Raw genomic sequence first — 144,179 nt, 5'->3', positions numbered from 1 at the left:
GCTTGTTCTCCCTGAAGCCTGGTGGCAGAGCAAAGATCTCAGTCTCCCTGAAGCCTGGTGGCAGAGCAAAGAGCTCATCCTACCTGAAGCCCCACAGCAGACAGAAGAGCTTGTCCCTGTTAAAGTCTGGTGGCAGAGCAACAACATTTTCAAAGCCAGGCAGCAGAGCCAGCAGTGAAGCAGTGGCCACCCTGTCAGCCTCTGGCACTGGCTCTGGAGTGGGCAGTGGAGTGGAGGCTTCTCAATTGGCCTCCCAAGTCTCAACGCCCCCCCCCCCCCCCCAAAAAAAAAAAATTATTGGGGTCCTCCTTCCTGGAAGCCTGGAACCAGGACTTGAGCTCCTTGCTGAGTGGACTTGGCACTCCAGAGACATGGGTGCTGCATGCTAACTAGGTGTTCAGCTCACTGGCATACCAGTCCAGTGAGTCAATAAATCATGCAGTTGACCCACCAGTTCTCTGGAGGTTTAGGCTCCAGCAAGTCTTCATGAAAGAAGCAGTACTGTAGCAAAACTCCATTGGGTGGCTGCTCCACCCCATCATATTGAGCCAATATGTCCACTCCCAGCCACTGGAGAAAGCACACAGATCCTGGTTTAAAAACAGTAGCATTAGTGTGGGACTGTGCAGTGTGCTTGTACTTTTCTGCTACATCCATTATTGAGGCAAAGTATTCTGCCAGGTAAGCGGGGGTTGGATGTAATTGCAGGAAGGTTTTTATTTACAAACCTGATATTTACAAAATAGAATTATGTTGGTCAGTATCCATCCATCCATTATCTGTAGCCACTTATCCTGTCCTACAGGGTCACAGGCAAGCTGGAGCCTATCCCAGCTGACTATAGGCGAGAGGCAGGGTACACCCTGGACAAGTCACCAGGTCATCACAGGGCTAACACATAGACACAGACAAGCATTCATGCTCACATTCACACCTCCAGTCAATTTAGAGCCACCAATTAGCCTAACCTGCATGCCTTTGGGGGAAACCGGAGCACCCAGAGGAAACCCACACAGACACGGGGAGAGCATGTAAACTCCACACAGAAAGGCCCTCGCCGGCTGCTGGGCTTGAACCCAGGACCTTCTTGCTGTGAGGCAACAGTGCTAACCACTACACCACCGTGCTGCCCTTGTTGGTCAGTAAAACTATTGAAAATTTTTTCTTTGTATTTTTGTCAGTTGAATAAAGGTTCATGTGAATTAATAAATAAGAGATTTTTGTTTTTATTGCATGTTAGAATAAATCTCAACTTTTCTGGAAATGGGGTTTGTAAATGTTGCTCTCTTCTTTTGTCTTCTTTGAGGTTTATTGGCAGTTGGCAAGAAATTAATTGGTGCATTACTGCCACCAACTGGTATGGAGTGTGGATGACCAACTCTCTCGCTGCCTCTCATTCCCCCTGTTCTGTGCACAAGTACGAATGCCCCAACTCTGTTGATAATTGGTTGGAATAGTGTTGCGTGGCTTGGTCTGAGCCACTTGGTTTGTTTCCCATTTATAGATCCAGGGCTGTGTGAACACCATTTTTTTCCAGTGCCCACACAGAATAGACCATGTAGAGATATTCATTGAATTTGAGAAAAAGTGTATTGGATTACAGTTGATAACTGCACCTTTAACGTAGGCCTGGAAGACAGACAGTGAATGACCTAGTATTTGTATTGGAGGCAAATTGTCACAAAAGTGATCTTCCACTCTCTGATTATGACCAGTTTATATGCAGTATGCAAGGAAAGTTTGGTGAATATCTTAGCTTCCTGATAGAGATATCTGTTTAGCATGTTTGCAACCAGTACAGGTTGGTTTGATTGCTCCTTGTTTTGGCTAGTTCCAGTTAATCCATGAAACTTACAGTGGTGCTTGAAAGTTTGTGAACCCTTTAGAATTTTCTATATTTCTGCATAAATATGACCTAAAACATCATCAGATTTTCACACAAGTCCTAAAAGTAGATAAAGAAAACCCAGTTAAACAAATGACACAAAAATATTATACTTGGTCATTTATATATTGAGGAAAATGATCCAATATTACATATCTGTGAGTGGCAAAAGTATGTGAACCTTTGCTTTCAGTATCTGTAAAGGAGATTTCTGAGGACCTCAGAAAAAGCATTGTTGATGCTCATCAGGCTGGAAAAGGTTACAAAACCATCTCTAAAGAGTTTGGACTCCACCAATCCACAGTCAGACAGATTGTGCACAAATGGAGGAAATTCAAGACCATTGTTACCCTCCCCAGGAGTGGTCAACCACAAGATCACTCCAAGAGCAAGGCGTGTAATAGTCGGTGAGGTCGCAAAGGACCCCTGGATAACTTCTAAACAACTGAAGGTCTTTCTCACATTGGCCAATGTTAATGTTCATGAGTCCACCTTCAGGAGAACACTGAACAACAATGATGTGCATGGCAGGGTTGCAAGGAGAAAGCCACTGCTCTCCAAAAAGAACATTACTTCTTTGATTGCAGTTTGCTAAAGATCACATGAACAAGCCAGAAGACTATTGGAAACATGGTTTGTGGATGGATTAGAACAAACTAGAACTTTTTGGTTTAAATGAGAAGCGTTATGTTTGGAGAAAGGAAAACACTGCATTCCAGCATAAGAACCTTATCCCATCTGTGAAATATGGTGGTGGTAGTATCATGGTTTGGGCCTGTTTTGCTGCCAGGACAACATGCCATCATTGATGGAACAATGAATTCTGAATTATACCAGCGAATTCTAAAGGAAAATGTCAGGACATTTGCCCATGAACTGAATCTCAAGAGAAGATGGGTCATGCAGCAAGACAACGACCCTAAGTACACAAGTCATTCTACCAAAGAATGGTTGTGGCAGCGGGGGTGTGGTCAAGTGTCGGTCTGTGAATGGAGGGCGGAGTCAGGTGTAGTGATTCTGCCACTTACCTTCCCTGACTCCGCCCTCCATTCACAGACTGATGCTTGACCACACCCCCGCTGCCACAAGGGTTAAAGAAGAATAAGGTTAATGTTTTGGAATGGCCAAGTCAAAGTCCTGACCTTAATCCAATCGAAATGTTGTGGAAGGACCTGAAGTGAGCAGTTCATGTGAGGAAACCCACCAACATCCCAGAGTTGAAGCTGTTCTGTGCGGAGGAAAGGGCTAAAATTCCTCCAAGCCAGTGTGCAGGACTGATCAACAGTTACTGGAAACATTTAGTTGCAGTTATTGCTGCACAAGGGATCACCCCAGATACTGAAAGCAAATGTTCACATACTTTTTCCACTCACAGAGATGTAATATTGGATCATTTTCCTCAATAAATAAATGACTAAGTATAATATTTTTGTCTAATTTGTTTAACTGGGTTCTCTTTATCTATTTTTAGGACTTGTGTGAAAATCTGATGATGTTTTAGGTCATATTTATGCAGAAATAAAGAAAATTCTAAAGGGTTCACAAACTTTCAAGCACCACTGTGTCTTTGCTCACACTTCTGCTCTCGGTTTCCCTAAGGCTATCCTTATTACAGTGATGTAATGCTTCATCACCCATTAATGTTACTCTGTCACACACAGGCAACTCAGGTTCTTAAATCACATCTTCCAATCATTTAGCTACAACACACTCTTGAATGTGAAGATATACTCATGTTTGTCTTTCAATAAACCAAGTATTATCTCTGAATGGCTGTGTCTGCATCAGTGAATGTTGCTCCCGGATATCCATGACACAGAATCTCCTAGGTGGCAGAGGTCTACATTACTACAAGAACAAGACAAGAAGCAAGAAGCCTTTATTTATCACACATACACTCAAGCACAAACTTAAGCACAGTGAAATGTCTCCTCTGCATTTAACCTATCTGAAGCAGTGAACACATACATGCACACACAAGTGAGCAATGAGAACACGCACATACCCAGAGCAGTGGGCAGCTATGCTACAGTGCCCATGGAGCAGCTGGGGGTTAGGTGCCTTGCTCAAGGGCACTTCAGCCCAAACTTCAGGCCATGGCTGCCCCAAGTTAACCTAACCACATGTTTTTACCAGATCATATGTTGTCAATTCACCCTCCTTCACTACAGACAGATCAAAACCTATCACTCCCCTTAACTCTTCTCCTTAACTGGCAGTAGCAGCAGGGATAATGGATAAGAGTACTTTACCATAATGCCACTGCAGTCTAGATAGGGCCAGACCTCCTAAGTCTCTTTGGATTAGGTAAAATGGGCTCCACTGCAATATTCCTCCCTTTTGCCATGATATGATAGTCTGGTTAACACCAGACCATATCACAAGTGAAATATGGTCTGGAATCCGCCTATTGAATTTCTTGTAGGGGAGGTGTGGTTTATGATTGTCAACGGCCGTTTATTGGACGTTGCGAATGCCTATCATTTGGCGTATACGTAGCCCATGGCCAATCATGGCAGTTGTACCCGGTGACGTAGTTAGAGCGACGAAGAAGACAAAGAGGCGAAGAAGAGAAGGAAAGAGAAAGAGAAGGCAAAACAAAAATAGGAAAACAATGGTACCGAACGATTACTGCCGTTTGTGCAAGACAAATATGAGAGAAGCTGGACCCTCCGTATTTGGACATTCAACGCCATGTTAAATGTGATCCGTAAACAGTCCCAAATAAACTACAAGCTTCCGTTTGTCGAGTAGTACGCGTCACCGTCTTTCCACCCCTCCCCACTCTCTGATTGGCTCCCTAACTCAGGCGAGCCTTTAGACCATAGTTTCCATGCTGTCTTTTCAGATCGGAACGATTGTGCAAAGCAGCATGGGATTTCCCAGGCTAATGATATGATAGGATAATTTGTCAACAGCCATGGAATACACTCGGATAATATTGTCCTTTATCACTTCATTGAAAATGGTTGAATGAGACTGTTGGAGTTGTCAGTTTTTTGATGGGTTCCTGGCTCATGACATGTCCGCAAATCAGTTTGGCCTGAAACAGGAAAGGGGTTCTCAGCCCAGCAGATAAAAAAGTGATTTTTATCTTGATTGCAAGAAGTAGTAATCCAGAGAGTGCCCTCAAGGAGGAGTAGAGGTAGCCAGTATGTCTTCAATACAAGCATATATTCTCTCTGATATGTCTTTTTTGTTGTTCTTTTGACAACCTTGTGTGATCAAGCAACATCAGTTCTGGATGTGATGTCTGGAGTAGTGACAGGCAGTCACAGTCAGTCATTTGCTTTCTCTAAGTGGGATATTGAGAGAGACTGGCAACTGTATGTACTGTTTAGAGTGACAGAGTCCCAATACTATTTCAGTCTGCAATTCTTGGATTAATCCCCTGCTATACAGAGTAAAATCAACTACAGCCCAAAATTAAAGGGGAACTGAAGGCAAATTTTTTATTATCAAAATTCTCATCTCATCTCATTATCTCTAGCCGCTTTATCCTTCTACAGGGTCGCAGGCAAGCTGGAGCCTATCCCAGCTGACTACGGGCGAAAGGCGGGGTACACCCTGGACAAGTCAACAGGTCATCACAGGGCTGACACATAGACACCGACAACCATTCACACTCACATTCACACCTACGGTCAATTTAGAGTCACCAGTTAACCTAACCTGCATGTCTTTGGACTGTGGGGGAAACCGGAGCACCCGGAGGAAACCCACGTGGACACAGGGAGAACATGCAAACTCCGCACAGAAAGGCTCTCGCCAGCCACGGGGCTCGAACCCGGACCTTCTTATTGTGAGGTGACAGCGCTAACCACTACACCACCGTGCCGCCCCTTGTTTGAAATATGCTATGCAATATATCAGTCCATATGTCAAAGCAATAGCCATAAACGAGATTCACTGAGACCTGTGCGAGACTTCATAGGACAGAAGTAAAACGTACAGTGGAAATCAAAGTGACCAACATCTGCCAACATTGTCAAAAGACACGCGCGCCTTCCTTTGAATGCTGACGTCATCAAGCCGGAAGTTTTTCCTGTGTCCGAAATCACTCCCTACTTACTATATAGGGCACTATATAGTGGGGACACCATTTTGTAGTGCTGTCCAAAACCTTAGTGAGTATTATGTGGGAAATGTGCTCAGGATAATATGTATTTATCACAAAAATACATGCATGTATTTATTATTTTGAAAACCCACCAGCCACCTGATCTGGCACGTTTTAATTGTGCGACAGTAATGACGTACATACCAGCACGATGGACTAGTCCTTATCCTGTCGTCTTTCCAACTTTTCTCTACTCCACGTTGGTTTGAAGTCGTATGGAATAATCTCCATCACTGATGAAGCTGGCAAATCTCGAAATTAATCTAAATTGGAACGATATGGCGATCTGGCCACTGTGTAAACAGTTTTCAAAATGGTGGCACTGACACTTCACGTTTTGAAATCTCACACAAGTCTCGTGAAGATTGTGCGGATAAGTGACGCCTGCCGTGGACCATACAAACTACATTCAACATGGCTAAAAACTGAAAAGGCTGATAAGTGTAATATCATATGCCAATACAAGTCACGATATAAGGTTAATAAAACTGAAAACGTAATTGAATAACACATTAATTAAGAAATAAAGCAAGTTTAAAAATGACTTCAGTTCCCCTTTAATAGCATATGCAGAGGCAAAAGATGTTCTTTGATGAATCTCAATCTCTGCAGGATCCATACCAACATTAAGTCTTCTGTAACATGCAGGAAAGCAAGCTGGACCCAATTGCAGAGTTTATTCAAGACAATCAGTAGTAAAACACCAGGCATCAATTCGGGGGGGAAATGAGTACAAATGGAAGACAAAATCCAATGGCCATGGTAAAATGTTGAAAACCAGTAACAGACCAAGGAAGCAACACAAATAAAGTATTCAACCAACAAGGAAATCAACTAGTGTTCAAGTGACTTTATCTGCTATTGTCAGGTGAGACTTTGACTCACATCAAACTATTTTTGTTGTTATATTTTTCTACTGCATAGTTATGGACTGGACCTTTGTCCTCCAGCCTGTCAATAACACAGTGAGGAAGGGTGACTCAGTGACTCTGTACTGCAGACCTCCACACAGCAGACCCCGTGCAAAAGTGTCATGGTTTAGAAACAACCAGCTTCTCAAGTCCAGGTTGCACGTCTCCACCCAGCCTACAGGAGACCTGGTCTTTCACAGGTATGACCACCTTTGTTTCGACTCAGAGTCTCCATATGTTAAGTTTGTAGCTTTAACAACCAGACACAAGAACAGTTTTTTTTCCTCAGGCTGTCTCTGTGATGAACAGCTAAAACCGGATTCAAATATCAGTAACATCAACTGTGAAATATCTGCACACTCATACCGTTATTCTGTGCACACTGTATATTTATATTTACTAATTCATCCTTGCACTATGTTGTCTATGCATATATTTACCTTTCTACATGTACATAGCTTTTTGTTTTTGTCTACGCTTTTTATCTGTTTGTACTAAGAGAGCTAAGTGAAACCAGAGTCAAATTCCTTGTGTGTGTTCACATACCTGGCAAATAAAGTTTATTATTATTATTATTATTATTATTATTATTATTATTATTATGCATGTTGTAAACTGTTTCTATTTAGTGTACAAGAGACAGACAGAGGATCTTATTTTTGTCGAGCTTCTAATTCCTTCCTACAAAGGGCTATAACCTCTAGAAAGATCTTCATGGAAGTTCTAGGTATGGTATATCAAATAGTTTATGACACATATTCATTATATATTGATGCATTACAAAACAGTACATAAAATGTTTCATACAGTTGATAGCAAATGTTTACATACCCGTAAAATGAGATGAAGAGTACAAGTTTTATTTATAACAACAAAATATTTAGTCTGTTAACATATTAACTCATATTTTTTGTGATTTCTGTCCTCAGAAGAACTTCTAGCTTGCTTTTAGAATTCAACTACATTTACTCTATTACTACACAAGCATTCTTTGTTGATAACTTGTAAAACAGAAGTACAATTAGCTTTTTTCACTCATAAACTATGGGGGATGCAAATTGATCTATTTGGCAACATGTAATTTTTTTCAGTGCAAGTAATTTTGCCATTAGTTTTCAAGCAGGATTAATTTTTCTACTTTATTTCTCAATATGTACTATGCCAGTTTGGGACTATTGTTTCTGGTTCTTGTGGTCCTTTGCTTTAACAGCTCCTCCATCCGTGACTATCTGGCCCCTGGCAGTGATTTCCACAGTGGGAGCGGAGGTGGTGATTCAGTGCCAGGTGTCAGGACACCCTGTTCCCTCTATTGAGTGGTCGAAACGTGGTCAGTCTATAAGAACAGGAGGCAAAATTACCAAGGGGTATTGCATTTGGATATTCCATGTAAATCAGTGTTTTTTTGGTTACCATGATGTGTGTGTGTGTGCGCGCATATATGCCTTGTCTTCATAATGTGTTTGAGACCATCAAACAGTAAATAGTTGTTAATAATAATAATAATAATAATACTGTAGAAGTCAGAGCGGGTGGGTGGAGCACAGAAGTACGGCAGGCCAGAACTGAGTTCCAAAAACTCTTTTATTTTAGCTTTTCAGCTTTGACTTTTTACACTCTCCCAGTCTCACACACACACACACACACACACACACACACACACACACACACACACACACACATATATACACAAGTCATCTGGTGTGGGAGAGAGCTCCCTTCCTCTGCCCTCTCTCTCCTTATATAGGGCGTGGTTGCTGGGAAGACACAGAAACACAGGTTAATTCACATCAGGTGTAGTGATTCTGCCACTTACCATCCCTGACTCCGCCCTCCGGTCACAGACCGACGCTTGACCACGCCCCCACTGCCACATACCCCCACCGCCCGACTCAGGCCGGGCAGCCGTCCGGCCCGCAGCCAATTCCCCCCCCTGACGGGAGAGGAAGTCTGCCACGACCATCTGCGCCCCCGGCCTGTGGACCACCTTGAAGTTAAAGGATTGGAGTGCCAGATACCAACGAGTGATCCACGCGTTGGCATCCTTCATGCGGTGGAGCCACTGGAGGGGCGCGTGGTCCGAACAGAGGGTGAAAGGGCGTCCCAGCAGGTAGTAACGGAGGGCGAGGACCGCCCACTTGATGGCCAGGCACTCCTTCTCTATGGTGCTGTAGCGCCCCTCACGCACTGACAGCTTTCGACTAATGTAGAGCACTGGGCGATCCTCCACCTCCTGGGACAAAACGGCCCCCAGCCCTCTGTCCGATGCGTCCATCTGCAATATAAAAGGGAGAGAAAAGTCAGGGGATTGTAACAGTGGCCCCCCACACAGTGCAGCCTTTACCTCAGAAAAAGCCCGCTGGCATTGCTCCGTCCACTGGACCGGATCTGGTGCCCCCTTTTTAGTGAGATCAGTCAGCGGGCTGGTGACGTCCGAATAATTAGGTATAAACCTACGATAATAGCTAGCCAGCCCCAGGAACTGTCTCACCCCCTTTTTGGTCTTGGGCCTCGGGCAGGCCGCAATCACTGCAGTCTTGTTAATTTGGGGACGCACCTACCCATTGCCCAAGTGGAAGCCCAGATACCGTACTTCCACCCGCCCAATCGCACACTTCTTCGGGTTGGCTGTGAGACCCACCCGCCTCAGCGACCTAAGGACAGCCCTCAGGTGTTGTAGGTGCCGCGGCCAGTCATTACTATAAATAATGATGTCGTCAAGGTACGTGGCAGCATAGGTGGCGTGGGGGCGGAGGACCCTATCCATCAGCCGCTGAAACGTAGCGGGCGCTCCAAACAGCCCAAAAGGAAGTATGACAAACTGGTGTAAGCCGAACGGTGTGGAAAAGGCCGTTTTTTCTCGGGATAATGGAGTCAAGGGGATCTGCCAATAACCCTTTGTCAATAGTTAGTTTTTGTTTTTTTCCTTTTTTATCAGACATCTAATTTTTGGGTTTGCATACCTGGAGTGACATCTTGCAGGGGACGAACAGACAGTAGAAGGCGTGACCGACCTGTCAAACCAGACAGGAAGGCCACGCCTTCAGAAACAGCAGCTGATAAAAGATGCGTCACCAATAACATCCGGTGACACTCTGAGGAAGACGGAAGTTGTACGTCGAAACATGTCAGGTAAACAAACCCAAAAATTAGATGTCTGATAAAAAAGGAAAAAAACAAAAACTAACTATATTTAATATAAGACATAATGAACGTAATGGAAAGAAAAACCCTTTGTCAAATCCAGTGTTGAGTAAAAGCGAGCCATGCCTAGTTGATCAAGCAACTCATCAATACGAGGCATTGGGTACGCGTCGAATTTAGACACCGCGTTGACTTTTCTATAGTCTACACAGAACCGGACCGACCCATCGGCCTTGGGTACCAAGACCACTGGGCTGCTCCAGTCGCTGTGGGACTCCTCGACGATGCCCATTTTGAGCATGGCCTCGAGTTCTTCCCGAACCACTTTTTTCTTGTGTTCGGGTAGCCTGTAAGGGCGGCTACGCACTACCACCCCCGGGGATGTCTCAATGTGGTGCTCTATGAGGTCGGTGCAGCCGGGCAGGGGCGAGAACACGTCTGAAAATTTGGTCTGCAACTGGGCAACCTCCGCGAGTTGTGTCGGGGAGAGGTGGTCTCCACAGGGGACCGGAGAGATACGCGATGCCAATACTCCCTTTTGAACCTCCGGCCCCAGCTCCGCCTTCTCCGGAACCACCGACACCAACGCCACGGGGACCTCCTTGTTCCAGAGTTTGAGTAGATTGAGGTGGTAAATCTGTAGCGCCCCACCCCTGTCCATTTGCCTCACCTCGTAGTCGACGTCCCCGACTCGCCATGTGACCTCAAAGGGTCCTTGCCACTTGGAGCTCGATGCGGGCAACAGTACGAGTACTTTATCTCCCGGTGCGAACTCCCTAAGGCGCGTACCCTTGTCGTACAGGCGGGTTTGCCGTTCTTGGGCCTGCCACAAATTCTCCTGGGTTAGGTGTGTGAGTGTGTGAAGTTTTGCGCGCAGGTCAATAAGGTATTGAATTTCATTTTTACTTGGTGAAGGTCCCTCCACCCAATTTTCTAGCAGCACGTCTAAAATGCCGCGCGGCTTACGCCCATATAACAATTCAAATGGGGAGAACCCCGTGGAGGCTTGTGGGACCTCTTGCAATGCAAACAACAAGGGTTCGAGCCATTTATCCCAATTACGTGCGTCCTTGCTTACAAATTCGTTAATTATATTTTTGAGGGTGCGATTGAATCGTTCGACTAAACCGTCCGTTTGTGGGTGATAAACGCTGGTGCGGATCAGCTTAATACCTAATAACCCATAAAGTTCGTTCAGTGTTCATGACATAAACGAGGTGCCTTGATCAGTCAGAATCTCTTTCGGGATTCCAACTCAGGAGATAATGCGGAAGACCGCCTCCACAATACTGCGCGCTGAGATATTGCAAAGAGGCACTGCTTCCTGGTATCACGTTGCATAGTCCACTAGAACTAATATAAAGCGGTACCCTCGTGTTGACTGATCTAATGGCCCGACGAGATCCATCGCAATTCTTTCGAACGGGGTCTCGATTAATGGGGGAGGGCACAAAGGCGCTTTTGGAATGGCCGCTGGATTTTCTAACTGGCATTCGCGGCACGCCGTACACCACCTACGGACATTGCCGCGAATTCCTGGCCAATAGAACCAGGCCATTATTCGGGCTAGTGTTTTATCCTGCCCTAAGTGTCCAGCCATGGGATTAAAGTGAGTCGCCTGGAATACCAATTCCCGGCGGCTTTTTGGAATCAAGAGCTGCGTGATTTGTTCTTTAGTCTGAATGTCCTGCATCACTCGGTATAATCTATTCTTCATAATAGAAAAATAGGGGAAGGACGGGGTGGCGTTTGGCTGGAGCGTTTGACCATCAATTACTCTCACTTGGTCAAACGCATGCCGCAGAGTCTCGTCTTGCGACTGCTCTAACGGGAAATCTGCAAGGGATTCCCCGAGAGAGGGAGGAGGAGCCAGCGGCTCCTCACTCTGACGTGGAGATGACGTAGATGGCTCTGTGACAGCTGCTCCCGCCAAAGCGACACCGGGACCTCCCCTTGCTGAAATACGGCAGGACCCACTCTTTACTAAATGACTCATTAATGCCCCGAATCCCGGCCAATCAGTCCCCAAAATTATCGAGTGGGTGAGGCGAGGATTAACCGCCGCCTTTATTCTAAATTTTCCCCTCTGAAAAAAATGTGGACTGACACTAAAGGGTAGCTGTGAACATCCCCGTGCACACACAACACCTTCACCCCCTGTGCTCCCCCCAATGCCTCGTCTTGCACCAGGCTTTGGTGGATTGAGGTCTGATTACAGCCAGAGTCCACCAAAGCCTGATATGTATCCCCTTGGATACTCACCGGTATGCAATACGCTCCGGCCCGATTGAGGGCAGCTCCTGGCGCGTCGGGGATCCAAACCACCGTGCCCACTTCCATCACCGAGCGCTGCTGTTGGAGGTGGCCCGGCTCCCCGCAGTGCCAGCAAACCGGCCCGGGCTTTCTCTCTGCACCGGTACTCTGGGGCTCACTCACCTGGGGGGGGGAGACAGACACGGAAGTGGGAAACGGGAGGACACCGCGGGTGTGGCGGACCGGCTGTGAGGGAGCCGGCCCCCGCCTCCGCGGTGGGGGAACGGGGCGAGGATGAGACACAGAAGGGTAGAGAGAGAGAGAGAGAGAGAGAGAGGAAAGAAGCGAAGAGGGGATCTGTGATCCTGCCGCGGGAACAGCCACCAAATGATCCTCCGCCAACTCGATGGCCTGATCCAGCAACGCCGGGCGATGGCACTGGACCCACTCCGCCGTTCCTTTGGGAAGCTGCGCGATGAACTGCTCCAGTGCCACCAGGTCGACGACTCCCTCGGCGTCGCGGTTGTCAGCCCTCAGCCACTTCCTGCAGGCGTCCCGGAGTTGCTGGCCAAACGCGAACGGGCAGCTGACCTCCTCTAGGCACAGAGCGCCGAAGCACTGACGATGTTGTTCGGGGGTGCGCCCCACACGCTGGAGGACGGCCCAGCGCAGGTCTGCGTAGACCAGCCGGCTGTCGGCGGGGAGCTGTAGCGCGGCCAGCTGCTCCTCGCCCGTTAGCAGGGGGAGGAGGCGCGCCGCGCGCTGTTCCACCGGCCACCCTGAGGCTTCTGCTGCTTGTTCAAATAGCGTGAGGAAGGCCTCGGGGTTGTCGTGCGGGCCCATCTTCGTTGGGGTGAGGTGGAGTGGGCCCGCAGCGATGGACATGGTGGCCCCTGCCGATGCAAGGAGGTGCCGGAACACCCGACGATCTTCCTGTTGCGCCAGCACCAGGGCCTCGAACCGTTGTTCTTGCTCCTTTCGGAGGCGAGCAGCGCCTGGTGCTGGCTCTGTTGGGCCGTGGTGAGGGCGTGGATCAGGTCTGCGAAGGGGGAGGACTCCATGGGGCTGTTCTCTTCTGTGCTTGGTCCCAGGTTTCGGCACCACTGTAGAAGTCAGAGCGGGTGGGTGGAGCACAGAAGTACGGCAGGCCAGAACTGAGTTCCAAAAACTCTTTTATTTTAGCTTTTCAGCTTTGACTTTTCACACTCTCCCAGTCACACACACAAGTCATCTGGTGCGGGAGAGAGCTCCCTTCCTCTGCCCTCTCTCTCCTTATATAGGGTGTGGTTACTGGGAAGACACACAAACACAGGTTAATTCACATCAGGTGTAGTGATTCTGCCACTTACCTTCCCTGACTCCGCCCTCCGGTCACAGACCGATGCTTGACCACGCCCCCACTGCCACAAATAATAATAATAAAGTAAATAACCCAATTTGACAACTGTAATAATCCATATTATGTCAAGAGCCACTCAACTAAGTAAAAAGAAAGGACAGTCCATCATTATTTTATTTACTGGTACTGTATATACCATACATATATACATACATCCATGTTTTACAAAAACAAGTATTACAAATCACTGTGATCATGGTGCTGCTTCATTCACAGGGTGAGAAATGCAACTCTTTTCATCTCCTCAGTGAGAAACTATGATGAAGGTTTTTACACATGTGCAGCCTCCAATTCTTTGGGACAGGACAAGAAATCAACTCGCCTACGAATAACTGGTAAATTACACCCAGTCAAAATATTCATAATGTAGGGCCATGTAAGGTAATTCAGTGTGTTGAGAATTTGTTTCTTGCTCATGCTATATGTACCTTAAAATGCTTTTCAGCAAAGCCAGTCATTGTGTTATTTGCGGGATCTGTGAATGTGTCCAAGGGAGCCACTATCATTCTCCCATGCCGTGCTGTTGGAAACCCACCACTGAAATACAGTTGGCACAGAAGTGCTCCTCAAACCCCTCTGTCACTTTCACCACACATGCGCATTGATGGCAAGAGATTCTGGAAAAATTTGTTTTGATTAACTATCTTTTATTGAATGTGTTTTCATACATCAAGAATGATTTGCACTTTGAAAAGCTTTTTGTCCTGCAGATGATGAGACACTACACATCTTTAATGCCCACCAGTCAGACGCTGGAGAGTATTACTGCACTGCTGAAAACAACCTAGGTCAGGATAGACGAAAGACCACCATAACAGTCATCTCTGGTAAAAATGAATTCTGTTACAGAGAAAATTGTAATTTGCACCAGCCATGCAATCATACATAGGTAAATAACTTTCTTATATCTAATTGTTTTAATCTTCTAATCTGAAGCTGAGACCGAAGAGGATTTATTATCTACAGTGAGTAGCATATGGAAGTCAATGTTGTGATCCCATTCCATTGTAACATCTTTGTTTGTCTTGTTCCATGTACTGTAAAAAGCACCACACACCATCATTAGAATGTTCAGTGGTTCTGTGTACAATACTGAGGGATGAATTGCATTTATTTTGAGTGAACACTCTAGGTTTGTTTTATTCAAGGAATCAAGGATCAAGGAAATCAAGCCAGAAGAACCTACAAATCCAACTGACTATAACAATTTTAAATCTTATAAAGGTAAAATGATTCCATTCAGCAGTCTATAACCACCATATGCACTATATGTTCAGTGTCTTTGTTTAAAGCATGAGTGAGTGAGTTTTTTTCTCCTCTGTCACATCAATAGATACTTACCTGAAGGACTCGCCAACACATTCTATCAGTGTGTCAACCCCGTTTGCCTCCTATATGTCTTTCATTGATCATGACAGCATGAACACAGGAGAAAAACAGAATTACAATGATCTCCTAAAAACAGCAGTGCCACAGTCTATCCTCCCTTACTCCAAACCCCTAGAAGCACATACACAAAAAAGACATGCACATGTTACTCCAACTAATCTAATCACCCAGCATCCAGATCAGCCAATGTTGTATCCAAGCCACATACAACCTGAGTCCTTGTTTACACACAGCCAGACCTTCAAGCAAGCTTCTCTTCAAGGACTGAACAATCAGCACACAAGTTCACAGCAAGACCACTCCTCTCCCAGATCAGTGGCTCAGGCCCTTGAACTAACCCAGCCCTCTGGGTTCACATTATATAATATGAACCGTATCGACAGTACAACTTTTGTTGAAGTCCATCAGTACTCAAATCAGCCTGCTCAGCAGGTTACAGGTACCAAGGCCTCACAGGCAAATAATACTGAATTAGTTGAAATGTTGAATAAAAACACCTCAAAAGCCCCCATGAGGACCACAGACAACAATGCCAGGTAGCATATTATGTTGTATTTGAGGTATTTGTTTGTCTGTTTGCTTGTTTGTGTTTTTTTAAACAGTATTCTGGTTTTTATTCTTTTGGATTTTCCACAATTTGTTATCAGAGAGAAGAGGAAGTCACAGAGTTGGCTGCCTGTGTTTGAAAAACATGACATTCCGATTGTGGTAGGGGTGGGAGTTTCCTTGACATTTATTTTCATCACCATGGTTTTCTATTCTTTGTTTCGGAAAAATGACCCTGCAGCCATAACTACAGGACGAGCAGGTAGGACACCTAAAAATTTGTAAAACGTTATTAATAGTTGAACAGGCATGCTAAATTTTCTTTCCAATCTAATCTCTGTGTCCCACCAATAACACTTACTCAATAATTATTAGTTATTAGTCATTAATCATTGTAAAATAATACAAACCAAAAAAAAAAACAAAAAACACTCTTTTTCTAAAGCTCTCAGAGGCCTTGGTGGGCCTTGCAGGCACAGTGAACATCTTGCAATTGAAAGGACATATGATAATAAGTGAGTTAATAATATAATGCCAGTCTCAATTAATCCTAAGCCACCTATTTGAAATGGTGTTTAAATAGTATTTTCTGCACTGATGTTTGCTCTAGAGCTTTTGAAGATGACAACATGGTTGCTGTTGTTGAGCAAAGCCCAAACACTTCTGAGATGAGAGCCCATCCCCCAGCTTCCAGTCCATCCACCTTGCTAATGGAACCGTGTTATGATGACACACAAGAGGAAGTCCAGCCAAGCCAAGATATGCCAGTCATAGTGGAAACACACACAGAGCCCTCTGAGGATGTGCAGGTCAGTGATGTTTCAGTCATGGCTAGTGGTGATATGAGATGGGAGGGCAGTTGTTCTCAGCCAAAATCACAGCTTAGATTTTTATTACAGATGATGGTCAGCATTCAACAAATGGTGTAAGTGAATCAGACGAGTAATGCTATAACTTCTATACCTCAGTTGGAGACCTCGTTTGAGGAAGGCAAAGTCACACCATCTCTCCCATCTGACATCCAGTGTGTTGAGGACTGGAGGAGCCAGGATTTGGGACAGTGCCAAAGAGATGTCCCTTCACCAACTCCTTCCAACACTTTGGGTACTCAGGAAGAGGGTCTCCGCTCTTCTCTGACCGTGCAGACCAATGATTCCTCCTCCACCCCGGTACACCACAGCATCAGCTTCTCCCATGCTTCCTGTCCCCTTATGTTGTCCCACTGTGTCACCCTGGGCATGACATCTGTGGCTGTTGATGTGCACTTCTACCCCTCCACTTCTACGCAGTATGAGCCTCTGAGACCTCAGAGTAATGCCCGGCATGAGCATGATCAAAATGCTCTGTCTCCTCACCATGGCAAATGAATCATGGAAAATAAACTTCTGGTAGGGCTTATACCAACTTGAATGTTCATTAAAGATACAGTGTCTTGCAAAAGTATTCATCCCCCTTCATGCTTGTCCTGTTTTGTTGCATTACAAGATAGAATTAAAATGGATTTTTGGAGGGTGAGCACCATTTGATTTATACAACATACCTACCACTTTAAAGGTGAAAATTGTTGTTTTATTGTGACACAAACAATAATTAAGATGAAAAAACAGAAGTCAGGAGTATGCATAGGTATTCACCCCCTTTCATATGAAACCCCTAAATAAGAGCTGGTCCAAACAATTCACTTCATAAGTCACATAATTAGCTGATTAAGATCCACTTGTGTGCAATCAAAGTGTCACATGATCTGTCACATGATGTCTGTATAAATCAACCTGTTCTGGAAGGTCCCTGACTAAGCAAGCAACACAAGAATCAAGGAGCACTGCAAACAGGTTAGAGACAAAGTTGTGAAGAAGTATGGATCAGGGTTGGGTTATAAAAAAATATCCCAAACTTTGAATATCCCATGGCGCACCATTAAATGCATTACAGCAAAATTGAAAAATATGTCACCACTACAAACCTGACAAGAGAAGGCCGCCCACCAAAACTCACAGACCAGGCAAGGAGGGCATTAATCAGAGATGCAACAAAGACACCAAAGATAACACTGAAGGAGCTGCAAAGATCCACAGCGGAGATGGGAGTATCTGTTCATAGGACCACTTTAAGCCATACACTCCACAGAGTGGGGCTTTATGAAAAAGTGGCCAGAAAAAAAGCCATTGCTTAAGAAAACACATTTGGAGTTTGCCCAACAACATGTGGCAGACTCCCCAAACACATGGAAGAAGATTCTCTGGTCAAATGAGACAAAATTTGATCTTTTTGGCCATCATGGGAAATGCCATGTGTGGAGCAAACCCAACACCCTGAGAACACCATTTCTACAGTGAAGCATGGTGGTGGCAGCATCATGCTGTGGGGATATTTTTCATCTGCAGGGACAGGAAAGCTGGTCAGGACTGAAGGAACGATGGATGGCACTAAATACAGGGCAAATCTGGAGGAAGACCTGTTTGAGTCAGCCAGAGGTTTGAGACTGGGAGGAAGGTTCATGTTCCAGCAGGACAATGACCCTAAGCATACTAAAGCTACACTGGAGTGGTTTAAAGGGAAACATTTAAATGTCTTGGAATGGCCTAATCAAAGTCCAGACCTCAATCCAATTGAGAATCTGTGGCATAGCACAACCCATTTAACTTGAAGGAGCTGGAGCAGTTTTGCCTTGAGGAATGGGCAAAAATCCCAGTGGCTAGATGTGCTAAGCTAAAAGAGACATACCCCCAAAATACTTGCAGCTGTAATTGCAGCAAAAGGTGGCTCTACAAAGTATTGACTTTGAGGGTGAATACCTATGCACACTCCAGATTTGTTTTTTCATCTTAATTATTGTTTATGTCATAATAAAAGAACAAATTTCACCTTTAAAGTGGTAGGCATGTTGTGTAAATCAAATGGTGCTAACCCCCCCAAATCCATTTTAATTCCAGCTTGTAATGCAACAAAACAGGACAAACACCAAGGGGTATGAATACTTTTGCAAGACACTGTAAGTAAAGATATGTCCCACTCAGTTTCAGAGGGAAAGATGTTATTATGGTTGCTTTTTGTCTGATTTATAAGGTGCTGTTGGTTTGCTTGTTTTTTTCTGCTTTCATAATTCTGCTGGTTTATGTTCCTGGTTAGAAAATGAGTGCATAATTCATTCTTTTAAGAAACAAACATAAAACAAATCATGTCTATCAAATGCCAAGAATATGTTGTTACTTAAAAAAACTGTGTACGTATGTGTGTGCTATAGAGATGACAACAAATTATACAGTATGAATTAATAATGTTTAATACCTGAAGCACTTTTGCTTAATAGTTGGAGAGTAAGAGATATTTCTTAGTAGATTTCTATAATATTCTTATATTTTAGAATGTTTCTCAGATATTTCTAAATGTCACAAAACTAACTGCATTGATTTGCAGTTATACTGTTATAAATGAAAAGGGCAAGGATGAATGATTTCACGTTTCTAGTGCAAATCAACATGACTGTTACATTTACATTACCAAAGGTTGTGCTACCTTACCACTGAACAAATTAATTTTGTTAATATCATATTAATATCAGTATTACTGTCAGAATATTCTGGAAATTCATGTCATATTGTAGTTAATATACCATTTAATACAACTCTATACTGAGGTTGTATATGTTTCTTTCTTTTTTTTTTTGGCTAGCAATTATATAAAAAAAAATAGGTACCCTATGGGTACATGTGGCTACTGCTTATAAATAAAATTGTTTTCTGATATCATGTCCATACAGTATGCGTATATATACGCACACTCTATGAGGCAGTAGCTACAAAAATGAAGTGTAATCCAAAAATGAACAATTTAAAAATCACCGAAGTAAAATATACCAAGTGTCTGTACTTTATATTATTCTACTCTTACCTATTAGTTTTCAAAACTGAAACCTCCAAACCGAGGCTGACATACACACACTGTCGCCATGATCAAAACTCTTATTTCCTGGAAAAGGCCCAGCACTACAGCTCAGTGGTCTCAATACTCTTTTCAACAACTTTCCATAACAACTTGGAAGTGAATCTACATCACACTTGGGACCACTGGCTGAAGAAGGCGAAGAAAGGGGGACAACCTGGAGTATATTTTAAAATAGGAACACACTTTCCCTTGGTAATAAGCATAAACATGTCTGAAAGCGATTTCTTTAGTCCATTCTATTTATTTTGAATAGTGAACCAAACTGTATACACTCACCGATCATTTTAATAGGGACACCTGTATGCGCATGCGCAGTGTGCTATTGTTACACTCATTCTTACATACATGGTGACATAGGGAGGGAAAGTGAAACACAGCGATCGTAGTGGTAGCGTTCCTAAGCCGAGAGCCATACTATTGAAAATCCCATAGACACGATTTAAAAAAAAAAAATCCCACGAAGTTATGACGTGGAACTTGTACACCCCCAAAAAATATGTTGTATATGTTGGGATTATCTACTAACTGTGAAAGTATCAGGTGAAATGTCGCTGTCTTTTAAAAGACTGAAATTGCGCCTAACCTGTCAGAAACGGACTACAACCAAACTGTCTAGTCAGAGTCGCTCATATTACGTCAGCAGTAGGCTTGATAAGTTTTGTTCTTCATACTAGCCCTAAGCCCTTACAAGTGCTGCAGCTCTCCCTGTGAAAATCGGTGGAAAAAATAAAGTATGATCACCAGGATCGATAGAGCTGCCCGACATGCACAACATATGGAAGCCATTGTCTTAACTTTGAAGTGTAACCCGAAATGTAATATTTTGAAAAGATACTCCCATTTATTTTGCCATAGAGGTTGGAACGCATCCAGTAGGGGCCGATGAGATTACTTTCCCTCCCTATTGAGGTATTTCACCTGACGTCACAGGGTCACGTGACGCCCCGGTGTCCGCCATTTTGAACGTCAAGCTACATACTAACGCTGTAGACAGAGAGGGAGAACCAGCTTGAAAAAAAACGTGTTACAGACACCTGGAATAGATTACTTTGTCAGTAAGCACTCTATAAATAACCATGGTGTTTGCTTGTTGTGCTGTGGGCTGCCACAACAGACAGGGACAGCGTGCAGGACGCTCCTTTTACCGGTTTCTAGTGATGGGAATTTCGGCTCTTTTTCGGGAGCCGGCTCTTTTGGCTCTTCTTACTATAAGGAGCCGGCTCTTTCGGCTCCCAAACGGCTCCTGAGATTTTATTTTTGATTTAATTGCTGCAATTAACGAGTTAATTAATTACATTATTATTTATATTTTATCAACAGGATGTTTTCCATTTTATTTTTTAGTTTTTGTAGCCATTGTAAAGCTTTGTAAAGTATAGCAGTGTAACAATGTTCTAGCTATAGAAATAAAACTTACCAATTAATAAATTATTTTCTCACAAGCATAATGCAAAACTGTGTTCTCATCTCATTATCTGTAGCCGCTTTATCCTGTTCTACAGGGTCGCAGGCAAGCTGGAGCCTATCCCAGCTGACTACGGGCGAAAGGCAGGGTACACCCTGGACAAGTCGCCAGGTCATCACAGGGCTGACACATAGACACAGACAAGCATTCACACTCACATTCACATCTACGGTCAATTTAGAGTCACCAGTTAACCTAACCTGCATGTCTTTGGACTGTGGGGGAAACCGGAGCACCCGGAGGAAACCCACGCGGACACGGGGAGAACATGCAAACTCCGCACAGAAAGGCCCTCGCCGGCCACGGGGCTCGAACCCAGAACCTTCTTGCTGTGAGGCAACAGCGCTAACCACTACACCACCGTGCCGCCGCAAAACTGTGTTATATTACCAATATAAAATACACAGCTGATTTTCCCCTCCTCAGGTGCCTCACAGACTCCTCTCCCCTGCGCTCCACAGCTTTAAGCATTACACCAATTTTCGTATTTTCACAGCTGTGAATGACATCAACCTCCCCAACCAAAAAAAGTAGGCGTACACCATGCTACTTTTTTTCCTTTGAATGGTAATAGACAACACAAAGACGCAATCGGACAGCAACTTTTTTTGTGAAAGTCTCTCTCTCTGAGGCACCTAAGGACAAAAAACTAATTCGGCTCCCCAACTCGGCTCCCACCGAAGAGCCGGCTCCCGTCGTTCACTTCAAAAAGCCGGCTCTTTGAACTGGATCGTTCACGACCGACACATCACTACCGGTTTCCTACTGACTCAGACAAGAGGGCCAAATGGATTGCAGCTGTGAAGAGACAGGATTGGGAGCCAACAGAGTACTCCAGACTTTGCAGTGATCATTTCATTTCAGGTTAGTTTATCAGTTAACGCAATTTTGATAAAATATATAGCAAAAAGTAAATGGGTCAGTGTTTGTTAACCCATCTGAGCAGTGAAACAAGGCAGTGTTAATTTGTCTAGGATTGCATGTAGCAGACATCAGACATAAAACACAATAACAAAGGCTAGAAAGAAACGGGACACAGAAATAAATAAACAGGGCTCCATAACAAGGCTGGGTACAGTGTTTGTGATAAAAGACAGATCCAATTTAACACGAATCACAGCTTATTTTCTTGTTAAAATGTGCAAAGGTCTCCACCATCTCATACCGCCTTGCACTGAAGGACTTAAGCGTGCCGTCCAAAATGGCTGTGTCACGTGACTTGGTCACATGGGTGAAATACCTCAATAGAGGATTTCAACGTGACATCACAGGTGACGTGACGCCCCGGTGTCCGCCATTTTGAAGGTCAAGCTAGCTAATGTCAACAACAGTAGCTAGTATGTTACTGTAGCAATGTTTACGTTCAGTCATTTGGATGACTGTTAAAACCTTTCAGTCTCAAGTTTTTCCTTTACTGTATTTACTAGGGCTACGTTTACATTACGTTGAATCAGCGGATCATCAGATTAACGTTCTTAAAACGATTCGCGTTTACACTAAAACCGTTAGCCGTGCACACAGCAACGCCAGTACGCGGATACGCTCGGCTCCGCAGGCATCCTGCGCTCCAAATCACTCCGCCCTGAACAGCGAGTGCCCTCTGGAGGGTGTGCACTCCGGCCCTGCGCAGCTCACACAGCGCGCGAGTGAAGTGCACAAGCCACGATTCGGGACTGAGCCGCTGTGTGTGAGATCCCAGCGCATATCACTTACTACTTGCAAGTGGAAGGATGGCAAGCCTAAAGACAATCATAACTACTCAATGGGCAGTATTTGCATCAGTATTTGCAGTATTTTCATACTTTTATACTCTTTAATGAAAGGTGATACAAGGCGGAAGTCCGTGCCGTTTTTCAGCAGTCGCGTCACATGACCAACGCCAGCGAATCAGGAAGGTGGATGTCACAGTGACGTTGTCCAGTGAGACGCCAGCTAGAGCTCAGCACAGCATATCCGCGTATTTTGAATGTTTACACAGCACCGGAGCTGACACGATCTGGATTGAATACGTGGACGCTGGCGGATTCCCGTTTCCAGGCGTTTCCAGGCGGTTTAATGTAAACGGACAGTGCATCCACGAAGAAAACGAGACAGATACGGTCTAGTGTAAACGTAGCCTAGTTTACTGAGCTAGCGCGCTCGGGCAGGCTGGGAGCGAGCGTGCTAGCTCAGTAAACTAGTAAATACAGTAAAGGAAAAAAACTTGAGACTGAAAGGTTTTAACAGTCATCCAAATGACTGAACGTAAACATTGCTACAGTAACATACCAGCTATGATGTTGTTGACATTAGCTAGTGCTAACAGCTAGTTGCTAGTGCACTGCTACAACACAGACACCGACCCTAATAATACAGTTCTTGGTCATTGCCTGGTAACAGCAAATTTATAACGGGCCATGTCTCAACAGACTAAGAAGTTATTTCAATGACATTTAATAACATTTTGTTTATCCTGAGGACCGAAAGTAAATGAAAATGTGAACAAACCTTAGCTGTAATAAGATGGTGACCACCGGCTCCAGGGACGACCCGCTGATGTAGGCATGTTACCCAGCCTGGTTTTTAACGACATAGGTATACAGATCATGTGGGCCGAAGTCAGGTAAAGACGAGGGCTTGGTGTACTTCCGTACGTCAGTGAACAATCCTGGTGGAAGCAGGTAAACATCGTTCTCTAAGCCTGCTAACCTCAATTTTTGCAAATACCTCTCCCTCTGCTCGCCCTGTAAATGCCCTACGTCGCTGGATAGTGAAGGTGTTTTCTGCATCTCGCTCCTTTTTCTTTTATGTTTTTTCCCTGGTATTTCCCACACGCCTGACTGCAGGTCAGGAAGATCACCCGCGCTGCAAAGCCAGAAAAAGATAGCCTGGTAACGTGTACGGATCACGTACACCAGCATCATTGATTTTCTGGTGATATCGCTTCTTACTCGCGTCATCTAGGCCGGATAAAATACTCGACAATGAGACTTCGTCATGATCAACAGTATATCGCTACCGGTAGTCGCCATATTTGTGACCGTCAAAATGGCGCCGGCTACTTGTTGACATGGCAACGGTCACGTGGGTCGAAAATCTCTATAGTGGCTACAGCCTCTATATTAGGCAGTAACCACAACAAGCTTCTAGCTGAACTTTCAAAGGGTTGCCAAACATTTCACAGAGGAAAAAAAATACACAAAGAAGTTTATAAGTTGTTCAGAAAAAAGATACATTTTATTAATAAAATTATCCATCAATATGTGCATTAATTTCAGGAAAACCCTTCTGTTCCAAGGTAACTGAGAAATAATAATGGCCAAAAAAAAGAACAAAAATCTAGAAACAAGTCATGATCATATGCTATCATAGACTGTCAATTTTCAGAATCTACTAAAGAGTAGATTCTCTTTCTTTATTCACAACTGCAGCAGTTAAAAATGAGGAGTTTCTACAAATTATTACCTCTCATTAATTAATGTAAAACCAGTGTTTCAGAACGGTCCTTTACTGTAATAAACAAGCCTCAGTGACAGTTATTAGACATCAAAAAACACCATTCAATATTCCACACCTTAACACATTGACAAGGAGCTTTAGTGCATAACTGGGAAGAACACTGACTGCAGGTTACAGGAATCATTGATATAAATCTGACAATAATGGCATTACATTTAATTACATTCAATTTAGAGTCACCAGTTAACCTAACCTGCATGTCTTTGGACTGTGGGGGAAACCGGAGCACCCGGAGGAAACCCACGTGGACACGGGGAGAACATGCAAACTCCGCACAGAAAGGCCCTCACCAGCCACGGGGCTCGAACCCGGACCTTCTTATTGTGAGGTGACAGTGCTAACCACTACACCACCGTGCCGCCCCTTGTTTGAAATATGCTATGCAATATATCAGTCCATATGTCAAAGCAATAGCCATAAACGAGATTCACTGAGACCTGTGCAAGACTTCATAGGACAGAAGTAAAACGTACAGTGGAAATCAAAGTGACCAACATCTGCCAACATTGTCAAAAGACACGCGCGCCTTCCTTTGAATGCTGACGTCATCAAGCCGGAAGTTTTTCCTGTGTCCGAAATCACTCCCTACTTACTATATAGGGCACTATATAGTGGGGACACCATTTTGTAGTGCTGTCCAAAACCTTAGTGAGTATTATGTGGGAAATGTGCTCAGGATAATATGTATTTATCACAAAAATACATGCATGTATTTATTATTTTGAAAACCCACCAGCCACCTGATCTGGCACGTTTTAATTGTGCGACAGTAATGACGTACATACCAGCACGATGGACTAGTCCTTATCCTGTTGTCTTTCCAACTTTTCTCTACTCCACGTTGGTTTGAAGTCGTATGGAATAATCTCCATCACTGATGAAGCTGGCAAATCTCGAAATTAATCTAAATTGGAACGATATGGCGATCTGGCCACTGTGTAAACAGTTTTCAAAATGGTGGCACTGACACTTCACGTTTTGAAATCTCACACAAGTCTCGTGAAGATTGTGCGGATAAGTGACGCCTGCCGTGGACCATACAAACTACATTCAACATGGCTAAAAACTGAAAAGGCTGATAAGTGTAATATCATATGCCAATACAAGTCACGATATAAGGTTAATAAAACTGAAAACGTAATTGAATAACACATTAATTAAGAAATAAAGCAAGTTTAAAAATGACTTCAGTTCCCCTTTAATAGCATATGCAGAGGCAAAAGATGTTCTTTGATGAATCTCAATCTCTGCAGGATCCATACCAACATTAAGTCTTCTGTAACATGCAGGAAAGCAAGCTGGACCCAATTGCAGAGTTTATTCAAGACAATCAGTAGTAAAACACCAGGCATCAATTCGGGGGGGAAATGAGTACAAATGGAAGACAAAATCCAATGGCCATGGTAAAATGTTGAAAACCAGTAACAGACCAAGGAAGCAACACAAATAAAGTATTCAACCAACAAGGAAATCAACTAGTGTTCAAGTGACTTTATCTGCTATTGTCAGGTGAGACTTTGACTCACATCAAACTATTTTTGTTGTTATATTTTTCTACTGCATAGTTATGGACTGGACCTTTGTCCTCCAGCCTGTCAATAACACAGTGAGGAAGGGTGACTCAGTGACTCTGTACTGCAGACCTCCACACAGCAGACCCCGTGCAAAAGTGTCATGGTTTAGAAACAACCAGCTTCTCAAGTCCAGGTTGCACGTCCCCTCCCAGCCTACAGGAGACCTGGTCTTTCACAGGTATGACCACCTTTGTTTCGACTCAGAGTCTCCATATGTTAAGTTTGTAGCTTTAACAACCAGACACAAGAACAGTTTTTTTCCTCAGGCTGTCTCTGTGATGAACAGCTAAAACCGGATTCAAATATCAGTAACATCAACTGTGAAATATCTGCACACTCATACCGTTATTCTGTGCACACTGTATATTTATATTTACTAATTCATCCTTGCACTATGCTGTCTATGCATATATTTACCTTTCTACATGTACATAGCTTTTTGTTTTTCTCTACGCTTTTTATCTGTTTGTACTAAGAGAGCTAAGTGAAACCAGAGTCAAATTCCTTGTGTGTGTTCACATACCTGGCAAATAAAGTTTATTATTATTATTATTATGCATGTTGTAAACTGTTTCTATTTAGTGTACAAGAGACAGACAGAGGATCTTATTTTTGTCGAGCTTCTAATTCCTTCCTACAAAGGGCTATAACCTCTAGAAAGATCTTCATGGAAGTTCTAGGTATGGTATATCAAATAGTTTATGACATATTCATTATATATTGATGCATTACAAAACAGTACATAAAATGTTTCATACAGTTGAGAGCAAATGTTTACATACCCGTAAAATGAGATGAAGAGGACAAGTTTTATTTATAACAACAAAATATTTAGTCTGTTAACATATTAACTCATATTTTTTGTGATTTCTGTCCTCAGAAGAACTTCTAGCTTGCTTTTAGAATTCAACTACATTTACTCTATTACTACACAAGCATTCTTTGTTGATAACTTGTAAAACAGAAGTACAATTGGCTTTTTTCAATCATAAACTATGGGGGATGCAAATTGATCTATTTGGCAACATGTCCCAGATAGCAATAGGTCAGTGGCCCACTGGCGGCCCACCAGTGGCAGAGTTGTCGGTCCAACAGCGGCTCCCACCAGTGGCCCACTGGCGTTTTGCTTATCGGTTCTTTGGCGGTCCGCTGGCGGCTCAAAAGCGGTTTCAGATAAAGGGCCGCCTTTTTACCGATTGTTACCCACCATTTTTTTAATAGCCTTATTATGACCATATAATTCAAACAAGGCATTAAAATGAATACAAATGGAATTCAATTTATTATCTAAATTAATATAAATGTATACATGTAAACATATTATCCCACAGACTGACCACACATAAGGTTCAATACATTTTGTTTATTTTTAACGTGTTAACGGTTTTTATATGAATAAATAAATAACTAAATAACAATTAATAATTTATAATATCACATTTAAAGACCAGCCAGGTTCAATACATTTTTGTTTTTTCAATGTGTCTACGGTTTTAAATAAATAAATAAACAAACAAATAAATAACAATTAACAACGTCACATTTAAAGATCAGGCAGGTTCAATACATTTTTTTTATGTGTTTACGGTTTAAAATAAATAAATTACAATATCACATTTAAAGATCAGCCAGGTTCAATTTTTTTTATGTTTTTACAGTTTGAAGTAAATAAATAAATATGAACAATTTATAATAAATATATAATACATAAATATAAAATGACTAGTTCAAATATTCCCCATCTCCCCATTGCCCACTTTTTTCTGCCTGTCTTTTCTCCCTCCCTCTCGGTCAGCCGCCCCCTTTAGGTACATCGCAACTTCTTTTTGCAGGTCCTCTTCTGTTGCTGTGTGCACCACTCTCCTAACAGCTCCTGTTGTAAAACAAGGAGTAAGTAAGAAAAAAATGCTTTTGCCAGGGGTTGTAAATACTTCACAATAATGATTCAAAATGTAAAAAAAAGTTTTTTTTTTTTGCTTACTGTGCAACACATTCTTCAGGTGTAAAGACTTGAACGCCACCTTTCCTCCAGCACCAGTCCAATTTATTTGAAGCGCCAGGGACTTCCTCAAAATACGGCCCAACATCCTCTTCACCGCGTCTTTGGTGGTTTTCCCCCCCAAAACAGCAAGTATGTTCACCTGGAATACAAAGACCAAAATTACAATGGCATAACATTCAGTCAAACATCTTAGCTGTTTGATAGTTCATCTGTAACCTTCAAATACAGTGGGTATGATGTTGAAAATTGGAAACATATATATGATTTATTGTGCACACATCGCTCCCCTTGGGAATGGGATCAATTTTAGCAATGCTCAATCAGTGGGATCACCTGGCTCTCGCCAGATCTGTGTGTTTCCGCACAGCTTTATGAGCTACTCGTGGATCTGTGTGGATTTTCAGATTTACCCAGGCAGCCTGACCAATCCTTGGGTAATGGACGAGTCCACCTCTGAGTCATCAGCCTCAGTCTCCTCAGTGGAAGACATGACGGTGGGATTGAGGAGATCCTCAAAGTATTCCTTCCACCGCCCGACAATGTCCCCAGTCGAGGTCAACAGCTCCCCACCCGCACTGTAAACAGTGTTGGCAGAGTACTGCTTCCCCCTCCTGAGGCGCCGGACGGTTTGCCAGAATTTCTTCGAGGCCGACCGATAGTCCTTCTCCATGGCCTCCCCGAACTCCTCCCAGTTCCGAGTTTTTGCCTCCGCAACTGCCCGAGCTGCAGCACGCCTGGCCTGCCGATACCCGTCGGCTGCCTCAGGAGTCCCGGAGGTCAACATGGCCCGATAGGACTCCTTCTTCAGCTTGACAGCATCCCTTACTTCCGGTGTCCACCACCGGGTTCGGGGATTGCCGCCACGACAGGCACCGGAGACCTTGCGGCCACAGCTCCGAACAGCTGCGTCCACAATGGAGGTAGAGAACATGGTCCACTCAGACTCAATGTCCCCCGCCTCCCTCGGAAGCTGGGAAAAGCTCTCCCGGAGGTGGGAGTTAAAGACCTCCCCAACAGAGTGCTCGGCCAGACGTTCCCAGCAGACCCTCACCATACGTTTGGGCCTGCCAGGTCTGTCCAGCTTCCTCCTCCGCCAGCGGATCCAACTCACCACCAGGTGGTGATCAGTTGACAACTCAGCCCCTCTCTTCACCCGAGTGTCCAAGACATAGGGTCGGAGATCAGATGACACGACTACAAAGTCGATCATCGACCTCCGACCTAAGGTGTCCTGGTGCCACGTGCACTTATGGACACCCCTATGCTCGAACATGGTGTTCGTTATGGACAAACTGTGACTAGCACAGAAGTCCAATAACAAAACACCACTCGGGTTCAGATCGGGGAGGCCGTTCCTCCCAACCACGCCCCTCCAGGTGTCACTGTCATCGCCCACGTGAGCATTGAAGTCCCCCAGTAGCACAATGGAGTCCCCAGTCTGAGCACCCCTCAGTACCTCTCCCAGGGACTCCAAGAAGGCCGGATACTCTATACTGCTATTTGGCCCGTAGGCACAAACAACAGCAAGAGCCCTCTCCCCAATCCGAAGGTGCAGAGAGGCGACCCTCTCGTTCACTGGGGTAAACTCCAACACATGGCGGCTGAGCTGGGGAGCTATAAGGAAGCCCACACCAGCCCGCCGCCGCTCACCACGGGCGACTCCAGAGAAGTGGAAAGTCCAGCCCCTCTCGAGGAGCTGGGTTCCAGAGCCCAAGCTGTGCGTGGAGGTGAGCCCGACTATCTCTAGCCGGTACCTCTCAACCTCCTGCACAAGCTCAGGCTCCTTCCCCCCCAGCGAAGTGACATTCCATGTCCCAACAGCCAGCCGCTGTGTCCGGGGATCGGGTCGTCAAGGCCCCTGCCTTCGACTGCCACCCAATCCACACTGCACCAAACCCCTACTACTACCTCTGTGGGTGGTGAACCCACAGGAGGTCGGGCCCACGTCACCTCTTCGGGCTGAGCCCGGCCGGGCCCCATGGGCAAAGGCCCGGCCACCAATCCGGCTCGCAGGGCTTTCATAGATGTAACATTGTCGACAAATCACTTAATTCAGGGAGAGGTGTAAAATGAACTAATTTCCAGAAATGTTACAGTAGTGCTTTAATTGTCAGACAAGTGGTTTTTCCAGTCATGTGCAAGGATTTTTAATAAAACATTTGGAGAGCTAAGCCAGAGACGGTATTTTAAGACAGGAACTTTGGCTAAGCGCACTACAGCCATAGTTACAGATAAATGTTTGTGGAGCAACTCAGAGCAACATTCGTCACGAGAGCCAGGTTAAGACTTGTATGCCTTCAAATTCATATTGCAACATTTTAAAATCCAGACTTACCAGTTGGTTTTTCAGGTCAATGTCAGACCCAAGCTGCCTCTCCAGCTCCTCCAGTTCCTCCAGGTTACTGAGGGGCATGTTGGTTTCCTGGACGAGGCAAAGGTCTGCCACACCAGCACCCCCTAGCTTCTGCAGAATGGCCGTATTTGCAGCCACCTGCTGCTTAACCTCCTTAACCTCCTCCTCAATTGTCCGGAGGTGCTGCAGAACAAGTCTGCAAAAATCTATGAATTAAAGACAACAGATTAGAAATGGTATAAGTATAGATGTAGTAATTCAGATACTTAGTTTCCATTTACACAGCTTTCAAACAACATCAACATCTGTGTTACTGAAATTGACATAATCAAGGATGAATGTATGGTGTCCTCAAAACAAAAACAAACAAAACTTTCGTAGCCCCTTAACACACGCCATTCCACCAAAAGGATGCTGTAATGGCCACTGAGAAAAAACTTTACTGCCATAGTACCACTATGACAGTGCATAGGGCCTTTAGTAATACATTACGACTTGGTCATTGCCATTCTGGTAACAGCTATTCAGCTAATTTATAACAGGGGCTGTATCTTAAGGGGTTAGTCTGCTTCTCCTTTAATATTGGTGCCAGATGAATGATAATTCAGTTCTACCTTGCTGGATGCTGATTTGCTGATTTGATGGATGATGCTGTGCCTGACTGGTAAACTCTGTTGAACAGATTGGAAATGTGGTTAGTAAATAGTGAGATGGTGCAATGCTATGATTACACTGAATGCAATGTTATGGCATTATACTTAACTGATACTTTTGTCCAAAGCAACTTATAAAATAGAAAATGAACAAAGTAACATACACTGCATTCCAAATTATTATGCAAATGACATTTTTCACTGGTTTTCCAAAATAAATAACTAAATGACAAGTCATCATAATTTTCCAAGTCATCAACCGTTAGATGGGCGGCACGGTGGTGTAGTGGTTAGTGCTGTCGCCTCACAGCAAGAAGGTCCTGGGTTCGAGCCCCGGGGCCGGCGAGGGCCTTTCTGTGTGGAGTTTGCATGTTCTCCCCGTGTCCGCGTGGGTTTCCTCTGGGTGCTCCGGTTTCCCCCACAGTCCAAAGACATGCAGGTTAGGTTAACTGGTGACTCTAAATTGACCGTAGGTGTGAATGTGAGTGTGAATGGTTGTCTGTGTCTATGTGTCAGCCCTGTGATGACCTGGCGACTTGTCCAGGGTGTACCCCGCCTTTCGCCCGTAGTCAGCTGGGATAGGCTCCAGCTTGCCTGCGACCCTGTAGAAGGATAAAGCGGCTAGAGATAATGAGATGAATGAGAATGAGATCAACCGTTAGAGTACAAAGCAAATGTTTTTGAACGAACCTTCCAATGATAACTGTTTTTTTTTTAAATTGAAAAACTGAAAAAATTGAAAATGCACTGTTCCAAATTATTATGCAAAGCAGAGTTTTAAAAGATTTTGTTCTTGTAAAGAACTAATAATGGCCATTTGTGAAATTGGAAGCATCAGCAGGTGATAATTACTCAAAAACATCTTACAGTTCTAGTTCCATTACTGGATTTGTAGCTGACTCACAGCACACACATAATTGTGCAGATTAAGGCGCATTAAGAAAGGTTTCTGTCTGATAAATACATTCGATTAAGAGAATATATGCTAAAATATATTACAAAGCAGGAAAAAGGTGAAACAGTTCAAATTTGAAGCTGCTGGTAGCTCTGGAGTCCCACAAACACCAAGAAGATGTTATGAAGAAACCTTCTATTTGGCCCACCTTAACTAATGCTCACAAGCAGAAACAACCTAGAAATACAAGAAAACCACATGCATGAGTGCATAGGTATTCTTAACAGCATGAGATGGTGCACTGCCATGCCCATACATGAAGACGTTATAAAGTGGTCAGCAGTCAGTCTTAAACTCAACATACTTCCCAAACATCATTTTCACACATTTGGGTACCCTAAAGGAGGCATCCAGGTGTCTCCCCATGATTCCAGCCCAAATCATGACTCTGTCTCCTCTTTGCTGATGTAGTAGTCTTATTAGGACATGGTGGTCATTCACCAACCATCCACCTGGAGCATCCAGGGCACTCAACAGTGCAAGGACACTCAACAGTGAACAAGACTGTTTGAAAAGTAGTCTTTATGTATTTCTAGGCCTACTGGAGTCGTTTCTGCTTGTGAGCATTGGTTAAGGATGACCAAATAGAAGGTTTATACATAACTGCATATCTACACCTTGGTGTTTCTTAGACTCCAGAGCTACCAACAGCTTCAAAAGTGACTTGTTTGTTGCTTTGTAATAGTATTTTATCATTTACTCTCTTGTTCTGATGTATTTATCTGGAAGAACCTTTCTTAATGTGCCTTTATCTGCACAAACCTGTGTGTGCTCTGAATCAGCTACACATCCAGTAATGCAACTTGAACTGTAAGATTTTTTGATTGAACTAGGTTTTGATTCCAGTAATTATCACCTGCTAATGCTTCAAATTTCATAACTGGCCATTTTCAGTTCTTTACAAGAACAACATCTTTTGAAACTCTGCTTTGCATAATAATTTGGAACAGTGCATTTTCAGTTTTTCAATTTTTTAAAAAATACCGTTATCATTGGAAGGTTCGTTCAAAAATATTTGCTTTGTACTCTAACGGTTGATGACTTGAAAATTATGATGACTTGTCATCTAGTTATTTATTTAGGAAAACCAGTGAAAAATGTCATTTGCATAATAATTTGGAACGCAGTGTACAGTGGGTATGATAAGTTTACATACCCCTGTTCAAATGCCAGGTTTTCATGACATAAAATAGTTTGTCTTTTTTGTCATTTTTTTACATCATGAACACCTGGCATTTGAACAGGGGTGTGTACATTTTCAATAGGCACTGTATTATGTATTTACCTCCATGGCTAGATGTTCGAAAAAGAGGTGACTTCGATGGAAGCTGTGGTGGTGCTGGCAGAGGTGAAATCGTTGGAAGCTGTGGTAGTGGTGGTAGAGGTGATGGTGGTGGTAGAGGCAGGGTGGTGGTGGTGGGGAGCTGTGGTGCCTGACTGGTAAACTCTGTTGAACAGATTGGAAATGAAAAGGCGTGTTTAGTGAGATTATTACGGCAATGATTATTATTGATTATTACTGCACCTTTTGTCCAAACCCAAAGCAACTTATAAAGTACACATATGAGTTTACATACCCCTGTTCAAGTGCCAGGTTGTCATGACGTTAAATAGTTTCTTTTTGTCATTTTTTTTACATCATGAACACCTGGCATTTGAACAGGGGTGTAGACTTTCAATAGCCAATGTATTATGTGTATACCTCCATGGCTGGATGTCAGAAAAAGATGTGAGGTTTCCAACGGGGGACTGGCTGCTTGGTTGGACAACACTGCAAACAGAGTGAAAAGACACATGATATACAAGTATTCATGGTAATTAGAAGACCAAATCATGGTACTAAGTACACAGTGGCCAATATTGCCTGCAGGGTAAGTACTGGTCCTGGTGACTGAAGGGGTTCTGTGTGATTGACTGTACACTGTTTGAAAGAGATTAAGACTTAAATGGTTATCTAAGAAGCATATTCATTGCAGTACATTAATTACCAATTACTAATTAATTTATGAGCATTAGCAGTGGTTGTACCACCTGATATTAGAGCACAATAAATGACATTGACAATGACATTGACCCATTTACCTTCATGGCTGGGTGGGCGCTGCGGTAGTGGTGGTAGAGGTGGGAGTTGTGGTGGTGGTGGTAGAGGCAGGGTGGTGGTGGTTGGGACCTGTGGTGCCTGACTGGTAAACTCTGTTGAATAGATTGGAAATGAAAAGGCGTGTTTAGTGAGATGATACAATGCTATGATTACACTTAATGCAATGGTATGACATTATACTTAACTGACACTTTTGTCCAAATGCAACATAAAAAATAAACAAAGGAAGATATGCAGAAGGCCTGTGTCAAATGTGGGTGCATGAAATGTAAGGCAACACAAAATGAAAAGTAACAGAGACCATGAAAAAAGGAAAATGAATTTCTTTTCAGAGATATCACTAACCTGAATTTGGTACAGAAATTTTCTCTGGCAGTCACCGAATTTTTGGAGCCGGAGGGAAATAGGGACGGTCATCTTCTTCATCACTGGATTGGATGAATTTCATGTTTGGCCTAGAGATTACACAAGTTACAAAATGTTAAAGAATGTGACGTTGAGGGCAATATCATTGGTACAAATAATATTTATGGTTAGTTAAAAATATAGAAAAGGCTATATAAACCAGACAAGTAGTCTGGTTTATATAGTCCACTTCCTTAGTTCACCTTGAAGAACCCTTATGTTGATATTTCTAGTTTCAGGATATGACCTCATGTCTGCCAAGCAATATAGGTCGATGTAGAACATCGAACAGGAGGCTCCTGCATGTTGGTTACTTACTCAGATGCCATGATTCAGCTTCACCTGACTTTGAGAAGTTTGTTACCTTATCTAAGCGAATCCAGCATTTCTTTGCATAAATGACCAAAGTAATTAAATATTGTTGTATTGATTGAGTTGACTTAGTATTTATGCATATTTTGATATATTTGTGAGTAATTCAGTAGTTATTTGGTAGATTGTGTCAAACCTGTCTAGATCACATACTGCCTATGTAATTCAGTCAATCTACCTCCGTTTATATATTAGTGACTAGTATGATGCAAATATTATCTTACTTTCTTTTTCTTTTCATGGTCTCCTCATCTGTCTCCAGCTTCTCTCCTCTTTTTGCTTTAAGGTAGTGGCCGTGGGCCTTTTCGTATGTGTCTATATAAAAAAAACAACAACAATAGCAAACAAGCAAAATTCAAATAGTTGAATTGTCTCCTTTTCTCCCAAATCAAAATGCTGCATTATGATATTTAAATATACAACCGAGCCTACCTTTAACTTTAAGCACCTCAACTGGATGAAGTGTCCAACAGTTGGGGTCAGGGGTTTCATTTTGTAGGGCAGCCTTTTTTACCTTGTCCAGCGTTTTAAAGGGAGGCCAGTAACATTTATCTTCTATGAGCCATGAAACAGGCACCACAAAAAACAAGCCCTCCGCGGGGAAGGAAACGACTACATACATTTCTGTGGAAAGAAGAAATAGTTACACTTAAGTGGGCTTGCCAAGGCATCTTAATAATCAATTCCTACAGCTACAGCATTTCCTAAATGAGATGGGAAACCTGAATATATCACCTGAACAAAATTGTGATTTGAACACTTACACCAACATAAAAAACAGCAATCCTACTGATGCAACATCGGTAGCCCAGCAAAGCCATCCTTAACTGGAAGGAGGACATATTTTCTCTCTATGTGTGCAGCTAGAGTGTGATGCAGTTGAGGTGTCAGGGCAGACAGATGGTAGATGCCAACTTCAGATGACTCGAGTGGGTAGTCAAAGAGGTTGCAGAGCTTTGAGAAGGACCTAAACACTATGTGCACTTCTGCCTTGTTGTCAACTATGATGTTTTCGATGACCACTATCCTTCCCCCCGCTAACTCCACACAACTGTTACTTGTTGAGACCTGAATGATGACCCTCTGAACATGCATTCTTTTAAATTGTTTTATGGCAGTAAGATGCAGTGGTACAGGGCCACTGTAATGTTCCATTGTTAGGCCTGACTCGATACTTAGACACTCACTGGACTTAAATCTTTTTTCAGACAAGCAACGAATGACCTGCTCTAGGGGCTTGTTGGGTTTCCGGATCATTGTTTTTAGCTGGCCGAGGAAATTTTCGAAAGGGAAGCAGGATATGTTGTCTAACGCTCCATATGTCTTTGTTTCCTCACTGAGGTGGAGTAAGGCATGCATATTGTACCCAATGTACTCCCTACCATACAGTTGGTTGCAGTGTTTCACAAATGCCAAGAGTAGACTGTGTGCATAGTCAGCATAATCTCCCACTAAAGATACACTAAGTAAAATAGTCATGGCCACAGACAGCAACATGAAGTTGTTGTAAATTGCTGCTGGTACTCTGCCCTTTAAGCAAGCTGGCCCAGTGTATAGCAGGAATGAGCGAAGCTCAGTAGCTTTCCACCTCTCAAAATCAGTAAGAGTTCGGGGCTTCCGGTTGAATTCAATGGGGAAATATGAGCGATAACCCAAAAGCGTAGTTGACACCTCCTGCACGACAGCTGTACCTACTCGAGTGTGCAATGGCTTCCTCATCCAGAAGTATAACAGTTTCCGCACTACCCCTAAGCACACCACATGCATATAGTCATGAGGAAACTGTGTGACTATTCCAACTGACAAAAGATTGAATGGACTAAATCCTGTGAAATGCTGCTCATCACTAAACTCATCAAATGTTTCGCTGTCCAGTCTAGGTGGTGCATCTGATTGTGGAAAGGTCATTCTTCCTTGGTATGTCACTCCCTTTTGATGGCATTTGTGACAACTGTAGAACCCAGTGTGTCCCTTTGACCTTCGGATAAATGCCCGTGCAGGCGCATCACAGACCACTGCTGACAGTGCTATAGCAATAGAAGCACCCTGGTAAAAAAAAGCCATCTCTCTCAAGAACACGTGCGTCACTGACAAACTCATCTAGAAACTCTAGTGTTGTAGGTTTCTGATTTCCAAAGTAGATCCCGATAACAAATGGCTCCCTGTTTGTCTGTACCCGATTCTCAAAACACTCAATGAGCCCTAAAATAGGCCAGAACTGTGCATTTGAGCTTTTATAGAGGGGCAGGCCATCTATGTTCACTTGGATTGTTAAAGACGGGCAAGTCAAAGGAGTTTTTTTTGTTAGCAAGATGAGAGGAAATGCCATGATCGAAGCCAAAATGATAGTAGCTACCGCCTGAAATATTTTTAACATGATACGTGGTTTTTGTTTTTAGTAACGTTCTAGGATTTTTTGGCAAGCCATGCAATTTTCCAGAGAGAAAAGATAATAAATCTGCCAAAGCAGCATGGCTTATCCTTCTCCTAACTGCCCATTGAGCAAGGTGACTTCGTGTGTCTTCGCCTGAAGAACAGATTTCCTCGCTGCCATCACTGTCATGTGCATGTTCACTGGACTGTTCATCCTCACTCACTCCACCACTGCTCTGTCCTGAATGGACCTGCTCACTCACTCCACCACTGCTCTGTCCTGAATGGACCTGCTCACTCACTCCACCACTGCTCTGTCCTGAATGGACCTGCTCACTAACTCCACCACTGCTCTGTCCTGAATGGACCTGCTCACTCACTCCACCACTGCTCTGTCCTGAATGGACCTGCTCACTCACTCCACCACTGCTCTGTTCTGAATGGACCTGCTCACTAACTCCACCACTGCTCTGTCCTGAATGGACCTGCTCACTAACTCCACCACTGCTCTGTCCTGAATGGGCACTATGTCCTGGTAGGGGTTCTACCCCACTGCCCCCATGAGTAAATTGGACCTCAGTCACTTCATATGACACCCCTTCCCCCCCACACTCTGCTGAAGAAGTTAGGCCTATACTCAGTAAGTCTGATTCAACGCCTTTAGCAATCCTTCTTCTCTTACTCCAGTAACTAGACATTGCGCCACAAGTGTTGCCTATTACCTTAAATTACCCCAAATTACCTTACAGACTTGTACTCTTGGTGACCTGTAAAGGGAAAAGAGACAACATATCACCATCTGTCTTTTTACAAAGCTGCATCAACATTCTCTCTCTCTCTCTCTCTCATCACCTAGGTTCACAAAATGTTTTTTATACATTTCTTTTTACTACGTTCATAAACATTAAATATGTGAATCAGCATTTGGGATCATGTTGAGTGGCGTATATTTTAAATTCTGTCAAATACATATGTCGTGTTTTGGTTACAGCTTACTGCATAACTGCCGGTAGAAGAAGGCCTACCTGAAATATTGATACTGTGATACTGTGATATTTCGGTGCACGACATTGAAGAAGAGTTGGTGTAAGGAGTGAGTAAAGTCACAGCCCTATTATTCCTTAAAATTTCTGTGGTAAAGTGAACAGGTTTACATGCCTAGTCCTGTTCTTCCTTCTTTATAATTTTATACTCGTTCACGTCTAGTAGCCTGTAGAACAAATCACTGCTGGCAATACACTGACACTGGCTGGCATTTGTATCATTTCCAAACGCTTCAATTCAATGTTTTAAGGGTTTTTAAGACCCCGCGGGAACCCCGATGTTGTCTACACATCAGTTGCAGTAGCTGCCTCAAAACACCAGTGGATGCAGACATGAACTCCAGAAACAAAACAATATCGGGGCGATAACTATGATAGCTAGGCTAACAACCATGGACAGCCAAGGCGAGGAAAGTTGCTGTGCTGACCTGAAACTTTTTTTTTTGTCACAGGACAAATGTTAAACCCCATCTGTCATCTATTAACCAATAAAGTTGCCTTCATTTTTAAAAAGTCGGACAGGTTTGCCTAGCAAAGGCTACATCAATCTACATGCAAAACTGATTGTCAGTTAGGGTAACGAAGAATTAGTAAGTTTAGTGTTAATAAATTAGAGATTAGCGTTACTGAGGTAAATGTTGGTGTTATTGAGTAAAGGTTAGTGTTACTGAGGTAAAAGTTAGTGTTATTAAATAAAGGTTAGCATTATTAAGATAACACTTAGCATTACTGAGGTAAATGTTGGTGTTATTGAGTAAAGGTTAGTGTTACTGAGGTAAAAATTAGTGTTATTAAATAAAGGTTAGCATTATTAAGATAACACTTAGCATTACTGAGGTAAATGTTGGTGTTATTGAGTAAAGGTTAGTGTTACTGAGGTAAAAATTAGTGTTATTAAATAAAGGTTAGCATTATTAAGATAACACTTAGCATTACTGAGGTAAATGTTGGTGTTATTGAGTAAAGGTTAGTGTTACTGAGGTAAAAATTAGTGTTATTAAATAAAGGTTAGCATTATTAAGATAACACTTAGCATTACTGAGGTAAATGTTGGTGTTATTGAGTAAAAATTAGTGTTATTAAATAAAGGTTAGCATTAAGATAACACTTAGCATTACTGAGGTAAATGTTGGTGTTATTGAGTAAAGGTTAGTGTTACTGAGGTAAAAATTAGTGTTATTAAATAAAGGTTAGCATTAAGATAACACAGCATTACTGAGGTAAATGTTAGTGTTACTGAGGCAAAAAAGTGTTATTTCATAAAGGTTAGCAATAATGAGGTAAAGTTTAGCCTTACTGAGGTAAAGGAGAGTTACTGAGGTAGAGGTTACCATTATTGAGGTGAAGTTTAGTGTAATTAAGTAAAGTTTCGTAGACAGAATTTCTAGGCACAGCCAAGGGGCAGAGGGTGTCTTAATACAGGTGAGTACACTTTCGGATAGCCAAAGTAATTTCCCCCCTTTCTCATATGTGAATAAAAACACTTCACCCCAGGTGCATATACAAGGGTGATATGTAGGCTACTTTATTTATCCTTCGTTGGCTAATTATGTCAAACTATGGTAAGCCATCATGCCCGTTTTCTGAACGAGTCCTAATGAATGAGTTTGTCTCTGTCTTGCTGTCAGAAACGTCATACCACAACAGTTCATGAAGTTTTGAAGTGTAGGCTAGCATTACGTTTACTATAGTTTTTGTATATGATAATTTTAGAAGAGATAAGAAGATGGTGTACTTACCTAGTCCTATTAAGTTGTGGCTGGTTCTTCCATCCGTTGTCGTCTATGGGTAGCGGTCCTTCAGCGGTCCAAGGATGGCGAGCCGCCACTGTCTTGCACATAGTGGATTCGAATCCTCGCGCACCATCGCGGGGCGCCAACCAAAAGCCACTCACGCCCCGAGCTGTGATTTGTGCTAGGCAGCGGCCCGACTTCGGACCACGGCTGGCATACCACCGACGGCTTGCCGTCCAAAAGCCACCAGTGGTCCACTATATACATGCTAGCTGGGGTAATTTTTTCAGTGCAAGTAATTTTGCCATTAGTTTTCAAGCAGGATTAATTTTTCTACTTTATTTCTCAATATGTACTATGCCAGTTTGGGACTATTGTTTCTGGTTCTTGTGGTCCTTTGCTTGAACAGCTCCTCCATCCGTGACTATCTGGCCCCTGGCAGTGATTTCCACAGTGGGAGCGGAGGTGGTGATTCAGTGCCAGGTGTCAGGACACCCTGTTCCCTCTATTGAGTGGTCGAAACGTGGTCAGTCTATAAGAACAGGAGGCAAAATTACCAAGGGGTATTGCATTTGGATATTCCATGTAAATCAGTGTTTTTTTGGTTACCATGATGTGTGTGTGTGTGTGTGCGCGCATATATGCCTTGTCTTCATAATGTGTTTGAGACCATCAAACAGTAAATAGTTGTTAATAATAATAATAATAATAATACTGTAGAAGTCAGAGCGGGTGGGTGGAGCACAGAAGTACGGCAGGCCAGAACTGAGTTCCAAAAACTCTTTTATTTTAGCTTTTCAGCTTTGACTTTTTACACTCTCCCAGTCTCACACACACACACACACACACACATATACACAAGTCATCTGGTGCGGGAGAGAGCTCCCTTCCTCTGCCCTCTCTCTCCTTATATAGGGCGTGGTTGCTGGGAAGACAGAGAAACAGGTTAATTCACATCAGGTGTAGGGATTCTGCCACTTACCATCCCTGACTCCGCCCTCCGGTCACAGACCGACGCTTGACCACGCCCCCACTGCCACATACCCCCACCGCCCAACTCAGGCCGGGCAGCCGTCCGGCCCGCAGCCAACTCCCCCCCCCGAGGGGAGAGGAAGTCTGCCACGACCATCTGCGCCCCCGGCCTGTGGACTACCTTGAAGTTAAAGGATTGGAGTGCCAGCTACCAACGGGTGATACGCGCGTTGGCATCCTTCATGCGGTGGAGCCACTGGAGGGGCGCGTGGTCCGAACAGAGGGTGAAAGGGCGTCCCAGCAGGTAGTAACGGAGGGCGAGGACCGCCCACTTGATGGCCAGGCACTCCTTCTCTATGGTGCTGTAGCGCCCCTCACGCATTGACAGCTTTCGACTAATGCACAGCACTGGGCGATCCTCCACCTCCTGGGACAAAACGGCCCCCAGCCCTCTGTCCGACGCGTCCGTCTGCAATATAAAAGGGAGAGAAAAGTCAGGGGAGTGTAACAGTGGCCCCCCACACAGTGCAGCCTTTACCTCAGAAAAAGCCCGCTGGCATTGCTCCGTCCACTGGACCGGATCTGGTGCCCCCTTTTTAGTGAGATCAATCAGCGGGCTGGTGACGTCCGAATAATTAGGTATAAACCTACGATAATAGCCAGCCAGCCCCAGGAACTGTCTCACCCCCTTTTTGGTCTTGGGCCTCGGGCAGGCCGCAATCACTGCAGTCTTGTTAATTTGGGGACGCACCTGCCCATTGCCCAAGTGGAAGCCCAGATACCGTACTTCCACCCGCCCAATCGCACACTTCTTCGGGTTGGCTGTGAGACCCACCCGCCTCAGCGACCTAAGGACAGCCCTCAGGTGTTGTAGGTGCCGCGGCCAGTCATTACTATAAATAATGATGTCGTCAAGGTACGCGGCAGCATAGGTGGCGTGGGGGCGGAGGACCCTATCCATCAGCCGCTGAAACGTAGCGGGCGCTCCAAACAGCCCAAAAGGAAGTATGACAAACTGGTGTAAGCCGAACGGTGTGGAAAAGGCCATTTTTTCTCGGGATAATGGAGTCAAGGGGATCTGCCAATAACCCTTTGTCAAATCCAGTGTCGAGTAAAAGCGAGCCATGCCTAGTTGATCAAGCAACTCATCAATACGAGGCATTGGGTACGCGTCGAATTTAGACACCGCGTTGACTTTTCTATAGTCTACACAGAACCGGACCGACCCATCGGCCTTGGGTACCAAGACCACCGGGCTGCTCCAGTCGCTGTGGGACTCCTCGACGATGCCCATTTTGAGCATGGCCTCGAGTTCTTCCCGAACCACTTTTTTCTTGTGTTCAGGTAGCCTGTAAGGGCGGCTACGCACTACCACCCCCGGGGGTGTCTCAATGTGGTGTTCTATGAGGTCAGTGCGGCCGGGCAGGGGCGAGAACACGTCTGAAAATCTGGTCTGCAACTGGGCAACCTCCGCGAGTTGTGTCGGGGAGAGGTGGTCTCCACAGGGGACCGGAGAGATACGTGATGCCAATACTCCCTTTTGAACCTCCGGCCCCAGCTCCGCCTTCTCCGGAACCACCGACACCAACGCCACGGGGACCTCCTTGTTCCAGAGTTTGAGTAGATTGAGGTGGTAAATCTGTAGCGCCCCACCCCTGTCCATTTGCCTCACCTCGTAGTCGACGTCCCCGACTCACCATGTGACCTCAAAGGGTCCTTGCCACTTGGAGCTCGATGCGGGCAACAGTACGAGTACTTTATCTCCTGGTGCGAACTCCCTAAGGCACGTACCCTTGTCGTACAGGCGGGTTTGCTGTTCTTGGGCCTGCCACAAATTCTCCTGGGTTAGGTGTGTGTGTGTGTGAAGTGTGTGAAGGTCAATAACGTATTGAATTTCATTTTTACTTGGTGAAGGTCCCTCCACCCAATTTTCTCACAGCACGTCTAAAATGCCCCTCCTAGAACTGCCACCTTATTGTGGTGGAGGGGTTTGTGTGCTTGAATGATCCTAGGAGCTATGTTGTCGGGGGCATTATGCCCCTGTTAGGGTTTCCCAAGGCAGACAGGTCCTAGGTGACAGGCCAGACCAAGAGCAGTTCACCAAAAACCCCCTATGGAGAAAAAATCCAGGACCATGACGTCGCCCGGTAGGACGCAGCCGGGGCCCCACACTGGAGCCAGGCCCAGGGTTGGGGCTCGTATGCGAGCCCTTGGTGGCCGGGCCTTTGCCCATGGGTCCCAGCCGGGCTCAGCCCGAAGAGGTGACGTGGGACCGACCTCCTGTGGGTTCACCACCCACAGAGGTAGCAGTAGGGGTTTGGTGCAGTGTGGATTGGGTGGCAGTCGAAGGCAGGGGCCTCGACGACCTGATCCCCGGACACAGCGGCTGGCTGTTGGGACATGGAATGTCACTTCGCTGGGGGGGAAAGAGCCTGAGCTTGTGCGGGAGGTTGAGAGGTACCGGCTAGAGATAGTCGGGCTCACCTCCACGCACAGCTTGGGCTCTGGAACCCAGCTCCTCGAGAGGGGCTGGACTTTCCACTTCTCTGGAGTCGCCCGTGGTGAGCGGCGGCGGGCTGGTGTGGGCTTGCTTATAGCTCCCCAGCTCAGCCGCCATGTGTTGGAGTTTACCCCAGTGAATGAGAGGGTCGCCTCTCTGCGCCTTCGGATTGGGGAGAGGGCTCTTGCTGTTGTTTGTGCCTACGGGCCAAATAGCAGTATAGAGTATCCGGCCTTCTTGGAGTCCCTGGGAGAGGTACTGAGGGGTGCTCAGACTGGGGACTCCATTGTGCTACTGTGGGACTTCAATGCTCACGTGGGCGACGACAGTGACACCTGGAGGGGCGTGGTTGGGAGGAACGGCCTCCCCGATCTGAACCCGAGTGGTGTTTTGTTATTGGACTTCTGTGCTAGTCACGGTTTGTCCATAACGAACACCATGTTCGAGCATAGGGGTGTACATAAGTGCACATGGCACCAGGACACCTTAGGTCGGAGGTCGATGATCGACTTTGTAGTCGTTTCATCTGATCTCCGGCCCTATGTCTTGGACACTCGGGTGAAGAGAGGGGCTGAGCTGTCAACTGATCACCACCTGGTGGTGAGTTGGATCCGCTGGCGGAGGAGGAAGCTGGACAGACCTGGCAGGCCCAAACGTATGGTGAGGGTCTGCTGGGAACATCTAGCCGAGCACTCTGTTGGGGAGGTCTTTAACTCCCACCTCCGGGAGAGCTTTTCCCAGCTTCCGAGGGAGGCAGGGGACATTGAGCCTGAGTGGGCCATGTTCTCTACCTCCATTGTGGACGCAGCTGTTCGGAGCTGTGGCCGCAAGGTCTCCGGTGCCTGTCGTGGCGGCAATCCCCGAACCCGGTGGTGGACACCGGAAGTAAGGGATGACGTCAAGCTGAAGAAGGAGTCCTATCGGGCCATGTTGACCTCCGGGACTCCTGAGGCAGCCGACGGGTATCGGCAGGCCAGGCGTGCTGCAGCTCGGGCAGTTGCGGAGGCAAAAACTCAGAATTGGGAGGAGTTCGGGGAGGCCATGGAGAAGGACTATCGGTCGGCCTCGAAGAAATTCTGGCAAACCTTCCGACGCCTCAGGAGGGGGAAGCAGTACTCTGCCAAGACTATTTACAGTGCGGGTGGGGAGCTGTTGACCTCGACTGGGGACATTGTCGGGCGGTGGAAGGAATACTTTGAGGATCTCCTCAATCCCACCGTCATGTCTTCCACTGAGGAGACTGAGGCTGATGACTCAGAGGTGGACTCATCCATTACCCAAGCCGAAGTCACTGAGGTGGTTTGCAAGCTCCTCGGAGGCAAGGCACCGGGGGTGGATGAGATCCGCCCTGAGTATCTCAAGTCTCTGGATGTTGTGGGGCTGTCTTGGTTGACACGCCTCTGCAACATCGCGTGGCGGTCGGGGACAGTGCCTCTGGAGTGGCAGACTGGGGTGGTGGTCCCTCTTTTTAAGAAAGGGGACCGGAGAGTGTGCTCCAATTATAGGGGAATCACACTTCTCAGCCTCCCAGGGAAAGTTTACTCCAGGGTACTGGAGAGGAGAATTCGACCAATAGTCGAACCTCAGATCCAGGAGGAACAATGCGGTTTTCGTCCTGGTCGCGGAACACTGGACCAGCTCTATACCCTTCATAGGGTGCTCGAGGGTTCATGGGAGTTTGCCCAACCAGTCCACATGTGCTTTGTGGATCTGGAGAAGGCATTCGACCGTGTCCCCCGTGGTATTCTGTGGGGGGTGCTTCGGGAGTATGGGGTTCGGGGCTCTTTGCTAAGGGCTGTCCGGTCCCTGTACGAATGGAGCAGGAGTCTGGTTCGCATTGCCGGCAGTAAATCAGACCTGTTCCCAGTGCATGTTGGACTCCGGCAGGGCTGCCCTTTGTCACCGGTTCTGTTCATAATTTTTATGGACAGAATTTCTAGGCGCAGCCAGGGGCCGGAAGGAATCCTGTTTGGGAACCACAGGATTTCATCTCTGCTTTTTGCGGATGATGTTGTCCTGTTGGCTTCTTCAAACCAGGACCTTCAGCATGCACTGGGGCGGTTTGCAGTCGAGTGTGAAGCGGCTGGGATGAGAATCAGCACCTTCAAGTCCAAGGCCATGGTTCTCGACCAGAAAAGGGTGGCTTGCCCTCTCCAGGTTGGTGGAGAAGTCCTGCCTCAAGTGGAGGAGTTTAAGTATCTCGGGATCTTGTTCACGAGTGAGGGAAGGATGGAGCGTGAGATCGACAGGCGGATCGGTGCAGCCTCCGCAGTGATGCGGTCGCTTTACCGGTCCGTCGTGGTGAAGAAGGAGCTGAGCCAAAAGGCGAAGCTCTCAATTTACCGGTCGATCTACATTCCGACTCTCACCTATGGTCATGAGCTTTGGGTAATGACAGAAAGAACAAGATCGTGGATACAAGCGGCTGAAATGAGTTTCCTTCGCAGGGTGGCTGGGCGCTCCCTTAGAGATAGGGTGAGAACCACAGTCACTCGGGAGGAGCTCGGAGTAGAGCCGCTGCTCCTCCACATCGAGAGGAACCAGCTGAGGTGGCTCGGGCATCTTTTTCGGATGCCTCCTGGACGCCTCCCTGGAGAGGTGTTCCAGGCATGTCCCCCCGGGAGGAGGCCCCGGGGAAGACCCAGGACACGCTGGAGGGACTATGTCTCTCGGCTGGCCTGGGAACGCGTCGGTGTTCTTCCCGAGGAGCTGGCCGAGGTGTCTGGGGAAAGGGAAGTTTGGGCTTCCATGCTTAGACTGCTGCCTCCGTGACCCGGTCCTGGATAAGCAGAAGAAGACGAGACGAGACGTCTAAAATGCCGCGCGGCTTACGCCCATATAACAATTCAAATGGGGAGAACCCCGTGGAGGCTTGTGGGACCTCTTGCAATGCAAACAACAAGGGTTCGAGCCATTTATCCCAATTACGTGCGTCCTTGCTTACGAATTTCTTAATTATATTTTTGAGGGTGCGATTGAATCGTTCGACTAAACCGTCCGTTTGTGGGTGATAAACGCTGGTGCGGATCAGCTTAATACCTAATAACCCATAAAGTTCGTTCAGTGTTCATGACATAAACGAGGTGCCTTGATCAGTCAGAATCTCTTTCGGGATTCCAACTCGGGAGATAATGCGGAAGACCGTCTCCGCAATACTGCGTGCTGAGATATTGCGAAGAGGCACTGCTTCCGGGTATCACGTTGCATAGTCCACTAGAACTAATATAAAGCGGTACCCTCGTGTTGACTGATCTAATGGCCCGACGAGATCCATCCCAATTCTTTTGAACGGGGTCTCGATTAATGGGGGAGGGCACAAAGGCGCTTTTGGAATGGCCGCTGGATTTTCTAACTGGCATTCGCGGCACGCCGTACACCACCTACGGACATTGCCGCGAATTCCTGGCCAATAGAACCAGGCCATTATTCGGGCTAGTGTTTTATCCTGCCCTAAGTGTCCAGCCATGGGATTAAGTGAGTTGCCTGGAATACCAATTCCCGGTGGCTTTTTGGAATCAAGAGCTGCGTGATTTGTTCTTTAGTCTGAATGTCCTGCATCACTCGGTATAATCTATTCTTCATAATAGAAAAATAGGGGAAGGACGGGGTGGTGTTTGGCTGGAGCGTTTGACCATCAATTACTCTCACTTGGTCAAACGCATGCCGCAGAGTCTCGTCTTGCGACTGCTCTAACGGGAAATCCGCAAGGGATTCCCCGAGAGAGGGAGGAGGAGCCAGTGGCTCCTCACTCTGACGCGGAGATGACGTAGACGGCTCTGTGACAGCTGCTCCCGCCAAAGCGACACCGGGACCTCCCCTTGCTGAAATACGGCAGGACCCACTCTTTACTAAATGACTCATTAATGCCCCGAATCCCGGCCAATCAGTCCCCAAAATTATCGAGTGGGTGAGGCGAGGATTAACCGCCGCCTTTATTCTAAATTTTCCCCTCTGAAAAAAATGTGGACTGACACTAAAGGGTAGCTGTGAACATCCCCGTGCACACACAACACCTTCACCCCCTGTGCTCCCCCCAATGCCTCGTCTTGCACCAGGCTTTGGTGGATTGAGGTCTGATTACAGCCAGAGTCCACCAAAGCCTGATATGTATCCCCTTGGATACTCACCGGTATGCAATACGCTCCGGCCCGATTGAGGGCAGCTCCTGGCGCGTCGGGGATCCAAACCACCGTGCCCACTTCCATCACCGAGCACTGCTGTTGGAGGTGGCCCGGCTCCCCGCAGCGGCAGCAAACCGGCCCGGGCTTTCTCTCTGCACCGGTACTCTGGGGCTCACTCACCTGGGGGGGGGGGGGGGGGACAGACACGGAAGTGGGAAACGGGAGGACACCGCGGGTGCGGCGGACCGGCTGTGAGGGAGCCGGCCCCCGCCTCCGCGGTGGGGGAATGGGGCAAGGATGAGACACAGAAGGGGAGAGAGAGAGAGAGAGAGAGAGAGAGAGAGAAAGAAGCGAAGAGGGGATCTGTGATCCTGCCATGGGAACAGCCGCCAAATGATCCTCTGCCAACTCGATGGCCTGATCCAGCGACGCCGGGCGATGGCACTGGACCCACTCCGCCGTTCCTTTGGGAAGCTGCGCGATGAACTGCTCCAGTGCCACCAGGTCGACGACTCCCTCGGCGTCGCGGTTGTCAGCCCTCAGCCACCTCCTGCAGGCGTCCCGGAGTTGCTGGCCAAACGCGAACGGTCAGCCGACCTCCTCTAGGCACAGAGCGCGGAAGCGCTGACGATGTTATTCGAGGGTGCGCCCCACACGCTGGAGGACGGCCCAGCGCAGGTCTGCATAGACCAGCCGGCTGTCGGCGGGGAGCTGTAGCGTGGCCAGCTGCTCCTCACCCGTTAGCAGGGGGAGGAGGCGCGCCGCGCGCTGTTCCACCGGCCACCCTGAGGCTTCTGCTGCTTGTTCAAATAGCGTGAGGAAGGCCTTGGGGTTGTCGTGCGGGCCCATCTTCGTTGGGGTGAGGTGGAGTGGGCCCGCAGCTATGGAGATGGTGGCCCCTGCCGACGCAAGGAGGTGCCGGAACACCCGACGATCTTCCTGTTGCGCCAGCACCAGGGCCTCGAACCGTTGTTCTTGCTCCTTTTGGAGGGCGAGCAGCGCCTGGTGCTGGCTCTGTTGGGCCGTGGTGAGGGCGTGGATCAGGTCTGCGAAGGGGGAGGACTCCATGGGGCTGTTCTCTTCTGTGCTCGGTCCCGGGTTTCGGCACCACTGTAGAAGTCAGAGCGGGTGGGTGGAGCACAGAAGTACGGCAGGCCAGAACTGAGTTCCAAAAACTCTTTTATTTTAGCTTTTCAGCTTTGACTTTTTACACTCTCCCAGTCACACACACAAGTCATCTGGTGCGGGAGAGAGCTCCCTTCCTCTGCCCTCTCTCTCCTTATATAGGGCGTGGTTGCTGGGAAGACACACAAACACAGGTTAATTCACATCAGGTGTAGTGACTCCGCCCTCCGGTCACAGACCGATGCTTGACCACGCCCCCACTGCCACAAATAATAATAATAATAATAATAAAGTAAATAACCCAATTTGACAACTGTAATAATCCATATTATGTCAAGAGCCACTCAACTAAGTAAAAAGAAAGGACAGTCCATCATTATTTTATTTACTGGTACTGTATATACCGTACATATATACATACATACATGTTTTACAAAAACAAGTATTACAAATCACTGTGATCATGGTGCTGCTTCATTCACAGGGTGAGAAATGCAACTCTTTTCATCTCCTCAGTGAGAAACTATGATGAAGGTTTTTACACATGTGCAGCCTCCAATTCTTTGGGACAGGACAAGAAAACAACTCGCCTACGAATAACTGGTAAATTACACCCAGTCAAAATATTCATAATGTAGGGCCATGTAAGGTAATTCAGTGTGTTGAGAATTTGTTTCTTGCTCATGCTATATGTACCTTAAAATGCTTTTCAGCAAAGCCAGTCATTGTGTTATTTGCGGGATCTGTGAATGTGTCCAAGGGAGCCACTATCATTCTCCCATGCCGTGCTGTTGGAAACCCACCACTGAAATACAGTTGGCACAGAAGTGCTCCTCAAACCCCTCTGTCACTTTCACCACACATGCGCATTGATGGCAAGAGATTCTGGAAATTTTTTTTTTGATTAACTATCTTTTATTGAATGTGTTTTCATACATCAAGAATGATTTGCACTTTGAAAAGCTTTTTGTCCTGCAGATGATGAGACACTGCACATCTTTAATGCCCACCAGTCAGACGCTGGAGAGTATTACTGCACTGCTGAAAACAACCTAGGTCAGGATAGACGAAAGACCACCATAACAGTCATCTCTGGTAAAAATGAATTCTGTTACAGAGAAAATTGTAATTTGCACCAGCCATGCAATCATACATAGGTAAATAACTTTCTTATATCTAATTGTTTTAATCTTCTAATCTGAAGCTGAGACCGAAGAGGATTTATTATCTACAGTGAGTAGCATATGGAAGTCAATGTTGTGATCCCATTCCATTGTAACATCTTTGTTTGTCTTGTTCCATGTACTGTAAAAAGCACCACACACCATCATTAGAATGTTCAGTGGTTCTGTGTACAATACTGAGGGATGAATTGCATTTATTTTGAGTGAACACTCTAGGTTTGTTTTATTCAAGGAATCAAGGATCAAGGAAATCAAGCCAGAAGAACCTACAAATCCAACTGACTATAACAATTTTAAATCTTATAAAGGTAAAATGATTCCATTCAGCAGTCTATAACCACCATATGCACTATATGTTCAGTGTCTTTGTTTAAAGCATGAGTGAGTGAGTTTTTTTCTCCTCTGTCACATCAATAGATACTTACCTGAAGGACTCGCCAACACATTCTATCAGTGTGTCAACCCCGTTTGCCTCCTATATGTCTTTCATTGATCATGACAGCATGAACACAGGAGAAAAACAGAATTACAATGATCTCCTAAAAACAGCAGTGCCACAGTCTATCCTCCCTTACTCCAAACCCCTAGAAGCACATACACAAAAAAGACATGCACATGTTACTCCAACTAATCTAATCACCCAGCATCCAGATCAGCCAATGTTGTATCCAAGCCACATACAACCTGAGTCCTTGTTTACACACAGCCAGACCTTCAAGCAAGCTTCTCTTCAAGGACTGAACAATCAGCACACAAGTTCACAGCAAGACCACTCCTCTCCCAGATCAGTGGCTCAGGCCCTTGAACTAACCCAGCCCTCTGGGTTCACATTATATAATATGAACCGTATCGACAGTACAACTTTTGTTGAAGTCCATCAGTACTCAAATCAGCCTGCTCAGCAGGTTACAGGTACCAAGGCCTCACAGGCAAATAATACTGAATTAGTTGAAATGTTGAATAAAAACACCTCAAAAGCCCCCATGAGGACCACAGACAACAATGCCAGGTAGCATATTATGTTGTATTTGAGGTATTTGTTTGTCTGTTTGCTTGTTTGTGTTTTTTTAAACAGTATTCTGGTTTTTATTCTTTTGGATTTTCCACAATTTGTTATCAGAGAGAAGAGGAAGTCACAGAGTTGGCTGCCTGTGTTTGAAAAACATGACATTCCGATTGTGGTAGGGGTGGGAGTTTCCTTGACATTTATTTTCATCACCATGGTTTTCTATTCTTTGTTTCGGAAAAATGACCCTGCAGCCATAACTACAGGACAAGCAGGTAGGACACCTAAAAATTTGTAAAACGTTATTAATAGTTGAACAGGCATGCTAAATTTTCTTTCCAATCTAATCTCTGTGTCCCACCAATAACACTTACTCAATAATTATTAGTTATTAGTCATTAATCATTGTAAAATAATACAAACCAAAAAAAAAAACAAAAAACACTCTTTTTCTAAAGCTCTCAGAGGCCTTGGTGGGCCTTGCAGGCACAGTGAACATCTTGCAATTGAAAGGACATATGATAATAAGTGAGTTAATAATATAATGCCAGTCTCAATTAATCCTAAGCCACCTATTTGAAATGGTGTTTAAATAGTATTTTCTGCACTGATGTTTGCTCTAGAGCTTTTGAAGATGACAACATGGTTGCTGTTGTTGAGCAAAGCCCAAACACTTCTGAGATGAGAGCCCATCCCCCAGCTTCCAGTCCATCCACCTTGCTAATGGAACCGTGTTATGATGACACACAAGAGGAAGTCCAGCCAAGCCAAGATATGCCAGTCATAGTGGAAACACACACAGAGCCCTCTGAGGATGTGCAGGTCAGTGATGTTTCAGTCATGGCTAGTGGTGATATGAGATGGGAGGGCAGTTGTTCTCAGCCAAAATCACAGCTTAGATTTTTATTACAGATGATGGTCAGCATTCAACAAATGGTGTAAGTGAATCAGACGAGTAATGCTATAACTTCTATACCTCAGTTGGAGACCTCGTTTGAGGAAGGCAAAGTCACACCATCTCTCCCATCTGACATCCAGTGTGTTGAGGACTGGAGGAGCCAGGATTTGGGACAGTGCCAAAGAGATGTCCCTTCACCAACTCCTTCCAACACTTTGGGTACTCAGGAAGAGGGTCTCCGCTCTTCTCTGACCGTGCAGACCAATGATTCCTCCTCCACCCCGGTACACCACAGCATCAGCTTCTCCCATGCTTCCTGTCCCCTTATGTTGTCCCACTGTGTCACCCTGGGCATGACATCTGTGGCTGTTGATGTGCACTTCTACCCCTCCACTTCTACGCAGTATGAGCCTCTGAGACCTCAGAGTAATGCCCGGCATGAGCATGATCAAAATGCTCTGTCTCCTCACCATGGCAAATGAATCATGGAAAATAAACTTCTGGTAGGGCTTATACCAACTTGAATGTTCATTAAAGATACAGTGTCTTGCAAAAGTATTCATCCCCCTTCATGCTTGTCCTGTTTTGTTGCATTACAAGATAGAATTAAAATGGATTTTTGGAGGGTGAGCACCATTTGATTTATACAACATACCTACCACTTTAAAGGTGAAAATTGTTGTTTTATTGTGACACAAACAATAATTAAGATGAAAAAACAGAAGTCAGGAGTATGCATAGGTATTCACCCCCTTTCATATGAAACCCCTAAATAAGAGCTGGTCCAAACAATTCACTTCATAAGTCACATAATTAGCTGATTAAGATCCACTTGTGTGCAATCAAAGTGTCACATGATCTGTCACATGATGTCTGTATAAATCAACCTGTTCTGGAAGGTCCCTGACTAAGCAAGCAACACAAGAATCAAGGAGCACTGCAAACAGGTTAGAGACAAAGTTGTGAAGAAGTATGGATCAGGGTTGGGTTATAAAAAAATATCCCAAACTTTGAATATCCCATGGCGCACCATTAAATGCATTACAGCAAAATTGAAAAATATGTCACCACTACAAACCTGACAAGAGAAGGCCGCCCACCAAAACTCACAGACCAGGCAAGGAGGGCATTAATCAGAGATGCAACAAAGACACCAAAGATAACACTGAAGGAGCTGCAAAGATCCACAGCGGAGATGGGAGTATCTGTTCATAGGACCACTTTAAGCCATACACTCCACAGAGTGGGGCTTTATGAAAAAGTGGCCAGAAAAAAAGCCATTGCTTAAGAAAACACATTTGGAGTTTGCCCAACAACATGTGGCAGACTCCCCAAACACATGGAAGAAGATTCTCTGGTCAAATGAGACAAAATTTGATCTTTTTGGCCATCATGGGAAATGCCATGTGTGGAGCAAACCCAACACCCTGAGAACACCATTTCTACAGTGAAGCATGGTGGTGGCAGCATCATGCTGTGGGGATATTTTTCATCTGCAGGGACAGGAAAGCTGGTCAGGACTGAAGGAACGATGGATGGCACTAAATACAGGGCAAATCTGGAGGAAGACCTGTTTGAGTCAGCCAGAGGTTTGAGACTGGGAGGAAGGTTCATGTTCCAGCAGGACAATGACCCTAAGCATACTAAAGCTACACTGGAGTGGTTTAAAGGGAAACATTTAAATGTCTTGGAATGGCCTAATCAAAGTCCAGACCTCAATCCAATTGAGAATCTGTGGCATAGCACAACCCATTTAACTTGAAGGAGCTGGAGCAGTTTTGCCTTGAGGAATGGGCAAAAATCCCAGTGGCTAGATGTGCTAAGCTAAAAGAGACATACCCCCAAAATACTTGCAGCTGTAATTGCAGCAAAAGGTGGCTCTACAAAGTATTGACTTTGAGGGTGAATACCTATGCACACTCCAGATTTGTTTTTTCATCTTAATTATTGTTTATGTCATAATAAAAGAACAAATTTCACCTTTAAAGTGGTAGGCATGTTGTGTAAATCAAATGGTGCTAACCCCCCCAAATCCATTTTAATTCCAGCTTGTAATGCAACAAAACAGGACAAACACCAAGGGGTATGAATACTTTTGCAAGACACTGTAAGTAAAGATATGTCCCACTCAGTTTCAGAGGGAAAGATGTTATTATGGTTGCTTTTTGTCTGATTTATAAGGTGCTGTTGGTTTGCTTGTTTTTTTCTGCTTTCATAATTCTGCTGGTTTATGTTCCTGGTTAGAAAATGAGTGCATAATTCATTCTTTTAAGAAACAAACATAAAACAAATCATGTCTATCAAATGCCAAGAATATGTTGTTACTTAAAAAAACTGTGTACGTATGTGTGTGCTATAGAGATGACAACAAATTATACAGTATGAATTAATAATGTTTAATACCTGAAGCACTTTTGCTTAATAGTTGGAGAGTAAGAGATATTTCTTAGTAGATTTCTATAATATTCTTATATTTTAGAATGTTTCTCAGATATTTCTAAATGTCACAAAACTAACTGCATTGATTTGCAGTTATACTGTTATAAATGAAAAGGGCAAGGATGAATGATTTCACGTTTCTAGTGCAAATCAACATGACTGTTACATTTACATTACCAAAGGTTGTGCTACCTTACCACTGAACAAATTAATTTTGTTAATATCATATTAATATCAGTATTACTGTCAGAATATTCTGGAAATTCATGTCATATTGTAGTTAATATACCATTTAATACAACTCTATACTGAGGTTGTATATGTTTCTTTCTTTTTTTTTTTGGCTAGCAATTATATAAAAAAAAATAGGTACCCTATGGGTACATGTGGCTACTGCTTATAAATAAAATTGTTTTCTGATATCATGTCCATACAGTATGCGTATATATACGCACACTCTATGAGGCAGTAGCTACAAAAATGAAGTGTAATCCAAAAATGAACAATTTAAAAATCACCGAAGTAAAATATACCAAGTGTCTGTACTTTATATTATTCTACTCTTACCTATTAGTTTTCAAAACTGAAACCTCCAAACCGAGGCTGACATACACACACTGTCGCCATGATCAAAACTCTTATTTCCTGGAAAAGGCCCAGCACTACAGCTCAGTGGTCTCAATACTCTTTTCAACAACTTTCCATAACAACTTGGAAGTGAATCTACATCACACTTGGGACCACTGGCTGAAGAAGGCGAAGAAAGGGGGACAACCTGGAGTATATTTTAAAATAGGAACACACTTTCCCTTGGTAATAAGCATAAACATGTCTGAAAGCGATTTCTTTAGTCCATTCTATTTATTTTGAATAGTGAACCAAACTGTATACACTCACCGATCATTTTAATAGGGACACCTGTATGCGCATGCGCAGTGTGCTATTGTTACACTCATTCTTACATACATGGTGACATAGGGAGGGAAAGTGAAACACAGCGATCGTAGTGGTAGCGTTCCTAAGCCGAGAGCCATACTATTGAAAATCCCATAGACACGATTTAAAAAAAAAAAATCCCACGAAGTTATGACGTGGAACTTGTACACCCCCAAAAAATATGTTGTATATGTTGGGATTATCTACTAACTGTGAAAGTATCAGGTGAAATGTCGCTGTCTTTTAAAAGACTGAAATTGCGCCTAACCTGTCAGAAACGGACTACAACCAAACTGTCTAGTCAGAGTCGCTCATATTACGTCAGCAGTAGGCTTGATAAGTTTTGTTCTTCATACTAGCCCTAAGCCCTTACAAGTGCTGCAGCTCTCCCTGTGAAAATCGGTGGAAAAAATAAAGTATGATCACCAGGATCGATAGAGCTGCCCGACATGCACAACATATGGAAGCCATTGTCTTAACTTTGAAGTGTAACCCGAAATGTAATATTTTGAAAAGATACTCCCATTTATTTTGCCATAGAGGTTGGAACGCATCCAGTAGGGGCCGATGAGATTACTTTCCCTCCCTATTGAGGTATTTCACCTGACGTCACAGGGTCACGTGACGCCCCGGTGTCCGCCATTTTGAACGTCAAGCTACATACTAAAGGCCTCTGCATGCTCTTGCGACAAGGCCTTCGCAGATAGCTTTTCGCAGACAGTTGTAATTTATTGTTGAGCAGGAGTAATAGGCGTGCGCGATGTTATTCACCGGCACAACGCAAGGGGGCGCGAAGTCGCTAGGAGTAGTTGGTGGGTGTGGTTAGTGGAGTGTTTATCCTCCGGTTACTTATAATGACTAGAACTTTTTTTTTTTATAATGACTAGAACTGGAGTCGTATAGATGTCCGTACTTCCTCAATCAACCGCTCTTCATGCTGCTCCATTCCTCTACTTCTTCTTCTTCTTTGGAGTTTTATGGCAGCCGGCATCCAAATAGTTGCATTGCTGCCATCTACAGGATTGATGCCTAATTAAGGCCCAATTACACTATATCCTACTATATAAACCAGTATCCAATAAAAACTTTAATAAAAATCGTCTTCCCTTTCTACTTGATCCTATTTCTAAAATGTTTTTCAACGTCACCTCTTCCAAACCAAGTCCACGCAACTGTGTGAGCAGTTCCTGTCTTTGACTGTCATAATTTTTGCAAAAGAGTATGACATGATGAACAGTCTCAGGTTCCTGACAATAACACAGACCATTCTGATGTTTTCCCAATAAAAACAAAGTGCTATTTAAAAATGTATGCCCAATTCTCAACCTTGTAAAAATAACTTCCTCCTTACGATTACTCCCTCTTTTACAACCAACTGAGTCAGTTACTCTACTAGAAATTGAGAATAGATGCCTTCCCTTTGATTCTTGTTGCCAACTCTGTTGCCATTTTAAAATTGCTTCTTTCCACACAATACTTTTACCCTCTGATTTTGATAACTTTATATTTACATCTATGGACTCTTTTTGACAAGCTTTCTTGGCTAATTTATCCACTTTTTCATTAGATGTGACACCTACATGAGCTGGGACCCATATAAACGACACCTCTATCCCTCTTCTTTTCACCTCACTAATTATCAGTAAAATCTCATAAATGAGATCCTGTCTGCTTTTTGACGAACCTTTTCCAATGCACCTAATAGCTGACACAGAGTCACTACATATCAGTACTTTCTGACTCTGTATCTGTTCAACCCACTGTATTGCCATTAGGATTGCATAGAGCTCCACAGTAAATACACTTAAAAAATCTGAGGTTCTTTTAAAAGCTTGAAAATTAAAACTCTGAACAAAAAAGGCTGACCCTGTAGCTCCTGTTTCTTGATCTTTTGACCCATCAGTAAAAATTAATATATGGTTCTTATATCTTTCTCTTACATGACACTGAAATTCAAATGCCAAGTCTATCTCAGGATTTTCCATCTTAATTTCAAGCAACTTCAAGTCAGTCTCTGGAACCTCCAATTGCCATACAGGAATTAAAGGCCACATTACTACTGAACAAAAGCTCTTATTAAGAATGTTCAATTCCTGTGCTACGATTTTTCCAGACCACCCAAAACTTGAGAATCTTGCCACCTCCCTCTCCCATGATGGTTCAATTACACATTTTACAGGGTGATCACATCTCTGACCCATCAAATTGACCCAATAGTTAGCTTGAAGCTGCCTTCTTCTTAAACCAAGTGGCATTTCACCTGTTTCCACTTGTAGCGAACACACTGGAGAAGATCGTACAGCTCCAGTGCATATTCTCAACGCCTTAGCTTGAACTACATCTAATCCAGCTAAAACGGATTTGGCTGCAGACCCATACACTATACACCCATAGTCAATTCTTGACCTAATTAAATAAACATAAATCTGCTTCAAGGATGCTACATCTGCTCCCCATTCTGTTCCAGCAAGACATCTCATTAAGTTCATGACTCTTTTACTTTTGTCTATTATTTTTGAAATGTGATCTCTCCAGGTAAGTCTTACATCAAAAATAACACCAAGAAATTTGAAATTCTTAACCCTTTCCAATGGTCTACCATAGTTGCATATTTTCAGGTACCTTCTTTCTAGTAAAAAACATTACTTTAGTCTTTTCAATAGAGAATCTAAAACCCCATCTCTTACCCCAGTCTTCTACTAAAATTAAAGCTTCCTGAACCTCCTTCAGGGTGTACTTCACATTTTTTCCCCTTTTCCACAAGCTACTATCATCAGCAAATAGAGATCTCCCTATCCCTGGCTGAACATTAGAAAAAATGTCATTAATCATTATATTAAATAACAATGGACTAATAACACTTCCTTGTGGAGTTCCATTTTCAACCAAACATCTCCTTGACATATCTTTCCCTATTTTCACCTGGATGCTTCTATTAGTTAAAAAGTCCATTACCCAATTAAACATGTTTCCCCCAATCCCTAATAAATGCATTTTAATTAAAAGTCCCTCCACCCAAAGCATATCATAGGCCTTTTCTACATCTAAAAACACTGCCACAACAGTTTCTTTCTTCACTTGTGCTTTCCTTATTTCATCCTCAAGACATACAATTGAGTCAACAGTACTTCTCCCCTTCCTAAAACCACTCTGACAGCTCACCATCAAACCCCTTTCTTCAATAAAGTGCATTAACCTACAGTTAACCATTCTTTCCATCAATTTACCTAAGTGCGAAGTTAAAGCTATAGGCCTATAATTTGCCGGATTACTAGCATCTTTTCCTGGTTTTCTAATTGGAACAATAACAGCCTCCTTCCATCCTGCAGGAATCTTTCCTTGCTCCCAAACTTTATTAAACATTTTTAAAACAACCTCAATTCCCTTATCACTTAAATGTCTTAACATAATATAGCACACTTCATCTTTCCCAGGAGCTGAGTTCTTACACCCATCCAGGGCATTTCTTAACTCTCTTATTGTAAATGGAACATTATATTTATCCTCTAATTTTCCTTTCTTTTGTATAACCCCAGCATAAATACTCCTTGTCTGTTCCCTTCCCCTTCTTCAGATAAATTAATAGAACTATGTATCTTACTCAGAGTATTAACCATCATTTCTGCTTTTTCCAGGTTTGATATAGCCAACTGAACTCCATCTGTAAGAACAGGATAATTCCACTCCCTCCTATTACCCTCCATTTTTTTAATCATTCCCCATACATCGTTAATACTAACATTACTTCCAATTGAACTACAATACTCTCTCCAATATATTATTTTCCTCTGTCTTATCGTCCTTTTAACTACTGCCTGAGACTTCTTATACTGAATTAGGTGCTGAAAGTTATGCGTTCTTTTTAACCTCCTGAAGGCTCTGTTCCTATCCCTCACAACCTCTTCACACTCAGCATTCCACCATGGAACTGCTCTTTTTATAAATTTTCCTGAGCTTTTTGGTATTGCAGTCACTGAAGCCATATAAATACTCTGACGCACCTCTATTTCATTCCTTTCTATATCATCTGTTAACTGGACTGAACTAATGTGCAAATCACTAGTTTCCATAAATTTCTCCCAGTTTGCCTTTTTAAAAATCCACCTCCCATGACTGTCGTCTGTATTCATCCTTACATCAATGTCTAGCTTACATATAATTGGGTAGTGATCACTTCCCATAGTACTTCCTCCATGTACTTCCCACTCACATTTTGATGCCAGTCTGCTAGATAAAATTGTCAGATCTAGTACTGACTCTTTCCCAGTTCTAATATCAAACCTAGTACCTTTACCATCATTCAGACAAACTAAATTTTTCTCATCCATTAACTCCTAAATCACCTGCCCATTATTATCTATCCTATCTCCCCCCCCCCCCCCACAATGTATTATGAGCATTAAAATCGCCACACCAAATAATATTATCTCTATCCTGCCCTTCTATTTCTTCTAGCTCTTTTAACTGCATTTGCCTGCATGGGTTATAGTAATTAATTACTACTATTTTCTTATTATCTGCCCATATTTCAACTACCACATACTCTTGTTCCTTCCCTATACCCAACACCCTATATGGCATACCCTGTTTTACAAAGGTAATACAGCCCCCACCACTCCCTTCCTCTCTATCCCTCCTAATAGCTATATAGTTAGATATACCAAAATCAAACCTAGGTTTTAACCATGTTTCCTGGATACACATTATGTCTGGAACCACACTCCTGTTGTCTATAAACTGTTTAAACTCTTGGCCATTTGCTAACAAACTCCTTGCATTCCATTGTAAGAGTAACATAACCGGTATGATCATCCCACACTACTTCCCTCCTGGCCTGCTGATGCCACACTAAGGCCATCTCTGATCTCCTCCCATTTTAAACCCAACATACCCAGATGTTGAGTCGCTGCTTTGGCAATAATTTGAATTCTCTCTGTTTTGGACTTAACTTCAGCTGTTGCATTAATCACCCCTGCAATAAAGATAACTAGATCTCTCTTTTCCACCCATTCCTTTTTCTCCTTCTCTTTAACAATTTCTTGTCTCATCAACCATTAACCATCTGAGGTTAATTCCCCTCTAATGCTTCTTCCATTAACCATCTGAGGTTAATTCCCCTCTAATGCTTCTTCCATTAGTCCTTGACTGTTCCACCCTTTTAACTGCTTCTGCATAGGTAACTTTGCTTTTCATTTTCACATTCTGAATTTCTGTCTCCCTTCTCATTACTTCACACCCCCAATAAGCTGCACTATGACGTCCTCCACAATTACAACATTTAGGAGTAGTTCCTTCAACACACTCTCCATAATCATGAGCCCCACCACATTTTGCACGTCTTTTCTCCCCTTTACACATTTTAGCAACATGACCAAATTTTTGACACTTGAAGCATCTCATTGGCTTGTGGATGTATTCTCTCACACTGTATCTCATGTATCCAAAATAAAGCTCTGTAGGCATCTCTTTAGTACTAAACTGAATTAAAATCGACTCAGTTTCTGCTTTCTCAAATCCCCTAGTTAACCGCTTTGCACTCTGAACAGCGTCACACCTTTCTTTTAGATGCCAAACTAGCTCCTTGATCTCCACTGACAAGGGAATCCCATAAATCACACCTTTACTCCCTTGATCACCAACTCTAGCCACCTTCACTACCTTTGCTTTTCCAATAGCTTGCAATTTTTCAGCCCTCCCAACTTGCTCTTCAGACATACATCCTATTAATAAATTGCCATCATTTAGAATCCTAGCATATTTACCCTCTCCAACCTGATTCTTAATTATTTTTGTCAGCTTTATTGGATCCATGTTTTTAACTCCACCATCTTCTAACCTCACAACAACATTCCATCTCTCCTCAGAACCTTTAACTCTCAGTCGTTTGGCTTTATGCATTTTCCTTAATTGCCAACTACCACCATCCCCATCTAAATCATCCATGCTCCCGCAATCCTCCTCTTCCTGACTACACGCCATGGTAGAGAATATTGTGCAAGTGTATCGTCTACCGGACCTATACAGGCCGTCGGCCGATACTCCCGCAAAATACCCCCTCCACTCAAACTACTATAATCCTAATAAACAACAAAAAAAAAAATCGATGCTGTGTTATATAATACCACAAACTTTCCAAGAACTGCGATTAACACCAAGCCTGCCGGCCGCCACAAAACGGCCACCACAAAACTCCGTCTCAGCCTCCACCGTCTGCTCAACTCTCGGCCCATGCTGCTCCATCTTCGCTTGTGTTTTTAAAAATGCTGGTCGTGAAAACAAACCAAACCGGGAAAGTAGGGAAGCGGAAGTGCATGTACAGCAGATGTAGAGTGGACCAATCAGAGCCCTCTTGTCTGCGGCTCTGTCTGCGAGGCTTCTGCAGTGGTCACAATTTTTGGGAGGTGCGCGGGCTACGCAGACACTATCTGCGACGCTATCTGCGAGGACTGGGTTGTCAGCATAAATTGGCCTTAACGCTGCAGACAGAGAGGGAGAACCAGCTTGAAAAAAAACGTGTTACAGACACCTAGAATAGATTAATTTGTCAGTAAGCACTCTATAAATAACCATGGTGTTTGCTTGTTGTGCTGTGGGCTGCCACATAGTGGTGTGTCGTTCACGAACGAACCGTTCTTTTTGAACGAGTCTTCGAAGTGAACGACTAGAACTAGTTCGCGCTGCCTCTCGTTCTCGGTCGTTCGCGAATCAGCAGTCTCTGCTCGCTGGCAGCAGGGCGGTCGCTGAATGTCGGTCGTTGGCGGATCAGCAGGATCTGTTCAGTAGCAGAAGGGCGTCCAACTTGCATTTTGATCTGTGCAGAGCAGCGCCACTTTACTTCTTTACGGGCTATCTGAGCCCTATTATCAGAGCGTTGACACATGCCAGGTCTTTAGTTTACAATTTAGAGCTCTCACTCAGCAATACATTTCAGTTCACAGCGAACGAGCTCAGCAGTTCGCGAACGAACGAACAGCCAGCAGCCAGCCTGCCTGCTGCCATACTGGGCTGGGCGCATAGCAACGGTTTCCATGACTGTGATAAACAATGAAGAACGTGGCTCTGGAGATCGCGGCATACTGTGTTCGTTTTTTTTTATGTTAATGCAATTTGTAATAAAGTGGTTTGTTCTTTGTAATGAGCGTTGCTGTTGAATATGAGCAAAATGGGTGTTACTTAATGGGTTTGAACAACTGCATGAAACAGTCTGCATCTATCGTAGTTGGCTTTACTTTATTTCCCTTGCCTACTGGGAGATACCATTATCAGAAAGTTCGCACCACTATGGGGGCGGGGGGCATGCATGTCTATTACAATTTCATAATAATACTTAAAAAAAGAGAGAATAAAATACAGCGGGCTGCCACTACTTATTTATTCAGAACTAGCATTTGTATTCATTTTTTCAGCAACACCACCACCTCTCTCGTTGTTGACAGAGTAGTACTGGATGGAGCTAGCGCCAGATACAGTACACAATTGACTGGTCATTGTAAATTGTGAGTTTTAAAATTGAGACCAGTTCAAGAAGAAACAATGCAAACAATGTAGGCAGTACGAATACATATAAAAATTACAAGAACTTTATTTACCTTTTCAGATTAACTTTACAGTGACTTGATTTATCACAACTTTTACCATCACGATAAGTCCCCCCCCCCCCCCCCCCCCCCCCCCCTTCGCCCCGGCTGGGACGAGAGTTGAATATTCCGTTGGTCTTTAACATGAACTTGGGTGCGGATGGGGGGGTGGGTGCATGTTATTCTCTGAAATGAGTGTTGTTAAATAAGCAATTTCTTTTTGCTTAATGGGTTTGAGAGAACAACTGCATAGCCGGCAGACCATGGCTCTACTAAAATAAATATAATAAATATAAAAACAGCTTTATTCTCATCTACATTTAATTAACTTTCAGAGCTTTGTTTATGTAGTCTTTTTCAGATAATGCTAGGATAATGTTTTTCTTCCATCTTTTTCTCAAGCACATTGTAATGTATGAAAATCTATTGTGGATGGCACCTCTGCCGCCTCTCGTTCACTCAAGATGAACTAAACTTCGGACGACAGCCATTGTTGTGCCGCTTTGGTGTGACGTCATCAAAATGAACGAGTGAACGAACTGAACGAACGAATTTCTTTGCTGAACTGACCGACATGAACGAACTGGCGGAAATGAATCGCCATGTCCCACCAATACTGCCACAACAGACAGGGACAGCGTGCAGGACGCTCCTTTTACCGGTTTCTAGTGATGGGAATTTCAGCTCTTTTTCGGGAGCCGGCTCTTTTGGCTCTTCTTACTATAAGGAGCCGGCTCTTTCGGCTCCTAAACGGCTCCTGAGATTTTATTTTTGACTTAATTGCTGCAATTTATGAGTTAATTAATTACATTATTATTTATATTTTATCAACAGGATGTTTTCCATTTTATTTTTTAGTTTTTGTAGCCATTGTAAAGCTTTGTAAAGTATAGCAGTGTAACAATGTTCTAGCTATAGAAATAAAACTTACCAATTAATAAATTATTTTCTCACAAACATAATGCAAAACTGTGTTCTCATCTCATCTCATTATCTGTAGCCACTTTATCCTGTTCTACAGGGTCGCAGGCAAGCTGGAGCCTATCCCAGCTGACTACGGGCGAAAGGCAGGGTACACCCTGGACAAGTCGCCAGGTCATCACAGGGCTGACACATAGACACAGACAAGCATTCACACTCACATTCACATCTACGGTCAATTTAGAGTCACCAGTTAACCTAACCTGCATGTCTTTGGACTGTGGGGGAAACCGGAGCACCCGGAGGAAACCCACGCGGACACGGGGAGAACATGCAAACTCCGCACAGAAAGGCCCTCACCAGCCACGGGGCTCGAACCCAGAACCTTCTTGCTGTGAGGCAACAGCCCTAACCACTACACCACCGTGCCGCCGCAAAACTGTGTTATATTACCAATATAAAATACACAGCTGATTTTCCCCTCCTCAGGTGCCTCACAGACTCCTCTCCCCTGCGCTCCACAGCTTTAAGCATTACACCAATTTTCGTATTTTCGCAGCTGTGAATGACATCAACCCCCCCAACCAAAAAAAGTAGGCGTACACCATGCTACTTTTTTTCCTTTGAATGGTAATAGACAACACAAAGACGCAATCGGACAGCAACTTTTTTTGTGAAAGTCTCTCTCTCTGAGGCACCTAAGGACAAAAAACTAATTCGGCTCCCCAACTCGGCTCCCACCGAAGAGCCGGCTCCCGTCGTTCACTTCAAAGAGCCGGCTCTTTGAACTGGATCGTTCGCGACCGACACATCACTACCGGTTTCCTACTGACTCAGACAAGAGGGCCAAATGGATTGCAGCTGTGAAGAGACAGGATTGGGAGCCAACAGAGTACTCCAGACTTTGCAGTGATCATTTCATTTCAGGTTAGTTTATCAGTTAACGCAATTTTGATAAAATATATAGCAAAAAGTAAATGGGTCAGTGTTTGTTAACCCATCTGAGCAGTGAAACAAGGCAGTGTTAATTTGTCTAGGGTTGCATGTAGCAGACATCAGACATAAAACGCAATAACAAAGGCTAGAAAGAAACGGGACACAGAAATAAATAAACAGGGCTCCATAACAAGGCTGGGTACAGTGTTTGTGATAAAAGACAGATCCAATTTAACACGAATCACAGCTTACTTTCTTGTTAAAATGTGCAAAGGTCTCCACCATCTCATACCGCCTTGCACTGAAGGACTTAAGCGTGCCGTCCAAAATGGCTGCGTCACGTGACTTGGTCACGTGGGTGAAATACCTCAATAGAGGATTTCGACGTGACATCACAGGTGACGTGACGCCCCGGTGTCCGCCATTTTGAAGGTCAAGCTAGCTAATGTCAACAACAGTAGCTAGTATGTTACTGTAGCAATGTTTACGTTCAGTCATTTGGATGACTGTTAAAACCTTTCAGTCTCAAGTTTTTCCTTTACTGTATTTACTAGTTTACTGAGCTAGCACGCTCGGGCAGGCTGGGAGCGAGCGCGCTAGCTCAGTAAACTAGTAAATACAGTAAAGGAAAAAAACTTGAGACTGAAAGGTTTTAACAGTCATCCAAATGACTGAACGTAAACATTGCTACAGTAACATACCAACTATGATGTTGTTGATATTAGCTAGTGCTAACAGCTAGTTGCTAGTGCACTGCTACAACACAGACACTGACCCTAATAATACAGTTCTTGGTCATTGCCTGGTAACAGCAAATTTATAACGGGCCATGTCTCAACAGACTAAGAAGTTATTTCAATGACATTTAATAACATTTTGTTTATCCTGAGGACCGAAAGTAAATGAAAATGTGAACAAACCTTAGCTGTAATAAGATGGCGACCACCGGCTCCAGGGACGACCCACTGATGTAGGCATGTTACCCAGCCTGGTTTTTAACGACATAGGTATACAGATCATGTGGGCCGAAGTCAGGTAAAGACGAGGGCTTGGTGTACTTCCGTACGTCAGTGAACAATCCTGGTGGAAGCAGGTAAACGTCGTTCTCTAAGCCTGCTAACCTCAATTTTTGCAAATACCTCTCCCTCTGCTCGCCCTGTAAATGCCCTACGTCGCTGGATAGTGAAGGTGTTTTCTGCATCTCGCTCCTTTTTCTTTTATGTTTTTTCCCTGGTATTTCCCACACGCCTGACTGCAGGTCAGGAAGATCACCCGCGCTGCAAAGCCAGAAAAAGATAGCCTGGTAACGTGTACGGATCACGTACACCAGCATCATTGATTTTCTGGTGATATCACTTCTTACTCGCGTCATCTAGGCCGGATAAAATACTCGACAATGAGACTTCGTCATGATCAACAGTGTATCGCTACCGGTAGTCGCCATATTTGTGACCGTCAAAATGGCGCCGGCTACTTGTTGACATGGCAACGGTCACGTGGGTCGAAAATCTCTATAGTGGCTACAGCCTTTATATGAGGCAGTAACCACAACAAGCTTCTAGCTGAACTTTCAAAGGGTTGCCAAACATTTCACAGAGGAAAAAAAATACACAAAGAAGTTTATAAGTTGTTCAGAAAAAAGATACATTTTATTAATAAAATTATCCATCAATATGTGCATTAATTTCAGGAAAAGCCTTCTGTTCCAAGGTAACTGAGAAATAATAATGGCCAAAAAAAAGAACAAAAATCTAGAAACAAGTCATGATCATATGCTGTCATAGACTGTCAATTTTCAGAATCTACTAAAGAGTAGATTCTCTTTCTTTATTCACAATTGCAGCAGTTAAAAATGAGGAGTTTCTACAAATTATTACCTCTCATTAATTAATGTAAAACCAGTGTTTCAGAACGGTCCTTTACTGTAATAAACAAGCCTCAGTGACAGTTATTAGACATCAAAAAACACCATTCAATATTCCACACCTTAACGCATTGACAAGGAGCTTTAGTGCATAACTGGGAAGAACACTGACTGCAGGTTACAGGAATCATTGATATAAATCTGACAATAATGGCATTACATTTAACTGATATGTTTTTCTTTTTCTTTTTTTTTGCCAATACTGGGCATAGATCCAAAATTCCCATTATCAAAACCATTCATTAATATCTGTGTGAAAGCTGCCCAAGACTGAGCACTGCTTGCTTTATTTTTTTCTCATTTCTCAAACCAAAACACTCTCAAGCCTGCTACTGAGCACAGTCTGCATCTTTACAAAAAAAACAACAACATAAATAAATAAAACAAAACAAACAAAAAAAACTTGTATTTTAAGTATTAAATTGTAAATTATTCTGCAATAAAATAATAAAAGTATTATAAAATAAAAGTATTACAATTGTAAATTGTATTATTCTCCAAAGGACATATATGCTCACTGGCCACTTTAATATCAATGCCTGTTCATGAATGTAATTATCCAATCAGTCAAGAGTTTTATTCTGACCATTGGGGTAGTTGTTTGTGCCAGACAGGTCAGTAGAGAATGGGCGTTTTTGAGCTGATACAGTAATTCACATAACCATTCTTAGTATTGTAGTTGAGTCACTAAACCTCGAGTCCGAGTCCAGTTTGGAGGCCCCAGTGTTCAAGTCCGAGTCAAGGCCAAGTCATTAAAAAAAATTTCAAGTCGAGTCTGAGACGAGTCCACTATTGATCCAAGTCGAGTCGAGAACAAGACTCCAATCACACCATTTGATGGTGGCTGTTTTAGTGCCATTAACATTAATTTGTTCCTGAACATGACGTATGAACAGGTGAATATGCATTCTCTTTGTCAGAGAGTGCGAAGTATTCTGTCAGAGATGGTTGGGGGACGGATGTAAGTGTGGAAGGTGTGTTTATTAATACGAGTGAAGACAGGTAAACAATCCAGAATGGCAGGCAAAATCGTACAACGGTGAAACAGGCAATAGGTTGAGCGAGGCACAAACAGGCTATCATAGACTCAGCAGAATCAAAGATGAGAAACAGGAAATCAGGGATCAGGAAACCAAACAAGGAAATAAGGCTCGGTAACGTGTCAGCAATGCAACTCAATACTTCGCAAAGTACAGTGGCACTTGAAAGTTTGTGAACCCTTTAGAATTTTCTATATTTCTGCATAAATATGACCTAAAACATCATCAGATTTTCACACAAGTCCTAAAAGTAGATAAAGAGAACCCAGTTAAACAAATTAGACAAAAATATTATACTTGGTCATTTATTTATTGAGGAAAATGATCCAATATTACATATCTGTGAGTGGCAAAAGTATGTGAACCTCTAGGATGAGCAGTTAATTTGAAGGTGAAATTAGAGTCAGGTGTTTTCAATCAATGGGATGACAATCAGGTGTGAGTAGGCACCCTGTTTTATTTAAAGAACTGGGATCTATCAAAGTCTGATCTTCACAGCACGTTTGTGGAAGTGTATCATGGCACAAACAAAGGAGATTTCTGAGGACCTCAGAAGAAGCATTGTTGATGCTCATCAGGCTGGAAAAGGCTACAAAACCATCTCTAAAGAGTTTGGACTCCACCAATCCACAATCAGGCAGATTGTGTACAAATGGAGGAAATTCAAGACCATTGTTACCCTCCCCAGGAGTGGTCGACCAACAGAGATCACTCCAAGAGAAAGGCGTGTAATAGTCAGCGAGGTCACAAAGGACCCCAGGATAACTTCTAAGCAACTGAAGGCCTCTCTCACATTGGCTAATGTTAATGTTCATGAATTCACCATCAGAAGAACACTGAACAACAATGGTGTGCATGGCAGGGTTGCAAGGAGAAAGCCACTGCTCTCCAAAAACAACACTGCTGCTTGTCTGCAGTTTGCTAAAGATCACGTGAGCAAGCCAGAAGGCTATTGGAAAAATGTTTTGTAGACGGATGAGACTAAAATAGAACTTTTTGGTTTAAATGAGAAGCGTTATGTTTGGAGAAAAGAAAACACTGCATTCCAGCATAAGAACCTTATCTCATCTGTGAAACGTGGCGGTGGTAGTATCATGGTTTGGGCCTGTTTTGCTGCATCTGGACCAGGACGGCTTGCCATCATTGATGGAACAATGAATTTTGAATTATACCAGCGAATTCTAAAGGAAAATGTCAGGACATCTGTCCATGAACTGAATCTCAAGAGAAGGTGGGTCATGCAGCAAGACAATGACCCTAAGTACACAAGTCATTCTACCAAAGAATGGTTAAAGAAGAATAAAGTTAATGTTTTAGAATGGCCAAGTCAAAGTCCTGACCTTAATCCAATCAAAATATTGTGGAAGGACCTGAAGTGAGCAGTTCATGTGAGGAAACCCACCAACATCCCAGAGTTGAAGCTGTTCTGTACAGAGGAATGGGCTAAAATTGCTCCAAGCTGGTGTGCAGGACTGATCAACAGTTACTGAAAACATTTAGTTGCAGTTATTGCTGCACAAGGAGGTCACACCAGATACTGAAAGCAAAGGTTCACATACTTTTGCCACTCACAGATATGTAATATTGGATCATTTTCCTCAATAAATAAATGACCAAGTATAATATTTTTGTCTCGTTTGTTTAACTGGGTTCTCTTTATCTACATTTAGGACTTGTGTGAAAATCTGATGATGTTTTAGGTCATATTTATGCAGAAATATAGAAAATTCTAAAGGGTTCACAAACTTTCAATCACAGTTTTTATATTGGGATGCTAATTGCATCCTAATCCTGTGCAGGTGCAAGTTGTTTACGGCGTGCGCGCAAGAGTGTGCTTGGCGCGCATGCTGTCCAGGTCCTCGTCTCCAATTTATGAGTCCTAATGCAATTAATGCACGAGTCCAAGAACGAAGAAGAAGTCATCACTGCTCAAGTCCAAGTCGAGTCATGAGTCCTTAAAATTAGGGCACGAGTCGGACTCGAGTCCAAGTCCTGGACTCGATTACTACAAGCCTGACTCTTAATAACCGTATTGAATAGAAAAGCATCTCAATGCACAAGAAGTCAAAACATGAGATGGGTTACAACTGCAGAAGACCATATTAGGTTTCACTCCTGTCTGCCAAGAACAGGAATCTAAAGCAAGCAAAACTACTGTCTCATTTTGTTTGTGTCTGTATCCACTGTGTCCTCAGTTTCTTGTTGTTGGCTGACAGGAGTGGAACCCAATGTGATATGGTCTTCTGCTTTGTAACCCGTCCATATCTGCATGATTTTATGCATTACTGTCACATGATTGGATAAATGCATGTATGAGCAAGGGTCCACTTATTAATGTGGCTGGTGAGTGTATGTCACAAAGGATTACTACTACAAAGAAATAAAGATGATAACCAGGGTGATATTAGCACCTTAGATAGATCGCACTGTGCTAGAGCATTGGGGATGCTGATCTCAAACAAATATTCTTTTCATGTCCAAGTATTATTACGATACAATACATTATGTCTGACATGCAAACATATATCACCGTCCTGTTTTTCTTTGCATAGATATGCTGTGACAAATGTGTGAATATCCCAGGGAGTACAGAGAAAGATACAGTATTTTATCTTTTGCTAACTCGATGACTTTCACTCACAAGGTTGCTTGGACTCTATAAATATGTATTTTTTTCAGAAGAACAAACAGCAGTGACCCTGCGATTGGTGATATTAAAACTCACACTACTTATTTGTACCTTATTACAAAATTAACCTAATTAAAGGCACTTTAAGAATTTATAAAACACAGCCTTATTCAATGAGATTGCTGCAAGTAGAGACATAAGCCTAATTCATATAATACCATTCAGCCCAGTGTATTAATTATAGCAGATATCAATACAGCAGTTAAATATAATTATGTATTAATGTATGTATTAAGTCAGCTAACCTTGTAAACACATATTTGGTGCAGTATCCCAGACAGCCTAGTTCTAGCATCTCTAATTCTATCACTTCTCTATTTTGGCTATAATTCAGCATGAGAGTCACCTGAATTTTTATGCTCATAATCTGGTGGGGGAACATGGAAGGATACATAAGGACACCGCTTAGTATTGAGACAAACCAATCTTTTCAGAGTAGCAGAGTTGACAATATCAAAGCCAGTGTGACCTCCAAATGTGCTGGGCTTCCAGTACTCAGGTGAACATATGGGGTTTCCCAAAAGACCTTTGAGGGAAAATGGAGCCCCCATTTCTACCATGCTCTCTCCAAATATGGCACCAGGCCGTGTCTTCTCTACCAACAAACCTGGATAAAACTCCATAGCGTCAATGTCTCCATAGAGCTCTTCCAACTCACGGGCGATCTCCTTATCAGCTAGAAAAGGAAGACAAAATTATTGCCAACACAAGGTAGAAAATCTACAACCCTGATTCTGTAAAAGTTGGGATGTTGTGTAAAACATAAATAAAAACAGAATGCAATGATTTGCAAATCCCTTTCAACCTATTTTCAATTGAATACAATACAAATGCAAGATATTTGATGTTCAAACTGATAAACTTTACTGTTTTTTGTAGACATACATTCAATCTTAATTTGATGCCTGCAAGATGCTCCAAAAAATTGGGACAGGGACACCAAAAGACTGAAAGTTTTGGTGCTCAAAAAACACCAGGTTGGAACATTCTGCAGGTAAACTGGTAATTGGAAAGGCTCAGTTGTTCACAAGCAAGGATGGGGAGAGTTTCACTACTTTATGAAAAACTGTGAGGGCAAATTGTCCAACAGTTTAAGAATAATGTTTCTCAAGGTACAACTGCAAGGAATTTAGGCATTTTACCATGGACAATCCATATCATCATCAAAAGAATCAGAGAATCCAGAGAAATCTCTGTATGCAAGGAGCAAAGCTGAAAACCAACAGTTAACGCCCATGACTTTCAAGCCCTGCATTAAAAACCGACATGATTCTACAAAGAACATTACTACATGGGCTTGGGAACACTTCTGAAAACCGCTGTTGGTAAATACAGTTCATTTCTGCATCTACTATGTAAAGCAAAAGCCAACAACATCCAGAAATGCTGCCAAATTCTATGGGCCTGAGCTCATCTGAGATGGACTGACACAAAGTGGAACAGTGTGTTGTGATCTGATGAGTCCACATTTCAAATATTTTGTGGAAATCATGGACATTGTGTCCTCCAGGCTAAAGAGGAAAAGGATCATCCAGAGTGTTAGCAACACAAAGTTCAAAAGCCAGCATCTATGATGGTATGGGGGTGTGTTAGTGCACATGGCATGGGTAACTTAGACATCTGTGAAGGCACCATTAATGTTGAAAGGTATATACACTGCAAAAAATGATATCTTAGCAAGTGAAAATATCTTGAAAATAGTTAAAATGATCTTAGTGGGGCTGTTAAGCTCTTATTATCAGAAGAATTGTGCACAAAATGAAAAAAGCATGAAACTTTCAGAGTTTGTTCTTGAAGGCATAAGCTTTAATTTGAGACGTGGAGGCATTCTCAGTTTGACCTCTGGGGTCAGCTAGAGGTCATTGACCTCCATGATGGCACATTTCTATGCATGAAATTAGAAAAGGCTGTATCTTAACATCTAAATGTGATGTAAATGTAAAATAAATGTGTTTTTCCATGTTACTGGGCATGAAAAAATCATATATAATACTGATATTCCTCTTAGGGGTAACTTCAGGGGTCAGGTAGAGGTCATTGACCTTTGAAATTTGAAGTTTCTATGCATGACATTCTAGACGGGTGTATCTTAGGATCTAAATGTGATTAGAAATGTGAAATTAATGTGTATTTCCTTGTTTCTGACCACGAGAAACCCATTTTTAATACTGGTATTACTCTTACAGGTCATCTCTGGGGTCAGCTAGAGGTCACTGACCTCCAGCATAATGCATATCTATGCACAAAATTAGAAACGGGTGTATCTTAGGTTCTAAATGTGATAGAAATGTAAACTAAATGTGTATTTCCATGTTTCTGGCCATGATAAACTAATTTCTAATACTTATATCATTTTTATAAGTCACCTCTGAGGTCAGCTAGAGGTCACTGACCTCCACGATAATGCATTTCTAAGCATGAAATTAGAAACAATCTATCTTTGGATTAAAATGTGAAATACTGTAAATGTAAAGTAAATATATGATTCCATGTTTCTGGACATGACACAACTCATTTCTGATAAGTAAAACATCTCCAGTGGTCACAAACTATGTCAGAAGCTGAACACAGTTGCCCCATTTCCATTGATAATTTCAAAGTGAGTAATGTTTTGGAGCATTTGCTCTCATTTGCACTAGAGTTGAAGAATACAGTATATTGTAGTTTAATTTTCAGTCATTTTAATGTTGGACATTGATAGGGCAATTCTAAATTCACAGGAATAACTATATGTCAGTCTAGCAGAGGTAGAGATTCAACGGAATTTTCATGTTCATGTTTTGTGTGTAGCCCATTATTTTCCCGCGGTTCAGAGTGGGGCAAGGGGTGTGGTTTTCCCGCGCTTGGAACCTTCAAAACCTGTGTGCTGCTCTCTCTTTCTCACTCTCTCTCTTTCTTTGTCTACACTGGAACATTTTGTCGTGCTTATGTATGACAGAACAAGTGCATGCTTAGATGTGAATGAGGCAAGGAAGCATCTTTTCACCCAGAGGTCAAGATCACTGGAAAACATCCCCCCTATACAAGATGCTTTGAGGCAACACATAAAAAGAGCAATGTACCAGGCTAATATATGGAACCTTGCTTTGGTTTCTCAACCATGTTTGCCCAGTCCATCAGACTGGGGATGGATTGACACCGATGCTGGATGGCAGCCACTTTGGACAACACTCCCTGAAGCTTCACAGGCTTGCTATGAACTTGTGCACTGTGGTTGCAAAAAGGGTTGTACTGGGCGCTGTAGATGTAAAAAGGCAGCCTTAAAGTGCACAGCACTGTGCACATGCTCTGGTGACTGCAGCGACTAAATCAGTGTTCTGTAGTTACAATTTGTAGGCCAACATTGTAATCCCCAAAGGTCAAGGCCCTTAGAATAAATGTAGATACTATAGTGATTTTAAAATGTTCTTTATGGAACCTGTTCAACTGTTTACACTGCATTTAGAGTTTTGATTGTAGTTCAAGTTTTTGATTAGTTAAAGTTTATAATTTCTGACAAGTTGAAGTATATTTCTGTCATGTTCATATTCATATGGAACTGTTTCTTACAATCCAAAACACATGAGATTTTTATATAGATTTATCAAAATGTGGGATGTTTCCCAACCTTGCCTGTTCTCCATGATGTTGACCTCTCAGAATGATATCAGTATCAAAAATGGGTTTCTCATGTACAGAATCATAGAAATACAAATTTAGTTTACATTTCTATCATATTTAGAACCTGAGGTACACCCGTTTCTAATTTTATGCATAGAAATGCATTATGCTGGAGGTCAGTGACCTCTAGCTGACCCCAGAGATGACCTGTAAGAGTAATATCAGTATCAAAAATGGGTTTCTCATGGTCAGAAACAAGGAAATACACATTAACTTCACATTTCTATTACATTTAGATCCTAAGATACACCCGTCTAGAATTTCATGCATAGAAACTTCAAATTTCAAAGGTCAATGACCTCTACCTGACCCCTGAAGTTACACCTAAGAGGAATATCAGTATTATATGTGATTTTTTCATGTCCAGGCACATGGAAAAACACATTTATTTTACATTTACATCACATTTAGATGTTAAGATACAGCCTTTTCTAATTTCATGCATAGAAATGTGATATCATGGAGGTCAATGACCTCTAGCTGACCCCAGAGGTCAAACTGAGAATGCCTCCACGTCTCAAATTAAAGCTTATGCCTTCAAGAACAAACCCTGAAAGTTTCATGCTTTTTTCATTTTGTGCACAATTGTTATGCTTAACAGGCCCACTATCTAGCATTTCTTCACACTCTCCCATGCGAGAACTCCGCAGATAGAACACTGACCAATCGAGTGTAGCTTTCATTTAAAAAGAAGCGGAGGGGAAAATTAGAGAGGGGGAATTTTCTCACACACACTAAGGTTGACTGTATTTGGAAAATAAAGCCATAAATGATACACATTTCATGCCATGTATGCCTATTTTACATTAGAAATTCAGGTTGCATACATTGCATTGTTTGGAGAGAAATTGGGCTAATGAATTAGGATCTGGTTTTTACCTGCTGAATGAATTTTATAGGCTACTTGAGAGGACAACGCCGTCAATAATAATAAAAATGAAACAATTGAAAAAGTTGTGACAGAGTTTTCTGACATATAGTCTACATATAGTCTTCATGCCGCCACTAACTTTCGATCTGAGCCGACGTTTCGGCTTAGATGGTCTTCTTGATCTTGATGGTCAAGTGCATATATTATATAGCGTAACAGCCCTGAGAGCGCGACAGGGGCGCAGATAGGATTTTTGAACTGGGGGGGACTGAGCTGTCAGCAAATGATTCCATTTTGTGTGTGTATATATATATATATATATATATATATATATATATATATATATATATATATACACACACACTACCGTTCAAAAGTTTGGGGTCACTTTGAAATGTCCTTATTTTTGAAAGAAAAGCACTGTTCTTTTCAATGAAGATCACTTTAAACTAATCAGAAATACACTCTATACATTGCTAATGTGGTAAATGACTATTCTAGCTGCAAATGTCTGGTTTTTGGTGCAATATCTACATAGGTGTATAGAGGCCCATTTCCAGCAACTATCACTCCAGTGTTCTAATAGTACAATGTGTTTGCTCATTGCCTCAGAAGGCTAATGGATGATTAGAAAACCCTTGTACAATCATGTTAGCACAGCTGAAAACAGTTTAGCTCTTTAGAGAAGCTACAGTATAAAACTGACCTTCCTTTGAGCAGATTGAGTTTCTGGAGCTTCACATTTGTGGGGTTGATTAAATGCTCAAAATGGCCAGAAAAATGTCTTGACTATATTTTCTATTCATTTTACAACTTATGGTGGTAAATAAAAGTCTGCCTTTTCATGGAAAACACAAAATTGTCTGGGTGACCCCAAACTTTTGAACGGTAGTGTGTATACATGTTATTTCATCTCCCTCACTGCCATCACCAGGAACTACCTGCAGGCCAGGACAATGATAACATTTTAACACAGCCTATGGAAATCCAAAGTTTACACATTATCATCACGCACAGAAATTGCAAAACTGCAAAACTAGTTTTAAAACCGCTAAGTTCCAACTGTTCAACATAGCAAGAGGCTGGGCTACGCGTGTGTGTGTGTGTGTGTGTGTGTGTGTGTGTGTGTAAAGTGTAAACCAGTGCATCCTGACTTTCTAACTATGCCTGTGTGTTGCGTGAGCGGCAGTCAGTCAACAACTCTTCGTAAAGTTTCCTTATGAAACAATATGCTCGCTGAAATTATGGCAGGGAATGCCAGATTAAACATTAAAACTGCCTTCTGAGCACTGTATCTACAGGCTACCACCGAAAGAAGGAGGCTACCAGAAAGGCATCTCTACTCCATACGATTTTACTTTCACTACGACATTACTTTGAACAGACTATCAAAAAATTGCAAGGTGATATGATAAAGTAAGGCACAGTTTACTTAGTCTTTTTTTTTTTGAAAAAACAATGCAATCGTTTTCTGCCTTTTGGCACCCTTCATCATGCCGTGTTGGGGTCCTGAACTAGGAGGAGCTGTCCCCGATATGCCTGTCAAACTTGTTGTGGGTAACCATAGCAACCACGCTCGAGCTCGCAACCTGTGCAGTCTGCGCAGTTGCAACTATGTATGTACTGCTGTGCACCTCAATAAACTGAATGATAATTAGTCTTTTGATTTTTCCGTGAGGATTGCCTTATGCAAAGAAAGACAGCATAGACGTTTTTTCCTCCCTATAAGTGGGGGGGACCGAACGAGGTGAATTTAAATCTGGGTGGGATGAATCCCCCCCGTCCCCCCCTCTATCTGCGCCCGTGGAGCGCGAGGCTATTTTCCCCCATCGCGCGCTTCTGCCCGCGCTTTGAATTTTTAACCACAATCTGAGATGCATTCATGTTTTCACTCCTCCTTTACCAGAAAACACATAATTTGTGCCATTAATAAAGAGATGCAGGTTGTTTCCCTGCCTGCTCTTTTCACGCAATGGCAATAGGGCACATTTCCTTTTCATTTAGGAGGAACACGCGAGCTTGAATATCTGCTAAACTATCTGCTAAACTATTTTCACTGCAGAGCTCTGGTGCTTTTGGTCCAGGGACAGTGCCCCACCCAGTGCCCCTACTTGGTCGCAATCTACTCTCCCAGCTGTTTTTGAGCAGCATAGAAAATATGCAAAAGATTCGAAAGATGCTAAAAGGCTGAACAGAGCAGTTGCTGAATTCATCAGCATGGACCAAGTGCCAGTATATACAGTTGAGAAGGCTGGGTTCAGAAACCTGATTCAGCAGCTGGACAAAAGATATGACCTCCCCTCAAGGAATTTCTTCATGTACAAAATGCCTGAGACAGACTCAGTAGTACTACTCCAAAAGAATTAGCAAGAGAGGGAGAAGGGTGAGGTTTAAGTTGACAGATGTTGGTGTAAACTGTTTATTGGTTCTCGTTACTCTAGTTTGATTCCTTTTATTTAACTGTTCTAAAATTGCTGTTGTTACGATTTTCTATTAATAAAGTCAGTAATGACATTTTCTGCATTCTCTTTTTTATTTGAAAAAGTATCGAAAAGTATCGAAGTATCGAAATACATTTTTGGTACCGGTACCAAAATAGTGGTATCGTGACAACACTAGTGTGGAACAACACTTTTTTTTGTAAAAATGCAACAGACCTATTTGTATCTTGTTCCTAAAAATATGGCTAATATTCTCAATTTTTTGCTTCAAGGACAATAGGTTAAAAAGAATTAAAGGGAACATACCATCCATATATATATATATATATATATATATATATATATATATATATTTTTTTTTTTTTATGGAATGTGTTGTACTAGCCGGGACACCATAACAGGGCAATAGAACAATGGAAATATCTGGCCTTCACTCACTTGAACTATTCTGATTACCTGAGGCATGACATCTTTCATAGCCGATACATATTAAGTGAAACCACATCATAATATCAGTTGTAGCGTTAGAAATATTAAATGGTTTTCTTTTGATATGAATTATAAGCAACTAGGTGTAAGAAAATACCTGTAAATTCGTTGAATGATCTATATGGGTTCAGATTAAATCTTTTGCGGTACTCATTAAATGGCTGTAGTCGAAGTTGCCTTGATTCTTTAATGATTCCCTCAGCTACTCCGGCCACTATATGTGGTAAATTTTGTGCCCCTCCAATCTAGAAATAACAGAACAAACACACACAGAGTACTTGTCAATAAGGATTGTCTCCTTTGAAATGTCAGAAACTATATGTCAATAACTGCTAAGTCAACAATTCTCTGACTTTGGTAAGCAAATATCTCAAGATTCAAGATTCAAAGATTTTTATTGTCAGTTCACTATATATCCAGGAAATATAGGAGAATCGAAATGCCATTTCTCTCTCACCTTACTTGTAAAAAACAGATAAAGATCACACACACACACACACACAAAAAAAAAAAAATTATATATATATATATATATATATATATATATATATATATATATATGTGTGTGTGTGTGTGTGTGTGTGTGTGTGTGTGTATGTATATTAAGAAAAACAATATATATAAATATTTATAAATATAGATAATATAGATAAAAATACACTCTAAAATCAAACAATGTACAAAACAGCAGTAGTGCAAATATAGTACAATATCTAACGGAGAAGGTGCTTAGAAGAGTAGCTTATGAGGCGAATGCGAACAGTAGTGCAAATGAGCAATAGCAGCAGATACAGCAGTAATGCAGATGTTTGTAGTATGATGTGCAACGGATGAGATAGTTTCTTGTGTGAATGAATGTGTTACAGACCTCGTCAGCAGGCTAAGCTTTGAATATATAAAACTGTATTTCCCCAATGTTGTCTCTTGGTAATTAGTAATAGCACATTAAACAACAGTTACTTTTGACTACACAACATGTTTGGCAAAAAAAAAGTCTCTTTTTAATAGTTGAAGCTAACAGTTTAGGGGGAAGATGACAAGCAAGAAGCACTTTGGGTTCCCACTGTCTATTTCAAAAAGACTAAAGACACCACTTCCTGTTCTCATTTTACATTACACCATAGATGCTGAAACCAGCCACAATGCTGACCATAATGTACAGTGTATGCTATTGCCAGATAAAAGAATGGTAAGTCCACTGTTAAAGATAAAAGATCATGTGATTAGACCATAACTGCTGTGTTCATAAAAAGTATGAAACCGATTGTGCTGACATACTTTTCATTTTTTGTACAAAGTTGTCCATATAACTGAAACTCAGTCAACCTTCCTAAAATAAACAATAATGATCAAAAATATGTTGCTTCCAGGTTAAAAGGGCTCAGTGCAAATACCACTCGTCTCATTGGCTGAGTTGAGAAAGCCTGTAGCAATTTTATTTACTCCCCAACATGGAGATATAATATCAAGAGGAAATATGATGATTATTGTCAGATATTGTCAGACCATTCAGGTCTCCACCCATTTAGGGGTGTATAAAATAAAATTCCTTTTATGTACATTTTAAGGGGAAGAGATAAACATGATATACATATCTGAACTACTGATATCACTCACTTTGTAAAAAAAAGCACCAAATTTGTAACATATAAATTTGTTGTTCCAGTATTAGTAAAATGGATATTTATCACTTCCTGAACATATCTTCAGCCATGTACTAGTTATGCCACAATTTAACAGTACTTAATCCCTATTATTTGGTGTTGATAATTGTTGCAGCATTGATAATTATTGCAGCTGTCAAGACCCTGGCAATGGGTAATCCCTAAATTATTATTTGTTCGCAATAAATAATCATTTGAAATCCAATAAAATAATCATTATTTATACTTCATACGAGCAAGACAATCACAACTAGCTAGTAGCTCCGATAAAAGTGGTCTGATTTTATGATAACTAACTAATTTAGCCAACAGTTCACCCAACACAATGAAACCATGGCAGAAAATAAGATGTTATTTCAATTATTTGACTCATGAAAGGTAGCACTATTACAGGAACATACCTCCTGTTGGGAAAAGTTTTTTTTTTCCACTTTTTGTTAGAACAACTACTTAAGACTGTTTGTTGGTTTTACATTGCATGTCTTTTCACTTTGTATGTTGGCTTGCTACTGCTCGCACTAGCTACTGCTTGTGAGGCGTGAAAGATGAGTTGGGCGCAATCAAGTCTGACACAGGGACGAGAGATTTGAAAAAATGCTATTCTTTGCTTGTTAATTACATTGAATTGAAAAAACCAACCACTTATTATATTTTATAATAGTTAATATGTTTCATTAATCATGATGATATGATTATTTGGAGGGGTTGTATATGCAGGTTTTGATTATTGGGGAGGTACCCCCACCCCATAATTTATGCCCATGAAATTGCATGTTTGAAAAAGATCCCATCTATAATATCATAAGCAGCTTGTTTTCCCATGATCACTGAACAGGAAGACAGAGAGGTCATGTTATAAGATGAACAGCTGAAGGTACAGTTTAGGGGAAAAACATTAGTCATTTTAGGTTCACACAGTCTACTTCATAATAACGATAAATTTAAAAAAGCCAAAAGACATCACTTCCTTTTCCAAATCACTCAGCATTACACCAGTTACACTGAAACCAACCACAAAGCTGATCATAATCTAGAGTGTGTTCTTTTTTCAGATAAAAGTATGCCTAAACCAGAGCTACAAAAACTGACATACTTTTCAGTTTTTGCCTAAAGTTGTCCATATTACTGAAACTAAGTCAACCTCCAAAAAAAAAAAAGATCAAAAAATAATTTCCTCAAAGTCAAAAGAGATGCAAATGTCACCTGTCCTGCTGCCTGATTTGAAAAAGCCTGCACCAGTTTCTCCACACCATAGTGAGTGAGTATAGAGGTGTTGAACATGAAATCATTGTAGGAGATCTCAGTTCCATCAATGAAAAAGCTGTTGGGCATGAGTGGATGCCAATGGTAAAGCTGATTAAACTCTAAGGCAATGCGGTTCTGGTACTGGAACTGGGAGTTGAAGAGCAGGGCTGGATCAAACTTCAACTTTAGCTGATAACCACTTAGGTGCTGTACATAGTCCTCAATCACTATCCGGATAGTCTCACCTGGAAAGCAAACAATCGAGCAAATTAAATCAACCAAATACAGTTCTGAAATTATCTCTGGGTTTCTTAGGTTATCTGAGGCTATTCTTGTGTAACTCTGTCATTAAGAGGTTTATCAATAGTGTCTAGACCACCACATTTATATCAAGCATTTGTGTTTAAGCCCAAAAAAACTGTGGGACAGAAAATGTGAACTTATATATCAGGTTGCTGTTTTGCTGTAAGGTGCAGTACAATAAAACTGGGATGTGAATGGGAATCCTGTCATTTGCTGTCCTGTCCTTTGTTCCTCTTCACTGAAAATGGCACACTGGGGAAGGCATGGCCTAAAGATTAGAGAAGTAGCTTTGATACCAGATGGTCACTAGTTTGATTCCCTGGACCAGCAGGAATGGCTGAAGTGCCCTTGAGCAAGGCACATAACCCCCAGGTATGTTGTACATCGCTCTGGATAAGATTGTCTGCTAAATGCCATTAATGTAATGTAACAAAAATGTTTATAAACTGTCCATGTGGCTTGATTCCTTCTATTAACACTTGTTGCAGGTCTTGTTTTTGAACACTTGAAGCACTAATAACTCCATGGAGCTAAATGGTGCAATGAATGTGTGGTGCCACTATTTAGTAACATCTAGAAAAGTGAGCAAATCAGTGGAACATTGGGTTATATCTGTCACATGGCAACACTTTTCATTGATCGTCACTCAAAAGATGTAATTAGTCACTTAATGGAATTTAAAATGTATAGGAGGTGTGAATGTGGACTTTATGAGGATTAAAATTTGTTGAACAGCTGATATACTGTATCCTGTATGGTATATCATGATTACAAACACTCATAAAATGTAATTCAGACTAATAGGATAATATAAAAATAAGAAGAATTTAAATAAAAACTTAATATTAGATGAATAGATTGTTAGTAATAGTCCAAGTCATGATGATCATGTTAATTTTCAATCATGGACAATTTGCCTAAATGTAAGACTCAAGGTGCTCACAAATTCTCAGTAATAAACTGAGTAATTATTTTCAAGGTCCCAAAAAAGATTTTATTTATTTACTTATTTCTTTTAATTAAATTTTATTAATTGTGTGCACAAATTAATTTGAACATCATACGAAATCATGGTCATGAAATTGGTGTAGTGTCTCAAATGGTGTCTTCTGAGAACCCCTCCATTAATTCCACAGTAATTTTATGAATATTTACATCCCAAATCATGATATCAGGGTGAAATACTGTGATTACTATCACACAGTGCTACTGGTCTTAATATTGCTCCTCATCTGGGACAATATTGTGCAAGAAAAGCTGACTCAATTTCAAAATCAACATTGTGCATCATAGAGACATGCCTCTGTTTTGGTCAAAAACTTGGTCAAGCAGTGCTTACATCCGTGATTTGAGATCTGAATACTGAAGTGTGCAATTTCAATATTTACTCCACACTACATGTGCTAATCTCTGACTATGGCATGAAACTTTTTAGCTGATATTTTCACAAAGTATGACTTTTCCATACTTTAAAAGCACTATTTTTTTTACTTGTCATAAAGTCAATTTCTGGTGCTTGTGGTGCAACTTCACCTATAATAATAAGTCTGGTGGTCTGAAAGAGTTGCTCATCTCCCCAGGTGGGATGCTCTTTCTTTAGGATGTCACACACCCGGTTATGTTCACGCAACCACAGGGTGGCATACATGCTTAAGCCTGGCAACAGGCCAAACACCTCCTGGCCAATAGCCATTTGCTTTTCTGGTGGAACTGATTCATGGTAGTTCATGCTCACGTTGGTCTCTAGTACTGTAGGTGGGTACATCTCCCCATTTATCATCTGTAAACACACACGACATTAACAATGAAACAACAGTGAAAATGTACCAATGAATATCTAAAATAACCAATTTTCCTTTTCTGTAAAGCATGTTAGAATTTCAAGGCTCCTTTTCAACATAATTTCAGTTTCATACATGTTCCTCTTCTAGATGTATTCAAACATACTAAACCTGTAAATGAGGAGGGAAAAGTAAAGCATTAGACTGGTGTAGAAACCTTCCTTCATCCTTCTTATCTTGTGATTTATTTGTTTGAGGTTATGCAACTTTAATCTCTAGACCTCACAAGGAAGCGTAACCATGCCTTCAGACCAGCTGAACATGGGGAAAGGCTAGAGGAAAATAACAACTTGCTTGATGATAATCTACAAAATGTAGCTATATCAACCAAGAGTAGATGATAACCTTATAAGGATACGGAGCTTCACAACTACAAAAAATATTAAGTACATTTAAGAGCATTCCAAACGTTTCACAACAGTAACGGTACCTGGTACTTCATCTTCCCATCTTTGTGAAGTCTAAGCTTCAGCTGCCGTGCAAGGTTATCTCCATAGATATGTCCAGCATCCACCTATTTATAAAATCAAACATCAGAATGAGCTTTATACTAATTTTCAGTATAATTATGCAGGCAGACTGATAGACTATAAGACAATGTTCTTCCAAAACGGTATCCAAATGAATTAACTGTTAATGTTTTCTACCTTAACCATTCTCTTCAGATCTTCTGTAAGAACTCACCCCATGGCCTAGACCTCTGGTAAAGCCACGTCCCATCCGATTGTGTGTTTTGAAGAACTGGTGAGTGAAGTGCTGAGCGAAAAAGGCAAACATTAAATTTGTGCCCTGGGGGTCTGGTCTGAATTCCCGCCTCAATAAGAATTTTTCCACCAACAGCTTAGGCTCTGGAAGTTCCATTTTTCCTGCAGAGGGAAGAAACATTTGCCATAACAGCTGGGGAAAGTTGGGACAACACAGATTTTACAAAAAACCCCATAAATTATATAATTTTTTTAACAGCCAAATTTCTTGATTGTTGCTCTTTTAGTTAGCCATGGTCTACCCTACCTTTGGTACCCATGGGTGTTGGACAGTCCAATGGCACTGGAGGCAGGATTCGTGTGTAATAACTGCTATTGTAATATGATTCCCAGTTCAGGTAGCCATACTTGGAGTTATAGGTGGGAGGGCTGGGAATCAGGTCTGCTCGAACTGTAATAGGAGACAGGGTTATAACAATGAGATGCCTAAAAACATCACGCATGCCGAGAAATTCTCTAACTTTTCAGAATTTTCTTTGCAAACCTTCTATGTGTCTGTTGCATGCAGCCATTATTCTCATTTTAATAGACCTTGGAGGGTTTAAGATTCTGTTTGCAGCGTATTCTGGATCTTGCCATTAACAGATGTAAAAGTTTTTCTTTTTTCTTCAGGCTTTGCAAGAAAACACTATCAACAGTATCAAAATACAGTAATGAACACTGGGTTTGTTGCCATCATTTGAATTTCTTGGACACTACTTGTTATCCTTGCTTTTTTGTTTGCACCTTACTTTACATGCACTAAGGTCAAGCTAAGACATTATAAATGATGTATGCTTTCAAAAAAAAAATCTGTACATGTGATTTTGTGAGCAAACTCAATATGTATGTTGTGAAAGTGAAAGAATGAAAATTTCAGTCACACACTGTAATTACTTTTTCACAAGTACTTTTTACTTTTTCATTACGTATCCCCTGTGTACAGCTCTGAAAAGTTAGTGGAGGGTGGATGCATAAAGGCTAAGTGCCAGAAACCCTTGCCAGAAGCAGAGAGATGTGAGGAATTTGTAGACTTTCTGTGGACAACATGAATTTCCATAGCAATGGGGGCTCGAAAGACACTGGACTACATAAGATCATTTTAAGAAATCAATTAGACATTCCATAATTTAATCTTAACCCCAATACAAATTTCTGTGTCACAGCATAAGAGTTTTAGCATAATAATTCTCACAACAGATTGCATGTGACAAGGAAAGGGAGGGAATTATTACAGGAAGTGACCATGCAAGTTTTAGTCTCAAACAGAAACTAAGTAAATATTAACAGGAAGTTCTTCTTGTGGTGATTTTTCTCAACAGACCTGGAGCACAGAACAAAGAATCAGTATTCTGCTACCTAAATTCAAAGTAGCATAAGAGAAATTTAAGCTAAACTGAGAAAACATTGCAGACATTTTATGCATTCTTGTTTCATGTATAAACATAGGCCCCTTCATTGTTGGTGTTCAGTTATTCATCTCCTAAGTGCAGCTGTGCGGTCTTCTATTTCCTACTATCCAGAGTAGTGAGCGTTTATTGTAACATCTGGACAGTTCTCCTTTTTTAAGCCCCCAAATACAGTAATTTTACATTAAATTTACAGTTTTACTGTCAGAGCACACAGCAACAATAAAAGCTGTCTAACAGATAATCACAAAAAGCTGACGCTTCATTTCTCAATATGAGTGTTTGGTTTCATGTTTAGATTGTGTTAGATTGCGAAGACAACTGTAAGCAGCTGCACACATGAGGTTAATACCCTTCACTTCTCAGCTCTTTTGAACTTCAGTTATCTTAGGCCTTACTCTTTTCTTGGTATGATTCTGAGTGCAGTTTCTGAGTGCAATCATCACCCTGGTAAAATGTTTCCAATAGCGCTGTCTCAATAACTGTAAAGAAACTGTAGAAAAAAGGACTGTTTTTACAAACGCAACCTTTTTCATGTTGTCAGACACTCATATTGTCATAATCAACTAAATATTCAAGCATTACTTTAGAAATAGTCTTCTTTATAAATTCTACATGACTTCATCTTTTATAAGCATCAAAAAACTTTATAGTGATTGAGGTAAACAGACACAGGTGTATCTCTGTAGGGATCCTTTACATCTTGTCAGACACTTATAACATTATGCGACTGTCAGTGGTGAAAACAAGTAATTTACTTTGATGATGGATCCCAGTAGATTACATTGTATAGCCGTTTTACAGTTGCATTCTAACTTAGTACCGATTTCAATAGTTTTTGTCCCAAAAATTCAACAAATCAATCGTTTCACAATGATTTAGCTCACCAATATCATAGTCAACTATGCTTAATTATTAGAAGGCCAATTACCCATAGGATTAATTGAGCATTCTTGATATCACAAGAACTCGCAAATTCATAATGTATCTGCAATTATTTCCTTTAAAATAAAAATTTATTTATGTGTTCTACTCTGTTGTCTTCTTATAGCGGAGCTCCACATATGCAAAGCATGCAGAGCAAAGCTCCATACTTAAGAGAATATGGTAATGCGATCTGATTTTTGATGGCTTTTGCGACCATATGACGTCCATATGTACGAATGATGTATGTGTACCACTGTAGGGTACACGATCATAAGTGCAAGGCAATGTATCTCATAAACACTTGACCACCAGACAATGAAATCTGTATCTTTATTTCCATAAGATAGATGGGCGCCTTATCCAGCACTTATTTTTAATTTGCTTTTTAAAAAATTACATGGGATTATTTACTAACACATTTTATGGAAAATATTCACAAACAGTTAAAAAAGTTTTATTAGTCCACTAGTTTGTTGGACAGTTGACAGTTTTAACCAGACAACTGTTTGACATATCAAATTTGAAATATCAAGATTGCAGCTCTAACCCTTGGAGCTCATATGTTGCATTTGGTCGAGGAGTATATTTCCAGTAGGTTGTTTTTCCGATAATATTCAATAGTAACTATATAGCAATGATACAAAGAGAAAGCGCTGGTTCACGGCTGTCCACCAGGACCCCAACAGAGTCACATCGTAATAAATGTCATGGTATTGTTTTTGGCAGATGGCATGCAGTGCCAAAGAAAGGAATAAATATGTATTCGTAACTGTGATACGTATCTCATTATTGGTATCACTGTCACAAGACAAAGCAGCAATTTATTGACGTGAAATACACTACACTACACAATTCAATGGTTCATACGTTATAATATTATTATTCTATTCGGGTTGATTTTGTGCCCTCGCAAATATTTTGCTCATAAACTCATAAGGAGCGCCGCTTTTAGGCATTGCCTAAATATTTATATTACAGCACAATACTTCATTAGGCCACTGCTGTTGTTGGATAATTTGTGGATGCAGGCAAACATTCAGAAATAAATTACTTTGTAATATCATCACTATTCATTTAATCATTGAGCAATAAAACATCACAGAAGTGTGATACGTTTCTATGTACACTGCCCGGGCAAAATACGTCGCGCACTCTAATATTTGGTTGGACAGCCTTTAGTTTTGATTACAGCATGCATTCATCGTGGCACTGTTTTGATAAACTTATGCAATGTCAGTCCAGAGTTGTAGTAGTTTTTCACCGAGATCTTGTGTTGAGGATGGGAAAGTTGAACCACTGTGTAAAGTCTTTTCCAACACATCCCAATGATTCTCAATGGGGTTCAGGTTGGGACTCTGTGGTGGTCAATTCACATGTGAAAATGATTTCTCTTGCTTCCTGAACCACTCTTTCACAATCTGAGGCCAAATTTTATCCCTGTGCCATCAGGAATGAAAAAAGATCCACTGATGTGATAATCTGGTCATTCAGTACATTCAGGTCATCAGCTGACTTCATTTTATTGCCCCATAACATTGCTGAGCCTCAGCCTGACCAAACGAAGCAACCCCAGATCATAACACTGCCTCCAGAGACTTGTACAGTGGCCACTATGCATGATGGATGCATCACTTCATGTGCTTTCCTTCTTACCATGACACACCCATCACTCAGGAATAGGGTAAATCTGGACTTATCAAACCACATGACCTTTTTCCATTGCTTCAGAGTCCAATCTTTATGCTGCCTAGAAAATTGAATTATTTTCTCCTGATTAGTTTGACTAACAAGTGGTTTTCTTATGGCTACACAGCTGTTTAGTACCAATCCTGAGAGTTCTCATCACATTGTGAGTGTGGAAATGCTCTTAATTTCACTATTAAATACAGCCATGAGTTCTACTGTCAATTTATATATATATATATATATATATATATATATATATATATATATATAATATATTGACCTTCACAGCAAGAAGGTCCTGTGTTCGAGCCCAGCGGCCAACGAGGGCCTTTCTGTGTGGAGTTTGCATGTTCCCTCCATGTCTGCATGGGTTTCCTCCGGGTGCTCCAGTTCCCCCCACAGTCCAAAGACATGCAGGTGACTAAGGCTACGTTTACACTAGACCGTATCTGTCTCGTTTTCTTCGCGGACGCACTGTCCGTTTACATTAACCCCCCTGAAAAAGCGGGGAAACGGGAATCCGCCAGCGTCCACGTATTCAATCTAGATCGTATCAGCTCCGGTGCTGTGTAAACATTGAGAATACGCGAATACGCTGTGCTGAGCTCTAGCTGGCGTCTCATTGGACAACGTCACTGTGACATCCACCTTCCTGATTCGCTGGCGTTGGTCATGTGACACGACTGCTGAAAAACGGCGCAGACTTCCGCCTTGTATCACCTTTCATTAAAGAGTATAAAAGTATGAAAATACTGCAAATACTGATGCAAATACTGCCCATTGTGTAGTTATGATTGTCTTTAGGCTTGCCATCCTTCCACTTGCAAGTAATAAGTGATATGCGCTGGGATCTCACACACAGCGGCTCAGTCCCGAATCGTGGCTTGTTCACTTCACTCGCGCGCTCTGTGAGCTGCGCAGGGCCGGAGTGCGCACCCTCCAGAGGGCACTCGCTGTTCAGGGCGGAGTGATTTGGAGCGCAGGATGCCTGCGGAGCCGAGCGTATCCGCGTATTGGTGTTGCTGTGTGCACGGCTAACGGTTTTAGTGTCAACGCGAATCGTTTTAAGAACGTTAATCTGATGATCCGCTGATTCGACGTAATGTAAACGTAGCCTAACTGGTGACTCTAAATTGAATGTGGGTGTGAATGTGAGTGTGAATGGCTGTTTGTCTCTATGTGTTGGCCGATTTGACTTCACCAAGCATTTAAGTGATCTCTGATGATGGTCAGTCAGGATCTTTTTCCAACCACATTTTTTCTATGAAGGTGATGGTTCACCACTATCCTTCCAGGTTTTAATAATGCACTGGACATTTCTTAACTCAATTCCAGTCTTTTCAGCAATCTCCTTTGTTGTTTTCTTTGCTTGATACAAGCCAATAATTTGAGCCTACTGAAGCACAGTAACATCTTTTCCATGAGCATGGGATACATTTTCTGATGTTTGTTTAACAAATGAGAAGCTATTCACTGCATCAGTTAGGATTAAAATAATTGTTGCCAGTGGAAACACATTAATCACTGCAGTAATTATCCAATCAAAGGGTCTTATGTATTTGTTTATTTAAATCCAAATGGCAATTTTTGAGATCAAGCTGGGAAGGATGTGCAGCAGGTTAGGCTGATAAAGGATGCAGATGGAAATGTGCTGACAAGTGAAGAGTGAGTGTTGAGAAGGTTGATAGAATACGTTGAGAAGCTGATTAGTGAAAAAAATGAAAGCATGAGAAGGGTGGTTGCAGTGGAGATAGTGAATCAGGAAATACAACAGACTAGCAAGGAGGAAGTAAGGACAGCTATCAAGAGAATGAAAAGTGGTAAGGTAGTTGGCCCAGATGATATACCAGTCGAGGCATGGAGATGCTTACTGTGTCTTACAAAATTATTCATCCCCCTTGGTGTTTGTCCTGTTTTGTTGCATTACAAGCTGGAATTAAAATGGATTTTTGGAGGGTTTAGCACCATTTGATTTACACAACATGCCTACCACTTTAAAGGTGACTGTTGTTTTATTGTGACAAACAATAATTAAGATGAAAAAACAGAAATCTGGAGTGTGGAAATCTGGTAGTCACCCCCCCCCCAAACTCAATACTTTGTGGAGCCAGCTTTTGCTGCAGTTACAGCTGAAAGTCTCTTGGGGTATGTCTCTATTAGCTTAGCACATCTAGACACTGGGATTTTTGCCCATTCCTCAAGGCAAAACTGCTCCAACTCCTTCAAGTTAGATGGGTTGCGTTGGTGTACAGCAATCTTCAAGTTATGCCACAGATTCTCAAATGAATTGAGATCTGGGCTTTGATTAGGGCATTCAAAGACATTTAAATGTTTCCCTTTAAACCACTCCAGTGTAGCTTTAGCAGTATGTTTAGGGTCGTTGTCCAGCTGGAACGTGAACCTTTGCCCCAGTCTCCCATAATGGATTTAATAGTGCTCCGTGGGATATTCAAAGTTTGGGATATTTTTTATTACCCAACCCTGATCTATACTTCTCTACAACTTTGTCTCTGACCTGTTTGGAGTACTCCTTGGTTTTCATGTTGCTTGTTTAATAGTGTTGCAGAGTCAGGGTCCTTCCAGAACAGGTTGATTTATACAGACATTATGTGACAGATCATGTGACACGTTGATGGTACACAGATGGATCTTAATCAACTAATTATGTGACTTATGATGTGAATTGGTTGGACCAGCACTTATTTAGGGGTTTCATACGAAAGGGAGTGAATACCTATGCACACTCCAGATTTCTGGGTTTTTTTTTTAATCTTAATTATTGTTTGTGTCACCATAAAACAACAATTTGCACCTTTAAAGTGGTAGGCATGTTGTATAAATCAAATGGTGCTAACCCTCCAAAAATCCATTTTAATTCCAGCTTATAATGCACAGTGGTGTAGTGGTTAGCACGGTCGCCTCACAGCAAGAAGGTTCTGGGTTCGAACCCAGTGGCCGGCGAGGGCCTTTCTGTGTGGAGTTTGCATGTTCTCCCCGTGTCTGCGTGGGTTTCCTCTGGGTGCTGTGGTTTCCCCCACAATCCAAAGACATGCAGTTAGGTTGATGTGGGGTGGCCTTGGGCTGAGGTGCCCTTGAGCAAGGTACCTGACCCCTGACTGCTCCCCAGGTGCTCTGGTGTGGCTGCCCACTGCTCTGAGTGTGTGTGTTCACTGCTTCAGATGGGTTAAATGCAGAGGATGAATTTCACTGTGCTTGAAGTGTGCATGTGATGAATAATAAAGGTTTCTTCTTAACAAAACAGGACAAACACCAAGGGAGGTGAATACTTTTGCAAGGCACTGTAGGAGAGATGGGAACTGACTTTTTGACAAGGTTGTTTAACAAGATCTTGGAAAGTGAGAGAATGCCTGAGAAGTGGAGAAGTATACTGGTACTAATATTCAAGAACAAGGGTGATGTCCAGTGCTGCAGTAACTTTAGAGGCATAAAAGTTGGCCAGCCACAGTATGAAGTTATGGGAAAGTAGTGGAAGCTAGGCTAAGAAGAGAGGTAGAGATGTGTGAGCAGCAACATGGTTTCATTCCAGGAAAGAGTACTACAGATGTCATATTTGCTCTGAGAATGTTGACTGAAAAGTATAGAGAAGGCCAGAAAGAGCTGCATTGTGTGTTTGTGGATTTAGAGAAGGCATATGACAGGGTGCCGAGAGAGTTGTGGTACTGCATGAGGAAATCAAGAGTGGTGGGGAAATATGTGGGATTGGTGCAGGATATGTATGAGGACAGTATAACAGCAGTAAGATGTGCAGTGGGAATGATGGAGACATTTAAGGTGGAGGTTGGATGGGCTCAGCCCTAAGCCCCTTCTTGTTTACTGTACAATGATAATGGACAGGTTGACAGACGACATCAGGCAAGAGACCCCACAGACAATGATGTTTGCAGATGATATTGTGATCTGTAGTGAGAACAGGGAGCAAGTGGAAGAAAACTTAGAGACACAGAGGTATGCAGTACCTGAAAGTCAGTAGGAGCAAGACAGAGTACATGTGCATGAATGAGGAGGAAGACAGTGGAATGGTACAGCTACAAGGAATAGAGGTGGGCAAAGCAGATGAGTTCAAACATCTGGGGTCAACTGTACAAAGTAATGACGAGTGTGGAAGAGAAATGAAGAAGAGAGTGCAAGAAGGTTGGATTGGATGGAGAGAATGGAGGAGAGTGTCAGAAGTTATTTGTGACAGAAGGGTACCAGCAAGAGTGAAAGGGAAAGTGTACAAGACAGTAGTAAGACCAGCTATGTTGTATGGTTTGGAGACAGTGGCACTAACAAAAAGACAGGAGGCAGAACTGGAGGTAGCGGAGTTGAAGATGTTCAGATTTTCATTGGGAGTGACAAAGTTGGACAGGATTAGAAATGAGTATATTAGAGGAACAACACACGTAAGATGGCTTGGAAACAAACCGAGAGAGGCCAGATTGAGATGGTTTGGACACATAACAGAGGAGAGATCCAGGATATATTGGGAAAAGAATACTGGAGATGGAGTTGCCAGGTAGAAGGAAAAGGGAAGACCAAAGATGAGATTTATGGATGTGGTGAAGGAGGACATGAGGACGGTTGGTGTGACAGAAGATGCGGAGGACAGGAGGAGATGGAGGGACATTATCCGCTGTGGCAACCCTAACGGGAACAGCCGTAAGAAGAAGAAAGAAGGTAAATGGAGAAATTCAGTGAAGGAGATGACTAAGCTCTGACTTTTGCAAATGTTTATCCTTGGCAGTCCATAAAAGGCTGGACTGATGTTTATATTGCATTAGATTGTGAACACAACCGTATGCAGCTGCACACATGAGATTTCAACACCCTTCAGTTATTTCAGCAGTTATCTCAGTGGAAGAATCTGTCCATGGTAAGTCAAATACCCTATAATCAGGATTTTTCTCACAATTTATACTGGCCTCAAAAATGTTAAATGGCCTTCATCAAAATCAATTGGTTTTCACATTAAATATGTTTAAATATTCTTATTTTAATCACATCAGAATATCCTTGTACATAATCTCCAAATGTATCCTGATTATGTCTAACAGAAGGAAAGAAAAGGGGATCAATGGTTTTATGTTTTGGACAACTGACCTGTGAGGACTTTATACATGAGCCAGTCCCTCAGGAAGGTTTTATTGATAAGGCTCCAGATCCAGTAAAAATGGGTCAGGATGTAGTGGATGGTATCAGGACTTGGCTTCACAAATTCACAGACTCTGGACCAGAACTCCGCTATAAGGATGACAAGAAAAAAAACACACAGGTTTGTTGTGTGGCAATTAGTCTAGTACATAAGTATTACTTCAGTTTGCTTCAAACTGACTGAACTTTCATGTGAAGGTCTGAGGTCTGTTCCACAGCAGGAACATGTAAATACAAGCTGGAGTTGCAAGTCATGTCTATGTGGAAAAGACTGATTATTTTATGATGCTATAATAATAATAATAATAATAATAATAACAACTCTGACAGCACAGTTGCCAATGTGAGTGTGAATGGTTGTCTGTGTCTATGTGTCAGCCCTGTGATGACCTGGCGACTTGTCCAGGGTGTACCCCGCCTTTCGCCCGTAGTCAGCTGGGATAGGCTCCAGCTTGCCTGCGACCCTGTAGAACAGGATAAAGCGGCTAGAGATGATGAGATGAGATGAGATAATAATAACTCTGACAGCACAGTTGCCAATGTGAGTGTGAATGGTTGTCTGTGTCTATGTGTCAGCCCTGTGATGACCTGGCGACTTGTCCAGGGTGTACCCCGCCTTTCACCTGTAGTCAGCTGGGATAGGCTCCAGCTTGCCTGCGACCCTGTAGAACAGGATAAAGCGGCTAGAGATAATGAGATGAGATGATAATAATAATAATAATAATAATAATAATAACTCTGACAGCACGGTTGCCAATGTGAGTGTGAATGGTTGTCTGTGTCTATGTGTCAGCCCTGTGATGACCTGGCGACTTGTCCAGGGTGTACCCCGCCTTTCGCCTGTAGTCAGCTGGGATAGGCTCCAGCTTGCCCGCGACCCTTTAGAACAGGATAAAGCGGCTAGAGATAATGAGATGAGCACAGTTGCCAGTAAAATAATAAAACTATACAACGAAATAACAGTAATTTACTGTAACTGTTATGATATCTGTTATACAGCATGGTCAGTAAGTAAATTGCTGGAAATAAAATTACTGTAATTTATGGTAAATCTACATTGAATTACTGATTTATTTTTAAATTGAAATTTTTGTTCTATTTCCATCAATGTTCAGTATGTAATTTAGAGGTACATTTTAGTTCAAAATCATAGTACCCAGACAGGTTTTATTTTCTTAATGTTTAAGATATTATATTATATTATATTATATTATATTATATTATATTATATTATATTATATTATATTATATTATATTATATTATATTATATTATGGGCGGCACGGTGGTGTAGTGGTTAGCGCTGTCGCCTCACAGCAAGAAGGTCCGGGTTTGAGCCCCGTGGCCGGCGAGGGCCTTTCTGTGCGGAGTTTGCATGTTCTCCCCGTGTCCGCGTGGGTTTCCTCCAGGTGCTCCGGTTTCCCCCACAGTCCAAAGACATGCAGGTTAGGTTCACTGGTGACTCTAAATTGACCGTAGGTGTGAATGTGAGTGTGAATGGTTGTCTGTGTCTATGTGTCAGCCCTGTGATGACCTGGTGACTTGTCCAGCGTGTACCCCGCCTTTCGCCCGTAGTCAGCTGGGATAGGCTCCAGCTTGCCTGCGACCCTGTAGAACAGGATAAAGCGGCTACAGATAATGAGATGAGATAAACATATTTAGTTATGGCTAAGGGTTTATGCCAAGGAAGAGCACGTCGGATGCAATTTTTGCTTTAAGAACGTTAATGGAGAAGTACAGAGAAGGCCAGAGAAAGCTACATTGTGTGTTTGTAGACCTGGAGAAGGCATACGGTAGAGTGCCGAGAGAGGAGTTATGGTATTGTACGAGAAAGAGTGGAGTGAATGAGAAGTATATTAGAGTGGTGCAAGACATGTATGAGAACAGTGAAACAGCAGTGAGGTGTGCAGTTGGAACAACTGAATGGAGTCCCAAGGTGAAGGTGGGACTCCATCAAGAATCTGCTTTGAGCCCTTTTTTGTTTGCCATAGTGATGGATAGCTTGACGGACGAAGTGAGGCAAGAGTCACCATGGAACATGATGTTTGTGGATGATATTGCGATATGTGGTGAAAGTAGAAAGGAGGTTGAGTTGGGTTTGGAGAGATGGAGGTATGCATTGGAACAAAGAGGAATGAAGGTGAGCAGTAACAAGACAGAATACATGTGCATCAATGAGAATTGATTGAAATGAGAGTGTAGTGAAGATGGAAGGAGTAGACGTAAAGAAAGTTGGTGAATTCAAGTACCTGGGGTCAACTGTGCAGGAAAATGGGGGCTGCGATAATGAGGTGAGAAAGAGAGTGCAGGCAGGGTGGAGCAGTTGGAGAAGGATTTCGGGAGTCATTTGTGATAGGAAGGTCCCAGCAAAAGTGAAAGGTAAGCTGTATAAGACAGTAGGGAGACCAGCTGTGATGTATGGATTAGAGACCGTACCCTTAACGAAGAGACAGGAGGCAAAGTTGGAGGTGGTGGAGTTGAGGATGTTAAGGTTTGTGATGGGAGTGACAAGGTTGGACAGGATAAGGAACAAGCACATCAGAGGGACAGCACATGTGGAGAGCTTGGGAATTAAGCTAAGAGAGAGGAGACTGAGATGGTATGGGCACATCCTGAGAAGAGATGAAGAGCATGTGGGAAGGAGAATGTTGAGAATGGAGCTGCCAGGCAAACAAAAACGAGGAAGGCCAAAGAGGAGATACATGGAGGTGGTGAGAGAGGACATGAAAGTGGCAGGTGTGGTAGAGAAGGATGCGGAAGACAGGGAGCAATGGAAACAAAAGATCCGCTGTGGTGACCCCTAATCCGGAGCAGCCAAAAGAAGAAGAAGAAGATTTAGTTATGGCTAGGCTATAAAATTTACTTACTCATTCACATACTATAAAAATATGCATATGTTTATTTTACTTATTTAACAGTGATGTCACATAACTTATGAAGTATGTATAGTATACTAGTTTATTTTTTTCTTCTTCTAACCAAAAAGTAGGGACATATTGATGAATGCTGGCCTAAAATACTGGCTCAGCATAGAATTGGATTCAACATATTTTTCACTTCAGGCCACTGAAGGTCACATTTGATATGATATATTTTATGCCATAGAAGTACATCATATTTAGACCCAAAACCATTAGGTGTTTCGGTGCGTCCAAATGGAAATGGGAGCATGGCTTTTGTTAACAAACAAACAAACAAACAAACAAACCCTATCCTGAAAGTGTGCCACAGTGACAGAATCACAAATACATACAGTATGTAACCTGTTATATTTGTTGGCACAGATATTACAGAAAAATGTTTTACAATAGAACCAGCGTTGTTTTCATTAATGATGACGATGATGATGACGATGATGATGACGATGATGATGACGAAATGATTTCGTTAACGCACCTTTTTTTCATGACTAAAACGAGACAGTGACGAGCTAAACATAACTCTTTGATCACAAAAATATGACGAGATGTATCTGTTGTTTTCATTGACGAGACGAGACGAAAATGTTAGTGGGTTGGCTATAGGACTATCAAAATGCATGGCGTTTCCTCCAACGGTGCATGCAACCTGTCTGCCAAATACTGAAAATATCAGCAATGTACCTGCATCCTGTCCTTGTTTGGTCACGCCCACCACCAGGCATGTCCGGGCACAGTGCACAGTTCATGGACCATGGCGGCGGCAACGCCAGCACAAGGGCTTGGTGGGTGGAAAAGATGTGATGATTTATGGACATACTTTACACATAATCCAGCAGAAAATAAAATGGAATGCCTTGTAGTGGGAGACAGAGGTACACGCTGTGGCTATAAACTACGTGGCAAGAATACGACCAACCTCAAGAGGCATCTAAAGGCTCACCATACTGCTATTTCTGCGACGGTAAGTTAACATTACAAGAAGTCCTATTAACAAATCATGTATATGTTTGCTAGCTTTGGTTAATGTCACTCAACAATCGGTCTATGACGAATTTCCTATGAAGTTTTCCAAAACACCGTGACCTGGCGAAAATGAATGGGACCGCTAGCTTCATGCTAAAGTTGGCTTGGTTAAGCTAACTTAAATTCAATTAACATGTCATGAGTAAAACTTGTCCTGCAGGGATTATTGGTGGGACAGCAACTGAATGCTTTGTCATATATTGACCCATATTTGAGTTACTGTGAAACATACGGGGGGAAATGTAGCTTTTCAGACCTGCTGCTGTGCCTTAATATGTCTAAATGAGCAGCAGCACACCTGGCTATTCTAACGTTAGCAGCATGTTTAGCCATCATATTTACATTAACGGACAGCGTGGTCATCTTCTAGTTGTGTGGTCATCATGGCATATTTGTGCTCTATCAGCGCATTGCAACATGTTAAACGGAGCTGCCAAACATGAGTCTGTGAACAATGGAGTATACGCACTAGCAGACATCCCAACCTGCAGAAACTCATTTCAGGGAGGTGTCGTGACGCATGACTTTTTTCCTATCAGCGGGGGGTGTCAAGACACCTCCCTGAAATGAGTTTGGATGTCTGTAAACCAATCAGGATGCTCTTTGTCTAGCATGCGCTACATGAACAGGCACACACGCAGTCTCTCTCGCTCTCCCTCGCACACTCCGTCATATGCGCGATGCAGACATTAATGTTTCGCACGCACGCTCTTGCTCGCTTACTCTAGATTCCGGGAGATATTATCCAATTTGCGGGCATCAAGGAGCCACTATCAATATGCGGGAGACTCCCGGAACTTCCGGGAGACTTGGGATGTCTGCACTAGACAGCGTTTATGTAGAGAGCATGCACACTACACAGCGTTTATGTAGAGAGTATACACACTAGACAGCGTTTCTGCAGACAGCATGCACACTAGACAGCGTTTATGTAGAGAGCATGCACACTAGACAGCGTTTACGCAGAGAGCATGCACACTAGACAGCGTTTACACAGAGAGCATGCACACTAGACAGCGTTTATGTAGAGAGCATGCACACTAGACAGCGTTTACATAGAGAGCATGCACACTAGACAGCGTTTACGCAGAGAGCATGCACACTAGACAGTGTTTATGCAGAGAGCATGCACACTAGACAGCGTTTAAGTAGAGAGCATGCACACTAGACAGCGTTTAAGTAGAGAGCATGCACACTAGACAGCGTTTCTGTAGAGAGCATGCACACTAGACAGCGTTTCTGTAGATAGCATGCACATTAGACAGCGTTTCTGCAGAGAGCATGCACACTAGACAGCGTTTCTGCAGAGAGCATGCACACTAGACAGCGTTTCTGCAGAGAGCATGCACACTAGACAGCGTTTCTGTAGAGAGCATGCACACTAGACAGCGTTTCTGCAGAGAGCATGCACATTAGACAGCGTTTCTGCAGACAGCATGCACACTAGACAGCGTTTCTGCAGAGAGCATGCACACTAGACAGCGTTTCTGTAGAGAGCATGCACACTAGACAGCGTTTCTGTAGAGAGCATGCACACTAGACAGCGTTTCTGTAGAGAGCATGCACACTAGACAGCGTTTCTGTAGAGAGCATGCACACTAGACAGCGTTTCTGTAGAGAGCATGCACACTAGACAGCGTTTCTAAAGAGAGCATGCACACTAGACAGCGTTTCTAAAGAGAGCATGCACACTAGACAGCGTTTCTGTAGAGAGCATGCACACTAGACAGCGTTTCTGTAGAGAGCATGCACACTAGACAGCGTTTCTGTAGAGAGCATGCACACTAGACAGCGTTTATGTAGAGTATGCACACTAGACAGCGTTTATGTAGAGCATGCACACTAGACAGTGTTTCTGTCGAGAGCATGCACACTAGACAGTGTTTCTGTCGAGAGCATGCACACAACAGCGTTTCTGTAGAGAGCATGCACACTAGACAGCGTTTCTGTAGACAGCATGCACACTAGACAGCATTTCTGTAGAGAGCATGCACACTAGACAGCGTTTCTGCAGAGAGCATGCACACTAGACAGCGTTTCTGCAGAGAGCATGCACACTAGACAGCGTTTCTAAAGAGAGCATGCACACTAGACAGCGTTTCTAAAGAGAGCATGCACACTAGACAGCGTTTCTGCAGAGAGCATGCACACTAGACAGTGTTTATGCAGAGAGCATGCACACTAGACAGCGTTTATGTAGAGAGTATACACACTAGACAGCGTTTCTGCAGACAGCATGCACACTAGACAGCGTTTATGTAGAGAGCATGCACACTAGACAGCGTTTACGCAGAGAGCATGCACACTAGACAGCGTTTACACAGAGAGCATGCACACTAGACAGCGTTTATGTAGAGAGCATGCACACTAGACAGCGTTTACATAGAGAGCATGCACACTAGACAGCGTTTACGCAGAGAGCATGCACACTAGACAGTGTTTATGCAGAGAGCATGCACACTAGACAGCGTTTAAGTAGAGAGCATGCACACTAGACAGCGTTTAAGTAGAGAGCATGCACACTAGACAGCGTTTCTGTAGAGAGCATGCACACTAGACAGCGTTTCTGTAGATAGCATGCACATTAGACAGCGTTTCTGCAGAGAGCATGCACACTAGACAGCGTTTCTGCAGAGAGCATGCACACTAGACAGCGTTTCTGCAGAGAGCATGCACACTAGACAGCGTTTCTGTAGAGAGCATGCACACTAGACAGCGTTTCTGCAGAGAGCATGCACATTAGACAGCGTTTCTGCAGACAGCATGCACACTAGACAGCGTTTCTGCAGAGAGCATGCACACTAGACAGCGTTTCTGTAGAGAGCATGCACACTAGACAGCGTTTCTGTAGAGAGCATGCACACTAGACAGCGTTTCTGTAGAGAGCATGCACACTAGACAGCGTTTCTGTAGAGAGCATGCACACTAGACAGCGTTTCTGTAGAGAGCATGCACACTAGACAGCGTTTCTAAAGAGAGCATGCACACTAGACAGCGTTTCTAAAGAGAGCATGCACACTAGACAGCGTTTCTGTAGAGAGCATGCACACTAGACAGCGTTTCTGTAGAGAGCATGCACACTAGACAGCGTTTCTGTAGAGAGCATGCACACTAGACAGCGTTTATGTAGAGTATGCACACTAGACAGCGTTTATGTAGAGAGCATGCACACTAGACAGTGTTTCTGTCGAGAGCATGCACACTAGACAGTGTTTCTGTCGAGAGCATGCACACAACAGCGTTTCTGTAGAGAGCATGCACACTAGACAGCGTTTCTGTAGACAGCATGCACACTAGACAGCATTTCTGTAGAGAGCATGCACACTAGACAGCGTTTCTGCAGAGAGCATGCACACTAGACAGCGTTTCTAAAGAGAGCATGCACACTAGACAGCGTTTCTAAAGAGAGCATGCACACTAGACAGCGTTTCTAAAGAGAGCATGCACACTAGACAGCGTTTCTGCAGAGAGCATGCACACTAGATAGTGTTTCTGTAGAGAGCATGCACACTAGACAGCGATTATGTAGAGAGCATGCACACTAGACAGCGTTTATGTAGAGAGTATGTTATGCACAACCTGTCAACCTCGATTACAATTTCCTATCTCTGTATTGGCCTAATTTAATGTTTTAAAGTAATTATTTTTTCAACTAAAATGAATGACTAAAACTGGACTAAAACCCTTTTAGTTTTTGTCGACTAAAACTAGACCAAAACTATCAAGGATGGAATTGACTAAAATGTGACTAAAACTAATAAGCATTTCGTCCAAAAGACTAAGACTAAAACTAAATAAAAAATGGCTGCCAAAAACAACACGGAATAGAACCTTTCAGAGAGCAGATGTCAGAGCGCTGATATCTCAATCAAATTGTAAATACAATTGGTGACTCCATGTCCCAACAGCTAGCCGGTGTGTTCAGGGATCAGGTCGTCAAGGCCATGGAGGAGGACTATCGGTCGGCCTCAAAGAAATTCTAGCAAACCGTCCGGCGCCTCAGGAGGGGGAAGCAGTACTCTGCCAACACTGTTTACAGTGCGGGTGGGGAGCTGTTGACCTCGACTGGGGACATTGTCGGGCAGTGGAAGGAATACTTCGAGGAGCTCCTCAATCCCACCATCATGTTTTCCATTGAGGAAGCGGAGGCTGATGACTCAGATGTGGACTTGTCCATTACCCAAGCCGAAGTCACTGAGGTGGTTTGCAAGCTCCTTGGTGGCAAGGCACCGGGGGGTGGATAAGATCTGCCCTGAGTATCTCAAGTCTCTGGATGTTGTGGGGCAGTCTTGGCTGACACACTTCTGCAACATCGCGTGGCGGTCGGGGACAGTGCTTCTGGAGTGGCAGACTGGGGTGGTGGTCCCTCTTTTTAAGAAAGGGACCGGAGAGTGTGCTCCAGTTATAGGGGAATCACACTTCTCAGCCTCCCCGGGAAGGTTTACTCCAGGGTACTGGAGAGGAGAATTCGGCCAATAGTCGAACCTCGGATCCAGGAGGAACAATGTGGTTTTCGTCCTGGTCGTGGAACACTGGACCAACTCTATATCCTTCATAGGGTGCTCAAGGGTTCATGGGAGTTTGCCCAACCAGTCCACATGTGCTTTGTGGATCTGGAGAAGGCATTCGACCGTGTCTCTCGTGGTATTCTGTGGGGGGTGCTTCGGGAGTATGGGGTTCAGGGCTCTTTGCTAAGGGCTGTCCGGTCCCTGTACAAACGGAGCAGGAGTCTGGTTCTCATTGCCGGCAGTAAGTCAGACCTGTTCCCAGTGCATGTTGGACTCCGGCAGGGCTGCCCTTTGTCACCGGTTCTGTTCATAATTTTTATGGACAGAATTTCTAGGCACAGCCAGGGGCCGGAAGGAATCCTGTTTGGGAACCACAGGATTTCATCTCTGCTTTTTGCGGATGATGTTGTCCTGTTGGCTTCTTCAAACCAGGACCTTCAGCATGCACTGGGGCGGTTTGCAGTCGAGTGTGAAGCGGCTGGGATGAATCAGCACCTCCAAGTCCGAGGCCATGGTTCTCAACCGGAAAAGGGTGGCTTGCCCTCCCCAGGTTGGTGGAGAAGTCCTGCCTCAAGTGGAGGAGTTTAAGTATCTCAGGATCTTGTTCACGAGTGAGGGAAGGATAGAGTGTGAGATTGACAGGCGGATCGGTGCAGCCTCCGCAGTGATGCGGTCGCTTTACCAGTCCGTTGTGCTGAAGGAGCTGAGCCAAAAGGCGAAGCTCTCGATTTACCGGTCGATCTATGTTCCGACTCTCACCTATGGTCATGAGCTTTGGGTTATGACCGAAAGAACAAGATCGCGGATACAAGTGGCCGAAATGAGTTTCCTTCGCAGGGTGGCTGGGGGCTCCCTTAGAGATAGGGTGAGAAGCACAGTCACTTGGGAGGAGCTCGGAGTAGAGCCACTGCTCCTCCACATCGAGAGGAATCAGCTGAGGTGGCTCGGGCATCTCTTTCAGATGCCTCCTGGACGCCTCCCTGGGGAGGTGTTCCAGGCATGTCCCCCCAGGAGGAGGCCCCAGGGAAGACCCAGGACACGCTGGAGGGACTATGTCTCTCAGCTGGCCTGGGAATGCCTCGGTGTTCTTCCTGAGGAGCTGGCCGAGGTGTCTGGGGAAAGGGAAGTTTGGGCTTCCATGCTCAGACTGCTGCCTCCACGACCCGGCCCTGGATAAGCGGATGAAGACGAGACGAGACGAGACAATTGGTGACTCCCTGCTAAATTTAGTTAAATTTAGCCAAATTTAATTTAGAGTCAAATACAATTAAGTGCTGTAAATGACTAATAATTTGAATAAAAAGTAAATAATGAAATAAGAATTAAGATTCAAATTCAAAAACATTCAGGCTTTGAAATCAGTCACTTACAAATCACAAAACTTAAAAGACCTCATTAAACAATACAACTAGTATTTCACATATTCTTCTACTTTTATCAAAGCATCATAAATTTACCCAGCCAGTTTCATTATAGAATAGTAATGTCAACCTTGCAGTCTATTTGGGTAATTCCACACTGGGACTGCCATTTTTTGTGATTTGAAGTGTCAACTAATATTTACTACCTATTTGCAAATATGCATATAAAATAAGGTAAAAGGCATTTTAAACATATCAGCCCCACAAGCCTACAGGTGTAATGCATTCAAATACTGGTTGAAAAAAATCATCGGTGTGCTGAGCAATGTTGCCCAATGGCATCACGGTGGCTGTGCAGGCAGTTTGGGACATACCGGCGCTCTGCGTGGCAGTGCTTCTGTACTCACTTTGTGGATCCATGGCACGGTACTCTGGACAGTGTTGCCTGGCAGCGTCGCGGCGGCTGTGCAAGCAGTGTTGGACTTGTTTTCGTGCGCCTTTTGGTGGGACTGTGGCTGTTACACCATTGAAATGACATCCTGACCTTTATTTGGTGGACTTTTTGTTTTTCTTTCCCCCTCCCTTTCCTTATAATTGTAAAGTATTGAGAAAGATGCTATATAAATTTAACTTATTATTATTTTATTATTATTAATTTTAAAAAAAGGTCAAAACTATAATGAATTTCCTGGTTACACAAGTGAACTTTGTGACTATATAGGACACAGTTATACAAGCAAGTTATTTATAATCATGCTATCTGTTATCACCAAAATGAGGATGGGTTCCCTTTTGAGTCTGGTTCCTCTCAAGGTTTATTCCTCATATCGTTTCAGGGAGTTTTTCCTTGCCTCCATTACCCCAGGCTTGCTCATTAGAAATAAATTTATAAATATGTATGTTTACAATTTATATCCTGATTATAGTTTCCTGTAAAGCTGCTGTGCAACAATGGTTATTGCTAAAAGCACTAAACAAATACAATTGAACTGAACTGAATTGAATTGAATGGAATGGAATGTTTAGCTGTGTTGGCAAAGTTGTTGGCTCACTATCTTTTGATCATAAGCCAAGTCAGTCCATTTCGACAGAGACTTAACTTCTAGCTACACCTTGAGGTGATGTTAGCAAGCTTACTTGATAACAATCAGACATCAACAATGATAATAAGTGCTCTTGCATTGGTTGCTGTCTAGCTTTATTAGCGAGCTTGCCACTTAAGTTTGGATCACTTTGTGTCAGGGCATCCAAGTTTTTTTAGTTGACTAGCTGTTCTTTGACCATTAGTATCCCCCAGCATATGTATTAGATTAGACAGAACTTTACTGGTCCCTTTGGGAGGGTTCCCTCAGGGAAATTAAAATTCCAGCAGCATCATTACAGGATAAACAGAGAATAGAAAATAGAGAAAACTTCTAGATAAATTAAATTAAGTATTTACATATACAAATATAAAAAAGAATAAGATATGGAAAAAGAAGATAGAAAAAAAAAGTCCAGCAGGAGAGGTATTGCACATTATCTCATCTCATTATCTCTAGCCGCTTTATCCTTCTACAGAGTCGCAGGCAAGCTGGAGCCTATCCCAGCTGACTATGGGCGAAAGGCGGGGTACACCCTGGACAAGTCGCCAGGTCATCACAGGGCTGACACATAGACAACCATTCACACTCACATTCACACCTACGGTCAATTTAGAGTCACCAGTTAACCTAACCTGCATGTCTTTGGACTGTGGGGGAAACCGGAGCACCCGGAGGAAACCCACGCGGACACAGGGAGAACATGCAAACTCCGCACAGAAAGGCCCTCGCCGGCCACGGGGCTCGAACCCGGACCTTCTTGCTGTGAGGCGACAGTGCTAACCACTACACCACCGTGCCGCCATTGCACATTATATTGCACATTTATATTACACATTGTCCAGTATTGTTTTTTGTCAGGCTAGGCTAGGCTACTGCTCCTTCCCGTCCTCTGTCCTCCTGTTACCCTTCCTCCCCCCCAGAAAGGAGTTGTACAGTCTGATGGTGTGAGGGACAAAGGAGGTTTTAAGTCTGTTAGTCCTGCACTTGGGAAGGAGCATTCTGTCACTGAACAGGCTCCTCTGGTTGCTGATGACGGTCTGCAGAGGGTGACTGGCATTGTCCATGATGTTCAGTAGTTTGTCCATAGTCCTCTTCTCTGCCACTGTCACCAGAGAGTCCAGCTTCATGCTGACCACAGAGTCGGCCCGCCTGATCAGTTTGTCCAGCCTGGATGTGTCCTTCTTGGATGTGCTGCCCCCCCAGCGCACCATGGTGTAAAACAGGACACTGGTGACCACGGACTGATAGAACATCCACAGGAGTTTCCTGCAGATGTTAAAGGACCGCAGCCTCCTCAGGAAGTATAGCCTGCTCTGTCCCTTGCTGTACAAGTGGTTGGTGTTGCAAGTCCAGTCCAGCTTGCTGTCCAGCCACAGCCTGAGGTACTTGTAGGAATCCACAGCCTCCACCTCGACTCCCTCGATCAGAACTGGTCATGACCTTGGTCTGGACCTCCCAAAGTCAATGACCAGCTTCTTGGTCTTCAAGGTGTTGAGCTGCAGATGGTTCCTTTTGCACCAGACGGCAAAGTCCCTCACCAGGCTCCTATACTCCTCTCTGTTGTCCCTGATACACCCCACGATGGCTGTGTCATCGGCAAACTTCTGAATGTGACACAGCTCCGAGTTGTAGCAGAAGTCTGTGGTGTACAGGGTGAAGAGAAGAGGGGCCAGCACCGTGCCCTGGGGTGCTCTCGGCTGCTAATCACAGTGTCAGACATGATGTCCTTCAGCCTGACATACTGCGGCCTGTTGGTGAGGTAGCTGAAGATCCAGGTGACCAGGCAGGGGTCCGCTCGCATCCTGTTCAGTTTGTCCTGAAGCATAAGGGGCTGGATGGTGTTGAAGGCACTCAAGAAGAGGATGACATCTTCCACACCAACACCTGCCCGGTATGCAAACTGCAGACAATCCTGGGCATGTCGCACCTGGGGTCTGAGGAGGCTGAGGAAGAGCCGCTCCAACGTCTTCATCAGATGTGAAGTGAGTGCCACTGGTTGGAAGTCGTTCAGCTCGCTGGGCTGGTTCTTCTTGGGAACTGGAACGATGCATGATGTCTTCCAGAGGGTGGGTACTCTCCCCAGCTGTAGGCTGAGGTTGAAGGTGTGTTTGAGTGGTTCACCCAGTTCAGCAGCGTAGGTCTTCAGTAGTCAGGGACACACCTTGTCCGGGCCTGCTGCTTTCCTGGGGTGAAGCTTCCTCAGTTGACCTCTGACCTGGTCTGCAGTAATGCATGGAGGAGTCTGTGTTGAGGAGGGGGAGGAGGAGGCTGCTGCGATGACTGGGGGGAGGTGTGTTGAGGGAAGAAGGGGAGATGGCTGCAGTGAGGGGGACATGGGCTGGTTGAACTGGTTGAAGAAGTCATTCAGCTTGTTTGCCCTCTCCACTGTCCCCTCAATGACTCTGGTCTTTGTGTTGTGGCCTGTGATGGTTTTCACACCTTCCCAGACCTCCCGCATGCTGTTCTCTTTCAGCTTCTGCTCCACCTTTCTCCTGTAGTTGTCCTAAGCTTCCCTCACACAGCGTTTCACCTCCTGCTGTGCTGCTTTCATTGCCTCCCTGTCCCTGCTCCTGAAAGCGGCCTTCTTCCTGTTGAGGACAGCTTTGACTTCCTGTGTTACCCATGGCTTGTTATTAGGGTAACACCGTACAGTCTTAGTGGGGGAGACCACGTCTGCACAGAAGTTAAGATAATCCGTCAGATAGTGTGTCAGCCCCTCTATGTCCTCACAGTGTGGGCTAAGCAGCACATCCCAGTCCGTGGTGTCAGAACAGTCTCTGAGGGCATCTTCCATTTCAGGGGACCACCTCCTGATGGAGCTAGTTGTTGCAGGCTGCCTTTGGACCAGGGGGATGTACTTCGGCTGTAGACGAACCAGGTTGTAGTCAGACTTCCCAAGTGGGGGTAGGGGTGTGACTCTGTATGCATCCTTCACATTAGCAAGTCAATTGTCCTGTTGTTCCTTGTTGGACAGTCGACAACCTGGTAAAAAGCAGCCAAAGTAGAGTCCAAAGTAGCATGATTAATGTCCCCAGAAATGATCATAAATGCCTCAGGGTGCTGTGTCTGCAGCCTTGCTGTGAGAGAGTGAATCCTCTCACATGCAGCGGCTGCATCTGCCCTCGAAGGGATGTAAACAGAGATGGTGATCACGTGACTTAACTCCCTCGGCAGATAATATGGCTGCAGGCTAACGGCTACCAGCTCCAAGTCCGGGCAACATAAGACTATATTTACAGAGATATGTCCTGGGTTACACCAGCGGTTGTTCACGTAGATGATGAGTCCCCCACCTTTGCCTTTCCTGCATACTTTAGTGTCTCTTTTGGCTCTCACAGCAGTGAATCCCTGCAGGTCCACGTTAGCATCTGGTACAAAGTGTGTTAGCCATGTCTCCGTAAAGATAAACAAGCTGATCTCCCGGTAAATCCGCTGGTTGTTCAGTATGGATAGCTCATCGATCTTGTTTGCCAGCGAGTTCACATTCCCCATAATAACAGAGGGGATGGATGCTTTGCAGCGCCGCCGGTTGTCCACTAGCCTAGCCTTTAGCTTAGCCCCGACTTTGCAGCCCCTGGGTCTCCTCCTCAGCTCCGCCGGGATGGGGTGTCGTATCCCGGCTTGTCCCATTGTTTTCAGGGCCAGCAGCTCCTCTCTCGAATAAGTGAGAAAACTGGCTCCTGGTTGTGTGTTAAAGTTAAAAATATCCATGTGATATGAAGAAAAACAAACTATGTCTTCATAAGAAGGGCAGAAAAGTAAAAAGGTGGAAAAAAAGAGGTTTAAAGAGCTAAAAACTACAGAGCTACTGGAGAGGCAGCCGTCTCCCACAGCGCCACATCCTTATTGTATGATATGTTGGTATTAGCATGGTTCTGGTTATGTTAGTTTAGCATGCTATTATCCTGAGTCGTGTGTAATACTTGTACCAACTTTGTTGCACGAAACTAAATAAATAAATAAAAAAATTAAAATAAAAAAAAAAAGTCTAAGCATGCATGTTTACTTCCAAACCTTTTTGGCAGTGTTATCTGATAGAATCTTAAATTTGGAAGTTGTACATGCTGTGGTTTCTGTAACTCTATCCATAGCCACTGCTCCATGACTATAGTTGCAGTACATGCAAATAACAATAATATTAATAATAATAATAATAATAATAAGAGTGCTCTGAGAGCACAATATCCCCTGCTGGCAAGTATGCCATAACTCTGGTAAAATGCAACTGAATTGAATGAAATTGCATTATGCATATTACTGACATATAACAAAGAATCCTGTCAAGTTTCATGAAATTCTTCCAAAAATTGTGAGAGGAGTTGATTTCAGAAGGTGAGTTCCCTTCCCAGGACGGACGGACGGACAGACATAGCCACAACATAATTCCCCTTCAGGCCTTTCGGCCAGCAGGGAATAATAATAATAATAATAATAATAATAATAATAGGATCTCAAAGATTGGTGTTGAAATTCAAACTGAGTTGCTGCAAAAGACTGCACTCTTGGAAACAGCCAGAATTTTGAGAAGAGTACTGCAAATATAGTAACTGCAAATATATGTGAACTGCAGGACTTTTGGCCATTTGTTATAACCTGCTCCTGTATGTTAATTTTGATGACAAAAGAGCAGTCTGAGTTTGAAGCATAATAATAATAATAATCCATTATCTGTAGCCGCTTACCCTGTGTAGGGTCGCAGGCAAGCTGGCGCCTGTCATTCCTGCATGCTGTTGTGCGTGCACCTGAAGGCGTGCCTTGGGCTGCGCACGCGTCAAGCGGTCTCCAGCATACACGCTTTAACGAAGTGCACCTGAACTCTATTAAGGAACTGTGTGCACCTACTTAAAGCATATACGCAGAGCCATGGACTCACTTTCATTTATGAATGCCTTGAGACCTCAAGAATGGCACAGGAATAGTTTTAAGCATTAACAATAAATCTAACATAGTAATTTTTATGATTAAAGTGATTTATATAGGTAGCGGTCTGAGTGAATGACCTTGACATCCGTACCGTCACAGCAGGAAGTCTATCGGTCTCATCACCATTTCCGCTATACTAAAACACAGAGCTGACTGCAACTCCGATCCTCAATTTTGAGCTAATTTATCGCCATGCCACGTACATGTGTTGCTGGCGGGTGCAGCACCATGACAAAAGGTGGACTTACGTTGCATTCATGGCCCAAGAATGTTCAAACTGCAAAGATTTGGACACGTTTTGCGAGAAGTGCATGGGCACATTGGGTGCCTATGAAGTGGTCTCTTCTCTGCTCTGCACATTTTACTAAAGACTTGTACGAGACCTCTGATCTGTTGAGAAGCGTTGGCTATAAGCCCATACTGAAAGAGGGTGCAGTATCAACAATTAAAAAAAAGAAAACTACAAGAAAAGGAAAGTATTTATTTAATTTTTTTTTCAGTTGCACCAGTCCTCCCAGAGTGAGCCGAGGGTTGTTGCTAAAACCTGGTATGGAACGGGACGGGACATATCGCTCGGGCAGTGACCTCCCCACAGTTGTTGCTAAAACCGGTGACATCCTGTTCCGTCCCGGGTTTTAGTAATTGCCTGAGCCGAGCAGTAATGGCAGAATACACAGAATGAAGAAAACAGTGAATGAGTGGACCAGCCGTCTTATTTCTAAACTGAATATTGCTGCCATCTCGCCCTTACGTGGAAGAAGTAAATGAACGGAGAACTAAACGAACAACTGAAAGTCAGATTGTTTTAAAAACAATCGGCCACAAGATTGTCCTTCAAGAAACGAGAACGTAGACGGGTAAGCTCTGACTCTCATTTGGATAAAAAAGCAACATGTTGTTTACCTGCATTTAAATTAATACATGTAACTTGTATTGTGTGTTTAAGTCTAGAGATGAAAGTGGAGCAAAGAAAAAAATCCTGAACTTTTGAAAGTCAAATTAAGATACTATTTTAATAACATAACACGCAAAACCCTGCATTCTAGTGCATTTTAGTACTTATTTTCACTAAAACAAGTTATAACTTTTAAGCCTTTTTCTTTCATGTACATTAATGATTAACATGTCAAAAATATCAAATTTAATTCCCCTAATTAATGAGTAATTTTCAGGAGTGCATTTAGAAAAGGCGGTGATTTTCCTGGCTACACAGTTAATTACTTTGAAAAAATCAGACAGTTGAAGGTAAAGTCAGCAAAATCCCAAAACAGTGCTGTTAAAAAGTAAAGGTCTGTTAGAGTTTCTAAAGCTTTCAGGTTTCAATGTTGGGGACATTGAGCTTCGTTTATCAATCTTTTAGTAGAGTTGTGTGTTTGCATAAGCTAAAGTGAACTAAAAATTTCCAATTCATATTTATGCGAGTTGAAGCCAATTGTTTACATTAGTTCGTATTGTCTGTAAATTTAAACACACCAATGAATACCAAATTTCTCATGTAAATTAGGGGCATAACTAGGATTTTTCAGGGTGTGTGTGTGTGTGTGTGTGTGTGTGACACACTGACTGGCAGCCTGAGCACATTATGTAACAAAAAATAATTACCATTGCTAGTTTTAGGTAGCTTAGAAACCAGCTCTTCCATTATTGCTGTTTCTTCCACGTTTTCTTGATGTTGTGTTCTAGAAACGGCACTAAAACTTAGCTTCGTAGCCACAAAATGCAACTTTGATGGAAAAAATATATAATAAATTGCTTACCTCTCTTCACGTCGAAAGAAGGAGGAAAGTTTTGCTTGTTGTGACATGGCGAATTATTAACACAAAAGGAAATACTCGTAATTCGCAACTAAAAAGACTGCAGCTACACTGGCAGCTTGAACATGCTTTCTAGTGCGATTGTGTTGTGCTTGCGCAGAACGGTGTCAGTCCTGCGCGGCTTAGCTCGTGCACCTGAAGGTGCGCCTTGGCGCGCGCGCCTAACGAGCTCTGGCACGCGCGCCGTTAACAAAGAACACCTGTCTTTAATCAATGAACTATGTTTGGGTTATTTAAGGACTGCGCCCATGCAAGGACGATGCGAAGTATTACACCACGTCTAGGAACGCGAAAAATCTGAAAAATAAATTTCTCCATTCAGAAAACCGGAGATTTTCAAGAGTTTTGTCAAATATCCGGATTTCCGGGTAAATCCGGAAGACTTTCATCTATATTAAGTCACTGGTATAAGATTATTTAACTTGCTTCAAAATGTGATTGTCTCAGTTTGTCTGATTTTTTCATTAACCTTTTACGTTTTATCAGTGAAAATGCATGCATGTACATGTATGTTGCATAAGTTATAACACCTATCCTGTTTTAATGACAGTCACCCCACAATCAATGAAGTCAAATCAGTCTTAGTTGAGCAAGTCGGTAACGGTCTTTTTTATTTTCACCATAAATTTTTATTTATATGACTTTGGTCTATACAGTGGTGCTTGAAAGTTTGTGAACCATTTAGAATTTTCTATATTTCTGCATAAATATGACCTAAGGCCCACTTTACACGGGGACTGTATAAAACAAAAACGCAAAAGTCCGTTTTCGTTCTCACTTTTTTCCGCGTCTACACGACCGTTTTCAAGGAGGAAATCTGCGTCTATACGGTGACGCATAAATGTCTCCGCTATGTCTGCACGCATGCGCAACATCTTCCGTCTTGTCTGATCTGCACATCTGCGCCACTGTTCTGTCAAGTTATCCTACCAAGCCTACTACACATGCGCGAAATCCAGGAGGGTAGGAAAATTTAACAGTAGTTTTGTCCCACTGATCAGCTGGGCTGATAGAAAATCGGTGAGAATTTCACGCATTTGCCGATTTTTATGTTTTGTGCGTATTGGTCGAGTCTTTGGCCGAGTCAAATAATTTGTAATGACTTGTTTTAAATAATAAATCGGTCTGTATGAGAACTTGCTAGGATAACTTTACAGAACACCGGTCCGGCTGAGGTACTGTAGTGCTCAAGGGAGGAGCAGGAGCAAACCGAAACTCTTTTAATCTGCCTTTATTAAGTAACACTCACTCTTGTTTCGGTGAAGAAGAGAAAAGGCAGTGTCCATCTCAGCAAAATAAACCCGTTCGGCTGCTAGTTTTGTTTTCAGTCTCGGGTTTATGGTTTCACGAGCGGCTTGAATAGGCGGCGCGCGCGTGCGTGTGTGTGTAACTTGGCGACACCAAACTGAGGAGCTCCAGCTGGGCGAGTGAGCAGGAAAACACATCTACTGCATTAAAACACAGAGCAGCTTGAAGGTCCGTTGGATCGATGTAATCAGACATGCTCTTACTTTTTTACTTACTTTCTTACTTCCCGGGCTGGCATGTGCAGTATATGACATATGTATGACGTAAACGCGTACCCGACGTGAGCAGATCCGAGCAGAGTTTCGCATATTGGGTAGTTTAGATGGATATGCAACGGGGGCCGTTTTTAACTTATCCACTTTGGAAGGCGTTTTCAATTTTATCCGTTTTTCAGCCACGGAAACGCCGTCCCCGTGTAAACGAAAGGCACTTCTGATAAAATATTTAGTCGTTTTTACCCGACAGCATCCTCGTGTAAACGGGCCCAAAAACATCATCAGATTTTCACACAAGTCCTAAACATAGATAAAGAGAACCCAGTTAAACAAATGAGACAAAAATATTATACTTGGTCATTTATTTATTGAGGAAAATGATCCAATATTACATATCTGTGAGTGGCAAAAGTATGTGAACCTCTAGGATTAGCAGTTAATTTGAAGGTGAAATTAGAGTCAGGTATTTTCAATCAATGGGATGACAATCAGGTGTGAGTGGGCACCCTGTTTTATTTAAAGAACAGGGATCTATCAAAGTCTGATCTTCACAACACGTGTTTGTGGAAGTGTATCATGGCACGAACAAAGGAGATTTCTGAGGACCTCAGAAAAAGCGTTATTGATGCTCATCAGGCTGGAAAAGGTTACAAAACCATCTCTAAAGAGTTTGGACTTCACCGATCCACAGTCAGACAGATTGTGTACAAATGGAGGAAAGTCAAGACCACTGTTACCCTCCCCAGGAGTGGTTGACCAATAAAGATCACTCCAAGAGCAAGGCGTGTAATAGTCAGCAAGGTCACAAAGGACCCCAGGGTAACTTCTGAGCAACTGAAGGCCTCTCTCACATTGGCTGATGTTAATGTTCATGAGTCCACCATCAGGAGAACACTGAACAACAATGGTGTGCATGGCAGGGTTGCAAGGAGAAAGCCACTGCTCTCCAAAAACAACACTGCTGCTTGTCTGCAGTTTGCTAAAGATCACGTGAGCAAGCCAGAAGGCTATTGGAAAAATGTTTTGTCGACGGATGAGACTAAAATAGAACTTTTTGGTTTAAATGAGAAGCATTATGTTTGGAGAAAGGAAAACACTGCATTCCAGCATAAGAACCTTACCTTATGGGCCTGTTTTGCTGCATCTGGACCAGGACGGCTTGCCATCATTGATGGAACAATGAATTCTGAATTATACCAGCAAATTGTAAAGGAAAATGTCAGGACATCTGTCCATGAACTGAACCTCAAGAGAAGGTGGGTCATTCAGCAAGACAATGACCCTAAGCACACAAGTCGTTCTACCAAAGAATGGTTAAAGAAGAATAAAGTTAATGTTTTGAAATGGCCAAGTCAAAGTCCTGACCTTAATCCAATCGAAATGTTGTGGAAGGACCTGAAGCGAGCAGTTCATGTGAGGAAACCCACCAACATCCCTGCGTTGAAGCTGTTCTGTATGGAGGAATGGGCTAAAATTCCTCCAAGCCAGTGTGCAGGACTGATCAACAGTTACCGGAAACGTTTAGCTGCAGTTATTGCTGCACAAGGGGGTCACACCAGATACTGAAAGCAAAGGTTCACATACTTTTGCCACTCACAGATATGTAATATTGGATTATTTTCCTCAATAAATAAATGACCAAGTATAATATTTTTGTCTCATTTGTTTAACTGGGTTCTCTTTATCTACTTTTAGGACTTGTGTGAAAATCTGATGTTGTTTTAGGTCATATTTATGCAGAAATATAGAAAATTCTAAAGGGTTCACAAACTTTCAAGCACCACTGTAGCTGTCAAAGGCCTCGGCCTTAAAACCACAGTGACGTCACGCACTCAGGCATAGGGTAGCTCAAATGCCAACTTTGTGGTTGATTTTAACTCTCAAAAATATATTTTTTTATTCCCATTTATGCACCATACAAGAGTCAAGGATGGAGATACTATCCACTCAGAAATTTATTTAAAAATAAAGGTTCTGAGTATCTGCTTTAAGGACTGTGCTGATGAACATTCAGTGTGAAGTATTACGCTATGTCAGTACCCATTACCGAGCCTTTCTTCCCGTGTTTCTGATTTCCTGTTTCCTGATTTTTGTGCCTGTTTCTTGTTCTCATTCTCGCTTTGCCTCTGATATCCTGTTTGCGCCTCGCCCGACCCTTTTGTCTGTTTCACGTGTTTGGATTTTGCCTGCCGATTTGGACTGTTTGCCTGTGTGTGTTTTCTGTGCTTGTGTGTGAATATGTGTATATATATATATATATATATATATATATATATATATATATATATATATATTCACTGTTATTATTAAACTGATTACTTCTGCACTTACATCCGCCTCCCTTGCGTACCTGACAGAATACTTCGCCATACAATGGATGAAGCAGAAGCTTTTCAATACGCTATTCCACGCTACTTCTGGGTCTCTCTGTCTCAGCCCCTTGTCTCGTATTTTCGGCTGAAGCCTGACTGGAGTCCTCCAGCATCCTACTACAGAATATATCACCCTAGGGGATTCAGTCTTTAGTGTGAGTTCTTCTATAAGGATCTCCAAGGGCCCAAGCCACCAGAACCCATTTGGGTAAGTTTTATCCTAACATTTGTTGTTGGAGAAGCACGCAGATGGGTGGATTACCTGATCTGAGTCCAGCACCCAAGCCTTCGAAGCTCACAGACTTTCTTTGCCATGCTCAAGTTTATTTTTGAATCACTGGAAAAGGAGGAATCCCATGAATTTTTTTTTTTTTTGGGGGGGCGATCATTCCAATGGCCGGTGCAGCAGAGGAGGCCGTCACTCCAGAGCTCCCTCCAGTGGCTGATGTAGAGACAGCAGAGGATGCTGTAGTTCCTGAGCTCCTCTTAGAGGCTGTCTCTCCAGAGCTGGTCTCTCAGCCAGAACCAGCACCTGAATCAATGCCTGAACCAGTTCCACAGCCTGCATCACAGCCAGCGTCTATTCCAGTGCCAGAGCCATTGCCAGCACCAATGCCTGCTCCAGAACCAGTGCCAGAGTCGGCATCAGAGTCAGTGCCAGTGTCTGCTCCAGAACCAGTGCCAGAGTTGGAGCCAGCGCCAGTGTCTGCTCCAGGACCAGTGCCAGAGTCAGAGCCTGTGCCAGTGCCTACTCCAGAACCCATGCCAGCACCAGTGTCAGAGTCAGCTCCAGTGCCAGCATCAGAGCCTGTGCCAGTGTCTACTCCAGGGCCTATGCCAGCACCAGTGTCAGTGTCAGTTCCAGTGCCAGAGCCAGCATCAGAGCCTGCGTCAGTGCTTACTCCAGAGCCAGTGCCCGGGTCAGCCAGAGCATCAGAGCCTCCGCCAGAGTCGGCACTTGCGCCAGCTTCAGTGCCCATGCCAGAGTTAAGGCCAGTGCCAGAACCTGAGTCTGTTCCAGAACCTGTGTTAGAGGACGATGGAGTGACCACTGCCTCAACTGACTATGAAGACGTCATCATCCCGCCACCAGTCGACTATGAAGACGTCGTCATCTCACCGCCACCTGGCTATGAAGATGTCATTGTCCCGCCACCACGCGCCTATACAGACGTTGTCGTCCCGCCGCCGCCTGGCCATGAAGATGTCATTGTTGTCCCGCTGCTGCCCGGCTATAAAGATGTCATCATCGTCCCGCCGTCAGGTCCTAACTAGGACCCGAATACAGCCTGGAGCCTGAGTTGAAGCTCGCTTCCTGCCCTGTGTCCAAGCCAGTTCCAGAGCTCCAACCTGAGTCATCTCCTGAACTTGAGCCAGAGTCTAGCCCAGAGCTCAAGTCATCTCCAGAACTCGAGCCCAGCCCCATGTCCAAGCCAGTTCCAGAACTCCAGCCTGAGTCATCTCCTGAGCTGAAGCCAGAATCCAGCCCAGAGCTCAACTCATCTCCAGAGCTTGAATCCAGCCAGGAGCTTGAGTCCACCTTCAGTCCTGGATTTAAGCCAAGTCCAAGACCCAAGTCAAGTCTGGAGTCTCAGCATGATTCCGGCCCAGAGCCCAAGTCCCGAGCTCAAGCCCACTCCTAGTCAAGAATCCAAGTCTTGTCCTGAGCCTGAGCCCAAACCCCCACTGGGGCCAAATATGATGGATTTTTGCTCCCAGTGGGAGCTCTTTGGGAGGGGGTTCTGTCAGTCCTGTGCACTGTGGCACGTGCATCTGAAGGCATGCCTTGGGCTGCGCGCACATTGAGCAGTCTCCAACATGCGCCGTTAACGACGCGCACCTGAACTCTATTAAGGAACTGTGTGCACCTACTTCAGGAATGTGCTGATGCACATTCAGTGCAAAGTATTATGCTACATCAGTACGCATTACCGACCTTTCTTCCCATGTTTATGATTTCCTGTTTCCTGATTCTTGTGCCTGTTTCTTGTTCTCGTTATTGCTTTGCCTCTGATATCCTGTTTGTGCCTCGCCTGACCCTTTTGCCTGTTTCACGTGTTTGGATTTTGCCTGCCAATTTGGACTGTTTGCCTGTGTGTGTTTTACACGCTTGTGTGTGAATGTGTATATATATTCACTGTTATTATTAAACTGATTACTTCTGCACTTACATCTGCCTCCCTCGCATACCTGACAGAGCCTATCCCAGCTGACTATGGGCGAAAGGCAGTGTACAACCTGGGCAAGTCACCAGGTCATCGCAAGGCTAAAATAATAATATTATTATTATTATTATTATTATTATTATTATTATTAATAAAGTGGTCTACACGTAAAAAGGACTGGCTTCCAAGCATTTTATCTGACAGAATCTCAAATTTGGAAGCAATATGTCCTCTGGTTTACCTAACACTACAGTGGTGCTTGAAAGTTTGTGAACCCTTTAGAATTTTCTATATTTCTGCATAAATATGACCTAAAACAACATCAGATTTTCACACAAGTCCTAAAAGTAGATAAAGAGAACCCAGTTAAACAAATGAGACAAAAATATTATACTTGGTCATTTATTTATTGAGGAAAATAATCCAATATTACATATCTGTGAGTGGCAAAAGTATGTGAACCTTTGCTTTCAGTATCTGGTGTGACCCCCTTGTGCAGCAATAACTGCAGCTAAACGTTTCCGGTAACTGTTGATCAGTCCTGCACACTGGCTTGGAGGAATTTTAGCCCATTCCTCCATACAGAACAGCTTCAACGCAGGGATGTTGGTGGGTTTCCTCACATGAACTGCTCGCTTCAGGTCCTTCCACAACATTTCGATTGGATTAAGGTCAGGACTTTGACTTGGCCATTTCAAAACATTAACTTTATTCTTCTTTAACCATTCTTTGGTAGAACGACTTGTGTGCTTAGGGTCATTGTCTTGCTGAATGACCCACCTTCTCTTGAGGTTCAGTTCATGGACAGATGTCCTGACATTTTCCTTTACAATTTGCTGGTATAATTCAGAATTCATTGTTCCATCAATGATGGCAAGCCGTCCTGGTCCAGATGCAGCAAAACAGGCCCAAACCATGATACTACCACCACCATGTTTCACAGATGGGATAAGGTTCTTATGCTGGAATGCAGTGTTTTCCTTTCTCCAAACATAACGCTTCTCATTTAAACCAAAAAGTTCTATTTTAGTCTCATCCGTCTACAAACATTTTTCCAATAGCCTTCTGGCTTGCTCACGTGATCTTTAGCAAACTGCAGACAAGCAGCAGTGTTGTTTTTGGAGAGCAGTGGCTTTCTCCTTGCAACCCTGCCATGCACACCATTGTTGTTCAGTGTTCTCCTGATGGTGGACTCATGAACATTAACATCAGCCAATGTGAGAGAGGCCTTCAGTTGCTCAGAAGTTACCCTGGGGTCCTTTGTGACCTTGCTGACTATTACACGCCTTGCTCTTGGAGTGATCTTTATTGGTCGACCACTCCTGGGGAGGGTAACAGTGGTCTTGACTTTCCTCCATTTGTACACAATCTGTCTGACTGTGGATCGGTGAAGTCCAAACTCTTTAGAGATGGTTTTGTAACCTTTTCCAGCCTGATGAGCATCAACAACGCTTTTTCTGAGCTCCTCAGAAATCTCCTTTGTTCGTGCCATGATATACTTCCACAAACACGTGTTGTGAAGATCAGACTTTGATAGATCCCTGTTCTTTAAATAAAACAGGGTGCCCACTCACACCTGATTGTCATCCCATTGATTGAAAACACCTGACTCTAATTTCACCTTCAAATTAACTGCTAATCCTAGAGGTTCACATACTTTTGCCACTCACAGATATGTAATATTGGATCATTTTCCTCAATAAATAAATGACCAAGTATAATATTTTTGTCTCATTTGTTTAACTGGGTTCTCTTTATGTTTAGGACTTGTGTGAAAATCTGATGATGTTTTAGGTCATATTTATGCAGAAATATAGAAAATTCTAAAGGGTTCACAAACTTTCAAGCACCACTGTAATTCAAGCCACAGCCCCAAAGCCTATAGGTATAATAATGCATGTTTCAGAATAACTTCAGAATAATTCACCATAAGTAAACCCATTTGGAATATCCCCCAGATCACATATATGCTCAACAGAAAGTTGCATCATATTAACTTCTTGAAGATCACAGGAAGAAGAAATGTAAGTTTTCTCCTTTTTTAAAAATCTTTATTTTATTTATTTAATCTTTATTTTAAATGATATTGCAGTATTATCTTTTGAAAAGTATCACTTTGAAAGTACAAAGCTGTTACACAAATTGAAGATCAGAAGTTATTTTTATTGAAAAAATTGTGAGTAAATATTTAGCGTGGATGTTAGTTAGCCACATTTTGTGTATTTGCAAATTCTATACTGGGGGCAGAGAAACTCGCCTACTCATCTCATCTCATCTCATTATCTCTAGCCGCTTTATCCTTCTACAGAGTCGCAGGCAAGCTGGAGCCTATCCCAGCTGACTACGGGCGAAAAGCGGGGTACACCCTGGACAAGTCGCCAGGTCATCACAGGGCTGACACATAGACACAGACAACCATTCACACTCACATTCACACCTACGGTCAATTTAGAGTCACCAGTTAACCTAACCTGCATGTCTTTGGACTGTGGGGGAAACCAGAGCACCCGGAGGAAACCCACGCGGACACGGGGAGAACATGCAAACTCCAACTCGCCTACTATGAAAGGAATCTCTGCTGTAGGCATTCTGCATTTTACGTTGTAGTTTTTTTTTTTTCAATTAAAAATCTCCCCAGTGTTAACATTTCTGGTATTGCCATTGCACTCTTGTTACCATCAAAGTTCAACAGAAGCAATATGCTACTTTTTTTTTCCTGGTTCTAGACATTTATTGTTACTGAAATCCCACAGGACGTGTACAGTCAGTAATTAAAGTCACAGAGCAAAGAGAAAAAACATAAAGTCAACATTACCACTATTTAGTTACAACATTCATGTTTTCTATCTGTCTTTTCTATCTTGTTTTCTATGTTGTACAAGTGAAAATTATTTTGCAACAATAAATAGCAACGGTAATGTCATAGGTTGTATTTTTAAGATATTTGAATCACTGAATCGAATCACTGTTAGTGTATTAAATTAAATGATTAATAATTTACAAAACTCATTTTTTAATTTCATCAAATTTTTTTTTGCTCTCAACCCAATGAATCACACCCCTCCTCCAGTGTAAGTATAATCATAACTGTCTGAGCAAGCTTATAGAATATAAAATTTTAAAAAATGAAAGACATCCCCATCCATTTGATAATAGATACCTTGTAGTTACAGCTGTTACATAAAATCCAGTGTAATAACCTGAACAATTTTAAAAGATTTTATTGTGATTATAACACCTCTGAAAGAACAGAATATTCTGAATATTTTCAGGAATTTCTACGGGGCCCAAAGAGATACTGTTACCAAGTTAATTTACTCACATATACTGCCACATCTGCTGTTATTCTATCTCTTATGCAACTAATCTGAAAATCTCATTCTGTGCACACTGTCCAACTTGATCTCACAGGAATTACAACTCATACCAAAATGCTTAATAATCCACTAGGCCATTGTTAAAAAATGTTCTGTTTCCGGTCCACCGGCCGGGTGAGTGCCGTTTGTGCGGTTGAAATTTTTTTTTTAACACCGTTTTTTTGACATTTTTTTCGGGTTCGTAAATCTAAAATCGAACTTGACATTCACGCATTCCCAGGGCTTTCCACTAAGGCTCATACTAGCCAGCCATGACAAATAAGTAGCCGGGGGGGGAATAAACACAAAATAAACTTCTGTGCACGCAGTTCCCAGGATTAAATGTATTTTCCACAGACCATTTATTTATTCACTTTACTCAAATACAAAGTAAAATGGCAGTAAATCTTCTTTCTTTTCTTGCGTATTGCATCATGAGGCGTTCCTGGCTGGTAAATCTCTTATTTTCGGTGCATGACACATTCACGCAGCTGAGCATGCTATGAATTAACAACAACAACGGTCTGCAGTGGTGGCTACACAATTAAACACTCAGCGAACATTTCTCCATTTGTGTATGAAAATACACTCCAGCGACTCAGTTTGGTTTCATTTACAACCAACGGTGTCTTTTGATGCCAGCACGTAATTGAACGAGAGAAGACTGGTTTACCGGAGACAAAATAAGCGTTATCTCTGCTTCTGTTCCCTCCAACAGCCCCAACACACTACTGCCTCCGCTGAGTGCGCACGCACACACCGCACGTCGGGGCCACGGATGAGTTACTCTCCCTTGATCAACGAAGTCGGCAGGGAATTTGTGGTTATTATCGGTACAAACAGCGCGAATCACAACTTAAATGAGTGTGGTTCAGTTTGACATTATTGTCAGTCCGTTAGATAAACATTTAATTTTATTAAAATCGAAAATTAATATTTAGAGCCTGTGGGCTACAAAAATAATAGTCATTAAAGTAGCTGGCTGGACTTAATTGTGTAGTCGGCTGTATGGCCGGCACTTGTGGAAAGCCCTGCATTCCGCGCAGAATATAGAATTGAATCAGCTCTGCGCATGCGCCATGCGGTACAAAAAAATGGCAGCCACCATGAAGGAAGGAGATCTGGAGTTTTCAAACATTTGCTTAAGTGTGAAATCGCAAAATGGTATTTTAGCGAACAACAAAATAGTAAAGATTCAGAAAAACAAATCATTCAGTGATCATTTTAATAGTGTAATTTTATCCGAACTAGGCCTAACGGTCAATTTAGAACTACAAAAAGTCCGTGTGTCGGACATTTTAAGTACCTTTGTAAAAGTTTTGCAAATGTTGCAGTCAGCATTTAAAATGCTAACTTAAAGTTTTTGTACAAGTTTCAGTTGATTAAACCATCATATTTTATTAAATGTGTCTGCTTTTGTAATAAAAAAGTACTGAAAGAAAAAGCAAACGCAGCATTGCGATTTCTTATCCATCCATATAGTAAAAAATCCCTCCCTCAGTGATTCATTTTGCTCCTAATGACTATGAGTCAAACTGACTCACCACATATTAAATCAGTGAGTCAAAAATTTCCAAAGTGAGTCAAAATTACAATACACACTTTGAAAACAAAAAACACAATAGTTATCACTGTTCACACTTAAATCGTTTAATTCCAACATTTGAACAATTGTGTGAGCTATTCATCTAAGCAAACAATAACAATTTTCAGAATAAAAAAAGAAAAAAGTATGGAATTAAACAGAATAGTTATTATGGCTGTTTTGACTAGAATTCAAATAAAAAAAAAAGTGTCAATATCTTTGGCACTTGACTTTTGTGACATCAGACAAGATTAACTTTTTCACAATTAATAATGACATTTATCATGTTTATGGTTTAGCTACTGTAACATTTCTTCACTGAGAAAATTCTTCTTTGCTTGTTTTTTTTCAAGTGATCCAGACTCATCTCAATCATGTCTGACTTAGTAAGGATGCTTGTTTTTATGTTCATCAAGTGATGTTGCTTTTCAATGGTTAGTCTGTTTCTCCCTTTAGTGAGAATCTGGTTCTGCACTGAGAAGCCCCTTTCACAGCCAGCAGTATGCACTGCAGAGGTTAAGGCAAAGAAATGCTTTGGCAAACATAAATTTTATCGATTAGTACGAGAGAGCTATTTTCACTTGCTTCAAATCGAGGCTGTAAAGGATTTGCATATGCCGAAGCTTTCCAGCCAATGAAATTGCCGACACGTTGCTGACGGAATTAAACGAAGCTAAATATAGGCCCGCCAAGTAAAAAAGACTATAGTAGTCGATAAATGAAGCATTATAACAACAGTTCAGTCATGTTGAACGAGAAAAATATAGCGTCGTTAGGACCTTGCCACTCGGAACAACCTCGAGCTACATCCCTTCGCTCTATATCCTGAATGAAGAGAAGTAACTCGAGGATGTTCCGAGTGCGACCTTGCGTCAAAAATACGCACCACAAGCAAAACATCTGCGTCATTTATTTTAAAATTGCGTAAAATACGCATGACGCAGGGCAAAATGAATCACTGCTCCCTCCCTTCCTCCCGGCTGAAAATTTTTTTGCTCACCTGGTGGACAGGAAACGGATTTTTTTTAAGGATGGCCTTACCCAGCTTTTAAGCATGAACATATCAATGACTTAAAATGCATCACTGTAAAAAATGAGGCAATCATGTTGCATTGTGCTAACTTACTACAACCCTAATTCCAAAAAAGTTGGGACACTGTGTCAAACATAAATAAAAACAGAAAGTGAAGATTTGCAAATCATAGAAACCATATATTTCATTGAAAATAGTACAAAGGCAACAAACGTTGAAACTGAGAATTTTATTTATTTTTTTTAATATATGCTCATTTTAAATTTGATGTCAACAACACGTTTCAAAAAAGTTGGGATGAGGCAGCAAAAGACTGAAAATTTTTTGCAATGCTTAAAAAGAAAACTAATTTGGTTAATTGGCAACAGGTAAGTAACATGATTGGGTATAAAAAGAGCATCCCAGAGAGACGGAGTCTCAGATGGGGAGGGGTTCACCGCTCCATGAAAGACTGCATGAGCAAACAATGCAACAATTTAAGAATAATATTCCTCAATGTTAAATTTGCAAAGAATTTGGGATCACATCATCTATTAGGGTGTTCACACGGCACATATTTGCATCGATGCTGCACCGATGTATTTTGTTGCGATATATCTTACACCGGTGTAAATTTTGCGCAGCGTTCACACGTCACAACCCTGCTTACTAGAGAGAAGCGTGTTAGCACCGGTGCAGCCCCACTTGCGGTCACACGGCAGTTTCTGCGACCGTGTTATAGTAGCAAAAACTATTACTATCATTTCCTTTGATAGTAATAAAGTTTTGATATTTCCTTTTATTACTATCATTTCCTATCATTATTACTATCATTTCCGATAGTAATAATGCGGAAATGAAATATGCGCATGCGTGAAACTGTACTTCTTTTTCCCGGTTGTCATGGCATCACCAAGCGCCGGGAAAACAACGTGGAAGAAGACACCAGTGTTGCCAGATATTGCTGACGTTTTCCATCCCAAAATATGTTCAAATCCGTCAAAATGCACTTAAAACCGCCAAATCTGGCAACACTGGAAGACACGCAGTTCTGTTGTTGTTGATATTCGCCATTTTGGAAGCGCAAAATACCAGGATGCAAGTTATGCAATGCCCGTATGTAATCAACTCTCCTCACGCGTAGCGAGTCTACCCCTGTAGCGTTCAGACGTCCCATTTTATATCGGTGCTGCCCCGCAAACTAGCATTTACTCCGGAGTAAATTTCTTAAACCACCTCCCGAGCAGGGTTAGATTTGCACCGGTTTAAGCAGCTTTCAGGGGCTACACCGGTATAACTTTGTACCGTGTGAACGCTCTACCGGGGCAGCCCCGGTGCTACACCGGAGTAAAAGTTGCCGTGTGAACACCCCTTATGTTACCTTATATCATTAAAAGGTTTAGAGAATCTGGAGAAATCTCTGTATGCAAGAGACAAGGCTGAAAACTGACAGTGGATGCCTGTGATCCTCAGGCTCTCAGGTGACACTGCATTAAAAGCAGACATGTGTCTGTACTAGAAATCACTGTATGGGCTCAGGAACACTTCAGAAAACCACTGTCTGTGAAAACCACTCATTACTGCATCCACAAATGCAAGTTAAAACCCAAAATAAACAATATCAGGAAAACACTGCCACCTTCTCTGGGCTCGAGCTCTTTTACGATGGACTGAGGCGAAGTGGAAAATTGTCCTGAGATATGACAAATAAAAAGCTGAAATTATTTTTAGAAATCATGGACACCACGTCCTCCAGACTAAAGAGGAGAGGGTCCATCCATCTTGTTATCCATGCACAGCTGAAAAGCCAGCATTTGTGATGGTATGAGAGTGCATCAGTGCACATGACATGGGGAGCTTGTACATCTTGGAAGGCATTATTAATGCTGAATGACACATACACATTTCAGAGCAATATGCTACCATCCAGACAAAGTCTTTTTGAGGGAAGGCTTTCCTTCTTTCAGCAAGACAATGCCAAACCACTTTCTGCACATATTAAAACTGCATGGCTCCATAGTAAAAGAGTCTGGGTGCTAAACTGGCCTGCCTGCGGTCCAGACCTGTCTCCCATTTAAAACATTTGGCACCTTATGAAGCGCAAAATGTGACAAAGGAGACCCCGAACTGTTGAACAACTGAATTTGTATATCAGGCAAGAATGGGTCAACATTTCTCTTTTAAAACTACAGCGATTGGTCTTCTCAGTTCCCAAACATTTACAGAGTGTTGTTAAAAGTAGAGGTGATGCAACACAGTGGTAAACATGCCCCTCTCCCAACTTTTTTGAAACGTCTTGCTGAAATCAAATTCAAAATAAGCATATATTTAAAAAATAATAATAATAAACTAAAATTTCTCAGTTTCAACATTTGATATGTTGTCTGTGTACTATTTTCAGTGAAATATAGGGTTTCCATGATGTGCAAATTATCACATTCTGTTTTTATTTAGAGTTTAGACAGTGTCCCAACTTTTTTGGAATTGGGGTTGAGTATGAGGTTCACTGAACTTAAAATTTTAAGACAACCAGGTTACTCACTTTTTTTTAAAGTTGAAACAACAAATTATTTTTGCAGTCACTATAGTTGCATGCACAAAATATTCCAGTTTTTGCCTTTATTCTAAAAAAATATATATTCCTACTAAGCTGTTTACATGGCTAATGAAAATGAATATTCCACTAATATTCCCGTTTACATACAGCTATGCAAACTTCAATTGTCTAGTTGATTTGTGTACAACACACAGAGCTGACAACAAGCAAGAGGCCATGTGTCAGAAACTGCTGTAAAAACCCCACTTGAGATGCATATTACAAATGTGTTTTATACATGTCCAAAGAATGAAACCTGAATAATACTGGCATATCCCACATGTCTTAATCAGAAAATGCTAAATTCAGAATAAGGCCAAATTCAGAATATCAAAATGGAATATGCTACAGTGGTGCTTGAAAGTTTGTGAACCCTTTAGAATGTTCCATATTTCTGCATAAATATGACCTAAACCATTATCAGATTTTCACACAAGTCCTAAAAGTAGATAAAGGGAACCCAGTTAAACAAATGAGACAAAAATAATATACTTGGTCATTAATTTATTGAGGAAAATGATCCAATATTACATATCTGTGAGTGGCAAAAGTACATGAACCTCTAGGATTAGCAGTTAATTTGAAGGTGAAATTAGAGTCAGGTGTTTTCAGTCAATGGGATGACAATCAGGTGTGAGTGGGCACCCTGTTTTATTTAAAGAACAGGGATTTATCAAAGTCTGATCTTCACAACAGGTGTTTGTGGAAATGTATCATGGCGCAAACAAAGGAGATTTCTGAAGACCTCAGAAAAAGCGTTGTTGATGCTCATCAGGCTGGAAAAGGTTACAAAACCATCTCTAAAGAGTTTGGACTCCACCAATCCATGGTCAGACAAACGGTGTACAAATGGAGGAAATTCAAGACCATTGTTACCCTCCCCAAGAGTGGTCGACCAAGTAAGATCACTCCAAGAGCAAGGTGTGTAATAGTCTGTGAAGTCACAAAAGACCCCAGGGTAACTTCTAAGCAACTGAAGGCCTCTCTCACATTGGCTAATGTTAATGTTCATGAATCCACCATCAGGAGAACACTGAACAACAATGATGTGCATGGCAGGGTTGCAAGGAGAAAGCCACTGCTCTCTAAAAAGAACATTGCTGCTCATCTGTCATTTGCTAAAAATCATGTGGACAAGCCAGGAGGCTATTAGAAAAAATGTTTTGTGAACAGTTGAGACCAAAATAGAACTTTTTGGTTTAAATGAGAAGTGTTATGTTTGGAGAAAGGAAAACACTGCATTCCAGCATAAGAACCTTATCCTATCTGTGAAACATGGTGGTGGTAGTATCATGGTTTGGGCCTGTTTTGCTGCATCTGGGCCAGGATGGCTTGCCATTATTGATGGAACAATGGATTCTGAATTATACCAGTGAATTCTTGAGGAAATTGTCAGGACATCTGTCCATGAACTGAATCTCAAGAGAAGGTGGGTCATGCAGCAAGACAATGACCCTAAGCACACAAGTCATTCTACCAAAGAATGGTTAAAGAACAATAAAGTTAATGTTTTGGAATGGCCAAGTCAAAGTCCTGACCTTAATCCAATCAAAATATTGTGGAAGGACCTGAAGCGAGCAGTTCATGTGAGGAAACCCACCAACATCCCAGAGTTGAAGCTGTTCTGTATGGAGGAACGGGCTAAAATTTCTCCAAGCCGGTGTGCAGGACTGATCAACAGTTATTGGAAACGTTTAGCTGCAGTTATTGCTGCACAAGGGGGTCACACCAGATACTGAAAGTTAAGGTTCACATACTTTTGCCACTCACAGATAGGTAATATTGGATCATTTTCCTCAATAAATAAATGACCAAGTATAATATTTTTTCTCATTTGTTTAACTGGGTTCTCTTTATCTACTTTTAGGACTTGTGTGAAAATCTGATGATGTTTTTGGTCATATTTATGCAGAAATATAGAAAATTTAAAGGGTTCACAAACTTTCAAGCACCACTGTATTTGCATCACACATGTCAAATTCCAAATATTGGGGAGAACATGCAAACTCCGCACAGAAAGGCCCTCGCTGGCCACAGGGCTCGAACCCGGACCTTTTTGCTGTGAGGCGACAGCGCTAACCACTACACCACCGTGCCGCCCCGGATTGACTATGCAGCTAGTAAATATTTTACATCATTGCCTTGACAATCTCTTTCATAGAAAATATTTAGCATTTAAAAAAACATACAGACTTATCAACCACTATATAATAACTGTTGGTAGGTTCATTATTCTAAACCATCATTTACTCCATCAACTACTCTTTCATGAAATTACTGTAGCTGAATCAGTGCTGCACCCTGAGAGGTCATCTAAGTGTACTATATCACCATTTTGCATACATTTTACATCTATGTGTTCTAAGCTTCTGTTCTAAAGTATTTAAAGTGATATTAATACTATCATATATTTTGAAAAGTAAGCACATTGATTTCATATTATATAAATTTTGACATTATTCAATAACTATTCAGGATTTTGTTGAATATTTTGGTTTTGAACACGTGTAGACATTCTGTAAGTTAATCACCCCAAAAACAGGATCCAAAAAAGGCTAAAAGCAGGAACAAAGTTCACAGGAAATCAAAGGTTTACTTACGGATAGTGCAATTTTCCCCATAGTATCCAGTTCTGGTGCAGTCACATTGATATTGGTCTAGTCCATATCTCACACAAATTCCCCGGTTCTGACAAGGGTAGTAGCAACAAGGATTCACTGTGAACAAAAGACATATGATTTTTTTATACAATGTCCAACTGCAACCAATGTCCTATGAATTAATCAGGACTTAAAATATATATATAGGATTGTCACAGAACAGACAGGAGAGGAGATCAAATGCGCTCAAACCACAGTTTATTAATAATAGGGGAAAGGGGAGTTGGAAGAATGTGTGTGGGTGAAGTCCAGTGGCAGGAGAACTGAGAGGCAGGGATGGCTGGTGGTGACGTCTGAGGTCTCCCATCCCAACCCTGCTTAGCTTCAGAGATGAGACAGGACCAGGCGTTGTCAGAGAGGTGTGGCTGGGTGGCTGTAGGGCTGAGCGAGTTGGAGATCAGGCGAAGGTACAGGAGGGGCAGGCAAGAGGCAGAGTCGACAGAACAGAAGGCAAATCAGGTTACCGGGGCTGGAGAGCAGACAGAGTCAGACAGAACAGGAAATCTTCAGGAGTCAGAGTACTAGGAACACAGAGCAGGTTATCAGGCTGAGAGTTTCAGACGATCTGACACAGGGGCTAGGGAGAACTGCAGCTTAAATACACACAGGGGGAGAGCAGGTGATCGGCAACAGCCAATGACAGTCACTGAAAGATAATAAGAGGAAGTGAGTGCGGGTGTGGCTGGTAATGCTGAGTGGAGATGTTACCTGAAGAGAGAAGCCCACAGGTAGGACCATGACAGAAACCCCCCCCCCCCTTAAGGGACGGCTCCAGAAGTCCCTAGCCACAGATCACCAAAGACGGGCGGGAGGAGGGGGAAAACCGGTGGAGGGTTAGAACTCCTCAGACTGGTCAGTGTCCATAGCCTCCGCACCCTCTTCACCCTCAGAAGAATCGTCATCCAAAGACCTCCGCCCAGGATTCGGTTCGGTGTCAGGCTCAGGCGCTGGAGCAGGGGCAGGGTCCGGGAGTGGATCCGCACGGTGAGAACCCCTACGTCGGCCCCGTCGGATGGAGGGCTGGTCGGGGTGTAGCCGATGGAAGTCGGCGATGAGGGCCGGATCCAGAATCCTTCCAGCAGGAACCCACATCCTCTCCTCAGGGCCATAGCCCTCCCAATCCACCAGGTATTGGAGGCCCCTGCCCCTGCGTCGTGACTTCAGCAGTCGCCGGACGGAGTAGACCGGGCCACCGTCGATGAGACGAGGAGGAGGAGCAGCTGGGACCAGCGGGCTCTCATGCACTGGCTTGATCTTAGAGAAGTGGAAGGTGGGGTGCACTCTCATGGACTTGGGCAGTCGAAGCCGGACAGCAGACTGGCTGATTATCCTCTGGATAGGGAATGGTCCGACGAACCGAGGTGCTAACTTACGAGACTCCACCTGGAGGGGCAGGTCCTTGGCAGATAGCCACACCTTCTGGCCCACCCGGTAGGTGGGCGCAGGCGTCCTCCACCGGTTGGCGCCAGTGACTGACCTGAGGAGTGCAGCGCGGGCTTGAGACCAGGTGCGGCGGCATCGGCGTGCATAGGTGAGGGCAGCTGACCTCTCCCTCCTGGCTGGGGAATAAGGGTGGTTGGTAGCCATACACGCAGTGGAATGGAGACAGCCCGGTGGCTGAGCTGGTGAGGGAGTTGTGGGAGTATTCCACCCACAGCAGGTGCTCGCACCAGGCCCTAGGGTTGCGTGACGCCATGCACCGAAGTGCCTTCTCCAACTCCTGGTTCACCTGTTCTGACTGGCCGTTGGACTGGGGTCGGAATCCGGAGGTGAGGCTGGCGGTGGCCCCGAGTAGGTGACAGAACTCCTTCCAAAAAGAAGAGGCGAATTGCGGCCCCCAGTCTGAAATGATGCCCTTGGGCAGCCCATGGATGTGAAAGACATGTTGCAAGACGATCTGGGCAGTCTCCTTGGCTGACGGTAGTTTAGGGAGGGGAACAAAGTGAGCCATTTTGCTAAAGCGGTCCACGATGGTGAGTATGACCGTCATCCCGTTAGAAGGGGGTAGACCCGTAACAAAATCCAGGGAGATGCGGGACCAGGGTCGCATTGGCATGGGCAGAGGCTGGAGCAAACCGGCAGGAGGCCGGCTGGAGGACTTATTTTGGTTACAGGTAGGGCAGGCTCGGACGAAGTCTCACACATCCCTGCCCATAGTAGGCCACCAGAACCGTTGGGTGAGCAGGTGGTAGGTGCGAGTGGAACCAAGGTGGCAGGCTAGACGGGAGTCATGTCCCCATTGTATAACCTGGGATCGCAGGTCTGCAGGAACGAAGAGGCGACTTGCGGGGCATGCACTGGGGCTGGGTTGGTCACGGAGGGCTTCCCGCACTCGTTCTTCGATGTTCCAGGTCAGCGCAGCAACGATACAGGGGTCAGGCAGGATGGGAGCCGGGTCCTTGGAGGGGGCATCACCCTTCTGGAACTGGCGGGAGAGCGCGTCAGGCTTGGTGTTGTGAGATCCGGGCCGGTACGAAAGGGTGAAATTGAATCGAGTGAAAAAGAGAGCCCAGCGGGCCTGTCTGGGGTTGAGTCGTTTGGCGGTGCGGATGTATTCAAGATGCTTATGGTCTGTCCAGACCAGGAATGGGACTACGCATCCCTCCAGCCAGTGGCGCCATTCCTCCAGGGCGAGCTTGACCGCCAGCAGTTCCCGATTGCCTACGTCGTAATTGCATTCGGCCGGCAACAGCCGGTGGGAGAAGAACGCACAAGGGTGGAGCTTGTTGTCATCCGTAGACCTCTGTGAGAGCACTGCCCCGACTCCCACATCCGAGGCGTCCACCTCAACGATGAATTGCCGCTCCTCATCAGGCAGCCGGAAGACGGGAGCAGTGGTGAACCGAGCCTTGAGGGTGGCAAAGGCTTCGTTGGCGGCCGAAGTCCAGGTGAAGGACTGTTTGGTGCTGGTCAAGGCAGTGAGGGGTGACGCAATGGTGCTGTAATTACGAATGAATTTCCTGTAGAAATTTGCAAAGCCCAGGAACTGCTGAAGCTGCTTCCTGCTCTCTGGTACTGGCCATGAAGTAACTGCAGAGACTTTGGCAGGGTCCATCTGGATGCTCCCTTCTGCCACGATGTACCCCAGGAACCCCACAGACTTGGTATGAAACTCACACTTCTCTGCCTTGACGAAGAGGGAGTTTTCCAGGAGACGACGGAGCACTTGCTGGACATGCTGGGTGTGTTCGGACAGGGTTTTAGAGAAGATCAGGATGTCGTCGAGGTAAACAAACACGAACTTATTCAACATATCTTGCAGGACATCATTCACCAGAGCCTGGAATACCGCTGGCACGTTGGTAAGGCCAAACGGCATCACCCAGTATTCATAGTGACCGGTTGGGGTGTTGAACACGGTCTTCCACTCGTCTCCCTCCCTTATCCGAACCAGGTGGTAGGCATTCCGGAGATCGAGTTTGGTGAAGACCGTGGCTCCCTGGAGCAGCTCGAAGGCGGAGGTAAGCAGTGGGAGAGGGTATCGGTTCTTGACGGTGATGTCGTTGAGATCCCTGTAATCGATGCAGGGGCACAGGGATCCATCCTTCTTTTCCACGAAGAAGAACCCAGCGCCGGTGGGAGAAGAGGATGGACGGATAAGGCCGGCAGCCAGAGAGTCACTGATGTAGGTCTCCATAGCCTTCCTTTCCGGGGTGGACAGAGAGTAGAGACAACCCTTGGGTGGTGCAGTGCCTGGGAGGAGATCAATGGCGCAGTCGTAGGGCCGGTCAGGAGGCAAGGAAGTGGCCTTGGTTTTACTGAATACCTCCCGAAGGGTGTGATAACATGCTGGGACATTAGTGAGGTCGGGGGCAGAGCTGGCAGGTGGAGTACGGGTGTTTAGGATGGCGGCTCGTAAGCAGGTCCGATGGCAGTCCTTGCGCCATTCTCTTATCTCTCCAGTGGCCCAGTCGAGGTGAGGACTGTGCTGGTGGAGCCATGGATAGCCCAGGATGAGAGGTTGGCCGGGGGAACGGAGCAGGTGAAATTGGATGGTTTCGTGGTGGTTGCCTGACAGAGTCATCAGAACAGGGGCAGTGAGGTGGGTGACGGTGCCAAGGAGATGGCCATCCAGCGCCCTGGCTGGAACGGGAGAGGATAGGTGGTGGCTTTGCAGGCCCAACTGGTGTGCAAGCTCAGTGTCCATGATGTTAGCCTCGGCGCCAGAGTCAACCAGGGCGGCCAGGGTGTGGGTGGAATCTGACAGACGAAGGCAAACTTGGAGCATAGGTTTCTGGCTGGTGGAGGATTGGAGGATCATTGAACCCAACCGGGCCCCTCCTATGTCCGGTGAGCTCTGGCTTCTCCATGCGGTGATGACTGGCTGAGTCCGGCGGGCCCTCTCTCATCGACCGGTCTGGACCCGGTGGTCAATGCGGATGGCCAGGGCGATGGCCTCGTCGAGTGTCGACGGTTGCTCGTACAAGACCAATTCGTCCTTCATGTAGTTGGCCAGGCTGTGCAGAAAGGCGTCCACCAGCGCCTGCATGTTCCACTTGCTGCGCCGGGCCAAGGTCCGGAAATCGATCGAGTAGTCAGCCACTGTACGTCTGCCTTGGCGAATACTTATCAGTCCTCCGGATGCCTCTACTGATGACTAGCCCGGGTCAAAGACCTTAATCATCTCCGCAGCAAACAAGGAGAAGGAGGCACACGCCGGTGTCCAGCATTCATACTCAGCAGACGCCCACAGGCGGGCGCGGCCAGTCAGATGAGTGATGACGAAGGCCACCTTCGCTGCCTCCGACGCGAAGGTTCTGGGCTGTAGGTCAAAGATCAACCAGCATCTGGTCAGGAAAGCACAGACTTGGGAGGGGTCACTGTCAAAGCGCTCCGGACTGCCGACCTTGGGTTCCAGGGCATCGAGTGCAGCAAGAGCACCTCCCGGAGGCCAAAGGGATGCTAGGGCAGTGAGCAGCTGGAGTGCTTGGTCCAGTTGTTGTCGCTGTTGCCCATGCTGGATCAGGGCTGTAACGTCGGCAGACATCCCCTTCAGTGCGCTGCACCCGGTCAAGGGCAGAGGGTTCGGGCACTGACTCCATGCTGGTCAGATCATTCTGTCATGGAACAGACAGGAGAGGAGATCAAATGCGCTCAAACCACAGTTTATTAATAATAGGGGAAAGGGGAGTTGGAAGAATGTGTGTGGGTGAAGTCCAGTGGCAGGAGAACTGAGAGGCAGGGATGGCTGGTGGTGACATCTGAGGTCTCCCATCCAAGTACTGACCAGGCCTAACCCTGCTTAGCTTCAGAGATGAGACAGGACCAGGTGTTGTCAGAGAGGTGTGGCTGTAGGGCTGAGCAAGCTGGAGATCAGGCGAAGGTACAGGAGGGGCAGGCAAGAGGCAGAGTCGACAGAACAGAACAGGAAAGCTTCAGGAGTCAGAGTAGTAGGAACACAGAGCAGGTTATCAGGCTGAGAGTTGCAGATGATCTGACACAGGGGCTAGGGAGAACTGCAGCTTAAATACACACAGGGGGAGAGCAGGTGATCGGCAACAGCCAATGACAGTCACTGAAAGATAATAAGAGGAAGTGAGTGTGGGTGTGGCCGGTAATGCTGAGTGGAGATGTTACCTGAAGAGAGAAGCCCACAGGTACGACCATGACGCAGGATATTACACAGTTGAAGTTTATCTTCGAGTGGTGAATGTATATTTCACGAGTGAGCAAAGCAAATGAGAATATAAACTTCATATATTTGTGCCTTTGTGTAATGTTCTTTATATTATATATCCACAAAAAAAAAAGTTAATCAAAAGAATTTTAATTTTGAACCAGTTTGCCATTCTGACAATGCACATCAAGTCAGCGGGAAAACACTGAGAGTGATGTCATCAGAGTGAAATTTTGGGAAATATGTCACTCAGATCTGCGATGTATCTTGCCTGAAAAATATGAGTTTCTCAACACGAGAAGATAAACTTCATATATTCAAGCCAAAGTGTGATTTTCTTTTTAATACATAGACAAATTCACAAACAAAAAGTACCCACATTTATCAAAACAATTCATCAACTTACTCACGAGTAATAGAGAAATATAGAGAAATATGTCATGGTTGTAGTTCTTGATGTTCCGGATGTAGTTCGTTTGAAAAATGTGAGTGGCATATTTCCCAGTAAAACACTTGTGTCTATGTAAGGTATTAGGCAGAGACCCGTCCACCCGTAAATTTGACGGGCGATTGCCGATTTCAACGGGCAAGTATACACACAGACGGATACTGAAACGGACGATAATGCCGAAAATTTTCGCACATGAATACTCCCACATGTCATCCGATAAATCCAGTTATGTTCCGCCATCATTTACAAATCGTAAGAAACACAGTTTAATACGAAAAATACTGAAAACTTGAAATGAAAAATCAGAATATTTCATCGCTTCCCTCTTCGCTCGCCGCTACTGAGGGAATCCTGGTTAGTTTCTTTTCCTCCGCTTAGTAATATGCTTAAATTCAGCGGGTCGTCTCGTCTGATCTGAGGTCGCGTTCGGATGGGGTTTTCGAAAAAGGGAGAGGGGGCCCTCCCCTTCAGGCGGCCCCTCGCCTCTCGTCGTTCCGACCCCCGGCCTCAGCCTGAGCCTCTCGCGCCCGTGGCCGCGACCCCGTCTCGTCCCGGTCCGGGGCGCGCGCGGGCAGCCAGAGTGGAAGGATCCACCGGCAGCCGCGCGCGTCCGCGGGGGGTGGGCCGAGGCGTTCGCACGGCGTGACGCGGGAGGCGCGTGTCGGGAGGTCGGGGGAGAGAGCCTTGAGAGGCGCGAGGCGCATCTGGGTTTAGGAGGACGGAGGCGCCTAGCGGGCGCCTGCGAGCCTCCAGCCGCGGAGGTGCCGCCCCCCACGTGGGGGGGGGGGGGTCGCCGTCCGATCGATTGGGATAGCGACCCTCAGACAGGCAAGAGGAGAATTTCTTGTCTTCAAGCGACTAGTATACCATAACAGGTTCTCAACAGATGGTGATGATGAATGGCAGGAAGAGGGTCATTTTGCAAGACCAACTCAGCTCATGATGAAGATATTTGGAGGTCCAAACATGCCAAATCAGCGGCTCTATCCAAGCATGTTTCACCTCATGTCAATGGCAATATGTGTGCTTGTTGGCAATGCAGAGGCTGAGCGAGTCTTTTCTGTTCAGAACAGGATCAAAACCAAGTTGAGAACAAAATTAAGTATAGTTAGGCTGGAGCAGCTTATCAGACAGAGCTACGAAAAGTTAGATCGTCAGGAATTTGACTTTGATGCAGCAGCAGACCGATTCTTGCAGGCCCCTAGACGTCTGTAATCTTTGTGTAAACCAAAGAAACTCAGTTCCCGTTCTCTCAAAGTTAATTTTAATTTTTGAGTAGTTTGGTCAAAATATTATGGATGACAGTCAGTGACAGACATTCTGCGATTTAATTTGTGCCACGTAAAATAGAATACTGTTGGGTTTTTTTTTATTCAATACTGTAACTAGATCAAAAGATTATATACAATTCATTGTTGTTTATTTTCTTTTCACTTTTGTTACCAAATCAAACACCATACATACATCTGATACATTCAGGAGTGAAACTGAAAAAAATACAAAGTAAAAATATGCAATATTTCTGATCAAAAATTACACGCCATTTCACCCTGAAAATGTCCTAGAATGCAGGAAATGAAGTCTAAATTTCAAAAATTTTCGGGGGGGGGGCATGCCCCCAGACCCCCCTAGAGGGACTTCGCGCCTGCGGCGCTCGTCTTCGCGCCTGCGGCGCATCAGGATTATATAAAATATTATTTTTGACTGGTAATTTTCTTTTTCTGCCTAATACCCTATGTCTATGTAGTATAAAAATATATATAATGGACAGTTTCATGGATTCAGTGTATAAAAAACAAAAGCAACTATCTCGACATTGCCACTTTAACATCCAGAAAATGGTAATATAAGCATAACTGAACCTTTATAACATTTATATGACTCACTCTCTTGTCACTGTTTTATGACTTCCTCTCTCTACTTTCATGATTGACACAGCCCTAAAATAGCATAAACTCTAAATGAAATGTGGTTAAAATAAAAGGAGATAACAGGCTCTCTCTCAGTTTGTCTAAGTAGTTCCTCTCAAATATTCCCAGGATCTCCTTTTACTAGAATTTTCACAGGAACTTTGCTCTAGACATGTTCTTGCTAATAAGTGCTACTGCACTTCTAAGGCACATGGCAAAGTCTAGCACCTAGCCTTGTGAATGAATTAAGCGGACAAAGTAACAGATTTCATATGTATTGGAAAAAGTATTCATTACAGTGACAAATGACATCACAACAAACCTATAACTCCTCTCTTACCTCTTCTGAAACTTAAAATGTTAGTGGCTTGGCATCTGTGTATTGCTATCTACTAATCAAACTTAGAGAGTTTGACAGTACTCAGCAATAAAGAAGATGTTAATCTCCAGTGCTAAAGTTATACAGTGTTCAGGTGTACAGTAACCAATACAGGACTAGTGGACTACTATAGTGCAACTATAATACTATAGGAGGCATTCAGTGACCTTTTTTGTTTGTTCCTTAAGATTTTAGGTACAACTCTTCAACAGAGTTTCCCATTCAGAAAAGGTTACAAATTTAAAACTGTTTGCCATCCAAAAAAAAAATTCATTCATTTAATGTTTAATCATGGGTGCTGTGGATCCAGAGCCTATCCAAGGAACCCTGGACATACCGTAATGAAGGAATACTAATGAATAGGATGTTAGTCCATCGCAGGGCACCATGCACACACATTCACATACACATTTACACCCATGGTGCAATTTTAGCATAGCCAGTCCATCTACTGGAATATTTTTTTGGCCATGTAATTAATGGTCACAAAGGAGTAAGCTGCAGCACAACCCACATTATCATATGTTCTTCTGCAAGTAGCTTGCAATAGCATTTTTTTTTTTTTACCAAAGTTAGCAAAATTTAAAATCTTACATCCAGCAGCTTTAAAGCATATTACACATTAACACCTACAAAGTAGGAATTCATACTTGACTAACTTGAATAATGCAACTTGAATAATGCAAGTCTTGACCTGCTGACTGCACAGCTTGTGAGTGCCTCACATCAACTGATAGAAATCTTTGTAACCAGTGCTACACAGTTAGAAGTTGCTCACAGACATTTTTCCAAACTAAAACACTTTTAGGAAGCTAAGATCCTCTAACTATAAAAAGATGCCCTTGAACAACATTTTTAAAGGGCATATTCTGGACCAATTTCGTTTTTTTTATATGAAAGTATGTCCCTTTACACACTCATCCAGAAGGGTAATTTTGCACAAGGCCATCTGTCTACAGCAGAAAAAACTAAAATAACAAAACGCGTCTGGAAAAATCCCAAGGGAGTCTGGAGCCAGATTTGTGACGTTATTTGCGGAAGCGTGAGCAGGCTGCATGAGCTTGCACAGTTTCAGTGCACAGCCTGTGTAGACCAAGCGCTCCCATTTCTCTCTCATTGTCCGGTCTTTTGGAAAACGATGAGTACTAATCCCATCATGATTTGTGTTGCTACACCCTCCTATGATACATCTGTTAACCATTTTAATAATTACGTGATAACGTTGAAGAAATTTGCAGAAAATCACCAGGTCGTTTTCTCATAAACAAACCAGTGCTGACGTAGGATTCAGAGGGAGGCATCCCGCACGCAACGTCATGAAAATCAATGTTTCCCGGGAAATTCAAATGCAAAGTTTTTTCAGAGGCGGACCAATTCGCCTCAAATGGCTTGATTTCAACTGAATTTTTCTGGTATTGCGCAAGGTAAAAAAAAAAATTGCAGAGAATGCACACTGAAAAAAATTAAACATTGGCTCAAATAAAAAAAATTGAGGTAATCGATCACACCTAATATTGTAGTGTTATACAATATAAATAATTCATTTGATTTGACCTGAAATATTTAACTTCATGTAAACCAATTTCTGATGGTTGAACCAAAGCAATTATTTCAGATTTTCCTAAATTAAAACAAATAAATTGTTTTTTGGGGGGCTTTTTTCACCTTTATTTGATAGGACAGTGTAGAGACAGGAGATGAGCTGGAGAGAGATTGGGAAATGACCTCAGGTCGGAATTGAACCCAGGTCCCTGGATTTATGGCATGGTGCCTTAGTCGACTGAGCCACAGCACCCCCAAATACATTGGTTTTATTACTTAATGTACACTGAAAAAAGTGAAACAAAGCTGTTGTTCATTTAATGTATTTGTTTTCATTCCAGTGAATAAAAAAAATAGTTTGCTCCCATATTCAAAAGTTGTTTAAATGAATTTAAAATATTCAGGTTTAAACCTGAATATTTTAAATTCATTTAAACAACTTTTGAATATGGGAGCAAACTATTTTTTTTTTATTCACTGGAATGAAAACAAATACATTAAATGAACAACAGCTTTGTTTCACTTTTTTCAGTGCAGAATGTTATAGATATTTGACCAAAATTTAATATAAAATAGGAGAATTACATTGCTCTTGCTCCTGAATTTACCCGTGATATGCCCTTTAAGTGCATAGGCATTCCTTCAGACCTGTATGGGGTTTGATGGGTGGTTTACAATAGCCGTGAGAAAGTAAGGAAACTAGACAGACACGGATCATGTAACGCAGTGCACTCAAGCTCAGACATGCTCTTTATGTCAAACATACCACCAGAGAGTTAGAGTCCAGACTAAATTATTTGGTTTTATTTTAATCCTATACATATGAGTTTCAGCTTTATAAGCACACAATTCCTTGATTGAATTAATGCAGTGCTCTAATAAATAACTAGTAATAACGTTGTATGAATGTTTTCCTAGTGGTGGGGATTGTATAGCCATTTGAAAGATTAGACCAGTGATACAAACTTTTTACCCATGCAGTAGATATGGCGGTATCTTGCACGCGCTTACCACTTGTCGGTGACGAGCTCACCTCCTCACACATGCATGATGTCCACTCCTGCACCAGAGTACACAACCACAGGAGGAGAAGACGGTTCACTGCTGCGGACAAAGCACACAGGGTATTAGATATAAATACATGCACATGAAACTGAGCCAAATTTTCAGCGCTTACCTTTCATTGTAGAGTATCAGGAATAAAAAAAAAACTCAGAAGGAGCCGAGTGCAGGGGATGGAACCAGGCGCCGTACTCGGTTTGTTCTCAGCTGTGCTCTTTCACTGCGCTTTTGTTGACACTGAGATGTTCAACCGATTTAAAAAAAGAGAGAGATAAAGGCAAACCAGATGTCAAATCTCCTTTACGATCAAAGCTAAACGGAACTATCTCACCAAGCTGAGCACCGTAGACCACAGCCACACTTATACTGAGCACATCTGCTGACCCCAGTTATTAAAGCGCGGGAGATGAGTGTCGGATTACAGGGGAGGCTCGGCATGAGAGCGTTTACAGCGCCACCACGCGCCAGATGTTTTTTTTTTTTGTTGTTGTTGTTTTCCCCCCATTTATTGCCCACACTGTAAAAATGATTTGTTGTTTTAACTTAAATGACCTTGACCTTAGACCTTTTGAGCTCAAAATCTAATCAGTTTATCTTTGTCCCCAAATGCACAAATGGTGAAAGTTTGGTGAAATTCCTTTCATCTGCCTTGGAGATATTGTGTTCACAAGGTTTTTGGACAGACATCTGACCTCACAGTGACCTTGACCTTAGACCTTTTGATCTCAAAATCTAATCAGTTTATCTTTGTCCCCAAATGCACAAATGGTGAAAGTTTGGTGAAATTCCTTTCATCTGCCTTGGAGATATTGTGTTCACAAGGTTTTTGGACAGACCTTTGACCTCACGGTGACCTTGACCTTAGACCTTTTGATCTCAAAATCTAATCAGTTTATCTTTGTCCCCAAATGCACAAATGGTGAAAGTTTGGTGAAATTCCTTTCATTCGCCTTAGAGATATTGTGTTCACAAGGTTTTCGGACAGACATTTGACCTCACAGTGACCTTGACCTTAAACCTTTTGATCTCAAAATCTAATCAGTTCATGTTTGTCCCAAAGCGCACAAATGGTGAAAGTTTGGTGAAATTCCTTTCATTAGCCTTTGAGATATCGCGTTCACAAGGTTTCGGGACGGACGCACGAACGGACGCACGGACAGATGGACAACCCGAAAACATAATGCCTCCTGCACCTTACGGTGGCGGAGGCATAAAAAGTTAGTACCCGAGCTGCCTTAAAATTTTTAGTTCATTGAAATTCATATAGCACGTTAAATTGTTCACCTCATTGTGTTAACTTACTATATTAATTTCAATGAACTCAAAATTTTAAGGCAGCCCTGGTACTAACTTTTTTAAGTTAAAAAAAAAAATTACAGTGCATGTTTTGTTCACCCTAGGTAATTTCTGAAAAAGGTGCAATTAACTTTGTGTTGTGAGTCAGATATATCTTATCACTTATTAGTAGGCTATAAATACGCAGGTGATTACAGCAAGTCGTGCGCTCTGATTGGTCGAGAGATTTAATTTCGCAAGGACTTTTTACGTGGTCGGTTTTAATCATTCAGCTTTACCAGTCAGCTAGAGACGTTTCATTTTTGTTATTGTCCAGCAAGCAGAAGCTTTGAGCATGTTGCATTCAGCCTGAACAGTCATATTTATTTAAGTTTTCAGAAATCCTCCAACTAAATCTTATAGAGGGCTCCGAGATGATGCTAAAAATAGTAACACTGAGTGTGCACAGCCATCTTGGAAGTCACTCGCTCCAGAGCGCGCATAGAGTACACATCATAGAGTACACATTTAGCGATTCGTTTCTGCGTTAGAGGGCTTAAAAGCTTGGATTTTTTAAGAATTTAGACATCTGAAGTGATGGAGCACTACTGTGAAAGTTTGGATAAGCAGGCATGGGAGCGTTATGCTGAGAAGGTACGTTTCATTGGGAATGTAGATCCATACACTGTTAGTGAGAAGGAATGGAAAGCTGACCCCAGCTTGTTGCTGCATTTAACATACATAGATCTTGTGAACTATCTAGTGGTTCACCCAAGTCCATTTTGTGAACTAAAGGATTTCCAGAACTACAAGAGTATGGAAGCATACGATAGATTTGGGTCCGGTTGGGTCCGCGATGTGTCGGTGTTTACTGCTGAAGACGGAGAGACAAAAGTGATCAGAGGGAAAGTGTTACACTCGCAGAGACTATCCCAGCCTAGTCTACACCCCTGGATAATATTTGACAAGAGACATGCTATTTTGTGTGCACATTGCAACTGCATTGCTGGACTTGGGGAATGTTGCTCCCATGTTGCTTCCCTGTTGTTTTATGTTGAAGCGGCCACGAGACTGAGGGAAAGAACGACGGTCACACAACAGCCGGCATACTGGATGCTACCGGTAACTATGAAATTAAAATAACTATTTTAGTAACTATTTTAGTAACTATGAAATTCAAGACAATATTAACCTACCTGTCACAAAGTGATCAGAACAAATCCGGATACAGTCAACTTGTCCTAAATTTGAGCGGTTAATGGCAGCCAGCCACTGTCGTCTCCTCCGCTCGCTTTTCTCCTGTGCTGCAATTCCCTGGTTAGTCACGACTTTAGGGAGTCTGTGGAAGCTTTTGCCACCCTTTTCCCCTCGGTTACTACAGTCAACAATGACGCACGTATTCGGCATTGTCACCCCTTTTTGCTTCGCTGGACAACAACAATGCACTGACACAGCGACCTTTGACTTCCAATATGGCCGCTGCCGGGTTCGCGCTGATCTCGAAGCACTCTATTACGTTTTAAGCCGATCCATTTTTAATAGTTTGCATTTCCTTAAGAATGTAATCCGTTACCATGGTCTTCAGTCCCTAAGTGAGGTTGATACAAATCGGCTTAAGCGCTGCTGTAGGGGAAAAATTAGTGAGTGAAGAAAATGCTCCCCAGCATGTCTTTATCTGCACACGTCCATCTCCTGCCCTTTCCCACCTCAAGCAAGCAGGGCTGCGCTGCACTGCAGGTGGAGAATGAAAATATAAGGGTGGCGTAGAGGATCCAGATAGCTGATGGTGCCAGATAAGAGGCCTCTGAGGGAGGTAAGGGAGATGAGCCAGCCCCTATTAATGGGAGCTGCACTGGAGCTTTCATACCAAAGTAGCGCTGGAGCCATACCTTACTACTTGCCTCGAACTTTCTTCCTGTTGAAAGCAAAAGTCAGACTTGAACGTATACAGTGGTATGCAAAAGTTTGGGCACCCCTGGTCAAAATTGCTGTTACTGTGAACAGTTGACTATTCTCAATAATCACCTCGAGTGGCTTGGCAATAAATGGCAGCCAATCGCTTCGTCACATTACGTGAGGAAGAATTACAAATTTTGAAAGAAAATGCTGTTCCTAAAAGCACTGAAGATGCTACGAAGTTTAGTCTAAAAATATTCAAAGGTAAGCTGGAACTGTGATTTATTTTATCTTTCACTTGGAGATCGTGCCAGCATTCACATAGCCCGGTATGGCTTCAGTGATCTGCATATAAAAGTTTCATTGAAATCGGTGAGATGAAAATGTATCACCCTTGCCGGGTCCTCTCATGGACACATAATTAACACAACAGGAAAGTTCAATCAAACTCTGATGTTTTGGTTTCTCAGTTTGTTATCTTAAGCTTTAAACATCTTCATCACATAGCCTACTAATCTTAAAAGTGGTAAATAGTTGGATAAAGTAGGCATTAGAAAATAGAGAAGTAGGTTCTACTGTATGTATTATCTCATTCTCATCTCATTATCTCTAGCCGCTTTATCCTGTTCTACAGAGTCGCAGGCAAGCTGGAGCCTATCCCAGCTGACTACAGGCGAGAAGCGGGGTACACCCTGGACAAGTCGCCAGGGCCGACACATAGACACAGACAACCATTCACACTCACATTCATACCTACGGTCAATTTAGAGTCACCAGTTAACCTAACCTGCATGTCTTTGGACTGTGGGGGAAACCGGAGCACCCGGAGGAAATGCACGCGGACACGGGGAGAACATGCAAACTCCGCACAGAAAGGCCCTTGTTGGCCACGGGGCTCGAACCCGGACCTTCTTGCTGTGAGGCGACAGCGCTAACCACTACACCACTGTGCCACCCTGTATGTATGTATGTACGGTATGTATTATTATTATTATTATATTCATGTTCATGAAGTATAGGTCCTTTTCCTTCCCCTTTTTTCTCAAACATACCACTGGCTAAAAGGTTCAATGTTAGTCTCATCTGACTACAAAAGCTGATTCCAATTGTGACTTGTGAACTTGGTGGAGTTCAGGTGCATTTGGTTTGTTGTTGTTGTTTTGTTTGTTTGTTTTTCTCTGAAAGGAATTATTTTATTGCAATAGTTTGTTGCACATCCATAGTTTGATGGTGGTATCTAAAAGTTGTACACTACATGGAAAAAAAAGACTGTGGACACCTTGTTTGAAATTTGAAGTACACAATTATATAGGCTGTCTTTATATGCTGTAGCATTAAGATTTCCCTACACTGGAACTAAGGGACCCCAAACATATTCCAGCATGATAATGTGCACAAAGCAAGGTCCATGAAAACATGGTTTACTAAGGCTGGAGTGAAAGAATTCATTTCCTGCACAGAGCCCTGACCCCAACCCCACTGAACACCTTTGGTATGAACTGGAATGCTGACTGCAGGCTAGGCCTCCTCAAGACAGGTTCATGAGGTGCTTTTTTGGAAAATTCTTTTTGAACATCACCTAAAATAAATAAATAAATGGGGGGGGGGGGGAACATTATTCAGATGTTTCAGCAGCTGCACATGTCACAGGGTGGGCCCTGAACACAGCTATATTAACAATTTTAGACTGGAAAAAAATCCTTTAGACTGAAAAAAAAAATAGAATTACCACTCTGCAATTGTATGCCTCAGTGAACCAGTTGTGTACCAAATTTGAAGAAATTCCCTCAGGGCATTCTTGAGATATCATTTTCATGAGAAAGGGATGTACATGATGTCACAGTGACCTTGACCTTTGGCCACCAACATCTCATCAATTGATCTTTGAGTCCAACTGAGCATGTGTACCAAATTTGAAGAAATTCCCTCAGGGAGTTCTTGAGATATCACATTCATGAGAATGGGATGTACATAAGTACATGTATGGTTGGACAGATGGAAAACTTGAAAACATAATGCCTCCGGCCATGGCTGTCGCCGGCATGGAGGCATAAAAAACCTCACATGCAATTGAAGTAACTTGTGTAATTCTGAATAACTTCTTAATTTGTGGAACTAACAGCATTCAGTACAGTCTTCAAGAATACAGAGATTGCTGAATTGACTCTTACTTAATAAACACTTACTTATACCCACAGTACTTAACAAACTCTTACAATGTTCATTTGCATCCAAGTAGTTTTCTTTCAGGGCAACATGGTGGCATAGCAGGTGGTATTGAGTCACTGCTCCAGGGTCCGGGGTTACTGCTGCCCCTTTTCCACCAAAGC

The 144,179-nt window shown here is 43.1% G+C and overlaps 2 protein-coding genes across 3 annotated transcripts; both read right to left on the bottom strand.

Annotated features, from left to right (window-relative positions):
* Window positions 1–30,394: 30,394 nt before the first annotated feature.
* LOC132872355 (protocadherin-15-like) lies at window positions 30,395–34,280 on the bottom strand. Its single transcript, XM_060907126.1, has 5 exons — window positions 34,172–34,280; window positions 33,792–34,010; window positions 33,375–33,536; window positions 31,096–31,152; window positions 30,395–30,687 (listed from the first exon to the last, which is right to left on the bottom strand). Exons 2-5 carry the CDS (start codon window positions 33,922–33,924, stop codon window positions 30,395–30,397), a joined length of 645 nt encoding a protein of 214 aa, XP_060763109.1. The 5' UTR covers window positions 33,925–34,010; window positions 34,172–34,280.
* A 35,121-nt stretch (window positions 34,281–69,401) lies between these two features.
* ptgs1 (prostaglandin-endoperoxide synthase 1) lies at window positions 69,402–139,081 on the bottom strand. Of its 2 annotated transcripts, none has more exons than XM_060906934.1 (11): window positions 138,794–139,081; window positions 138,628–138,717; window positions 127,658–127,774; window positions 92,764–92,904; window positions 83,910–84,053; window positions 83,583–83,764; window positions 83,329–83,412; window positions 82,591–82,837; window positions 80,713–80,999; window positions 77,943–78,090; window positions 69,402–71,060 (listed from the first exon to the last, which is right to left on the bottom strand). In XM_060906934.1, exons 1-11 carry the CDS (start codon window positions 138,798–138,800, stop codon window positions 70,708–70,710), a joined length of 1,800 nt encoding a protein of 599 aa, XP_060762917.1. In that variant the 5' UTR covers window positions 138,801–139,081; the 3' UTR covers window positions 69,402–70,707. The 2 variants fall into 2 exon arrangements, with proteins under 2 accessions (XP_060762917.1, XP_060762916.1); XM_060906933.1 differs by having other exon boundaries at window positions 138,628–138,720; window positions 138,794–139,080.
* Between the last annotated feature and the right edge of the window lie 5,098 nt (window positions 139,082–144,179).

Source organism: Neoarius graeffei, chromosome 24, assembly GCF_027579695.1.
Source record: "Neoarius graeffei isolate fNeoGra1 chromosome 24, fNeoGra1.pri, whole genome shotgun sequence".
Lineage (NCBI taxonomy): Eukaryota > Metazoa > Chordata > Actinopteri > Siluriformes > Ariidae > Neoarius > Neoarius graeffei.
This window is presented reverse-complemented; position numbering and strand designations above follow the sequence as displayed.

What these genes read in the sequence shown, in the direction of transcription:
- LOC132872355 (XM_060907126.1), bottom strand. Translation starts at nt 33,924, where the DNA reads ATGATTTGGTCTTCTAATTACCATGAATACTTGTATATCATGTGTCTT. An exon ending in TCGAACATCTAGCCATGGAG is followed by an intron (nt 31,153 to 33,374) that starts GTAAATACATAA and finishes TCTGTTCAACAG; the next exon opens with AGTTTACCAGTCAGGCACAG. An exon ending in GCAAATCAGCATCCAGCAAG is followed by an intron (nt 30,688 to 31,095) that starts GTAGAACTGAAT and finishes TTTAATTCATAG; the next exon opens with ATTTTTGCAGACTTGTTCTG.
- ptgs1 (XM_060906933.1), bottom strand. An exon ending in GAGCTCGTCACCGACAAGTG is followed by an intron (nt 127,775 to 138,627) that starts GTAAGCGCGTGC and finishes TTTTGTTCACAG; the next exon opens with TGAATCCTTGTTGCTACTAC. An exon ending in CACCAGACTTATTATTATAG is followed by an intron (nt 81,000 to 82,590) that starts GTGAAGTTGCAC and finishes TTTGCTTTCCAG; the next exon opens with GTGAGACTATCCGGATAGTG.